The sequence below is a fragment of the Micromys minutus genome, assembly GCF_963924665.1.
Source record: "Micromys minutus genome assembly, chromosome: 6".
NCBI classification, from domain to species: Eukaryota; Metazoa; Chordata; class Mammalia; order Rodentia; family Muridae; genus Micromys; species Micromys minutus.
The window spans coordinates 79,653,174-79,797,352 of NC_137975.1; the positions used below are offsets into that span (position 1 = coordinate 79,653,174).

The 144,179-nt window shown below is 45.6% G+C and overlaps 1 protein-coding gene across 2 annotated transcripts; it reads right to left on the minus strand.

Moving 5' to 3' along the window:
• Positions 1–5,959: 5,959 nt before the first annotated feature.
• Positions 5,960–79,659, minus strand: E2F3 (E2F transcription factor 3; the record flags this gene model as incomplete). 2 transcript variants are annotated; one of them, XM_080917583.1, is made up of 7 exons in its annotated part: positions 5,960–9,501; positions 10,506–10,641; positions 12,383–12,492; positions 15,576–15,751; positions 17,308–17,527; positions 18,888–18,999; positions 79,288–79,659. In XM_080917583.1, 7 exons carry the CDS (start codon positions 79,657–79,659, stop codon positions 9,239–9,241), a joined length of 1,389 nt encoding a protein of 462 aa, XP_080773709.1. In that variant the 3' UTR covers positions 5,960–9,238. The 2 variants fall into 2 exon arrangements, with proteins under 2 accessions (XP_080773709.1, XP_080773710.1); XM_080917584.1 differs by lacking the exon at positions 79,288–79,659 and adding an exon at positions 78,117–78,336 and having other exon boundaries at positions 12,383–12,497; positions 15,593–15,751.
• Positions 79,660–144,179: the final 64,520 nt, after the last annotated feature.

Sequence of the window (144,179 nt, forward strand, 5' to 3'; positions counted from 1 at the left end):
CCCATGAAAATCCAGTAGTTGCTCAGTCCACGAGGCTGGTTGTCTCCACAGTCCCTATCTGGTGCTGAAAGCCTAGATGATTCCAGAGAGCTGCTGGCCTTCAGTCCACACTACAAGCTGGAAGAAGTCTATTGTGTAACACAGACAAAAGACTTGATAGGCTTGTCACTGAGAGTGAGGACAGCAGGCAAAGAGCCAAAGCTTCCTTTCCCCATGTGCCATGACTCAGAGTGGGTCTTCCTGCCTCAATAACGCATCACGAAAAGCCCTCACAGGAGTGCCCAGCAGCTCATTTTAAAGTTCATCTGGACACAGTTGACAACCAAGATCCGCCAGCCACAGAACTCTAAGCTGAAATAAACCATTTTCTCTAAAAGTGAGGTTTAAACAATTTTACCGCAGAAACAAGACACAAACTTGGACCTTTGAGTTTGTTGGCATCTCAGTCCTTTCAAGTGATCCAAAGCAGTTTTTGGAGGAGTCTTTGCCTAGCCTTTTCGTTGTTTTGATGGTTTCTCTATGAAGATGTATGCATCTGTGAGGATGGGTATCTCCTCTGATGAGCAATCAATTCTTCAAGGGTTCAATCCCCAGCAGTGCTCAAGAGAAGGCAAGCCTCCACAACAGCAGCACACCAGAACAAATCTGACAGGAACAGTACGGAGTAATGAGCATGCTCACCACACCCGGAGCCACACTAAAGGGGAGAAAACAGCATAGGAAGAGTAAAAACTCATAAAGGGAAAAGGAGAGAGGGGATGAGAGAGGAAGGGCACGAGGAAGTAGTGAGAAGCCAGATTAAGAAAAACACTAATAAAGAAAAACTGAGACATAAAACCATCTAGTGATGGGCTGGAGAGATGGCTCAGTGGTGAAGAACACTTGCTGGCTTCCTGCCCTTCCAGGAGACCCAAGTTCGGTTCCGAGAACCTGCACTGGATGACTCTCAACTGCCTCTAACTGCACTCCTGGAGGGGAACCTAATTCCCTTTCTGGCCCTCATGGGCACTTACATACACTTACTTATATACAGAGACACACGTCCATTACAAAATATCTTATAACAAAGTAAAATCAGATGAAAGAGCAATGGCAAAGATTTAAAAATAAAGTGAAAGTAATAAAAAAAAAAAACAGTGGAATTGGAAAAGTGGACATTGGAGAAACTTCTTTCTGGCCCCCTTTACGTTGCAATCTGTGAGGACTGGGGAGCGGCTGGAATGTTGGTGGTGTATGGTCATAAGATCTGGCAGGTCAAGCATGTGTCAGGGGACCTTATCCAAACCCTTTACCACTGCACTGTCTTTCAGCACCACGGTCAAGCAGCAGCCACTACTGCCCCAGTAGAAAATCATTTGCTCCAGTCTTCCTTCTCCAGAGCATGTGCGTCCCGTGTATGATACAGACGCTCAAGTGAAGAAACCCATTTCCAGTGTGTCAGAGTGGGAAGAATGAAACAGTGCTGTACTTGATGGAGAAATGAAGGCATGGGGTTCTTTGCCTGGCTGGCTCAGTGCATTTAGATTTTATCCAGCAAAACCCTACCCATTGGAGGGAAGGGGGAGAGACGATGCAGAATCTAGACATCTGGTAGACCTTGGGCTCAGAGCTTAGTGAGCAGCCTTTTGTCTATGTCTAATTCTTCTTCCATCAACAAGAATCTCTGGTTGGCTTACTAGATCTTGCTACATGATATGCTCAGCTTTTCCGACTTGTGATTATTCTTTATTTCTAGGTCTCCAGAGTAGCTCAGTCCAAACAAGGCTCATTGTCCTCTGGAGATGGCTCCCTGCTGTAGCACTTCACGACCTGAGAACATTGCCTTTTCCAATGCTAGCCCGAAACCAAAGTCAGGCACACCATGTTCTGTCTAGGACTCCCAGCCTGACATTGCAGGGCTGTCTGTACCCTCCAGGCTGATTTTGTGGCCATGGCCTGGACTTCCTGGCTGGGGTTGAAGATATTGACAGTTTCTTATCTTTCTCTGTGCTTGGCTGTCCAGTCACCTGCTTCTTCTTTCCTTCTGTCCATGCACTGCTACCACCTTTCCTTTCTTAGCCTGAGTCTTCTTATAATGTCTCCTGGCAGAAAGTTCTAGAACACCTTCTTACTCCAGAACTTGAGGCTTGATTAAATAAATGTAGTTCTTCTGGGTTCCAAGAGCTTAATTCCCTTTTGCTGGTAGAAGAGACTAACCTAGAAACCTGTTATGTAATTGCAGAATTTCTGCTCACATCATAAGCAGTATCAGTAGATCTGGAAGCTATCTGCAGACATTTATTCAGATCTGATTTCAGTCTGATTCTAATTAGTCAGTTCAGGAGTTTTTGTAGGTCACTGACAGATAGACAACCTCATCAGTAATTTTTCTAATTGTGGTGACCAAATACCCGAGAAAGCACAAATAAGGCTTTATTTTGTCTTGCCATTCAGGGGGATGTGGTCCAGTATGGCAGGGAATGCATAGAGCTTTAAAACCATAAACTGCAGTCAGAGTAGACAGGATGCGGCAGTACTCTCTAGGTGCACCACCAGTGACTCACTTCCACAACCTATGCTGGAGAGAGATGACTCAGTGGGTAGAAACACAGATTACTTGTGTAGAGGACCCATGTTCAGTTCCCAGCATCCATCCAACTAACTGCCTGCAACTCCAGCTCCAGGGAATTCAATGCCTCTGGTTTCCAAAGGCTCCTGTACTCTCCCCATCCACACAATATGCAGTCACTGATAATTGGATACTAGCCTCAGAAAGCTCTGAAAACCCAAGAAAACAACTCACAGACTATGAAGCTCAAAAAAAAAAAAAAAAAAAAAAAAAAAAAAAAGCCAAAAAGTGGAAGCCTCAGTGTTTCTTAGAAAAAAAAAAGTGTGTAGCACCCTCTCAGAGTGCATTACACCTAGACCTTAAACCATTAATAACTCAAGAGCTAAGAAGATAACCTTGTGGTAATTTTTGGTAGTTAAAAATTATTATGTTTAATATTTACATACCAAATACTTTGACTATTTCCATGTTACGTTTTGTTTTACATGTACTTTATGATCTTTGTAAATAGTAAGATTTCAATGCATATTATCAAACCTTTAAAAAAAATCAAGTACTGTGAAAAATATATTCATATTTATGCTAAAATGTTTTTAATAATCTTTATATGTCTGTATTCTTTTTAAATAAAGTCGTAAAAAATTTTAATGTTCCACAACCTACTTATGTAGGGTCACACTGTGACACCAGTTAGAGACCACGTGTTGAGTATGAGCAGGCAGGGAACATGTCCTATTCAAACCACGTGGATTTACGACTGAATCTCGCTATTGTCTTCATATCAACACTATAGTTGAGACACAGGGTGAGGCCACCTTACCTTGCAGACAAAGGACTAGTTTGGTTTAGTAGTTTGGATTGTGTCTATCTGGGCATCTTCTCCAAGCAAGCACTCCCACATCCAGACACACAGGCCTGAGACTGGGCACCACCCCAACCCTCCCTTCATCAGGTGCTTTGTAGAGCTCCTCAGTGATAGGATTGGATCCTTTGTTTTTGCTTCTGCCTCTATCTGTTCTGCATCTTCCACAAATGGCTTTAGAAAGAAAGATGTGAAAAGATCCGCATTTGCTTCTCTTAGTGAAGTTCCTTCTCTGACCTGAGCATCTGAATGTGGGAATTATAACTACCCTCCTCCATCCCTGTCAACTCTGGCACTGAAAACAGTACCTGATAAAAAACGACCACATCCTGTTCATTCAGAGCACAACTGAACAACCAAACTACTTACCCTGAGGAGTGAATACAAAATTTCTGTTAATTACCCTACCTGCTATCTTTAAAAAATATATATTTACTTATTTCCATTTATTTATTATTTATGATGTGAGGTCAGAGGGCATCTTACAGAAGTCAGTTTTCTCTTCCCACCTTGTGGGTCATAGGAATACAACTCGTATTATCAGACTCGGCATGTCTTTTCCTGCCTATACTTTATGGCCCTTTTATGCTAATTCTAGATCTTATTAAGGCTAATGTTCAGTTTTTCCTCACCAGACATCATTCCTATATAATAGCCAAACATGGTTGAAACACTTACAGATTCTTGTCTTCAGTCCATGTTTCTACATAACTCAACCCTATGTGATTGGACTCAGATTCATCTATCTAAACTTCCCAGCTGTTTTTGTGGATGAGAAATTCTTTAATTTGTCAGCTTTGTATCAGGAGACTGCTGAGAGAGAAAAAAAATTTGTTTTGTTATGCTTCAGTCATTGGCTTGATTGTAGACTTGATGACCCACTGATCAAATATACAGGTTTCCTTGGCTAGGACAGCAGCCATGCTGGATGACAGAAAAGTCGGGTCCTAAGCTCTGGATGAACATGACTCTACACAGAACAAAATAAAATGTAAAAAAATTATACCAACGAGAACACAGCAGTCATGTCCAAGTTGAGAAACAGTAATACACAGACAACAACAAAAAAGCAAAAGCAAAACAAAAAATTTCAAACTGATGACATTAAAAAAATTATTTCTTTTATATATGAGGACACTGTAGCTGTCTTCAGACACACCAGAAGAGGGCATCAGATCTCATTATGGATGGTTATTACTCAGGATCTCTGGAAGAGCAGTCAGTGCTCTTAACTACTAAGCCATCACTCCAGCCTACCTTTTTTTTTTTTTTTTTTTTTTTTTAAAAAAAAAAACACAGTTTAAATGTGCAAATTCAGAACTTGCATTTGTTGGATGGTGATGGTGTACACCTCTACTTCCAGTACTTGGAAGAAAAACAGGCCTATCTGAGTTTGAAGCCAACCTGGTCAACAGAATGAGTTCCAGGATGACCAGGACTACACAGAGAAACCTTGTCTTGAAAACAAATAAGAACTTTTAATTATTTATGAGGAGTTTAGTCCATGTAGGCACTACTCAAGGAACTGAGGCCATCACAGTGAGCCAGACAGAAAACGTTATAGCACTTATGCTCGAAGGTAGAAGAGGAGGCAGCATGAGTTAACTCACACATGATTTGAAAATACTCGTAACATTTATCAGAGCACTCAAGATAGTGTCTAGAATTCTAGTCGTTGGAAACAACCCAACTATGCATGAACTTATGGATAAATACATTGAGCCATATCCATACGATGGACTATTATTATTCTGGCATAAAAAGGAATGAGACATTGGCCATGCTACTAAATGGATGAGCCTTATTCCATTATAAGAAATAGTCAGACAGGCAACCCTCGGCAGTGGAATGGACTAGCAGTTTCCACCAGTGTTAAGGAAGAAGGAAAGGAAGTAGCTGCTTAGTTCCTATAGGTTTCCTTCTGGGATGACTAGCTGTTTAAGAACCGGAGAGATATGGCTGTGCCCTGTGAACAACAAACTGAAGTCACTAATGATAAGTTTTGTTGTGTATTTTACCACATTAAAAAATGGCTGCCGGCATAACTCCTGTGCTCCCTCACCGTTTCTCAAAATAAGAAACTGCCTCGGTAACGAGTAAAATCTTAATTGCTAGAATGGCATATGGCCATTACAAACACGAGTGCTAGCATAGAAAAAAAAAATCCAAGACATATATAATGAAGGACTAAATACACTGTAGGCTTGGACCACATAGTAAGACCCTATGTATAAAGGGGAACATGCTGCAAATGGTGGTAGAGTGCTTGCCGAGCATGCACAAGGCCCTAAATTCAATCCCCAGCAACACAAAACTAACCAGTATGGTGGTACCCAATGGGCCTATAATCTCAGCACTGAGTAGGTAGATGCAGAAGGATCTGGAATTCAAGGCCATGCTCAGCTACATAGCAAGTTTGAGGCCAACCTAGAGAGACTATCCTGCATGAAAAAATAACCACCCCATCCCATGAGAACTTAGGGCAACACTAAGAAAATCTATCACAAGTCTGAACTCTTTAAAAAAAAATCATTTTATTGACCCTTTACCATACAAAATTTATTCAAATTACATCCATTTGAAGTGGTAAGATCACAGCTAGAACAGGTCACCCTGTAACAAATCTATTTACAAAATCCATCATAAAAGCTTTTGTTTGTTTGTCTATTTTTACATTATATTACACTATTTATTTATTTATTTATTTAATTTTTTTAACTAGCATACAACACAAAGCTAAACTGATTAGTAGTTTGCCTACTCCCAGTGTTGGGAGAAACACTTCCTTTTTACAAAAGCATGTACCCCGTAGGAAAGACATTCCCACACCCTGCCAACTGCCACCCAGTCCTCCAGAAGGCATCTTCCTCAGACCCCTCACACACACAACCTGTCATGCACGCTTGGATTCTTACTTGGTTTTTCCTGAAGGCTGAAGCTTAAATACCGCAACTCTATTTACAGACAGAGCCACACGGACGACAGAAAGGCAAACAAGAGTCACCGGCGCAACAACAACAAGAACAAAACAAAACACAAAAAACCCCAAGGCGACGGTCTTAAAAAAATTACAAACCAGCTAGAAAATGCTCTGGCAGTGTTTACAAATGAACTGCTATCTCTGTACAAAACTGGGAAAGCAATGGCGATGAACGGACCGTATCGACTTAAATAGAACAGCTATGTACACAAACACGCCTAACACTGTTTAACAGCTCTGTGTTGCCCTTTACAGTTTAACTCTGAGGCTCACGCCGTCTCTGTTCGCACGCGTGTAACTTTCAGCCATTCCGCACGGGAGCTTAAAGTAGCAGCAACTCAATGGTACCGGGGAACCTGCATCTCAGGACTTAAAGTAACAAAAAAACACTGTAGTGCTCATGTTGTGTGCCAGATACTACAAAGAAAACCCTAGATGCAAACAGAGTACAGTATGGACGTCTCACACTACATACGCCAGTCAAGCCCCTCAACTGGAGAAAGTCTTATTATGCAGGGAAGAACTCTTGAAGACTTATTAGTACTCCTTTCATTTTTTAAAACAATAAATATGGCATTACAATACGAATAGTTTCAACAAGAAGAGTCAACCAAACACACAACAACCTAGAGCCAGGTGAGTTCAGTCATTAGACTTTGGAGAAAGAAACCCAGCCCTATGCAGCTGGTAAGGAGAATTACACAAAGCCAGAAGCAGAGGCAGCTAGCCAGATGAGATAAATATAGGGCACGGGGCGGGGAGGGGGGAAGCTTGGCATAAACGGTTTCCCATACAGGAAAAAACCCCACAGTGCATTTCCAGTAGGCACTTAACACGAAGCTCCCTGCCCACCTCCACCCCAGTGCTTCAGCTCGGACCACATGGATTATTCTGTACCAAGTCCAGAGTGTATGAGGGGAGGAGGCCGGGGCTGGAGGCTGAAGAAGAGAGAGGAAGATAGTCTGCACCTTTGATTTTTCTTCCCAAACATACACCACGCATACCCACACACAGAGTTTAAAGTGCCGGTGTCTTCTGTCTCCACCCCCACCACCACCACTTTGCATATTGTGGAAATCTATCTAGAGTAAACTGGCCAGGGTTCTTGTGGTTTAGTAAAATGTTTTCCCAAGGGATTATTTTCAACTCTATCAAATGTGTTTGAGTTGAGTGCCTACTACACGCCTCCTGGGCAGGCCAGGCACATAGTGTTTCACACTGCTCAGCTGGAGGTTAGTTTTCATGACTAACTCACTTCCGCAGCCCTTAGCATCCAAGGAACGGATTTGAGGTACTATGCCATATTCAACACCAGGACAAGATGGCCGTTGCCACCTGCCAGTGGGAACGCTATTCTTGGAAGTTAACTGGAAGGGTCTTTGTCATCACAAAGCCTCCAGTTGGGGACACCATTCCTGAGGAGTAACAAGGGAGTCGCCCTGGCATTCTAGCAATGAATTTTCTGTCTCCTGACTTCCCTTAATCTAAACTCGCCCACTCACAATGGACGGGGGAACGAATCCTGGCTAGAACTAGTCCACCCCCAGACACAGTGGGAGTTCCTCGTTCCGACTTAAGGAAGTGTCCCTGATAGAATGCCACTCACACCATGGGATGTCTTTCTCCCTAGGGCCTCTCCACCTGACCGCATCCTGAGAAGTGGTCTCCCTGAGTGTGGCGTTCGAGCCCTTTCCCCGGTCGCAGGGGCCCGGGAAGCCCAAGGATGGAGGGATCCACGCCCGCTGCTCCGTGAGACAGCTGTATCATCTGGCCCCAGGTCCTCACTGTGGGCCACTCGAGTCAGCGAGCTCCAGAGCTATTGTTGCTCCAAGCTCCCCTCCTGGGAAAGGAAGCAAGACAGAGGACGCTTCTTGCAGAGGCTAGTGGACCTTAGGTCACACAGGGTCAGATGCTTTTATCAGTACAGGTGCTCTCCCTCTGCCAAAGGAATAGAAATTTGCAAAAAAAAAAAAAAAAAAAAAAAAAAAAAGCTTTAAAGTAAACAATTCAATTGAAAAATAGTGATGGGCGCCACAGGAATGCTTCAATGGCAGCTAGAAAAATAAAAATTCTAAAACAACCCACAAGGAACTCCTAAGTCGCAAGTAATCAACCGGAAACTCACAAATACGCAGGATGGGGGAAGTGGGAGAGGGGTGTGGAGACAGGGAAATCCACAACAGCTTCGAGCAGCAGAACTCTACTAGTCTCTGTATCTGCAGTGAGTACTCGCACACAAGTTCTTCATCCAAAAAAGGCTGTGGAGGCTCTTGCAAGCCTCCTAGTGGGACACACGGCCCATAGCTTACACTGGATTATAAGAGTAATTTAAATATTCCTAAGAGCTGAAGAAATCCGTGTCATTCCTTTGCATGACTTCAAGCTTGCATTTGTGGCAGAATTCCATTCCATGTTAGCAGACTCACAAAGACATGCATTCTGCAGAGAAGGCACGGCTTGAAATGCTGTTAAGGGAGAGTGCTGTTCTCCAGTGGCCCAGGTGGCCGGACCCATCCACAGCCCTTCCTTTAGGCACAGCAAGCCAGTCCGCAAGGAAAGGAGGAAGGAGGGGGGAAGGGACAGGTGAGAGACACCTGATTGCACATCTTCTCATTTGCTGACTCGTCAGGAAGATTTGGGAGCCGGGACCAGGCAGGGCTTTCCCAAGGGAGCCTGCAACTGTGCGCTTAGAAAAGAAAATTAATTCGTTAAAATGTCAGCTTTGTTCTGAAGTTTACTTCATGATACTCTTGGAGGAAGAAGGTAGGAAGGGACAACACTGCGATACACGTTCTGATTCCGTGATAAAAAAATATTGGTTTATAAGGACAGTTTGTACAAAGCCCAGTCAACTACACATGAAGTCCTCCACGAGGGGCAGCTTTTCTAAATCATAGGCATCGAAGAGATCACTGATGCCCTCTTCCTCCCCCAGGCTCAGCAGATAGTCCTCTTGGAGCAGGGGAGGCAGTAAGTTCACAAAAGGGCCTTCAAGGTTGGAAGGAATTTGGTCCTCAGTCTGCTGTAAAAGGTTGGCTGGGGAGGCCAGAGGAGAGAGGTTTGTTGTAGAAACCGAGCAGTCGCTATGTCCTGAGTTGTTAGAAGCCAAGTCTGTAAGGGACAGAAGGGGGATGGGGACGAGAGCAAAATGTCAGGAGAAAATAAAACAAACAAATAACCTACGTTTCCTGAAAGAACGTTTTTGCCCCTCAGCTCAGGGGGCTGCGCAAGGACACTGGTGACTGTTAGGCTAACAGGCACGAGGAGTGACTGTTTTGCTCTAGTCTATTCATGTTTCAACTTTTATTATTATTTTTTTTCTGGAGAAAGGTTTTCTGCATCTTTAAATCCACGTTGCAGCTCCCAAAAGCCTTTCTTCAGCAGGAGGAAGGAGAAGTGAGCTACTTCCCTGCCGTTTTCTGATACAGACAGCCTCTCCTCGCTGCCCCAGAGAGGAAGGCGAGGTCAAGATTCTAACCAAGGCTTGTCTTTTCAATTCCATCCCGAATAATTTCAGAAGCATCCTTCAAGATGTCTCCCCAAGCATGGCTGATACCCCAAGACTGTCTACAGCCTCCCCCCTCACTGAGCCATTGTCTGGCATGCCAAGGACAAGCTTTCTGCTTTCAAAAGCCTGCAGGGTCTTCACCGGGGTGAGGATCCTTTTGACCAAGATCAATACTTCAGTCTACAGATTAATAATTATGCCTCCGAAAACTGTTCTGATAAGATGAAACTTCTCTCCCCATCCCTTCCACAGAACACAAAGGCTTTAACAGATGCAGGCCATCTCATGGTTAACTAACTGACGATACCCAAGACCCAGTAGCAAATTCAGAACGGACTAGAGCCACTTTCCTGACTCCTCCTACAGGGCAAGCATGTCACCCTCTCACACTAGGCCTTTACCGTGGTGAACGGCCCACTGACTGGTTCTACCCGCACTTCGGTTACTCTGGCAAGTTTGATGGGTTACCTGTGACTCCTATTAGTAATGGTGTCAGTCCAGCGGACCCAAGCATTTTGTTAAGAGTTAGCCATATGATCCTGAAAGAAGATCTTTCTCGACGCCTTCCTTCTTAAACACCGTTTCTCAAAGTAAAATCTTTGTTTACCTTTGGAAGTGGGCTTAGGGATATTCCCATTGTGGTCTTGGTTATTTGTTTTCATGGGTCTGTGTGTTTCCGTCTCTTCTGGACACAAGTAAACCTCAATGGGCCCTTGGGTACTTGCCAAATGGATTTGTAGGCTCTAGAAACGAGAAAGAGAATGAAAACCAAAGCACATCTTACCTAAAACTGAAACGCAAGGGTGACATCACTGCTTGTCTGTCAGTACTGAAGTTCTCCCAGAGCAGGGGCCAGCAAGCAACTATAGTCTGAAGGCAAAATCCAGGCCACCATACAGCTTTGTAAATAAAGTTTTTTTGGGACAGAGACTTTGTGGTCATTCTCAGGCTGCCTATACTACGTCTGGCTATTTTCGTATTACTTAGTAACATGTAGTAGAGTTTATCACTCAAATAATCTAAATGGGTACTGTGTTGCTTACAACACCAAAGACAACTACAACCTGGAACACTGTTTGCTGAATCTTGCTAGAGAAATAATTTTGGGGGTGAGTGGGTGTTTCCAGGTCTTCTTTAGCTATAATATTTTCTTACAAATCATTTAAAGGTCTGTTAAATGTTCCAAACAATGCATTTCTATTAATTTCTCATAGTAAGATTTTCTAATGTTAAGTTTAATATCCAATTTATAAACAGTATTTTAAATTGGCAGGGGCTTTAGTGAGTAAAAGAATAAACAAAGCATATTGATGTTTTAAAAAAATTTACTTGTTTTTGATACAGAGTTTCTTGGTGTAGCCCTGGCTTTCCTGGAATGCATTTGCATGTGCACTTGAGCTTTGCCTGAATGCACCCTTATGCATCAGCTCGTGTGCCCGTTGGTGCTGAGAGGCACTGGATCCTCTGAGAATGGCTGGGAGGTGTCTGTGGGCTGCTGTGTGGGTGCTGGGTCCCCTGGAGGAGCAGCCTCTCCTCTAAGCCAGCTCTAGCCCAAGACTTACTTTAATTTTATTACTTTTACTTTAAAAGAATTATTCTTACCTTATGTATTTGTGTGTTTTCCCTGCATGTCTGTCAGCGATGTTTGTGACCTGCCACATGGCTGCTGGGAATTGAACCAGGGTTCTCTCACAGAGCAACAAGGGTTCCTAACCACTAAGCCGTCTCTTTAGCGCATTATTTAAAGGTATGTTTTTATGTGAAAATAGCTTCTTGCGCTATATAACCTGAGCCATCTCTTCAGCTTGCCCGGCACAGTAATATTTACAGCCCTCCTCATCTAGGTCATAACACTGTAATTGTATAAGGTAATAAACTTACCTTATAAATTTAACGTTTTTAATAATTTAGGTATTCTAATATTCTAGGTATTTTCTTTTCTTTATCTTTATCTTATAATTGCAGCCTAGGCTCGTTTCATCAAACACCTGAAAGCAATTACAAGAGCGACCGTCCTACTTTCTTAGCATATCCTCAGCTACTGACTACCCCAAAGTCCCATTTAATTTTCTCAATGTAAACATGCTACAAGTGATTTTTAAGAATTCTTAAAATGGGCTAGGTCAGAGAGCTACTTCTAAAGCCTCTGGGGCTCTACCCATAGTGGGGACTGTCTGTACACATAGCAATCAACAAAATTTCTCAAGTGGTTAAAACTGATCACAACCACCAGATAACAAATTGTGAAAAAGGCTAAGTTTAAGACAGACAGGGCACCAAAGCCACTGTGACCAGAACACTCTCCTAAATCAAAACCAGATATTTTGAGAACTTTCGAACCCCTTTAAACTTTAGGTTAAGGGAAATAAATGGGTAAGAATGATCAGGTTCTTGGGAGGGTTAGACTTTAACCATGAGTCAGTGACTTCAGTTCAGGCTTTCTGGAAAGTTCTCTACAGATGGACCTCATCGCTGTCTTCTTACCTCTACTGATTCAGGCACTTCAAGTCTTGTTTCTGGAGGGGCTTTCACAACTATAACAGTTTGGTCTTTAAGGCCACTAATTTTTCGAATATCTTGATATGTAACATAAGCTAACGTAAGACGTTAAGGAAATCATCTTCCACACAGTTGCCAGAGAAAGCTACCATGACAATGACATGACAACACAGAAAACCTACCCATGGTCTCACGACGTAAGAACAGGTATGTCTTCCCTTTCGGACTGTCAAATAAATGGATTCCTCATGGCCCTTCCTTTCTGGTTGATGTTTAAGACTAAAAGAAACCTTTATCTCCCCAATCTTGTGTTCTGGTATTCCATGAACTGCAGTGAAGTGCCCTGTCAATCAACCTGATTGACAGATGGCCCTAAGTTGCAGTGGGGCGGGGGAGATAAGATTTACTTATCAAAAATTGAGACCACAGCTACTTCTGTTTGCTAATAGCAAGTGTCAGCGGACACCAAATGAATGAGGAGTAAACACATCAGGGAAGGATGGAGTCTACTGCTCGGGCAGGAAAGCCTGTTCACGAGTGCACCTGGGCTGCTGTGTTACACACGGCCGAGAGAGCGGAGCATCATTAATTCTGTTAGAAAAATTACCCTCGTTATTATTACCACTAGAACATTTCAGGGTCCCAAGGAGGTGAGCAGCTCCCAGGTGCTCAGCAACTGAATGAATTTAAGACACAATGACTGCTAAAAGAATAAATTAACATTTCACGACTCTCTGAAGTTACTCCCAAGTACTGAACAACTCCTGTTACTTACTGGATGACAAACACGCTCACACGAACTCAGCTACAGACAGACATTCAGCAGGAAAGACACACAAGGCTTTCTCTTGATAACCGACACAGAGGAACAGTTCTGATATAACATGTGTTTCTAGTCAGTATTTTAAAAATTACTTCTCACTGTGTGTGTGTGCATCACAGCAAGTGTGGCAGTCAATTAAAGTGTACGAGTATTTGACTGCACACACGTATGTGCACCATGTGCTTGTCTGATGCCTGAGGAGGTCAGAACTCCTTTTTGACTCTTCTACAAATTTCAGCACTTAAAGCAGGAACAAGTGAGATGTTCTTGGAAGATTCTCGGCTTTAAGCCGTCACTTAGCCCACCGAAGAAGCCACCGGGAGCCTTCTGGAACACTGGATGGTTGTTTTCTGTTTGCTGAGAATTCTATATAGACTGATAACCAGGCTTTAAACCTTGAGCCCACTGTCAAAAGGCTATGTGACAAGAGCTTACTAAATCCAAACTCATCTACAATTACTCAACAAGCTGCAGGAAGCAGAGTTTCAACACATCTGTGAAGAAGTTGTACCAGACCAGGAACTGAATGAGGATTGAGATAAATCTCATATATACACTTTCTAAGTTACAAGCTGGGAAGTGCTCCCTCTGATGTGGCTCCCTCTGAAATCTGTTTCTTGGTTAGTGGTCCCAGAATGTCAATAGGAATGACAATGACAGCAATAAAAGCCACACGTTCAGGACAGCTGCCAATCCCGTGTAACCACACAGCTTTTCCAAAATGGAGTTCTGATTCTACAATGAACTATAGAGCCCCACTATTGACTTCTTTCTTTAAAAATGCCAGTACCTGTCTGTTTCTTCGGTATGTGAATGAGTGGGCGTGTGTGCCACAGCGCACGTCACAGTATGAGCTCTGAGGTCAGGAAAATTTGCCGGAGTTACTTCTCTCCTTCCACCAGGTGGGGCCACGGACGGACTCGGGGATTTATGCTTGGAGGCAAGCCCCTTACTTACCTACTTACTATGTTTATTTAGAGACAGAGCCTCACTGTGAAGCCCTGGCTGGCCTGAAACTTGCTATGGAGAACAGGCTGGCTTCAAACTTACAAAGATCTGCCTGCCTGTCTCCTGCAAGCTGGGACTACTGCACCACCACACCGGGCTCTTTTTATTCTTAAAATTTCATTTAGTTTTCTGAGACAAGGTAGACAGGAGAACCTCACTGTGTAGCTAGTCTAGAACTCATGTACACAGGGCTAGTCTAGAACTCATTATGTACACGGGCTGCTCTAGAACCCATCATGCACACAGGGCTGGTCTAGAACCCACCATGTACACAGGGCTGGTCTAGAACCCACCATGTACACAGGGCTGGTCTAGAACCCATCATGCACACAGGGCTGGTCTAGAACCCATTATGTACACAGGGCTGGTCTAGAACCCATCATGCACACAGGGCTGGTCTAGAACCCATTATGTACACAGGGCTGGTCTAGAACCCATCATGTACACAGGGCTGGTCTAGAACTCATCATGTACACAGGGCTGGTCTAGATCCCATCATGTACACAGGGCTGGTCTGGAACTCTCCCTGCCTCCGGAACACTAACGGCAAATACCATCACATCTAACTATGGTGCCCAGGCTGGCTTTGAACCTGATAATTCTGTCTTTCAAATGCTCTGTCACAAATGTGTAACACCACATCTAACTTTGAAAACTATAATTTCTTCTTTGTTTTCTTGTTTTTTTCTTGAGATAGGGCCTTGGGGTTGTCTCAGGACTCAGTTTCCCCACAGCAGTCCCAGTACACACAGATGTAGTTCACTTTTCTATCTTCAACTGTAGCAAGTGAGACTTAGCAAATTCCAACTGCTACAAACAAACCAACAGAAAACAGAGGTCGAGAACCCAACAGTGACAGCTAACTCACACCAAAACTCTGGAAGCCAAGGCCAAATCTGCTGAATGCTGTCATCAATACCGATACAGGCACCTTGAAAAAATCATTTAGTAGTGTATTCTTATGATGAGAGTGTGTTCATATGTTCCAACCATACACGAATATTCTTTAAAAAATGATTCTTACCTGGCTATCAACACTGATGATACCATAGTCTAAAAGTATGTTATTAAACGAATGCATGTTCACACGCACAGGCACACACACACACGCACACACACACACACACACACACACACTCACACACACACACTCAGACACACACACACACTCACTCACACACACACACACACACGCACAGGCACACACACAGGCACTCACACACTCACACACACACACACATACACACACACACGCTGATAGTTTACATGATGCCAGAGTAACTTCCATCTACCTCGTGAATAAGTTAGTCTGTCAGCTCTGGCAACAGTACAGAAGGCTCTGACCACCGCAGCACAAAGGATATCTTTGATTCTCTGAATCCTCGGTTAACAGTTTGAGGTCCAGGGTACAGCTTTGGATCAGCTCATCTAACTTCTTCTCTTCCTGACTGAGCTCGGTCACTTCTTTGGACAGGCCTTGACACTGGGCCAGCATGCCCCCATCCTCAGACAGACTGCAGCCCCTAGAACCCAAACACAGATTATGGCGCTTTACAGGAGCTAAAGGGTGGGGGGAAAGTCAGTCCTAGGGTTCAAGAACCTCCCTCCCTCATATTGTGTTGTTTGTTCGACGAGTGTTAAGAATAGAGCTTTAGAAATAGTTTTCATAAATACAGTCACATAGTTTTCACACATCACACAAGTCAGGTGAAAAGTTATTTTCAGGGTCTTACATAAAAAAAAAAGTCTAATTGTTCAGAGTCTCCAACAATGAAAACAGACACCTGGTTCTCTGTCACCAACACCTAACACATCATCCCCCGGGGCAAACGGAACAGGTGTGCTAGGCATCTGCAAGAAGAAAGACCAGTAGTTAACAGGTCAAAGTGTGCCCCTGAGCTGTCCCCGATTCCAAATACACACACACACACACACACACACACACACACACACACACATATGGTTAAACCTGTTCAACTCTAGTTAGAAATCCACTCGATGCTTTTCAGCACTGAGAACTGAACTCAGCCAGGGCCATCTTTAATAGGCAAGTGTTCTACCACTAATCACACCCTCAGCCCTCGACCTGTATTTACACATTTTTCTCACTTATTTGGAGTGTGTGAATATACTGTGCTATGTTGGGAGTACAGAGGTCAAAGGACAACTGGGTCTCTCCTCCTACCTTAAGGTATGTTTCAGGGGTTAAATCTAGGTTGCCAGGATTTTGAGGCAACCCTTAAATTATTTCCTTCAGAACAGCCAACCAGTTTTGGCTCTTTTAATATGATTTAATAGTTCAGCGCTGTACTTATAAAATGCATGGCCCTGTCCTTGACTCACAAATGGCATTATCATGCAGAGTCAGACACATTGGTGCACACTTCTGCAGAATCCCAGAGACACTGAGGTCTTGTGCTCACGGACAGAGGATCTGTGTGAATCTCTTAGAACGAGGGCGGAATCTACTTCATGACTGTTTGTTCATATCCATCCACAGATGGCCCATATGCAGTATCGGAGACATACGTGTGCATCTGCATGTTACACATATGCACAGACATTAAGTGTGATGGTTAAAAGCTTCCTTCCCAAATTATAACTGCAGAGTGTCTACTTAACTCCATGACCTTGACTGATGCTAGTCAAATACAGACCCATCAGTATCTGAACAGCAAACGTCTGTGCTAAAAGGCTTGCCTTTTCTTTCTTTCTTTCTTTCTTTTTTTTTTTTTTTTTGTGATAGGGTTGCACGTTTCCTGGGCTGGCCTCAAACTCCCCATGTACTGGAAGGTGACTGTGAACTTCTGACTGGGGCTGTTCAATACCACAGTACTCAGTACATGTGGGGCTGGGGCCCGACCTCTGGGCTTCATGCCTTATAGGCAAGCACTCTACTTACTCCATCCTCACCCCGACTTTCTACATATAACTCTGAGGGGGAAAGAGAAAATCGGGAGACAGAGTCGAAGAGGAAGGGGGCAGAAGTATGGGTCTGAATGTAGAAGGTAAAATTTGGATAAACGGAGGCACCGAGGAGCTGTCTGGTGCCTGGGGAAGAGAGTGGGCTCCTACTCACATCCACTGGACGTTGTTCTTAGACTTCTTCTTGATGAGGTGGATACCTTCCAGCACGTTGGTGATGTCGTAGATCCTCCTCTTCTGCACCTTGAGCACCTCTGCCGCCTTGTTCAGATCCAGGACCCCATCAGGCGACTGGCTCAGGAGCTGAATGAACTTCTTGGTGAGCAGACCGAGTGATGTATCATACCGCGTTTTTTCTGAGGGAGATTTTGGAGCTTAAAGAAAAACAAAAAACCGAACGGGTGGGGGACAGGGGGAAAGGTAAAGAAATGAAGGGTGTCTTTGCAGCTAAGCAGGCCCTCTTTCCCACGGCAGCCAGATTAGCATCTAAAGCAAAGCTGGTTGTTGTTTGGGGGTAGACTACAGAAAACCATGAGGTTGTTTTATCAGAAAAGGAAGAGACAATAAGGACTTCCTACGTCAGGTAATAACATTTCCTTGGACTGTCAGTAATTTCTATGTTCTCTTACCCCATTCTCTGGGTCTAGGTGTTTAAAAGTATCTGTCGAGTGGCTGAAAAAAATGCTGAGGCCTCCAGGCATCTCATTTAAGAAGCCTAAACTCATGGAGCCAAATCATCTTTGTTCAAGACAGAGTCTTGAAGAGACTAGACCTCACCAGCCCTTAATAGGGTGCTGCTGTGTTATCCCGGGTCAATCCATCAGAAAAAGTCTTATTTTGATGAAGAAGGGTCCCAAAAGTTCACACTCCCACCTCCTTTAAATGCAATGTCATGATTTAGAATTGTGCTGTTCCTCTGTCAGAGCTCACGTGGAAGCTCTACTTTAGCCCTCACACACAGACTGCAGGGGACAGAGACCGTGGGGGAAAGCAGAGCCATCTATCTCTAAGTTAGCTTTGCATTAAGTGCAGAAACGGAGGAGGAGCGATCAGACTGCTGAGAACGCATTCGTTCCCTTCTCAAATGACGTGATGACAGGACCCACTGAGGGCAGGCGAGTTGCTGTGGGGGTAGGCCTGGAGGCGTTACAGCCATTAGCCAGACCAGGTGTGCTCAAATGCACTCTAACTCTGACTTTGTTCCTTCCTGAGAAAAGGTCTCAGGTAGCCCAGGCTGGCCTTGAGCTCACCAGGTAGCTGAGGATGATGCTGAACTCATGACCTTTCCCCATCCGATTCCCAAATGCTGGGACTATGGGTGTGTGCTCCCACAGTCGTGTGTGTGGTGCTGGGGACTGAGCCCAGGCGTACCCATGCTCGGCAAGCTCTGCCCAGTTTCTAGGCTACAGTGTGCTGAGCTGGAGAACGGGGTTGGCAGAGGCATCTTTCATGCCACCACATGTGCCTCCAGCCTTGCACACTAAGTACCATCCATTAAGGGAAGGGGAAATTAAATTTGACTAGTTCAAGATGCAAACGCACTCAGGCACGGGAATGACCATCGCCTTCTGCCAGGTGCCAGCAGAAACTGTATTTGTGTTTTTGCATAGGCACAGAAAGAAAGAAGAAAACATGCCGAAATTATCCACACCTTGGCACCCTTCCAGCCACAAGCTTTGCAAGTTGGGAGTCCCACACCAAGGAGAACAGGGAAACAGACGAAAGCATCCTTACTTTTTGGACTATCGGGACTCCGTAGTGCAGCTCTTCCTTTGCCCTTGGGGGTTTTTAGACCATCTGAGAGGTACTGTTGGCCACTCTCGCCCAGCTCCAGCCTTCGCTTTGCCTGTAATCAGAAGGGGGGGATAGCTGTCACCGTCCTGTCTGTCCCACCCTGTGGCTGGCTTGTCATGCCCCACGGTCGGGGTCTCACTCAGAAGGCCAACCCATCACACAAACTCCCTGCCGCTGTGGCCCTATACCTACACTGCTAACATCTCATGCTCTACGGAACATAAGCTGACACTCGTGGGGGTTTCTCTAGGCACTGCGTTTGCTTATCCTCTCATTCCCTTTAAGACAGTCCTCATTTATCTTTGCATCCCAGAGCTTGGCGAAGAGCCTGGATCCGTAGGTATTCAATCAGTCTTTCCATATACATTCATCAAATGAGTGATTCCGAGACCACAACGAGCTACAGGCTACAAATGGTCCTTCATCAGAAAAAATAAACATTGCAAACACACCATCACGGGCTACAACCAACGGCACAAGCACCGGGCAAGTAAGGAACCTCTATGGCAGCTTTGAACTTATTTTCCACTCCACTGAATACCCCTTTAACACATTCTGCATTCTGGGAGCTGCGGCGAGGAACCGAGGTGAGCAAAGGGGAGAGGAATCCACGACTGAAGACTAAGTGCTTGGGAAATGTTTAACCAACGATTATGATGGGTGTTTAGAGCAATGCGTCTCCACAACTAGACACCTGGAGGGACATATGTACCAGGCTCCCTTTAGGAAGCGTCTTCTCGGGAGATTTGCAGCTGCGGATTAACTGCCTCTGATATAGGGTGACTTGGCGGAGGAGGATGGCTATCTGGCTTGCTCGTGAAAAGTTGCTGGCTAACCCAGTCCACAGCAGTAGTCACTGGCCGTCAGTTTACTGCAGCCTACAGACTACATCCTACAGGTCTCAAATACACACTGGATTTCAAACAAAACAAAAGAGCCTATGCATTTCGTGCGTACGAAGCCAGAGGATAACTTCAGGGCACCCTATCTTGATTTTTAAAATAGGACTTTTATTGGTCTCCGATTTGTACATTAGGCTAGTCTAGCTGGCCAGTGAGCTCCATGAATCTACTTGTCTTCCTCTCCCCAGTGCTGAGGTTCCACTAAGTGGAACTAAGGTTCCACTAAGGACATCGTAGCTTGTTCCTTTTGATACTAATTATATCAAAATGATACCTCGGCTTTATAGAAGACCAAGTATTATTTGGCATGCAGGTGTGTGCGCGTTTAAGCTAAGGGCTCACCAAGTGGCCCAGGAAAGAAAATTCAGCAACTTGCGTTCCCTAAGTCATTTCCTGCTCCCAGCTCTCTTGTCCAGTCCCTGTTATCCTGGCCACTGTTTCCAGCTCTCTGGAGAACCAGCCTTTGCTCCTCAGAGTTAGAGTGCTTTTGAGCACACCTGGTCTGGCTAATGGCTGTAATACCTCCAGGCCTACCCCCACAGCAACTCGCTTGCATGATACAAGGCCACATCTGGGAAAACTTAACTGTACAGATTTTCCTGGAACTACAGGCAAACATAGGCTTGCAAACAAGATGGAGAGAAAGGATTCTGACCTTGTTCATGCGTCAGGAGCAATATTTTTGTTGCATTAGCCAATAAAAGTATTCTTATCAAAAGAACTTTGAGTTGAAACCCCGGAAGTGTGTTTTAAACAGCAGTAAAGTCAAGATGGGCCGGGGGGTGCAATGGGAACTGCAGGGCTCTGGTAGAAAGTAGAATGGTAAGGTTTGTGTGTGTGGTGTGGTGTGGTGTGTGTGTGTGACTTCTTGTGGCAACTGGAAAGTTGTTACAGATAGAAAATTTTGAGGTTAGACCCTCTGAAAGCAAGCCATTGTGTTCTGGTCCTGTTATGTCTGAAGAACAACCCAAATAGTTCAGACTGTCTCACCTACCAAGGTAAAGTCAACAGAAGGTAATGCTTGAAGTCTGGGATCCAGGAAGAGCCTGGAGGCCCCATATCTATGTTCTCCTTCAGGCACGATCTAGCCTCTGGCCAGCAGCTGCGGTACATGTGACTTCTGCCTTATCACCCTAGGCCACTTTAATCTGTGCTGAGGGAAAGGCTTAAGGAAGCTAAATTCCCAGAGGTCTACTGCTAAGTGACTGAGCTGTAATTTCAATGACCAAGTTTTCACGTGTGGTTACTAAGCATCAACAAGGCAAACCAATTCTAAATACTGGATAGCACAAGAAATGCAGGAGCACAGGCCTGCCATGTCTCAGTCTCCCAAGGGTTTTACTCATGAGGTTTAGAGATCCACACCACCAACAAACAAGCCATGGAAGAAAGGCAGCCCGATAGCAGCCCCATCAATCATCTCATCCCCACCCAGTCAGTCCACATCTGCCGTCCCTGTTGAAGACACAGGGACGATGGGAAGTGATCACTGTATGGTGTTCCGCTTTCTTAAGTGGGTGTTTCTGTTGGTTTAATTTGTTCCCTTTCTTCAATTTCACGAATGGGAGGCCTGACTAGACTGGAATGAACGACATGTTTCCTTTGAGTCCCCAATTTGAGCGAGGCTATATATAGTGTCCGGACTCTGTGGGCAAAGGCTAAGGTCTGTGACAGGACATGACTGTTGTAACGCTCACCAAACATGGCTAATTGAAGCATACAGACTTCTGTCTGCTCACAGTGTGAGCACCTCAGTTGAGAACTGTGATATGAAGCGCGTACTTCATTTGGTAGATTTACAGACTCCCCAAACCTAGGGATTTTCTAGGGACCGGACTCTGGCTTGTTGATATGTTGAGTGGTGAGTTACTAGAAGGCTTACATTGTTTTCTGTGCTACTGTGATAGACTACTTGACAGGTTGATCTGAGTTCATGGTTTTAGGAGTTTCAGCCCACCACTGAGGAAAAAGCACGGTGGGGTGTTAGCCTAGCACAGTGGCAAGACTAGGGACAGGTGTCCCGTTCAGAGGCCTGCCCTTAGTGACCTAGGTCCCACCTCCTAAAGGTTCTGTAACTCTTTAACAAATAGCCCCACCAGCTGGGAAACAGCATTCAGGACAGGAGCCTGTGACGCCTGTGACAAACTGTCTCCAGGCAGACAGGGAAAGGGGGATAATGGTTGAGTTGGTTGTCAATGCCAATAATTAAGCCAATCAAGCCTGTATAATGAAGCTTCTATTAAAAACCCAAAACACCGGGGCCAGAAGGTTCTGAGTAAGTGGTTGTGGAGATTAAGAGTCAAGTGGAGGTCCAGTAGGTCCACATCCTTCTCTACACCTCGCCCAACCTTTTCTGTGCTCTGGGATAGCTTCATATTCGGCCAGTGAAGGAAGTAAAACGCTCATGGCAGCTGACTCACAGTTGGTCAGTCGAAAGCACGGGGCTTGAGGACTGAGCCCTTTAACTCTAGGTGAACGGAAAGACTGACCAAGCAAGGGTCCTGACACAGCCTCATACTACCGCAGTGTTAGATGTCTGGTCGTGAGGAAATCTAATCTCCTCACACGAGGAACCAGTGATGTGTATATAAAGAAGAAAAGATGATGCCCTGGGTTTCGGCACCTATGTTGTTAAAAGATGAAGATAACGGGGAAGATATGGCCCATGGAGGTACGGCAAGGCATGGGGGCAACGGAGACGCCTCTGGGGGGGGGGAACCATGTTGGAAATCCCTCCCCTCTGAGAGGCCAGCCACATGATGGTATAGTACAGAACAGTTTATTCAGGTCATGGGGGAGTCAAGAGGGTAGTAGAGGCAGAGAGACAGGAGAGTAGAGAAGTAGAGTAGTAGAGGCCGGCCATAAGCACGTGTGTGGGGGGTGGAAAAGGAGGGGCAAGCAGCCCCCTTTATAGTGCCAGGTAACTGGGTTGGAGCATACCTGGGCGTTGCCAGGTAACTGAGGGGCGGAGTTTACAGAATCCCAACAGCTATGGCATCTAATGAGCTCTCTCCATTCGGCAGTTGCTGTCACCTTCTACTCAGCGTGGGAAGACTGAAGCTGAAAACACTCAGCAACATTCTCAAGAGCCCAGAACTGGGATGCCTCATCAAGGATTATAACGGCTTCACGGGAGGCTTGGGGAGGATTGCCACATAAAACCCGTGAAGTTACTGTCAACCAATACCACCTTATTTTAGTTTTTATTCATATGTATGTGTGTAGGTACCCACAGAGGCCAGAAAACTATAAATCTTCCGAGCTGGAGTCACAGTTCCACCACCTGATATGGGTGCTGGAAACTGAACTCCAGTCCTCCGACAGAACAAGCACTCAACCCTCAACCACGGAGCCACTTGTCCAGGGCTTTCTTCATTCATTATCTCTGCATGCACGTGCACACAAATGGGTGTCCTCAGAGTCTTGCAAAGGGGAGCTAAGCCTCTGGAGCGGAAGTGGCAGGGCACTGTAAGCCAGGATGTGGGTGCTACGAACCCCACTCCTCTGCAGGAACACTAAGAGCTCTTACTCACGAGGCCACCTCTCTAGCTCTTGATATTATCTTTATAACAAACTTGAATATTATTTTATCTATTAAGAAAAGCCAAACCTCTTCTCTCCATAATAAATGCAAGTTACACTTTGATCACCACGTACAGGTAAATGTGAAAAGCAAGAATTTCTCCTGCTCCTGATCCCTAGGTTCCTTTCCCAAGAATACGCACCGGGAAGTTAGTTGGACAACTTTTCAGATGTTCTATGTAAATGAATCTAAGTATATATAATATACAGATACACAACCCCATAGTGTAATAGTTTTAATTTTTGTCTTTTACAAATAATAGTGACATGAATGCTATTTTATCAACATGTCTTGCAGTGCATGCAGTGACTGCTTCCTCATAACTACATAATATAGTAATTACTCCAGACACGTTAATGATGACTCTGTGAGGTAGTACTGAGCTAATCAGCAAACGAGGTCTGTGCCGGTTCTAAGCAACCTTGACTTTTCTGACGCTACAAGATGAACATCCTCTGCGTCTGTAAGCGACTTACAGGCTGACACAGAATGGCTTTAATGACAACAGTGGCCCACAAGTCTTATTTTCTAGATAAGATCTCACTACATAGCCTGGAACTCACTAAGCAGTCCGGGCTGGCCTTGAGTTTACAGATCTGCATGCCTCTGCCTCTGTGTGCTGGGATTAAAGGTGCCCAGCCCAGAAGCAAGTCTTATGTGGCTTAGGATCCCCAGAGCAAGACGAAGGACATGCCCATCATACACTTATTTATTTGTTTATTTATCCCAAATAAGACAAGAGACTGATCCTCCAATTCCCTACCACAACGCTTTAGTGTCAACCTGTACGAGCTACGTGTATGCAGGCACGTGTCCGTCTGTGCGTTGGCTGGAGTTTACGCAGCACGTGCCACACAGAAAGAGACTGGAGTTGTAAATATGTGATCACATGGGGCAGCAGGGAGCACACACTATGGATGTGAACAAAAATTCCTCCTAGGGGAGAGAGGCACGGGGAGATCCGTGGCCAGCGAAGCTAGGAAGTGGAGGCAGGAAGATAACGAGGCTGAAGCTCCCTGGACCTCATTCAGAGGACCTATAATTTAAAAAAAGGTCCATTATCAAATGCTCATGGTGGCTATTTCTGAGAAGTACAATGGAAGGAAATGAGGCAATGAGTTCATGCTTATTTTTATAACACTTTATTGTATTTTTAAACTGGCCGCATCCACATATTAAACTTACGCTATTCAAACTAGCAATTCCATAGTATAACCGAAACAGGTGTTGGTTCGCTGGTACCCGGGTATTAGAAACAGCAGTCGAGGCGTGGTGACCCACATCTTTTAATCCCAGCACTCAGGAGGCAGAGGCAGGAGAGCTCAGTGAGTTTGGGAACAGTCTGATCTACATAGTGAGTTGTGGGGCCACCAGGGCCACATAAGGAGATACTGTTTCTAACCAAACAGCAGTTTCTCCAATTCTTGTCTCCTCCCAGTTGTGTGCACCATAAATGGGCAAGTCTTGGAGGACGCACAATGGTCCCTGCTATTGAGGGGACACACACAAACTGAAAGGAAGGCACCAGGAATCCTGCAGGAAGATCTTAGAGGTGAGTTCAGAACAGCATCCTTTGGGAGCTAATGAGTGAGGAACCGAGAGAAACCAGGCCAATCCAGGCAAGGGTAAGAGCTAACTTGAGCAGGTGACCTAAGAGCTCCAGCCAACTTCCCCAACAATACTTCTTGAATTACAATGACTACCCAAGCTCAGCCATTTTCTTCTGTTAAACTGCACTGCCACTTTTATGTACAGAGTCACTTGGGGTTCAATTCTCCTTTTATGAGTTTCTGAAGGAAAAGCAGCTGCACGCCAACACATGATGCTCAGAGGCCATTTGGTCATGAACTAATCAATATCTGCCTCCCTTCCTAAGCAATAAAAAAAATTTAAAAAAATGCTGTCGTGTATGTGTTTGCTTCTGCGGGAGTACATGCATCTGAGCCCAGCAGTCCTCATAGGTCAGAGGTGTGAGTGCTCCCGGGAGCTGGGGTTAGAGGTGGGCCTCTGTAGAAGCACTCTGCATTCTTAACCGTCCGCCATCTCTTTACCTGCCCTGCGCATTGTTTTTGTTTTAACCATGTTATGGACGTTTTGCTGTTTTGCTTGCATGTAATGTCTGAGGACCGTGTGTATGCAGTGCCCACACAGGTCAGAAGAGGATCCCCTGAAACTCAAGTTACAGAAAGTTTCAAGCCTCCACATGGGTGCTAGGAATCAAACCCAGGTCTCCCCTGCAAGTATCAGATTTTCTTAACTGCTCAGCTCTCTCTCCAGCCCTGCTACATTGTTGTTAACAACAGTTTAAGATAATTTAAAGCAAAGTCCCCCATTTCAAAGTGTTTACACTGGGTGCCTTCCCAGGAGAACCAATGTCACCATTGCTGCTGCTGCCCCTATGTAAGATGCCTACGAAGTCAATTGTTGCCTTAGTCAATTTTGTTATTCTGTGATGTCATCTTCCAGTGCTGCAGCATCCACCCCTCCCCCTCCCCCTGCAAACACACTATACCCTTGGATAAATCGGCCGTTTATGCGCACCATGATTGTTGAAATTTTGTTCAGGTCAAAGTCAAATGCAACAAAGACTGTGTTTTCTTTCTGTTAAATACTGTTGGTGTAGACCTCTTGGTGCTTTAGCCTCTACCTGATAAATCGTCTGTGCCCCTGAACTCGGGTGAAACCATTTCTTTAACCTGTTGTTGCCATGTCTGAGATGAGTGGACACTTTCAACTTGTCAGGAAAAGCTCCCGAAACGTTTGCACGTTCTTGCCTTTGCAATGCCCTCCACCTCACTCTCCCCATCTTAGATATTCTACCGCACTCCACGTTCTGCCTACATCTCCCAATCTGCTGCGTACAGCCTGGGCTGTTTCCCAGTGGCCAACATGGCTACTGTTCTGCCATTTTCCTTCACTGTTACAGTGCTGAAGTCTCTGGTAGACATCATTCATCTGCCTACTATTGGAGCTGCCCCTATGTTAAGAAAGCGCTGTCTTGTCAGTGTGCATTGTGAGTAGTACAGTTGCTACAGAACCTGAGAACACCCACCTCCCTGTTCCAGTTCCTGTACTTAACATCTAGCTTCTTAAGATGAGGGTCTTGACCCCATATGGAAGTTTGCATAACCACATTTAGGACGGACACACACACACACACACACACACACACACACACACACACACACACACACACACTAATTGATAGTAGTCAAAGGATTTTGAGTGTTTAACCATCAAAAGTTAGCCCAACATTAAACACCGTAAAATGATCATAGGTGTCTGGGTTCTGAACACACAAGACACGGCCCGCACTGCACGTGCCTTCACTCCAGGAAAAACACCAATGAACACACCCCAGGCAAACAGCACCAATCTGAGATCCAGAAAAACCACCAATGAACACACCCCAGGCAAACAGCACCAATCTGAGATTATGTAGTTCACAAACTACTGTGTTTCCACCAAACACCCAAAGCTTTCCGCTGACAGAAACACTGTGGTTTAATTATGGAAAATAAAGACTTTTTAGTATTTCCCTGCCATTGTTCCTCAGCACAGGAAAATCAAATTAGTGTTATCGTTGGAGTGCAGTCTTAGACAAAAAACACAACTACTGCTTCTGTTGACTTCCGCTTCATTAAAAACCTGAAAACAAAACAGGATTTTCCCAATCATTTCTGAAATAACCCCAATCATATTTCTGCCATTTAACTATACATTTATGTGACTGGTGTTATTCAGAATTGAATATCATAAAGCAAAAATATCAATTTACTGTGAAAAAGGTTGACTACGCTTTAGTTTTTGTGCTCTTCTGCCAAGATTAAACTCCTTAAGCTCCTCACCCCCTGAATCTGAATACTGGGGGACTGAACCCAGAACCTGAGCAGGCCAGGCATGTGTTCTACAGTTGAGGAACAATTTTTCCAGCTCAAGTTTCATAGACCATTTTAAAATAAAAAAAACATATGTTTTATTTGTATGCAAATTTGCCTTTGTCCTTAATAAGTGGTAAAATTGCATGTTATAAAAAATGACTTGAAACAATTCTTAAATAACTTATTATCAGCAAATTGTTAGTTTGCATACCTATTCTATATTCTCATGTATCCAGAGTCATATAAAAATTTCTTGATAAAAAAGGGCTACAAAGCTTTAAGCCCTTGACCTAGATGGAGACAAAGCACAGACCCGTCCTGGACTCGAACCCTAGGAAACATCAGATGCTGATGATGAGCCTGGTGGTGGCACCAGTATCAGGGGGTGACACAGAACCATGGTAACCACAGAGGCCCAGGAGGCCAGCCTCAGAGGAACTCGACTGCCACGCCCCTTACGGGGTTTCAGGTCTTAGCTATGACTCTAGCTGTCTAGGTTTCCTTGCCCCGACTGTTTCCTAAGACTGGTTTTATCTTCTCAATCACCCTGTGAGTTATCCAATATCCTTTCAATAAGTTCCTCTTCTGGTTCAATAAACCTGAACCAGTTCTGCTTACAACCAAGTCAAGGGCCCTTGTAGATTATTTACCTGCTGCTTTCCTGGAACACATCCAGTGTATGGAACGTTAAACATTTGCAGAAATAAAACCATGTATTCTTCCCTGGTACGTGATGGTCTAAGGGAAGAATTCAAAACTCAACATCAGTAGTCCTCAAAGCCCCAAAGACGTGTTTCCACATCCACTGGCCATGTTGAGAAACCTACAGCTAATCCTAGGCTCATTCTTTTGGATTTTGCTATTATCTAATTCTAAACTGTAAAGACAAAAATGTTTTATTTTTACATAGATGTTTTGTCTGAATGTATGTGCACCACATACTGGTTCCTGGAGGCCAGAAGAGGAATCGAATCCTCTAGAACAGTAATTACAAATGTCTATAAGCTGCCATGTTGGTTCTGGGAACCCAGGTCCTCGGCAAGAACAGCAAATGTTCCTAACTGCTGACCCATCTTTCCAGCTCCAAACTTTCGGGGTTTCTTTTGTTGTTGTTGTTTCTTTATGTGTATATGCACAGGCACACATGTGGAAGTCAGAAGAAAATTTGCAGGAGTCAGTTTTTTCCTTCCACTATGTGGGTCCTGGCACCAAATTCAGGTCATCAGGCTTGGTGGCTAGTGTCCTTAAACCCTGAGCCATCTCCCCAGCCCCATTTGTGTAATTTCTATGTGTGTGTACACCCATGCATATGTACGTGTGTGCACTCCTTGTGTGCAGTACCTACTACAAACCCGAGAAGGGTGAGATCTCCAGAAACTGGAGTGGCTTCAAGGAATTGTGAGTTACCTTATATGGATGCCGCGAGCCAATCCCAGTTCTCTGCAAGATCAGCGAGCACTCTCAACCATTAACCGTTTCCGCAGCCCCACTATTAGATTTCAAGAACGTATTTCTATCTTGTTTTTGTTTTATGACTAAGTTAACTGGTCTGGTGACATTAAAACCTGATATAAAACAAGCTGAAGTGTTTTGAGCCTCTTGGTTTTATTACTGATACTCGAGCCTTTCCAGGGCTCTGTTCAGTTTCTTTCTCTGTTCTACCTGGCTGTCAATGGTATCCATTCCTGGCACCCCAGATCCGTTGAACTGTCTCCCCTCAAGGCCATCACTTGGGTATTTGGAGGTACAGACCTCCATATATAGCCCCGACTGTCTGAAAGCCAGTCTTCCCAAAGCAGGAGTGCTCCTCTGTATGTAAGTCCCATTGGGCATGGCGGCACAAGCCTATAACACAAACACAGGCGAAGGAGACGCAGAGGCAAGGGACTGGCTCCAAGTTCAAGGCAAGCCCTGTGTCTGTGGAGAATTCTGAGTCACCTGGGGCCACAGAAAGGCAGTCTCAAGATTAACTCAATACAAATAATTCGAATTCATTAGTAAGTACTCCAGATAGGCTTGTTAGCAGGCGACTATTCCTCTTGCAAGCTCTAGTATCTTCCAGTCTTGAACCCAGTATCGGATGTTGATCTTTAACATAGAATAAAATCCTGGCTGGTTTTTATGTCAACTCAACACAAGCTTAAGTCGTCTAAGAAAGAACCTCAATAAAAATGTCTCTATAAGATCCGGTGGTAGGCAAGCTTGTAGGGCATTCTCTTAATTAGTGATTAACAGGGGAGGGTGAGAGGGTAGAGGACTGTGCTGGTCCATGGTGGGTGTGGTCATCCCTAGGCTGGGGGTCCTGGGTTCTATAAAAAAGCAAGTTGAAAAGGCCAAGAGATGCAGAGATACCCAGTGAGCAACCCCCTTCCAAGGCCTCTGCATAAGCTCCCGCCTCTATATTCCCATCCTGGTTTCCTTTGATGTGGAAACTTTGTAAGCAAAATAAACCTTTCCCTCCCCAGCTTGCTTTGGTCATGGTGCTTCACCACAATAGTAACCCTAAGAAAAGGGTCATCCCCCTACAATCCCAGCCCCGAGACAGGAAGATCTTGAGTTCAAGGCCAGCCTGGGCTACACAAGAGCTTGTCTTGAAAACAAAACCACAGGGACTGGAGTGATGTCCCAGCAGTTAAGAGTGCTTATGAAGGTTCTGTCCCCAGCATCAACATGGCAGCTCACAACAGCCTATGACTCCAGCTCCAGGGGACCCAACACCATCTTCTGACCTCTCAAACATGCTCATTAAAATCTACAGACCAAGGCCAAACCAGGTAAATGCTATATCTATATCTACAGGAGTAGAACGTAAGGAGAAAGACCCAATGAGTAAATCAACTAAGCCTAATGTAACTTACAATAAAGGCAGTACTTCTAATAAACTGTAGATAACTTCCTGCCATAAGTAACACTGAAGCGTCGGAATTCTGCGCAAAGTCCAAAGATGATAACTCTTTTCCGGACACGGGGAGAACCGCACACACTTAGGAGAGGGTTTTACACGCATGCTTCTGATTTGTGGTGTGTTGTTTGCTTAAGACAACTGCTAACCTTAACTGCATAAATACTGCCCATACTAGGGAACACAGAGTCTTTGGACACACAAATTTCTATTTTTAAGTCTGGCAAAAATATGGAAAATATATTCGGTGATGAAGTTTAGGCTAATCCTGCTGTGCAGACTTTTCACAGCAAGTGTTCTGGAATCTTCTACTCTGGTACGATTTAGTCTATTCTACTTTTTCTTCTGAGCCTTAGCTTTTGGCCTAATGATTTTTTTTTCTTTTAAATATTTCTTGCTTCAACCACAGTGAAATAAAACAGGAGTTCAAAAGCATGTTTTGCAAAGAGCAGAGGAGTGTGTCAGGCTTGGCACAACCGCAGAAAGGATATCAAAGTATGGCCTGGGCTGTGTTCCCATAAAACTTTATCTATAAAAGAGGCAAGGGGCCACAGCCAGTTCTAGGACTATAGGGATAAATCTCTTTTGTAACTTAATATGTTCTTTTAAAATCTGTGTGTGTGTACAATGCATGTACTCATTAGGATGAACACCACCGTGAATGTCCTACTGTGTGTATGAAGGTCACAGGACAACCTTGGGTATTAGCATTATGCCTTGCCTTTCACTTTGAAGCAGGTCCCTTATTTCCAACTGCGTATACCAGGCTGGCCCACAAGCCCCTGCGTATACCAGGCTGGCCCATGAGCCCCTGCATATACCAGGCTGGCCCATGAGCCCCTGCATATACCAGGCTGACCCACGAGACCCTGCGTATACCAGGCTGGCCCATGAGCCCCTGGAGATCCTGCCTCTTCCTCCCATCTTGTTTTAAAAACACTGAGATTACAGATACGCATGACCATGTCTGACTGACTTTACATGGATTCTGGCAATCTGAATTCAGGTTCCCAGATTTGTGGGACAAGCACTTTGCCCACTGAGCCATTTTCCCGTGTGCGGCTTCTTTTATTGTTTTGCTTTCGACATCGGGCTTTAACTATGTAGCTCTGGCTGGCTACTCATTACCCAGACCAGGCTGGTTTCAAACCCACAGGGATCTGCCTGCGTTTGCCTCGTGAGTGCTGAAATTAAGGGTCATCCGCATTCTTATTAATGAACTCTGTTGCTCAACCAATCATTTTTTTGGGGGGATAAGGGATAGCTCTGCCATGCTTCAGTCTAAGGACTAAAGGTGATGCTGGGCTATCCAACCGAATTCAAGACAAAATCCCACAGCCGGAAAACTAGAGAATCTGCCATTCATCGATACGGACACAGCTTCTAGGCAGAAGAAAGACCACACAGTTTCTCCCTTGGGGGCTGACATAGAACTGAGGGAGCTGCTAAGGCCAGAGGATCATAAAGTGAGCAGGAGTTTGAGGACAGTCAGAATAGAGTGAAACTGTTTCAACAGGAAGGAAGCTCTGCTGGTCTCGCACTGTGCCATGGACATCCAACACTTAGACATGTGCCAAGTAATTCTGCTCACGCTTACGTTCATCCATATGAACTCAGGCCTTCTGCAGTTGGGGGCTGGGAATCTCCAGGTGGCAGAAGGAGGGAGAAGACGGGTGGGTCTGGTAATGTCCGTGAGCTGAGAGACGAGTGAGGGATGTCAAGGCAGCCAGAACCTGCAGAGTACCAGGAGGAGAGACAGGAGTGGAGGGAAGGGAGGAAGTGAGTGGGAGCGCCAACCCCACTGGAAACTCAGGGAAAGCGCCTCGGGCAGATTCAATGGAGCAGAGCTGGGCCCAGAGAATGTACAGAAAAACCGAGGAAACAAACAACACGCACAGCGGGGGGCACTCCTGAGGGGTCGGAAACTGTTCCTACCAGGCAGCCTAAGACACCTCGTAAATCGCAGGTGCAGGGGAGAGAACTGGGGTCAGGATTTGTCACCCCATCCAAGGATAAAAGCAGCCCACCAATAAATACTGCTCTGCTCACACCGAACAAAGCAAGACCTCAAAGATGAAGGTAGGGGCTGTGGTTCTGAAGCTCAAGAATATTTACAAAAACACAAAGATGTCTTGTACCCAACAACGCCTAGTTTCCAGTAAAAAATGACTAGAGGCCTGGTTGGAAGTGGTGGTGTAGACTCCTAGAGCCCCAGCACAGAGACGGGAGAAGGAAGAACGAGGTCAAAGTGGAGTTTAAGGTCAGCCTGTGAGACAAGAGACGGTCCTCCAAACCAAGCAACCAATCATCCATGTACCCATCCACCCACTTAACCACCTGCCTATCCAAAATCCTATTAAGACACAGATAAGGGCTGGAGAGACAGACGGCTCAATGTACGCATAAAGTGGCTTGCTGACGAGCCGGATGACCCCGAACTTATTCAGTAGTGGACGGAGAGAAGCAACTCTTCTGTTATCCTCTGACTTCTATGACTTCATGACTTCACATGCTGCACTGCACATATGCAAACAATAAACAGAAAATGTATAAAACTAGAGACATGGTACAACCACATGGCTTAAAACTGGTGCTAGGACTGTCTGCTCTGAAAAGCCATCTCTGCTTTACCCCCGGGTCCTGCTCCACGCTCACTGAAGCCACCTTCGCCGTCCCCACCCACTGCCTCCGCCACTCCGCAGCTTTCTTGATGGAGTCCTCGACCTTGGCTAATCCCTTACTCGTAGCATGGGACCACAGGAGACGCCATGCCCCACCATGTCAGACGTGGCAGTGGACACCAGCTCCGAGATCACCACGGAGGACTTGAAGGAGAAGAAGGAAGTTGTGGAGGAGGCAGAGAATGGAAGAGATGCACCTGCCAATGGGAACACTCAAAATGAGGAAATGGGGACCAGGAGGGTGACAATGAGGTAGAAGCAGAGGAAGAAGGTGGGGAGGATGAGGATGCTGATGCTGACAGCGAGAAGCGGAAGACTGAAGAGGATGACTAGACAGCAAGAGGAAAAGCTGACCTCACACACCGTGACCTAGTCACCCTCCACTTCTGGTCTCACGTGGTCACCTTCTCAGGGGTCAGACATTCTAATGATAACGGTGACAGAACCAGCCTTCAGAGCAGCTTCTGCCCTACTTCAGACTTTCCTTGTGGTGTGACCATGTCCATTATAATCTCAAAGGAGAAACAACAACAAAACCTGTTAAAACAGAAAACGCCAATCTTATTCAGGTGTTCTGAAACCTCTGGCTTTTTCTGGCTAATGCATTTATGTGTATATATTCACAGAGGCACACACATATATAATTGAAAATGAAAATACATTAAAAACTATTTACAATACAGCAAATATGTATTATTTTGTATGCAAAATATATAGTATATATTATGTTATGTGAAAAAAATAGATGTCATACAGAAAATTCTAACCTGCAGGCCAGCTGTGTTTGGGTGTCTGTGTGTGTGCGCAGATGTAAGCCACAGGTCAATTTTGGGTGTCAGTCCTGGGAGCCATCTTCTTTGTTTACAAGACAGAGTCATGTAGTATGTTTGTAACAGGACAGATTTAGAGTAGTCTCTTCACCCAATGACAGAAAACCTTTTCCACACTGCATTTCTTCATCAATTAAATCCCTTCAGATGCATCGGCAGGTGGAAGAAACGGCTCCTCAGGAATGTTTATTGTACTTGTTGCTCTTTTAGAGGATGCAGGTTCAACTCCCAGCAACCCTATGGTGGCTCATGACCATCTATGACTCCAGTTTCAAGGGATCCAACACCCTTTTCTGATCTTCTCAGACACCGGAACACATATGGTGCACATACACATTTACAGGCAAAACATTCATACACATAAAACAAATTTTTAAAAATAATTAAAAAAAGATAAGCCCAGTGATTTCCTTCCTCTTGATATTTATTTCTCTGACGTGCCCTCTAGCTATGTTACTAAAGACAAGTAACAGGAGAATCTTGCAGACACAGCTTCATATGTGCCCTACTCCCCTGCAAAACACACTTAATAAGACAAACACAGGATCAGGCAACTTTAAATTTAATTTTTATTTCATTTTTTGAGACAGGGTCTCATCATGTACCCTTTAGAGCCCAAACCTGAAACTTACAAAGATCCACCTGCCTCAGTATCCAAAGCACTGGGATTAAAGGCATGCACCACCCCAGGCTGAGTGACTTTTGAAGTCATTAAATCATTTCAATGCCCCAGAAGAGGGGCTTATGATCAAAGGTCCTTCAGAATAGAGTCCTCAAGCTCCCCAGTTATTGGCAGGGCAGTACTGGGGTTGGAGAATATCATCTCACCGTGTAAAGGACAGAACAGAACCGGGGGAAGCAAGCTAACCCACATCGCCTATCTCTCAGATCATAAACCGGCCCTTTCTCTGTCAGCAACAAAGACAAGGATGTCCAGGCACGTCTAGGGAGCCCCACCAGGAGATTCTCCACACTGAGCCTAGATGGAGAGGGCCAGTGTCACCCACCTGTGCCTTGGCACCTCGGTTTGGGGGGACATGGATGGATCCTCACAGAACAACACAGCCCCCCCACTCTCGCCAGGCAGTCAGCGATACGATGCTACAAGGAACCATTACCTTTGAGGTTCAGAGGGGAAAATAGAAATCAGACAGGAAGGCCTTAGGCAGGGCTCCTAATGAATACATAAGAAATCATGCTCACTTTTCAGATGCACATAAAAGGCTCTGGAAACACTAGGGAAAGAGAACGGTGGCTCTGAGAATATTCAAGCCCCGAAGTCACCAAACCCCGAGAAACAAAAGTGTCCTTTATTAAAGCAAGCTTGGAAAAAATGTTAGTGCATTTTATAGAAAAATGATTAACACAGAGATAACTTTTACTAAGATAAAAATCAATAACAGATCAGCTATCAATTACAGACTACAGTTATCAATTACAGACCAGTTATCAACTACAGACCACAGTTATCAACTACAGACCAGTTATCAATAACAGACCAGTTATCAATAACAGACCACAGTTAGCAGTAACAGACCAGTTATCAATTACAGACCACAGTTATCAATTATAGACTACAGCTATCAATTACAGACCACAGTTATCAATAACAGACCAGTTATCAATTACAGACCACAGTCATCAATTATAGACCAGTTATCAATAACAGACCACAGTTATCAATAACAGACCAGTTATCAATAACAGAGACCAGTTATCAATTACAGACCAGTTATCAGCTACAGACCACAGTTATCAATAACAGACCACAGTTATCAATAACAGACCATAGTTATCAATTACAGACCAGTTATCAATAACAGACCACAGTTATCAATAACAGACCAGTTATCAATTACAGACCACAGTTATCAATAACAGACCGGTTATCAATAATAGACCACAGTTATCAATTACAGACCAGTTATCAATAACAGACCAGTTATCAATTACAGACCACAGTTATCAATTATAGACCAGTTATCAATAACAGACCACAGTTATCAATAACAGACCAGTTATCAACTACAGACTACAGTTATCAATAACAGACAAGCTATCAATTACAGACCAGTTATTAGCTACAGACCACAGTTATCAATAACAAACCAGCTATCAATAACAGACCAGTTATCAATAATAGACCACAGTTATCAATTACAGACCAGTTATCAATTACAGACTACAGTTATCAATAACAGACCACAGTTATCAATAACAGACCACAGTTATCAATAACAGACCACAGTTATCAATTACAGATCAGTTATCAAACAGACCAGTTATCAATAACAGACCACAGTTATTAATAACAGACCACAGTTATCAATAACAGACCATTATCAGGAATCCGATTTACTCAGTAGCTCCATTGTCACGGGGAAGTCGACTATTTATGAGAACAGGAATTTAGCTGACACCAAGCATAAAGTCAGTTCCAAGTACAGCTCGGTATCCAGTTTGAGATTCTGTCTCCTGATTTTATTTTCCAAGCCATTTACCTTTTAACTACTTCTAGCTTATGTACCTTAGAATACTTCTAAGCACTATGTGCTATTCCATAGGTATTAACTAGCTAGGAGACCAAGCAGAGAACTAAGAAAACAGTTTGAAGCTTCTATTTTAGATTTATATAGCCATCTAGTTCACCTTCCTGGCCCCAGCCTTGATTGTGAACACACAGCACACAGTTTGTGCTGTGCACACTGTCACTCTATGGAACACAAGTGCACTTTGCCTATAACACATTGGCTCAGATTTAGGATTACGTGTCATAAAGTGTAATATATTTTACTGTCTACACAAAGCTGTATGCCTACAGAAACATGGCAGCTTAATTATGAAAAACAAAGACATTTTTTCCCTACTATCATTCTTAAGTATTGTGAGAACATCCATGTAAATACCAAATTAGTGCATCTTTGAACTGTACAGTATTAGACAGACATATTCATCTCATTAGTGTGCAAGTTTGCTTTCATCTTTACTACATGGAAAATTACATGTATACTAGGGAATTGCTTAAAACACATTCTTTATAACCAACGTGGAAAAGGTTTAGGAAGTTCCATGCTGTTTGAACATGATAACTCTGGGGACAGAGTCTCTCTCTAGACTACATTACTTCCAGATTAACTCAAGAGGACAGGGGAACCACGCGTGTAGGAAGGCTCTGCGTCACATCCTCCCAGGACTTCCCCTCCTCCACCGCAGAGCTGGAAAGCCCACCCGGGACCCGCTTAATCCACAGGTCTTACAGGCATTGCTTTCCTCAATGCCCAACCCAAGGTGAACTCCCCAGAACCCCAGGAACACACGTGGAGATTCCTATCAGCACAGCCAGCTCTTGGGTAATGTTAGTGTTATTAATGCAAAAGAACCACCTGACTCAGAAGCAACACACACAGGGTAAACAAAAACTCAGCATTTCTAAAAGTAGTCAAAGAACATTATTTATACATCCAAACCACACAGTTCCCCAAAGCCCAATCAATAGTTTTAGAGATATGGCTGTAACCTATAGACTGTGGTCTGTTTTCTCTATTAGTGAACTAACACTAGCCTCTCCCTGCAATGTAACTTCTCTTCACACCTTTCATTGTCCACTAATGTGCATGGAGGCTGTGATTCCATACAGAGCAAGGTTCTCCGCCGCTTACAAAGTTAAAGAAAGAAAACACCGATATCTGTGTTAAAAAGACGTGACTTCGGTTGCACCAGCATACAGCTGTTTTTGCCAGTCAGCGGAATATTTAACCCAGGAGCCTGGAGAGCAGGCCAGAGACCTTAGCCAAACTGTGGAACCAGTGAGTCTGTGTTGTAGAAAGTGAAGAAGAAAATGTCCTAGGAATGCCTTCAGTGTCTGAAGCCTAACACTAGTGAGGTTCAAAAGCTTGGCGTCTTTGGTACGTACATACATGCGCTCACATGTGGAGGCCAGAAGTGGACATCGGTTTTCTTGTCAACTGCTTTTTCACCTTACTGTTTGGTAAAGGCTTCCTCACTGTACCTGTGTGCACATTCCTCCGACTGGCTTGGCTGTGTAGGGAGTTGCTAGGCTCTCCCTGATCCATCTCCCCGTGCCGGGCACATTCTTTGTACAACCCTGCCGCATTCCTATCAATGCCACTGGCGCACCTGTGCCCCGGGGCCAGCGTCAGCACTCCCTCTGTGATGAGCAGTTGTGTTCTTAATCTTCATCTTCCCTTCCTGTGGAAAACTGTGAAAGACTTGGTACAGGAAAATTTTCATAGGAGAGCCAGTAAATAAGGCCAGATTCCCTAAGGATTCGCAACTGTTGCTATGTTAACAGGAAAAGATCTAGAAAGGACTGTTGCTCTCAAAGACAGCACAATCCAATCCTATAGAGGTCAAAGTCTCCAGAAGGGGCTTGAATTAATCTGTTAATGCTATGAAAACATAGCCAAATAGGAGAGGCCAGCCCTCACCTCCCTGGCATGGGTGGCCTCTGGCATTTTATTACCTTTGCTTGCAGCCAGCAAAATCAGTAAGACCATTACGGAGAAATCCAGAAGGAAACAAACACACTACAGGCCGAGGTCTTCTCAGACAGGAAAGCCGTCGGAGGAGCTACGCTCTACCTGCGTCCTCAGTAAATGACCCATGTCTTGTTCTAACTACACCCACCCCAAGGATCCCGTTCTTTGTATTACATTATTTGTGTGTTTGTCTACTGGGTGTGTGCACGCTTGCACATTTACGCCACGGTGTTCCTGTGGAGGTCTGAGGACCACCTATGAGTCAATTCTCTCCTTCCGCCACCAGGATCCTGAGGGTCAGACCTAGTTCCTCAAACTTGGGAGCAGATGTGTTTACCCCTGGCTCAACCCCATGACTTTAAAGGCTCAGTTCTCTCCATCTCATCACATACACAGTGGAAATGTCTGGGGAAATTCAGAAAAGTCACCTCTCAGGTCTCACCCTTGAGGCATAGACTTACTACACACATGTGGCTAAGATTCCTCAAAGGGATCTAGGGGCCTCTGTCCTGTGAAGCTGCCCTAAGTTTAACAGTGGGTGCAGTGAGGTTCAGAAATCACTGCTGTGTAGGCAAGCTTCGCTTTCCCTGGCCCATAGCCACCACAGGTAAATATGTATTCCATTCTGGTGTCAAATTATTTTTAAAGGCAGAGGGGAGAGGGATGAGAAGGAACAATGGTGCTTTTGTCGGGGGTAGGCAAGTTTCCAGTGCCACAAAACTTCCAAGCAAATTCTGGAAACCCGTTCTTCTGGTTTTTAATTATATGACATTGGGAAGTATGGCCTAGTCGGCAGGATTCTGGATGCAACGGAACCCAAAGCAGCAGCGACTCGGTGAACTCTGGAAAATTCCCGAAGAAGTTTCCCACTCCTAAGCACACCAGGGTCAAATAACAGATATCACCATCTCCTAAGTCCTTACACTGCTCCATGCTAAGGGCCAATCCCACCCACTCAGACGGTAGCACAAAACCATGATCTGCTATTACAAAATGAAATACAACTTCTAAGGGCACCACGGGACTCACACTGGAGCAGGTTAAGATTCCCCTGGAAGGCTGAGTCAGGCTCTCGGAGCCCTGCATGCAGGATCATGGGTGATCCACTCCACACTTGGGTCTCCACAGTAACCAGACGTCCAGTCTCTAGACAGCAGGGAAGCCTGATCTATATGTTTGCTGAGAGCAGAGATTTGTCACAGTTCTGTCTTAACCTTTTCTCTTCAGTCACTTTCAATTCCAGAAGAGCTAATCCCCAAAAGAAAGATAGTGCTACACCAGAATCAGTTACTTGGTGGGAATCCACTAGGGGGTGACAGCAAGGAACAGACCAACACATAAATATCAAACAGCCCGCAGGACGGGAGCTGAGCTGGTAGGCAGGACCCAGGCGGACGACACAGGACTCTTCCTGCCCTGTTAAACCAGATCCTAGTCAGGACCCGGAAGACAGACTTAAGGGGACTGAGGAAGGGAGCAACCGTCGCTGTTACCCTTATCTGTTTCCCTCCCCAGAGGAGCCATCCCCAATAATCTCCATTTGCCGCTTTTCTTATTACACATCTTAAACTGTCTGAGCCTTGCTGGAACAGGGTTTTTTGTTGTTTGGTTTGCCTTTTGTTTTTTTCAGACATCAGCCTCACATACCCCAAGCTGACCCTGAACCTGCTATGTAGCAAGGATGCCTTGGAATTCCTCGTGCTCCTTCCTCAAGTGCTGAGATTCCCAGTGGTCACTACCTTACCTGAGTGTGCAGTACAGGGCACAGTGCCAGAACTTCACATGACAGACAAGCGCTCACCAGCTGAGCACCATTCCCAGACCTCTGGCATCTGCCATAAAAACTCAGATGATAGGTCAAAAATAGGTGTGGCTTTTTCTGGCAACCTCCAAATAATGCAGATATTACTTTGAGCATCCTCACACTAAGCACTCACCAAAGGCATAATTCCTAAGTAACAAGTTTCTTCTATTCAGCCTCAGGTCTGGGAATAAACACTAAAACTGAAACACTTCAAGTAAAGCAAGACATGCCTTCGGGTATATCTTGGGATTTGTTCCAAAAGGCAAATATTTCATTATTGCCCTAGGTCTGAACACACAGGTGGACTTGGTTCCTTCACGCATTCATGCTCAAGAGTAAACATTACTACTCTTGAGGACAGCGAGGCACTACCTCAAGCCCCTATGACGTACCAACAGTAACCCATTGTTTCTGGTTTTACATGGGCATAGTGTGCACTTTTCGTTTTAAAACACAGGCCACAGGTATCCTCTTCAGAGTATTGGGACACACATCAAATGAATCATATATTAAACACAGAAAAAAATGATGCAGGAGATTCTGCATGAAAAGAGAATCACTCTTCTATGTGTGAGGGGGCAGTGGAAGAGGCTCTCCGAGACCCGTAATTTAGGAGCTGAAAAGTTAAGAAAAAATGTGCTCTATGAAAAGTCGCTTCTGCCCAGGCTGTAATCCCAGCACTCGATGGCAGAGGCAGGTGGCTCTCTAAATTCAAGGCCAACCTGGTCTACAGGTGGAGTTCCAGCACAGCCAGGGCTACACAGAGAAACCCTGTCTGAAAAGCAAAAAAGAACTTCTAGGGCCCAGCCAGAAGGCTCGGCTGGCAAAGTGTTTGCTGTTCAAGTATGAAGATCTGAGGTCCCATTCCCAGTGTAAGAGCAGACACAGCAGTGAGCATCTGTAAGCCATCCCTGGGGGGCGGATCCAAGGCCTCAGCAAGCATGTGGACATGCATACATATGCATCACACAAGTACGCAGAAATGCAACCACTCCCAAGACAAAGGAAGTGATCAACTGGAAGTAATTCTTGGGGGTCATATCAGAATTAAAGACAGCCTTCTTCGTCTTTATAAAGTCCTCACATATCAAAGAGACAGAAAACAAATCAAGCCCAGGGCATGCAGTATGAGAGACAGAAGAGGAACACAATCGACAGGGTGCTCGGCCCTTTTCACTTTCTAGCTATATAAACTCAATCCATATGGACAGTGTACATTTTCCCCATGAGAATGGCAAGAATCCAGAGTGTACAATAACCCACTCAGCTGGTGAAGTTCTCCTAAGCTACCATTAGTGCAAATAAATCAGTTCTCGGAAAGGGAATCAAGCTGGGACCATAGAGCAAGTCTGCAATGCCAGCTACCAGCGCCGGAGGCCAGAGGACTGCAAATTCAAGTCCCCTTGAGCCACAGAGTGAGTACAATGCCATCAAAGTAAAATGCAATGGGCTCGTGGGTTTGAGTGGTAGAGTCCTTGCCTGGCATGGGCAAGGGTGTAGAGTCACAACTTACTGTGTAAATCAAAATTAACAAAAAGCACCCAGGAACACCAATACCATCAGACATCACCTATGAACATGCACACTGCCCAAAGTTCCCTGCGTACAAACCTGCCCATGTAGGAAGTAATAATGTTCATTTATGGACCTGGAAAACTCAGTGTTGTTCAAAGCGCAAGTAAGTGTTAATTTGCCATCTGCTTTACGATGACAGGTAACAAGCAAACCAGAGAGCTGGTGAGGCAGTTGGGTAAAGACATCTGACGTCAACTGTCTGGACTCTCATGGCACAAAGAAGAACTGACTCCTCCAAGTTGTGATTTGATTTCCATAATGTACACTGTGACCTTGCACACAGACACACACACAGTAAAAAAAATAAAAATAAAAAAAAAACCTTAGAGATGGGCATGATGGCGTACACCTTTATACCCAGCATTCCAGAGACAGACGGATCTGAGTTCAAAACCAGCCCGATCTGCAGTGATCAGCCAGTGATACACAGCAAACCCGTCTCCAAAAAAAAAAAGATCCAAAATTCTTGAGTCTCATAAACAGCAGAATTTATGAATATGTAATTGCACCGTTGGCATCACTGGCCTGTAAAAGGCATTCAAGGGCAGCTGCAGCGGGAACAGACCGGACAGCGGGACAGTTAAGTGTAGCTTCCCATAGGGTTTCCTTCCAACAGTTACTGCAAAGCACCCACCACAGTAGAGGGAGAACAATCGGGACTCTGCTCAATGACAAATGCTTACTGTGCAAGTATTAAGTGCAGAGTTTGATCCCAGGGCCCTGGTGTGTACTGGGGAGGGGTACGGACGGACGGACAGACAGAGCACGGCAGAACATGCTGACGATTTTCTCTTGTAATCCTGGTCTGGAGGTGGACACAGAATCTCTGGAGCTCAATGGTCAGCCAACCTAGCTTAACGGATGACCTCCAGGTGACCTCCGGGGCAATGTAGAAAAACCCTGTCTGAAAAACACCGGGTGGACATCTCCCAAGGAAGGACACCAGAGGCTGACTTCTGTCCCACACACACATGTGCTCACACTCGTATGTACAGAGTTTTCAGTACACACAGAAACATCTTTACTTACAGGTATGTTTTCAGCACAGCCCAAAGTTAAAAAGCAAAGCAAAAGAGTTGGTAAATAGCAACGAAGTCATCAAGCTAAGCCAAAGGTACCACTGACCTCCGAGATGGCAGGACTCCCAATGGCAGAGTCCACCCTGAAGACATGGACCTTTCAGACACACACCACTAGAACAGAACTGAGGTGAAAGCAGCCAGGCTTTGGCTCTACAGGATCATCCACTTTCTATACATCCTCTCTTCCAGTTAACACAATGAATCTGCATCTCTTTCCAGCCGATGCTTTGTTCTAATAAACAGACAATCAACAGGAACACCTAATTAAAGACTTCAAATACAATATTTCCCAGACCAGACAGGAGGATCTGGACCTGTTCCTCCCCAACCTCTCAAATTTGCCATTTAGTTAATTCGGAATGAAGGTGATATTTTCAGACACATTATAAAAGTCACAGACCCAAAGTTTCTCAGTGTCCTCCATGTCTGTCTGGAGATACTGTCTCCAGCCTCTACATTCCTGCTGTTGCCATACTGGGAATCGAACCCAGGGCCCTGTGCTTGTTAGACCAAGTGCTCCACCACTGAGCTGCATCCCTAACCCTAGAAATAAATGTATTCCTTTCTTCCTTATAATTTTTTCTTTAGTTTCCCATTTACTGAAATTTCAGGCATGAACCTTATGTCCTGCTTCATACCCTTTAAAAAGCTCCCCTATAAAATATAGAATAAAAAAAGTACCTTTGGTCAGCCTGCTGCAGGCATGGGTGTACAGCAGACACGTGTTTGACTTTGTCTAGGATATGAAGAAGCACCAGGATAGCACCTCCCAAGCTGTCTGCCCTGCAGGCGGGGAAAGTCTGCAAGCCTGCACTGATGCTCAGCACGGAGGAACCAGCAGGAGGGTTACATCAGCACCCAAGGCAGCATGGCTGCTTGCACGTGCTCACACTCCTCCAAAAGCACACTGTTTGTCAGGAGAGGCTTCTTTCTAGGCCGTGCGCTGGGAGCGTTCAGGATACTCAAAGGGACAAAGAGCCCATTACGTTCCAGCGTTCCCTATCTACCCATGGCTAGGCTTTGCACAGCATCGTCTGTAATTCACCTGGACTGGTCCTCGCTGTGGCTCTAGCTCACTGTGTCCCTTTCCCGATGCTGGTCCTCATTTGCTCCACACCAAAGGTAGTTGTGACAACTAAAATTTAGACCCCAGGCTACTTACTTTTGACAGCTTACTCTGGTCACTTGAAAAACCAAGCGATGATGGCTCAAGATGTTAAGCACACCGACTGCTCTTCCTAAGACCCAGGTTCAATTCCAAGCACCCACACGGTTGCTCACAACTGCCTGTATCCAGTTCCAGGGGATCCAATGCTCTCTTCTTGCCTCTCTGGGCACCATGCATACATACAGGAGGTTCACAACCGGCAGCTCTATGTTCGAGGCTCTATTCTGACCTCCAAAGTCATCCACATGTGTGAGCGCACGCGCGTGTGCACACACACACACACACACATACTAATAATGAAATCTTAGAAAAAAGGACAGCAGCAACTGTTGGTGACAGCTTACAATGGACGAATGAGCTCACAACTCACCTCCCCCTCCCCCAGCACAGACAAGATTATTTCACGGCCTGTTTCCGTAGATGCCGAATTCCTAATTGTACAGCAACGCTGCACAAGATGGCATAATAAAGGTGCATTTTCTAAGTCACCATGGACCTTATCTTTGGAGGCCTCATTAGGACAGGTCACTATCATTACTAGGGAAGGAACCCCCAGAACGTTACTGGGGAGTCCGTGTTCTATGGCAGTTAACGGCCAAGACTTGCTCAAGTTTTGAGTTCAGGGTCCTGGGCAGGAAACTCAAGTCACTTGGTTACAACTCCATTCCTGGTACCAGGGGGCAGGTGTCTGAGAAAAGGCAAAAATAGCAAGAATTACCTGTTTTTCTCTCTTGTGTTTGTGCATGGATCCACGACCATCTGCATGCTCACACCCCTTTAACAACACAGGATTGCTTAACCCTTTTGTCCTGGGGCAAGGGAAAGGTTACCCTCCCCCACACCCATCACCTGCTGGAGCACCAGGCCTGTTCTTCCACTATGACATTAAACAGGACAGTGTGGAATTCCCTAGATATCTAGGCTCTGAAGACACAAGCTGAGATGTCAACCTAACTTACCACATCCTGATGTTAGCCAGAAAGACAATTCACCTCTGGGTCTAAGGTGGTTGTCTCCCACCACAAAATGGCAACATTCACAAACCTGCTGTTGGTAAACAGGGAGGTTTTGGTTTTTGCTTGAAGTCCCCTTTCAGTGCTGAGCTCTCCATCTTTTACACATAATTCAAATAATATAAAAAGTGGCTTCAAAGCTCATGCGAATTCCTAGTCCACCAACAGGTACCCCACCTCATGCTCAGACACGATTCCAACCTTGAGCCTCATCTGTGGGGTTACATGCACCACCTTTTCATATCAAGTACATATTTCATAAGTCCGTACGTAAGCCTTCACTGAAATAACTCCATGAAGATAATAAGATAATATTATAATATTATTATAATAAGATAATAATACACACCAGCCTTCTGCTTTAAGCCAGACTGCTAAAGACACCCAGTTACTTCCTCCTCTCCAAGTCATACACGGCCAAACCTTGCGCTGTTTAGGAAGCTGCAAACTAGGGTAACTTCCATGGTGTCAGCGAGGAAGGACGACGGACTTTAAAAGCTGCGCAGTGGAGACTTGAACCCCAGAATTTTGAATCTGTAGTGATCATTATACCCAAGTCTTTTGAAAAACAGTTAGTAGCGATGATACCATGCAGTCTCCAAGAGTGAAGACAAACTTCCTGGTTACATACAGCCTGATTACAAGATGTACCTCGTTTTATCAGCAAACGCAGAGGAAGAGCAAGGATGGAATTCAAAGGCACAGATGAAAAAGAACACACGTCTTAGAAATGGAGAAAGAATGGAGCAAGCAGGACTGGAGGGAGAGACGGCTCACTGGATAGGAACGTGTGCTGCTGAGAATCTATATCCATACCTGAAACTCCAGACCCAAAGTCAGAACACCCCCCCACACACTAAAAATAATAATGTATTTCTCAAAAAGGAGAAAAGTGGGCATTTGTTCAGTTAATCAACCAAGGACTGAAGATATCCAGGGGGAAGTCTAGTTGTCTGTACCCTCAACATGTGCATTTTTTATTATTCCCACCAACACGGTGTGAGCTAGAGCCTAGTATGCGCTGGCTTGTATGAAATGACCCTGAATGCACCAAATATGAGAGGGCGTGCTACTGCCTTTCTACGGAAGCCTGGAGAACCCGTGCAACTAATTAACTATGGAATGATCGGTGGTTACTGTTCCCAAAGCCTTGTACTGAGAAGGAAGACAGGATGACATGCTAGGTCACCAAGAAGCCTCATCAGAAAGGAGTAAGTCAAGGTGCTCCGACCCCCAACTCTCCACCCTAATGAAAAGGAATCTGAGACCCAGATGACATGGATTTGTCCCAGGAAGGGCCCTAAGGGTATCAAGGTCAGTGTAGGTTAGCTCTCTTATATTTTTGGTTGTGAGCCTAGCCTTTAATGGCTGAGCTATCTCTCCAGGTCAGTTCTCAATCTACCGTGTTAGAGGAGCTGGGCCGGGCCGGGCCTGGGGATAAACAGACTGGTTCTGGGTAGCTCTAGAGCCCTATATCCCAATGCTACCACACCCATCCATGACTCAGGGGGACTTCTCAATGGGTCTTGGATTAACGTGTGACTTTCCCCAAGACTTAATAACAAAGTCTTGCATCAAACAGTTAAGATATGTTTTCTGCTTTGCCGCTGTGGCTGGTGTAACATTTAATTTCCAGGGACCCTGCTTACTTATAAATGAGCATACGAACAAGCTTCGTACCACTGGAAGGCTGGGGCTGGGGCTGGCCTTCTGCACTGTCATCTGGGCACAGATGTATCACAAACACACAAGTGGACCAGCAAAACATACCACAGCCCGGCTTTCGGAAAAGGTGACAGCTTTTGAGGGTTCCCTGGGGATCATATTGGGTGCTAGAAATTCTTTTCAGGAGGAATGAGCTAAGAACCAAACACATCATTCATCTGTCTCAAACATCAACTGTGTAGCTACAGAGAAATGTTATTCTTGAGGCTCTGAATCAAGCTTACTTTATAATAAACTTGTTAATCAAGCACAGTGGCTCACACATAGGAGCCCAGGTACAGTGGGGATGGGAGGATTAGCTTAAAGCGCTTAAAGCCAGGCTGGGCCACAGAGAGACTGTGTCAACCAAAACAACTTTGTTAACGTCTACCTAAAAGAGTATGTCGTGCTGTAAACATGTGGTCTGTTACAAGTGTCTAAGACAGTAGGGGACTGAGCTGAGAGCAAGCACCCCGCCATTCCAAGGCCAATAAACACCAGGGAGGTTGACAGAAAATTACATGGGATAAATGGAAGCACTATTGGTTGGCAGAAGACGTGTAGCAGCAGACACATGTCACCTAACAGTGAAGCCCTACCAGAATTCACATGCTATCCCAAGTACCCCAATGAACTGCTCAACATTTTACTACTTCTCATGATCCCATGAGAAAAACAGCAACAAATCAGTGCCAAGAAGGGCCGCCCTGGCCCTGGGAAATACCTTGGAGGTTGGCCACAGAAAGGAAGGCAGATGGCCCAGCTCCTACGTGGTGCCCTCAAATGGCACCCCAGCAAATTCTTGAGCAGATCCAGAATTTCTGTGTTGATCCTTATCTGTTAAGAAGATAACGGCACCCACAAACCACCTGCTGACCCTAAAGCCTTCAAAAATTTAAGAAAAATAAGTACCACACAAAGAAACAAGGACTCGAGACATCCGTTACTCAAGAAAGGCTTTGTCTACATGGCTCCACGCAAGGGATCCTGTCCTGATGAAGGACCCACATGGTTACTTGGCTAAGGGAACGTGTAAAAGCATCTCAAGCGATCCCGAACTTCCTTTGGAAGACTTCCTTTTACTGGAATGACAGAACACATCACAGGACCGAATACTCCAGGAGCTCACAGCACTCCGAACGTCGCTCTGAGAAATGAAAAGCGTCCGAGTCACGGAGTAATTGGTAAAGTAATAAGGGACACTCGAGGAGCCGCTGCTCCGGGCGGCAGACGAGGAATGAATTTTTCATCGGCATGGAGCTGCACCTATTACGGACTGCTCCTGACAGTCTGAGGAGGGCACGGGCTGCACACGCCACCCTGCTCCCCCACGCGCAAGACCACACCTCCCAACGCCTCAGACAGACGGGTCCATCCAGCCAGACGTGCAACAGAACGGAAGCTGCCCCCGCTGAGTGCTGGTGTTATATGCAAACATCACCTTACGTGCATGCGCTGAGGATGGAACCCAGGACTCCCTGCATGCTAAACAAGGTAAGCAACTAACTGGGCTCTAGCTCTTTAAAGAAAATGTGGGGATCGAGGTCACACATTCAAAACCGAAGACTGGAAACACAATCTCGTAAACTCTTATAGAAAATCGCAGTTTAGAGGCAAGGAGAAGGCTTGGTGGGGTAAAGTGTGATTCCTAGCACCCATGAAAAAAAGCAGGGCACGGCCACATGTTGCCTGTAATCCCAGCGTCAGGGGCCAGAGACAGAGGCCAGGTCTTAAGTACTGTAAGATCTCGGTTGAGTGACCTCATCCCAAAGTCAGGTGGAAAGTGAGAGAATCAACTGAGGTCAACCTCTGGCTTCCAGGTGTACATGCAGAGCATCTCACCACACCCAGCCCACTCATATGCGAGACACACACACACACACACACACACACACACACACTCACTCACACACACTCACTCACACACACACACACTCACACACACACTAACACACACACTCACACACACACACACTCACACACACACACACACACACACTCACACACACTCACTCACTCACACACACTCACTCACACACACACACTCACTCACACACACACTAACAAACACACTCACACACACACACACTCACACACACACACACACTCACACAAACACTCACACACACACACACACTCACTCACACACACTCACTCACACACACACACTAACACACACACTCACACTCTCACTCACACACACACACTCACACACACTCACTCACACACACACACTCACTCACACACACACTCACTCACACTCACACACACACACACACTCACTCACTCACACACACACACACTCACACACACACTCACTCACACACACACACTCACTCACACACACACTCACTCACACTCACACACACACACACTCACTCACTCACACACACACACACTCACACACACACTCACTCACACACACACACTCACTCACACACACACACACACACTCACACTCTCGAATACATAGAAAGTACCATTTTAGACAGTAAAAACACCTGTGGGTCAGAGAGAGGAGAGGGGGGGCACTGGTGGCTCCCCCAGGAGACTTGTTCAACTCTCAGCCCCAATAGGGCGGCTCACAACACTCTAACTCCAGTTCCAGGGAATCTACTGCCCTCTCCTGGCTCTTATGGGTACTGCACACACGTGGTGCACACACTGAGGCAGAAAAAACACCCATATACATAAAAATTTTAAAAAAAGATGGGGGGCAGCGGTGCTGGAGAGATAGATGGTTAAGTGCACGACTGCCCTCCAGAGGTCCCGTGTTCAAATCCCAGCGACCGTATGGTGGCTCACAGCCATCTGTGATGGGATCTGATGCCCTCTTCTGGTGTGTCTGAAGACAACGGCAGTGTATTTATATGTAATAAATGGATAAATCTTAAAGAAACAAAGATGCTAAATCATCTAAAACAACTGAGCAGTAAGGTAACAAGTGAATTGAAGACAATAAAAAGCAACATCTGCAGGAAGCCTCTCTACCTCACAGAGAGCTGGCTCTCCCCACCACGCTCACCATGGCCTCCACACCCGGAGCCCAGGGTCACGCTGTTCCACGGTGACAGTTGTTCTCTGCTAAGACCTATTTATAACTAATTCCCTCGACGGTTCTAAAAACAAGGGAAGAAAGTTTCAAACAAAAATCATTATTTATACAGCTGGAGCTTCTTTCTTTTTATTTTTTTGTTAGAAAACTTAGAAGGAAAAAAATGTTTGGTCAGAATTTTAGATAAGTTTTAAGTGTTTCACAAAAACTCATTACTAGCAACCCTCGAGTCGCTTTTATATTCTCAACTTCAACAAGACAGACAGACTCTCAAATCAACTAAATTCATGAATATTTGGTTGGGGAAGGGGAGAATCTCCAAATTCCTACGGAATAGCTTAATTAAACTGACAGTCTAATATTCCATTAATATTTGCTTGTAAATAACTAACCTGGTCGCGTGAGTAACAACAGACTCCAAACCGGAGAGTAAGAGTCAGCTGGGAAGAATGCGGTTCTGTTGACTCACTAAACCCTCTCTGGTATCACGCTCCCCCGGTATTCCCAGGAAACTAGAGGGTAACTATCAGTTTCTACTCTGCAGCCAAAACCACACCTAAGAGTTGATTTAAGATGGTGAAAAGCCACACACATGCCAAAAGGGGCACAAACCTTTAAGCCCAGCACTTGGGGAGGTAGAGATAGACTGATCACTAGTTCAAAACCAGCCTGGCCTACAGACTGAGTTACAGTTTCTACACAAAACTCCAGAACAGCAAGGGCTACAAAGAGACCCCATTTCAGACCTAAGCAGGTGAAGTAAAACAAAACTGGGGGGGGGGACAAGGTAAACAAATAAACAAATCTGGCTGCCAAGGGAATGATGAATTATATGGAAGGGATAGGTGAAGTTTACTCACTAGAGACAAAGGCTGTAAGAGAAATACCTTATTTTACAATATGTAGACTTCAACAGAGAAGAAAATACTGAGGAAAATCCAAAGAGAAGAGGGTGCAGTAAGGCACGTCTGTGATCTAAGTGCTCAGAGGCTGGAGCGATATGAAGGGAGAGTTGCCTCCCATGTGTAGGGGAGTTTACAGGTAATCAGGCAACACAAGAACCTATCATGAACAAGATTATGTAAATCTGATTATCCAAAAGTTGACAAAACCAACCATGGGAGTGATACCTTGCTGCCTGCTTGCCCTTGCTTTAAACTTTACAAAGCCCCTCACCACCTCATAAGAGAAAGTTCACAAGTGTTACGATCCCCAATTTCATGGGTCAGAAAAGCAGAGCCCACAGATCTGCTCAGGCAATGCTAATGCCAAGGATGAAACTTGAACTTGGGCCTTGGGAATCCAAGTTTGCTTCCCTTTCCCATCACACTGCACCAGAAGCTAAAGTTAACTTAAAGCAAATAAAACTATCATGTTACCCAGCCAAATCTGTGGGACTCACCATCATGAACAATCGCAGAGTCACACATGACATTACGTAAATCTTACAACCAAGCAGGGCTTGGGTGCAGAAGACGATACTTAGGCTTTTGCTCCAAAGTTTCCCAAACAGCTGCCCTTGAAGCTCAGCGGAATCTACCACCACTATAGGAACAAACGACTTCTCAAAACACCCCGAATTTTAACATTTTCTGTAGACGACTGTGTTGTTTCACTGTATTTCCAACCTTGACTTAGGCCAGTTCTTATGTCCTGCAGAGGATTAAGAATAAGAACGGCTTCTTTCTACACCAAAAGTCGAGCGCTACTGTGTTGTCATTGTCACAAGCTACCAAACTGAGTCCAGACGACAGTCACTGGAAGGAGCCGCTTTTGCCCAATGCCTTACCGAGCGACATTGGCAAACTCACTGAGCCTTCTTTTTCTCAGACCAGTCCCTTGGTGTGTGCCGGCATGTACGTGTGTGCTCTGCAGAGGACAGGGCCGAGCTGAGTTACAGACACAGCTGGACATGCCTAGCTTTTAATGTGGGTGCTGTGGATTCAAACTCGGGTCCTCACACTGGCGCAGGGAAGCACGCTGGCTCACGGCCCCGTCACTGGCCCCACAGACCAGCTGTAAAGTTCTGGAAGATTTCCCACTCTGTAAGTGGACCCAACTGTAATGCTCTCCCTTGACGCTGCTCATCAGATCATCGGTGGAATGAAACAGCCTAAACCACAAGCAGTAGATGTTCCCTTGGTCTTTAAGGTCCTATTCTTGCCTGAAACTCACAGTGCAGCCTGGCTGGCCTCTAACTCAGAGGTCCATCTGCCTCTGCAGGGACTAAAAGGGGACATCACTGTTTCCTGGCCTAGGACTTTTAAGGAAGGGAAACAGGGATCTCCTACTGTGGGAATTCATCTAATAGACAGGACGGCAGCCTGGAATCGATATCTCAAGAATGTTAAGACTCAAGCATTCCTCTCAGTTTGAAAAGTTCTTTCTCAGGAGACCAGGGAAGACTTTAATAAATCGGCACTTACTACTACTGCTACTATTATTACTATATACCCAACAGCACTCCCTCTTCCCTCCATGTCCTCCTAGTGACTGTCCAGCAAGTCAGTGCTTATGGTCCTGCCCCACCCTCTCACTTGTAAAAGAACAAATTGGCTTTGTCGTATTCTTCTATTATCCTCTTGGCTGCTGTTGGCCAGGGTTTAGTTTAAGATGGGGTCTCACGTGACTGTGACTGGCATGGTGGTCCACACCTTCACTCCCTCACACTTGGAAGGCAGAGGCAGGTCAATCTCTCAGTTTGAGTCAGCCAGAACGACTGAGAAAAAGTGTGTGTGTGTGTGTGTGTGTGTGTGAGAGAGAGAGAGAGAGAGAGAGAGAGAGAGAGAGAGGTGCATGTTGTGGTCCCTCTGCTTCCCTTGTGTGTGTGTGTGTGTGTGTGTGTGGTTCGTGTGTGTGGTCCCTCTGCTTCCCTTCCTTACTATCAAACTAAACAACCCAATGATAATGCACAAGCCTCTTCTAGCAAGAAGTCTGGTTTGGCTGCTGGGTTTCCCCCCCCCCTTTAATGTTTCTAGGCCTGTGGATAGTGTAACCAATTTGGGCATGTTGTAACTCTCCTAGGCCTCAAGCTGCTCCTCTGTAAAATGGACACACCATTTAAGACTTTAAAGAGCAGCTGTCAGGAAGAACAAATAAACCCAGAGGGACCTTCCTCAGTTCAAGGCCACGCCTGTGTGCAGCTGGTGCCAGGGGTTCTGGCTCTCACCATGCTCCCCTGCTTTTCTACGCCAGGGCCTGCAGTAGGTCCCTGTCCAGGTTTCCCACCACTTTATCCGTCACGCTTCCTATGAATGTGAACGAGGTTCACTGTGACACAGTGGGGTTCCTGGTGTTCACTCAGACCAAGGATTATACATAAAAGCATGCAGCAGTGAACAGGGTGTCAGGGCAGGGAAGTCTCAGATACCCGAAAGCCTTTGGTCCCAAACACCACAAAAGTGATGCTTTGCAGCCCACCCTAAGGTGCTGTGGTAGAAGTTTGTGAGACCCATGGCTCCAGGTGCACATGCAGCAGAGGATAGCATTGTCTGGCATCAATGGGAGGAGAGGCCTCTGATCCAGTGAAGGCTCCTTTTCCCAGTGCAGGGGATGCCAAGGTGCTGAGTTGGGAGAGGGAGCACCTTCATAGAGGCAAGGGGAGGGAAGATGGGCTGGGATTGGGGGGAAGGGGATAACATCTGAAATGTAAATACAGCGAATATCCAATTTAAAGAAAAAGAAATTTGTGGTTTTCTCTTTATTTTTTACGAAGGAGATCCAGGAGACTCCCTGTAATAATGAGGACTCCGTGGAGACATCGAGGTACAAGACTGAGGTGGCACAGGGGAATTATGGACTATACGTCTTCCTTCTGGCACCATGACACCACTGTTTCTAATTAAGCTACAAATCAGTGTCTTCAAGTAGGAAGATTCTTAGATCTCACAGATCAACCCTCCCCGAATTACACGCATCACAACTGTTAAGTAACCGGTCCGAGGTGTCTTGGCTCCTTGTGTTAGTTCACCAGAATTTAAGCCGAGATTCTCATGTGGGCGCTCTGTTTGAGAAGATAACATTGACTTGCTTGTGGTTGTTTTCCTTTAATAAATTCTTGCCACAAGTGGACCGAGGCTGTTTTTAATTAAGGTCTTAACCAAAAGATCAACTGGAAAGCTCTGTCCCTCCCACGAGGGAGGACAGGCTTGTTTGGACCAGCTGTCGTAGATCCTTCTGGTCCTCCATCAAAGCCTGGATATCCTGTGGCAGTCCTGATAAACTGGGAAGCTATCATTAGCACCCATTCGGAAACTGACAGTGGCAGTGGCTTCAAAGGGAGGGGAAGAGGCCACAGCAGCGGGGAGGGAGCACTTCCCAGAACACAAAAGTGAGGTAGCAGGGCTTCTCGCTCTACACAGGTCTAACCCAGACTTGGGTCTCAAGTAGCCCAGACTGGCCTTGAACTTCCGATCCTACTTGACCCCAAGGCACGCACACATGGTGCTGGGGACGGAGCTCAGAGCTTTCTTCATGCTCGGCAGGCAGTGTAGCAGCTGAAATGTGATCTGAAAAGGCAGCTGGGACTTGTCTTGGTGAGTAAGTCACTCGTCTCCTTCACTCTGTTGTGGTTTATTACATTCATGATGGAAGGAAGGTAAACATCAGTTACGAAGTATCTACATGGTCACACCTACGATCCCAGCAGATAGGAAGCTGAGGCCAGGGGATTACTGCAAGTCTAAGGCCACCCCAGAGTTCACATAGTTCCAGGCCGGCCAGACCTTATCTCAACAAATAAAACAATGGGTGGTCTTTAGAATCCTGTCCAATGAAGATCTGTTTAAAACTAGCTTTTGGAATTCCTTGTGCCCATCTGAAGGTCTGGTTCCATTCTATTTAAGTATTTTTTTTTAATGATAAGTTTAAGGAGGAACACTTACAATGTCACATTAGTAAATAAAATATTTCATGTTTTTGTTCCTCTTGACTCTGCGTATGTCCTGCTATGGTAACTTATGCAAGTTATACATATGGCTTTTATGTTCACTTGCCACAAGCTAGAGTCACCTCAATTGAGAAAATGTCCCAACAAGATCCAGCTATAAGGCATTTCCTTAATTAGTGATTAATGGAAGAGGGTCAAGCCGTGGTGGGTAGTGACATCTCCGAGCTGGTGGTCCTGGGTTCTACAAGAAAACAGGCCGAGCGAGTCACAATGAGTCATTCGTCTCCGTCTCCCTGTTTGAGTGCCTGTCCCTGGCTTCCTCTGACGACGAACTAGGATGTAGAAGGCTTTGCTTTTGGTTTCATCACAGCCATGGTAACTCTAACCAAGAAAGCATGGTACTGCTGTTTCCAGAAGTGGATTCAAGTTTGTAATTTTTTATTTTCACGTATTACGGGTGTCACTCAGCGAAGATTACGAGGTGAGCTAAGGTGGCACTATGAACATAAGCCCTCCTGAGACCTCACTAGTGATGACAAGGCACTAGGTGTGAAGCCAGGGCAGGGCCCTGACCACTCCTTCACATGCAACCCCATGGAAAAGGTTCAAGAGCTCACTGTGTTCTTGGGCAGGCGTTACGCTTCTCCAGTCTGACAGTAGGTCTTCTTCCAGGCCTTCCCAGGCCAATCAACTAAGAGGAGATGTACCTGGTGGGGCCATCTTTCTTCAGACTCATCGCAAAGCTTCTACAGCAGGTCAATTTAGATAAAGTAGAGCTTTGTGAAACCTCCAATCTCAAAGCCAAATAATTCCACTGAAAGATACAGGTTTCTAGTCTGAATTGTCCTTCATGGGTGAACTGTGCCCCCCATAAATCCATGTGCTGAAACCTTAAGCCCTGAACCTCAAAATGTTACTGCATTTGCAGACAGCACCTTTAAAGAGAGGAAGTTATAAATTCGGGGCAGGTGGTGACACTGTGGGACTGTATGGGAAAATAAGGGTACAGTAAGGGCACCTATGCAAGGGAGAGTGACACTCTGGGGAGGACACCAACCTGGTGATTCCATGACCTTGGACTTTGGGTCTCCAGAACTGCCAGAATACATTTCTATGATTTAACTGGAAGTGACCCCAGAAAGCACAAGGTTGTAGAGACAGGGGCAGTGGCCTAAGTCTGCGAAGGCCCCCTAGGGAGCACTCAAAACCCCAAGTACCACTCCCTCCTCCAATGGCATCCATTCTCCCAGGGTGAGAGGCTGTTTCTGAGGCATCACTGTCCTGGCCTACAGGTCGCTGTGGGTGGGAGGGGCACTAGGAAGCTTCTGGTGAGACCACCAGGCAGCAAGTACCGTGTGCGCCTAAGTTAGAGCCATCAACACCATCACAATTTACACAGAGCTGGCTGGAAAATGGAGGAAGCCAAGGGATGAGCTGTGGAACCAGTGTGATCATTCAACGGGCCACACAGTACAGGGCCAAGAACACCTTACGGTCATAGAGGCTAGCAAGCATATATACAGGGACTCATGGCGTGTGTGCAGTACGCATACGTATGCATGTGGAGCCCACAGGTCAACATCAGCTGTCTTCCTCAGTTACACACACACACACACACACACACACGCATGAACTTATTCTGTGTACTATGACATGCGTGTGATAGACACCTCCCAAGAGTTGGTTTTCTCCTTCCACCATGTAGATCCCAGGAACCAAACTCAGGGTTCAGTCTTGGAGGAAGTGTATTTACACCTTGACAGCTCTCCCCTTTTAAAAAGGTGTATGGGTTGTTTGGCCTGCCTGTATGTTTGTGCACCAAGGTGCATACCTAATGCCCAAAGAGGCCACACAGTGTCAGATCCTCAAGAACAATCATGTGGATGCTGGGAATCAAACTCAAGACCTCTCTTTGGAAGATCAGCCAGTGCCTTTAACCACTGAGCCATCTCTCCAACCTCTCTACCTTCTATTTTAAAACAGGGTTCATTGAACCTGAGGATTAGACACACAGGTTTCCCCTCCCCTATCAACGAACTTGTTTTGAAATCCCAGAGATGTAAAGGTGCTGTGGCAGGCTGACAGCTGCTTTCCAGCCACACGGTGGGTATGGGATGTCCCTACACTGGCGAGCCTTGAGGAGCACTGTGTCTCCATACTTCCATTTGTGAACTGTCTTTGAGGGTTGCTCTTTCCTGAGGGAACTGTGTGTATCTTCCCAAGTGCATCTTTAGCCAGCGCCCGCCTTTTCTATGCCTTAACGGATCCTCAACCTAAGAGACCACACGAGGTGTTTAGATCTCACTGCCTCACTGGCTTTCTAGGCAATCTCTGACATTGCCCAGCTTTGCCTTGGGAATGGGGTTTCTGGATGTCACTACACGATGTCACTAGACATTACTAACACCGTGGTCAGTAGCCATTCTTTCCGTGTATGGAACCTTCCCTTATAAATGAGGACAGGGGCTCGTAAAATATTAGAACTAAGGAGGGGTCCCTCTCTGAGGCTATGTAGAATTCCAGAGAATTCCAGGGATGCAGCTACCGAGTCCTCAGCCACGCTAGGGTGGGCTCTGGTGCGTCAGCTGCCCGAGTCTCCTGTGTTCCTGAAAGTTCGTCTCACTTAAGACTCCTTTAGAGCAACTCACGTTGGCTCACAAAACTAGGTTTGGATGGTATTGCGTCTTTGGTCAGATGTCTTTGCTTGGCTGGAGGAGGTAGATGTTTGTTGATGACTCCCCAGGGTGTCACGCCACGTCACTTTATTTGAGCTACATTTGAGGCAAATGAATAAACTATAGAACACATTTTGCAAATCATTTTCAGAAATTACTTCCTTCCTTATGGCAAGTAATTACTCGAGATGTATTATTTAACACTCTGTAAAGTACAGTATCTGAGGTACAGTGACCCCCGGAGCTGGCAGCGTGGGCGGTACACTGAGCGTGGCGCACGCGCCTGCAGGCCAGCACTGGGGAGGTAAAATGGGAGGCTGCTGGGATTTGCTGGTCAGGAAACCTACCTCAAAGAATAAGGGAGTAACTGAGGAGACACCAAGCTTGAAGCACTAGCCACAGAATCAAGTGCAAGCAAAAATACTACAGCAATACAAGTCCACGCCGCCCCCCAATCTATGTAACTGTCTTCTATTCAGAACAGAACACACTTTCTGTCCATGTCTCCTACCCACAAATCTAATGTCCTTTGCATATGATTGGTCCCATCTGACACTGTGGCCATAACTCTGGCAGCCTGATGTGTGACAGCAACCTTGCTCACCTTACAGGCAGGTTGGTTTTCACCAGAGATCTCAGCATGCTCTTTCCTGTGTAAGGGGAGAACCCTCACCTCTGTACTCAAGGGAAGCACTTCACAGTTTCTCTTTGGCAAATCTCAGTTGCCACGGTTACTATTTTTTATGCTTAGGGCCATTATTAAGTCATTTGGGTTTCTGGGACCCAAACACTGTGAAAGCAGTCAATCTGCTAAGTGGACGCCTCGGTAACCCAGAGGTGGGCGGCTCACACAGTGGCTACACGCTGGATGAAGGGATGAACCGCAGCCAGAAGTGGTACTGTACCCACTTCTCAGTAATAGTGGACAATTTAACTTTTGAAAAGTAGTTATCTATATATCTCACTTAATACTTAAAACAAGAGCTGCTAAAAATCCAGAAAGTCAAACTGTGGCTACTGTATTGGCTTTTGAGGTTAGTCAACTCTTTATTGCAAGGGGGAATGTTAGGTTGTCTAAATATATTCCTCAACTGTATGAGCCAGCAGAGCCTCCCACACCCCAGTTAAGATCATCAAAAATGTCTGCAGACATTCTCAATTCACCCGCGGGGGCAAAACCATCTGCTGATGAGAACCAAGGATCTAGGAAGACCATTTCTACCTCGTATCTGCTGTAGGAAATCAAATGTTCCCAAGGTCCTGGAGGTTTTGTTTTAATTTCCACTGCAGAAGGCTCAACCATGGCCAAGTCTTTAAAAGCACTGGCTGTTCTTCCAAAGGACCCGGGTTCAGTTCCCAGCACTGATGTGGCAGCTCAACCATCCTTAGTGCTAGTTCCAGGAAATCTGACATCCTCTCCTGGCCTCTCTGCACATACATACACACACATACACATACATACAGGCCAACATTCATCCATATAAAAATGAAACAAATTGTAAAAATCGTTAAAATTAAACGGATCATTGCAAGATCATTCCAGTAACAGTGTGCGCACAAAAGCCCATTTGACCAAAATCAAAATCATCCTAAGTATATTCACAGTACAGTTAAACAAAGACGTATCTGCCTTTTACACACAAAAAGTTGTGTTGGGAGACCGGTTCTGGCTTCACTACTCTTGCTTGCTCACCAAGGCAAGAACCAACTTTATGAATCCTTCTTTTAAAAATCAGAAAGCAAGCACGGTGATCACGTGTGCTCCAGCATGTGGGTGTGCACAGGCTTTCGAAGGCTAGAGGACCATCTGAGGTACCATGGTTCCCACTTCCTTTGACAGAGCTCACTTAAACCCAGCAAGCCCCCACCATGCTCAGCTTTCTTTTTATTAAGTGCTGGGGCTCGACCTGTACCTGACTCACGGCGACTGTGCCAGTTCCTGCCCTTTGCTGAGCCACTCACACCTCTTCCCCCCACCATCCACCTTTCACCCCCATCCACCTTTCACTCTAGGAGGTGACATTATCCCACATTACACACTTGCCCAGCTCCCATAACACAGATCTTAGCCGCAGGCAATGCTGAAGTCCAAATCTAACCTCCTCTGAGGATTGGATGAGTCTCCTTCCAGCCCCCACTCCTCTCCTCACCAGCAACTTCAAAATAAGAGTTTGGTACAGCATCATTAAGAACAGAGGCAGCATTCAGTGAGCTCTTGAAGCTCTAGAGCTCAGGAGCAGAATAAAGCCTCAAACAGCAAAACTCCCTGTGGCTTTGAGGACAGATCGAGTGGAAGGAAGCCTTAAGTCTCTCTGAGCCCACAGGTCCACATCTGGGCCCTGCAGCCCAGGTCTGTCTACACAGCAGACCTCATTATTTCCTGCGACCCAGGAGACCCTTCTCCAAGAGGCCACCCAATGTCTTGGCTCATCATCCAAATAATGGCCACACAGTCTTGCAGGACAAACGGAGTCACACATGTCACTGACCTGTTGTACAGAGATAGCTCCATCCACCAAATTATTGTTTGGATAATTTATTGTTGAATTATTATTTAACAAATAACTGTTAGGAGAAACTTGAACTACATCAGTCAGTATCGATTAAGACATTACGTGTTTGGGTTACAGAGCCTCATTGAGGGGTTGGGATGGCCGTAAGAAGGGAACACCAGGAAAGTTTGGGAATCCTGTTACCTAAGAGATGCCACCGGACTGCCCATTGCAACAACAAAAGCCAACACTGTGTGGGCCTGGTGGAGAACTGTCATTCTAAGTAAGCTCCAGGCATATCCCTTCTTCTCTCAGCTCAGCAGCTATCTGGGAGGCCAGAATGTCAACAATCCAGACTCTCCGAAGAGAAAAAATGTCTTGCCCATCATTTCATGAAGCCACATTTAGATTCTAGGTCTAATTTCAACAGATATCAGCACTGCTTAGCTACAGTTACAGTGGACAGATCATTTGTCAAGAATGGAAAAAGCCAGGATGCCAGGGCAGTCATGTTGGGGGAGGGGAGGGTGGGCAAGAAGACATGTATTAGTAAAGCCCTTGGGAGGACTCTGGGCACATAGGCCCCAGTGGTCACAGTGCTCACAGCCCTGGAAAGGCAGACCTGTGGCCAGAATGTCAAAGTCCAGATGAGGCTGCCCATGGGGAGGCTGAGGTTAGCAGAGGTATCCCAGACCCAACGTCCATGTGTCCTCAGTCTATACGGAAGCCATCCAGGCTTTCGTAAAACTGGGAGCAGTCATACAGTAAATGTAAGAAGCCGTTCATTAGGAGCTTTTTTATTTTTAGTAGTGACTGTACCTGAGGTCCTGTCCCCTAGGCGCTCTACCACTGGGCTTCAAGAACCTTCTACGGATAAGATAAAATAGGGATGAGTAAGCAAACAAAGCAAAAGCGTGTTTTATAGGTGCTGACACTGGCTGGAGCCCCCATCTAGCTGTTGAGGAAACGTGCATTAGGACTTCAGACGTGGGGCTGGAGACGGCTCAGCGGGTCAAAGCGCTAGATCTGCCCCTGAAAGGAACAGAGTTCAAGTCCCCAGAGGAAGCTGGACTTGAGCATTGTCTTTGTCTATAATCCCAATGCCCTACCGTGAGACAGAGAGGAAGACAGGACTTCCAGGAGCTTTTGGAAGAGACATTTCTCAAACACCATAAAAGGTGAAGGCCAATACCCAAGACTGTCCTCTGGGTTTCACACCTACCCCATGGCACATGAGCACCTATAATCAATCAATCAATCAATCAATCAATCAATCAATCCCTCCCTCCCTCCCCCCTCCCCCCCACAAAACAACTCACCATTTCCATCCTGGGGCATACCGTTTAGCAGTTACTCTGCTCATGGTTACAGGCCTCTGGGTCCATTTTACACCCACAATCAATACATTCCTACTAATAAATAGGATTACTTCAGAGCCTGGTGGGAGCTCACTGGGCCTTGTTAGGGAGTCAGCCTCAAAAGGCCCCCAAAGGAAATCACATTCCTGATGCTCACCCAAGAGAGCCAGCAGAAAACCAGAGAGTCAAGGGGCAACCGTACCTGGGAGAGGGTTCCACCTGGACCAAACTGAAGCCATGTCGCTACGAGGGGAAGGAGAGTACTTCTCTAGAATTGTCATTTGGAGATCTCGCAGCATGTACCCAATAGTGCTCACCTCCCAGTCTTCTTCCCCCACGCCTCCCCAAAAGCATACTTTGTGTGACTTGTATATTCACCGGAGTATGGTCCAGTCGCTAAGGACAGCCCCCCAGGGAGGATGAATCTTTCTCCTCCTATAGCTGGGTCAGAAGCCATCAGCTGAGGAGAGCTATGGGGTGGACCAGACACCAACATGGCCTCCGATGGCATCGAGGATCATGTCGGCCCTTGGATCCAGAGTGAACCTTTCTTCATCCCTGGCCTCCATCACTTCCTAGAGCCAGGGGATTCCCCAGCTGGGCAGGTGGTCCAGCAGGTCTGAGGGCTGAGTCTGTCTCCAAAAGCTTTAGGCTGTTGTATACCACCCTGCTGACCATATGTATGTATGTACGGCATGTAGACCTCAGTCCTCTCTCTCCTGTCACCGATCACACCATCAGTTCCGCCTCTGTGCCCAGTGCAAGCACCACTCCAGTCTTCCCCACTTTCCATCCCTATTTGTCCATTGTAGTGGTTCTTGGGTGTCTTCCAGCCCTTGCTTTGAGGTACTTTTAAAATAACCTAATTTCACAGTTCAAGTGTGAGCTACGTAGATGACAGGCTGCCTCATCTACACACACACACACACACACACACACACTCACACTCACACAACACAGAAACATGCGCACACAACACACAGCCAGTCAAGCACACAAACACAGACAGACTGACACACACACAGACACACACACATAGCCAGTCAAACACAAACACTCAGACTGATACACACACACACACACACACGCACGCACGCACGCACATACACACACACACACATGCATGCTACACACAAGCATGCACACACAACACAGCCAGCCAAACACACAAACACAGACAGACAGACAGACAGACACACACACACACACACACACGACGCACATGAGTTGATTGATCTGCCCTGGTTTTAAAGGCTCCTCTTCCGGGAAGCATTACTTCTGGGTCTCCCACAGATCTAGCCGTCACCTCTCTGACAGCTAACCACATTACACTGGTTTTGAATCGGCAGACAACTCCCAGAGTTGCGTAGATGTCTCTTTTGGCCAGGATGTCTAGGATGCTGTGATGTGATTCCCAGTTCCTGTGGGATCAGTTCAACAACCACCACCTTGTTGTGGTCCCAGGTCCCAAGATACTCAGTCCTTTAAGCAGAATGGCACCGTCTTGGCTTCTCTCTTCCACAGGACCTCCCTGCACACCTCAGTCGCCCTCATTTCCTGTGCAGTATTAGTGCAGCTGTCACTCTATTACAGCAGTCCCCCACCTTCCTACTGCTGTGGCCCTTAAACACGGTACTTCATGTTGTGCTGACTCCGACCATAACATCATTCTCATTGCTACTCCGTAACTGTAATTTTGCTACTGTAATGAATCATAATGTAAACGCTTAGTTTTCCGATGGTCCTAGAACATGGTTGTCGGACCACATTGAGAACTGCTACTCTACTGTACTGTTTAGAGGGCACAGACAGGAAGAAGTCTGCGTATGTTTAGTGCAGATGCATTTAAAAGTAAAAAGTATCTGTACTACCCCAAGACATACAGGAATACACATTTGTACACACATACACACACACACCAGTTATGTACAGAAGATGACATCTAGTTAAGGAGATTTATAAACTCTGATACTCTAAGACTATAACAGAGCTGAAGCTTTATGTAGTGACATACACGGTGGCTGTCCTAACATGTCCGCACAATGCACTACTCCTGTGATGCTAGTGACACTGATGTCAGTAAGCCCATGTTGCCAGTCACACAACAGCAGAGAGGTGCACAATTGTGGATACATACATATTCGGTAATGAAAATGTTTATTACTTACTAAACTTTGATATAGACAATATTATGCTTTTGGGGTGTGTGCTCACGCGTGCACACACATATCTTTACATGTGAAGGTACACATGATCAGGTACAGAGATCAACCTCGGGATATCTTCACCTTGCCTTTTGAGATAAGGCCTTTCACTGGTACCAGGGACTCGTTGATTATGGCAGGCTGTCAGGCCAATGTGCCCAAGCGATCCTCCTGTCTCAACTGCCCCAGAGCTGGGATTACAAGTATGTGATCCCATACCTAATTTACTGAGTAGTCACCCCGCCCCAATAATTATACCTCATCAATCATTTAAGTGTAGTCCTACTTTCAAAGTGACCAAGTCTCTTGACTGCACAAAAAGGCTGTACCTAGTGCTTGCCTTATGCCCTCCAAGTTTGTCGAGGACACTCAGTAACGTTGAACAATGGCAGCATCACCCGATGCCGCGTTTCACAATACACAATAGCAGTGACAGCCGTGGGCATGGGGGCAGCGGGGTTAGCTAGTGCTGTACTCGATGAATGGTAGTGTCCTCATTAGCAGCTGATGAAGGACTATTTGTGGCTATCCAATGCAACGCTATTTAAAATAGCAACAGCTAGAATAAAAAATAACAGAAGTCAAGTGGGAATAACGAAGCACCTTCCGGCACATCCCTGTGTGGCCATCGGCCAGAATAACACCCATCAGTATACACCGATACAGAGAGCCACCTAACTGTGTGGAGTGCAACTTGCAAGCTGGCTTGTATTCCTTTTGTATTCTAAAATCAGCTGTCCTTTTATCCTAAATGTGCACTTGCAGATGGATATGGAATGGACCAGACTAGCGTTTTATTGTAGTTCCCTCTGGGAAAGAAGCTGGACTACAGGTATTTTAATTTTCCACTCCACTTTCTACTTCCTGACTTGAAAAAGAAAAATCATGTCCTAAAACTAAGTATTTTCTATGTAAACAAAGACAGTGCTCCCTAGGAGAGTGAGGGAGGTAGACACCTCAGTAAGTAAACGTTTCCGTATATTCCTCTGACAGATGACCACACTTCTACCAAGGCCTACTCCAGAAAGGGCCACCACAGCGAGACAACACTAATGGGACCATTCAGCTCTGTTATTCTTCCTCTGATAAGCACAAAAATATCTGTAATTGTCTGCTTGGCAGTATTATTTTCTGAGGTAAATTAATAAGTATGCATTTTAAGTTTATCAGTGCTTGGAACTCCGATTAACACAAAGCAATCTTCCAGAGCAATAAACATTGTTCTCTAAGTCTGCAAGGTAGGAGCAGTGCCTCTTCTGACAGCACATGACTCTCAAAGATCGCAGGAGACCGCCTTTCTTAAACGGACGGCCAGTGATGGCATTTTCACACAATTGTTCATGACAACACATAAAAGCAGAGCTCCAGCCAAAGCGAGAGCTCAGCAGGTAAAGTGCCTGCCAAGGCTGCCACCCTGGGTCTCATCCCAGCCCAAGTTGAGAACCAAGGCCCCAATTAACCCCCCCAACACCACACACACACACACACACACACACACACACACACACACTCACTCATACTCAAGAGTTCATCCCGTTGATAAATCAAACACTAGATTCTGACAGGTATTTATGAAATTCATTTACCAAGGCAGAATGGCTCTATTTTCATTTCTTTACTCTGTAAGTCAAGAGAAGAGACATCAAGTTCAGCCCCTAGGGCTGCCTTCAGGAGAATGCCGAGTGGAACTAGATTCTCATGGGTCCTGGGCATCTAAGGGCCACCTTTTCTATACAGAAAGGCAAACTGAAAAGCCAAGGAGAGAAGGCGATCCTTATACGCCCCAACAAGACAGGAAGCAAGAAACTAATACCACCTGCCTTCCCGTCATGGCCCCTATAGTAAAACCAACCACAAATGGTGACCTCCAAACTACCGCTGTCACCAGAAGTTATTTGAGCGCAAGGTGGGCAGAAAAAGAGGAAATGCCACCAGCAGAGAGACTGTTTTTAGAGAACAGAGACACGCCTGGATCGTGAGACTCTCGTCTTTCCTATGCATGGCCAAGACCTTGTTCAAAAAGGATGAACCCAGAGCTCCAAACACCCCTCCTACCCTGGAGATAATTTATGCTTGTAAATTGAACCATGATCATTGAATGAACTGATTACTTATAATTCATACCTGGGGACAGAGGAAGGTGCAAAGTAAAGCATTTCTACCAAGCACTTAGCCTTTTCTTCAAAGAAAACAAAACAAACAAAAACAAAAGTATCTCCTGTCTGTCTGTCTGTCTGTCTTTCTCTCTCTCTCTCTCACACACACACACACACACAGACACACTCACTCACTCACTAATACGCACACACAGGAATATTCCTTTAAAAACATGTATTTTTGCCCCTTCTGTGGTATTGTGGGAAGCTCCTTGTACAATCAAAGCTTCAGATTCTGTGCTTCTTGATCTAATTTATATGATGGTGATACACATGCAAACCGAATCCCAACGTTTTCACACAACGAACTGTGTTGTTTACTTAATGCCTTGGCTTCTCCAATAAACTTGGATAGGACAGAAATTACATGGACATTTCTCCTGTGGCTACGCTGTGCCCAGCTCCCAGCTGGACTCTTTCCCATGGCTTACCATTTGGTTACTCCTCACAGGATCTTTAAACATACAAACTACCAAGCACGTAAGAACTACCATTCCATTTCCAAATAAGCCTCGTGTGCTTGGCTGGCAATTTGATTACACATATAAAGATTTTTAATGGGAGGAGATAAAATGACAGCTAAGGACTTAAGAGTAACAAGGGTAAGACAGACCCGAAAGTGACTGAACAGTAGGACACGGTAGATACAGACCTGTGACTATCACTCAGGAAAGAGAGGCAGCAGTTCAAGGACATCCTCGACCACATAGTGTTCTAGGATAGCCTAGGCTACATTAAACTTTATCTCCAAATTAAAAAAACAAACAAACAGCATTTTCGTATTTACTGACGAAAAGCCAATGAAAGACCAATGCTTTCTGTTAGCCGGAACCCTCCCAGTCATCCCACTTAAACCATGGCTGGTCCAGACGAGATGAGCAGACAAAGTGCTGCCATCTTGAATTGCTGTAAGCAACGCGTACTCGACACCACAGAATACTGCAGCCCAATCAAAGCCCCTTGAGTTCTCCCCAGACCTTTCCCCGACAAACACTGGCTCTGACACTCAAGTCTTTGACTCAATAGGTCTTGGGATCCTGGACTGAAAAGCATTCAGAACAAGTTCCAAAGTGAGAACACTGGTTTATGGCCCCTAATCATGAGCCGCAATGCACGAAGATCAGAGATGCTAACAGAAGTGAGTATTTATTCTTCATTAGCTGTAAGGCCACACAGGACACAGAATTCTGCGAGTTCTGACACTGCTCTTCTGAACCCCAGGTGACACACAGGGCCACTCTCTATGCTAAGTAACTCAGCACAGCAGTGGCTGACACTGCCACCTAGGCAAGGAAAGCAGAAAGAGTTGCAGCTGAGTAATGATGATGATGTAGACGATGAAGACAAGAACTTCAGAGTGTTCAGCCATGGGCAGAGCTGCAGCCAACTCTTAGTGTAACTACCTGCCATCCTTGGAGGCAGGAACCAGGAGGAAGCAGGCCGTGGAAAGAAGACAATGTGCCCAAACGATCCCACGAAAATAATCCCACAGCGAAGTGGTAGACCTGGGCTTAAAAATCAGGTGGAGCAGTTGATCTGAGCAGGACAATGACAATGCCAAGTTACTTCAAACTGCAGACTTTAAGCCTTTCTGTTCTGAGTTAGAGAGGCTCCTTGCAGCAAAGTAAAACAGACAGCGCTTCAGCCAGCGACAGAAAGTACCGTCTACAAAGACCGAGGAGCAGTAAGCTGTAGTGTGGTCTGCGGGGCAGCTGGGCAGCCCATTCGAAGTGAAACTCAGGATGAGGAAGCGCCTGCTTGCAAATTTAAAAGTTGAATTTATTAGATGATGATTTAAAATATCCAAATTACAGGTGCAAGCATGCCTGCATGCACACGCACACATGCAGAGATATGTTTAGGGCCAGGAGGTTGAGGACTCGAGTTCAAGTCCCAAAACCCATATTAAGAAAGCTAGGTGTAGTAGTGCATGCTTCTAGGGATGCAGACACAGGTGGATCCACGGGGCTGAACAGTTAGCCAACGTGGCCTATTCAGCCACATTCCAGGCCAATGAATGACCCTGTCTTAAAGAAATGACACCTGAGGAACATCGGAGTTTGCCTTCCACATGCACACACGCCAAACACAAAATATTTTTGGCACCCACAGAAGAGCTGCACATAAGATTCCTGCAACACCGCTTTCTTCACGGTCTAGCCCAGTGGTTCTCAATCAGTGGTGGTTTTGCTCCCAGGACATTTAGAAATGTCTGGAGCCCATGTTAACTGTGGCATCTAAGAGCACGGAGGTCAGACACACTAAGCATCCTGACCGCACAGGACTGTCTTCCTCAGACATTAATGCGGTTGCTCTATTTTAAACTTTTCCTGTCCTCCTGAGCCCCGCAGTCGAGGTGCCTAGGAAACTTGTACATTATCTTCATCATTAGAGAACTCACTCTGACCTACTGAGGCACTCCTGGAAGGCCAGAGACAAATTAATCACCCCCTGAGCCCGCCAAACACACCACAAAGGGGGTGTTCGATGAGGTGTCTTGTCGTAGCTTGATTTCCTGGGAAGTTAGACCAAAACCAGACACGTCCTACCTTGGGAAGAGGAAAGCGCAAGTCTTGTTTCTTATAAACACTATCTCATTTAATCTGGCCGACCAGCCAACGAGACCGAATTACTATTTTAGGTAAGTGTGTCTCACCGATGTTAACCGGTGAAAGGTCACATGCTGGTGACTGGGAAAGGATGTTTTCTCAAGTCACATCGCCAAGTCCCAACGCTCCTTCCGTGCCCTACTTCTGTGTCATGGTTTTCCAGGGCCGAGAACTCACTATTCCCAGAGTCAGGGTGTCAGAGCTGCTAACAAGCAGAGCAGTAACACAAACTGCTGGAAACCTGGGACAGTATTCGTGTGATTGTTACACACTTTGTTTGCTATTTGTCACACAATAAAGCAACAAAATCGGTCAATTCAAGGAGTGGTACAAAGAGGCCTCAGCGTCTTAACATGTTTTTAAAAATTAACTGAAGATATTTAGAATCTACTTGGCTCTAGCCTCCAAAACACTCTCATCTAAAAATTTCAATTTGGCGCAGCATAAAGAAAGCAGTTTCAAGACTCTTTTTCCTTATTAGCAACATCAGAAGAGTACAGCCAATTAGGAAGAAAGGGGCCACATTGATCTAAGACATAATTGGCTTGTCCTCAAAAAATGGCGCTCCCGTCGGCCCTGTGCTCTGCGACACAGCAAAACTCCAGCTGTCTGTCAGGGCAGCATCACTGCCACACACAGGCCTGGGAAAGCATCATTAATATAACATGTGATGGGGTGTCTCTGGGAGCCCTGACAGTATTCACCACCACCACCACCACCACCACCACCACCACCACCATCACCACCACCACCACCACCACCACCACCACCACCATCACCACACACCACCACCACCACCACCACCACCACCATCACCACCACCACCACCACCACCACCACTGAATCAGTCTGATGAATCTGACTTGTCTTCATATTACACAGGGAAAAGCAAAGCTGTGCAAGGTTTCTGTGCCTCTGCACCTATGTGGTTTTTCCCTCCAAAAACTAGGAACACTGGGTGTTGGCCTGTGGTTTCTGAGTTCGACTGTAACAATTCTCTCTCTGCCAGGGCTGCGGACAGTCCCAGGGCTTAGCCCCAGACCCTTATTCCTCCCCACTTGAGGATTTCCTCCACACAGGAGACACAAAATTAGGGTTGTGCTAAGCCTCAACTATTCCTCCAGCTCCCATATAATCACACCCCACGCCCTTCCCACTCTCCATCCAGTTATATTTCGTAGAATCAATGACCTCAAAGACATGCCCGAGCTCCTTCCGACTCAGGTCCAGATTTCTGCCCATTTGGTTGCCTGTTCCTAGAGACCAGAGCAGCAGAACAGAAAACCTAGACTGAAGCACCCACAGCAGGGCATGCAGTCCGCGCTGGGGCCTGGCTTTCCCACTCTGGCCTCAGTCTCTGGCCAACTCCTTGTATCATCTTTGGGTTCTCTGTGTGTTCTGTATATTCGTGTGGTTGTATGCGTGTGAGCGACTGCTGGAGAAGGAACTCATCAGGGGTCTTTCTAGACGACTTTCCACCTGTTGTTTCTTCCCCCCACCCCTCCTGTCAGACAGGACCTCACTGTGTATCTTCCCTGCCTGGAATTCAGAGATCAGCCCACTCTCCCTTCGGAGTGCTGGAAACCACGTGCCACAATGTCCAGCTCCCCCTTATTTCCTGAGACAGGGTCTCTCACTGAGCCTGAAGCTCATGAACAGGGCTAGACTAGCTGGCCAATGAACTCCAGAGATCAACCTCCCAGGCTTTCTGCATCTCCAGGGCAGATATGCGCTGCCATGCCTGGTACCCACATATCTTTGGATGGTTTGTTTGGCAATGACCTAGAAATCCAGAAGCGGGTATTGAAAGGGGGCACGAAGATCTTCAGGTCTGTTCTCTAAAGTAAAAGATGTACTGATTATCAAATATTCCCTCCAAGATTCCTACCTGCTGAGGAAACTTCCTACTACTGCCTTCATATTTCACAAGATCAGATGCCCTGCTTCCAACCAAGGTTAGGGATGGGTATGGAAATCTTTACCTAGATCAAATGCTGAAGGCTAATCTTACTACAGCTTGGAGATCCCTAATCTGAAAATCTGAAAGACTTTAAGAACCCGAAACATCATAAAATGGTGTCCTACACAAAATCAGAAGCAAAGTGTAAAATGACCTTAACCCTGTGACGACGGCACAAGCTGGCGTTTAGACCCCACTCTGAAGACCACTGCATTAGTTATGTGCAAGTAGCACTGTATTAGAAACAGGCAAACAAACAGCACCCTGACAGACATGGTGTTCCCTACAATCTCAGCACCCGCATGGAGGCAGTTAGGGTCAGCCTTGCCTACATAGTCAGGCAACATTGGCCTAAGCAGTAAGTGGCTGCCTCGAAGTCCCCAATCGAAACATTTCTTGTCCCAAGCACTTTGAATGAAGGTTATTTAACCGGCACCAGGTAAAACGCTGACTTATTTCCTTTTGGACAGGTATTTTTGGTTTCCTGCTATGTACCTTGCCCAATGCAAGGCCACAGAGGATAAAGAGGAAGTAAGCTGAGACTCTGGGGCAGTCTCCATGGTTTCAAGTTTGGTTGTACCACTTACTATCAGAGCCCTAAGCCAGCCCCTTAACCCCTGGCAGTCCGAGTCCCCGTGTGGAAGAAGAACGGTAACAACGTCCACTTCATGGGCTGCCATGAGCGACGGTGAGGAAGGCACTTAGTCTAGTGCCCCTGATACCCACAGGCACTCGGTAAACGCTGGCTATTGTTATCCCATGGACCATCGACTTCAGAGTGGCAGCCCTTAAGCCAAATCTGGCCTAGAGACCTATTTCGTTTGGCCTTCACTTTCCTCTTCAATCAAGCCAACATTTTAAAACACAGTATTAGATTAGATTGGATGTCTGGCAGCACACTGGCATACACTCCTTTCATACAAGAACAGGTCTGCCCCACTTTCCTCTGCTCCCAATTTGTCCCTCACTGTGCCTGTTCATGAAAGCAGCAACCCTTTATTCTAGACCCTTTTTTTTGGAATCAGAATCTCACTTTAACCCAGACTGGCCTTGAGCTCAGCAATTCTCCTAAATACTTCTAGACCAATTCTACTAACGTAACAACTGTCTTCTTACCCCCACCAGTGGCCCTCATAACCCACCTCCTGCTGCCCTATTGTGGGTTCAAGTCTCATACGGGAACTGCATGGCACATAGAGAAGCCAGCCTCCTTTCTCCACCTGGCTAGTGGTCCAATGGGCAGCACAAAGTGACATGGTCTGGCATTAAAGAAAAGATACATGTCTCGTCTTACCCTCAGAGATTACTAGTCTGTGTAGGGCCCAGGTCTGTATATTTTTCCTAGGAGATACTTTTTTTAAAAGATACATTCTCATGTAGCCTGCATGGCCTTGAACTTAATATACAGCCCAGGTTTTCAATCTTCCTTCCTCCACTTCCCAAATGCTGGGAGTAAAGGTATGTACCACCATGCCAGAATTCAGCCAGCAACATTTTAGGGCGTACACTCATAGACCCTGAGATGAGCCAGGGCAGGACCCATGGCTTCTGGCTCTGAAAGCAAGGTGGAGTCTAGTGACTGTCATTCTCTCCTGTGGTACTTACTTCCTGTCTGCATGGTACATAGGACTAGATGAGTCTTGTTTCCTCTTCAACTCTTAATTCAGTATAGCTTTGCAGATCCACTTGTATTTAAAGCTTACCTCCCCTAAACAGACAGTAAACTCAACAGTGGGCAGATCCCACAACGTTCCTTCTTATCCCAACAGAGCTAATGGGGTGCCAAGCACATTGAAGGCATCTAACGAAAACACCTCCCCTTAAATGGTTCATTCTACAATCAGAAAGGCCTTGTCAAGAGCACATGGAGAAGCAGCTACACCGATCTGTGGCCAGGATGGTTTGGTAAATCCCAAAAACAGGGATATAAGGGAATCTATGATGCACCAGAAAAGGCCTGAAGTCACGGAAGTGGTCCAAGGCTTGGGGACTCAGGGACTAGACTCCGCATGAACTTTCTTCAGGTGAGCCTGGAAGGACTGATGAGAAAGAGGCAGGGAAAACAAAGCAGGAATAGTCAAATCAAGATTTTACAACACCCCAAAGCCAGGGAGCAAGAGGCAGACGAGCGGAGAGGACAGGAAGAAATGTGAACTCTGGTACAAAGAGAGATGTAGTCGCTCATTATCTGTGGTCTCAGTGCCGGGGAGGACCAAGAGTTGAAACCAGCTGCAGCTAGATTAAGAACTGGAAGCCAGCTTGGGCTTCATGAGACCATCTCAAAAACCAAACCAGAGAAAATGTGGGCAAAAAAAAGGCTCAGTGGGAGCTTAGAGGCCTCCGGTGAGCAAGACGTGTTCCTGGCCCTACCATACATACCCAAGATGCTTCCAAGTTAGATAGGGCTTAGCATCCAATTTCTGAGCCAGTCTTAAACTACGGCTTACTGTACAGACATGAAATTATGTTAACAGTGTAACTGTTTCACAAACACGCTCCATCAGGGAAATAAAGGTTTTATTCATAGCACTAGCACCGATGACCGCACCACAATTTAAAAAAAAACAAAAACAAAAAAAAAACCTTATTCTTCTGTTTCTTTTCCGAGTCAACAGGCAGCTTAGAAAGAGGTAACAAAGACTAGGTCCAATGACCGCCCCCGCAACAGCCACTCCAGGACACACACCTCCCCCTTCCAGTCACCGTCACTCTCAGAGATTCGAATGGTCTGAGATGAACACTAACGCATAGTGGAAAAAAAAAAACATGCACAAAATACAATGCCAAGAAGAGATGGCCTGACACCCCATCACATCTGTGGGACACTGGCCCAAGCGCTTCCCAGCATCAACTCCTTTCATCGTCTTCCCCGCTTGTGAGCAACCCCAATACCCCCAGAAAGATGAGCAATGAAGTGTAGTAAAGCTTTTGCCCAAGTCATACACCTGGCAGGTGGAGGCAGAAAAGGAACCCAGAGTTCTCCGGCTTCCTTTGATTAGCTTTCTACCTAGCTGCCTCTCACTCTGGCTTTTAGGAGAGTGTGGCTTTTAACCTCAAGCCACCATCTCTGGACAGTGAGGCTGAATTCGCAAGGGCAGATGTGATGGTGTAAGACTCGGGGGAGCTCCTCTGATTGTGTTTCCCCAAAAGCCCCAGTGCACCAAGGAGTGAAAAGCATGGGCCATGTTCACCATATGTTCCCCACCTCCAACGGTGAGTTCATACAACAGGCTCATGAGACTAGAACAGGATGGAGCTGTTCTCAACTGCCACCCAAGAGCACTAGAGAAGAGCTGAAACGTTCTCTAGGGCAGACTGGCAAGAGCTGGCAGGGAAGGCCAAGGGCATTCGCCTCCTCCAGCCATCAAATGTGCTTCCCAGAGGAACTTGGCCTTACTGATAAGGGGGCTCTCATCAATGCTACTCATGGCCCACAGGAAGTCAGTCCTTATACACACAGGGGACCTTCCTGGCTGGTGGATCACAGATAAATAGATACCCCTGTCCCAGGGCAGGCTATGAGCTGCAACCATGTTGGATTATGTTTCACGTTCCGGCTTCAGAGCTTGAAGCAATTCTATTTTTAAGCTTTCTCAGTTCCACAAGTAAAATAAGGTCATTTTAAGGAAATGAGCTATGGCCTTAGACAGCTGCCTCTGAAAGAGTTAACTGATCGGCAGCTTTGACACCTCAGAAATCTTCCTGGTGTTAACCACAGAGGAAGAGCCTCTTGGTCGATGGTGTAATGCAAAGGCCCAGGGAACCCTGCAAACCGTGACTGTCACTTAGGAGGTACATGGTTCAGGACAACACTTCCCTTGGTGTTGTCCCTCTCTCAAAGTTTACAGAAGTCCTTTTAGGCTGTTGTTGACTAAGTATAATTGTCTCTGTCAGGGGCACAAGAAATGTCACATCCAAAGAATAATTAAAATTTCAGATACCAGATCAAACTTTGAAAACCATTGCTACCACTATTTAGAGAACCCGAAGTTCCTTTACATTTAAAAGTCCTTCCCACTGAGTGTCTAAAGTAGCCTTGATTTCTCAGTGTCTCTGGGGCAGTGTAACCACATCGGATGGAAACTTAAAACGCAGCCCACACACCTAAGCCTCCCATGTAGGGCGCCTAAGACAGTTAACCCTCTCCTCACAAAGAGGTTCTAAGAAGTCAAGAATCTCCAATTTCGGTTTTGGCTCGGGGCTCCCAGTTAACTGGTGGACGGACCTTGGCTGAGTAACTGCAGTGGGTCTGTAATTGTCTTACCTGCAAGAGCAGGTTGGATAGGAAAACTTTGATAAACTCCCAGGTTATGATTCCAAGACCATCAGACTTATCAAGTATTGAGGATGCTAATCTGAAACACTGTTGTCCAGTTAGAGGAATGACATTACAAATGGCCCTACACAATCGGGCCATTAATTCTATCTTCCGAATTCTGCTCTTTTCTCACTTCTACCTCAAGCTGACACAGTTCCTGATTTGCACTACAAAGCACCAACCTCATAGGGCAAGTTCACAGGGGCCTTTGGATTCCATCCTGACCTTACCACATCTTCAAAGTTGGAGATAACCTTGGCCACAAGACTGACTCCCATTAAGGAAAGCAGGGTGGACAAGCATATTCTTTCGACTTTAAATGCTTAAAGGCAATGTTTAAAGCAAAAGCATGAGACGAAAATAAATCAAATACCCCCCCCCCCTAAAGCCAGATAAATAATCCTGCTGTAACCCCACCCCCATTGCTGGTCTCACTGCATTGTTGCTTTCTGGCTCCTTATGTAGTACCAGAACCTCTCTCTCTCTGTGCCAGATCATTTTCCCAGACATCCCTGGAAGGCAGACAAGATGGGGAGGTGAAGGGCCCTAATGGGGTTTCCTATACATAATACTTAGTCTTCTTACTCCCACGGAATATTATTGGACGGGAACTCCTTAGCAACTGCAAACACAACTCCTGAAACACTACTTAAAGTGTCCATCGAACCACATACTTTGTACCTCTAAGAGCTCAGGGATGTTCCCCTAAGCATGGGGTGGGGGTGGGAAGAATTGGAATCTTTCCTCTTTGCCACTATTTCCGGTAATTTCAAAGACTTTGAGGGACTTGGCAAACCAAGTAAATGATTTTCACCACCAGCACTCCTAGATTAAAATATTATTAAAAAGTAGATGAGTCAAAAGAATTGGAGTTGATAAGCTTGGGACAATACTTCCAGCCAGTCATATGGACTATTTATAAGTCAGGATAAATTGGAGGGAAAAAGCCAATTGGAAAGGGATTAAAAGCAGGTGTGTATGAGTGTGTGTGCTCAGAAAAGTTAAGGAGAAACTACTGCTTATTTCTAAGATACTCCCCACCATGCCCCCCTCTCCTTCCACTTCCTAGGTGTTGATATTTAGTTCATATCCCAGAGAATATTCTTTTGCCAAGTTAACTTGACACAGCACACAGTTAAACTCAAGACTCTGTCCTTCCAAGTATTATACAAGGTGGTGATATTTAGAAACACACACACACACACACACACACACACACACACTGGGTACTTCGGCTCAGTTAAGGGTGCTTTGTTCCCAAGGATGATTACGGTGGTACCATCAGTACTGATTACAGGGGTTATTTGTACTGCCCTCGCTTGGGCACTGTATTATATTAAAACTTCCATTTTTGGGGTATGTAGTGACTAAAAATTCTCTCCCAGCTTCAATTTGGCATCAAGCGTATGTCTCAGTGAAAGAGCTGGTTTCGTACAGAATCCCAGGAGCCTGCATTTTCTTCTTTCAAAGTTGTTGTGGGAAAGAGACCCTGCGGGAACAGCATCCCCAGTCCTCCAAGCTCAGGAGAAACACCGTAGGCTCTCTCAAAAAGTATAATCACCAGGTTGCTATGACTAGATTAAATTAAATCTGACATGATAGACTCCCTCTTGCATAGATAGATTCTCAATTTTCTGAAAGAATGAAATTACCTATCATTTTAGAAAACAGGATCATTCTGCTCATATTATATAGGCAAGCAAAGGGACAGCTCCTATGTAGTCCCTGAGTTACAAAAATACTTGATTTATACATACTTTTATGAGGATCTTTGCCAGGCCTTGAGTTAAGTGTTGTACATTCATTACCTTAGTAATTTTAAAAGTCTCAGTACTATTGTCCTACCTTATAGAAGGAGCCATTTGGGCAGATTAAGTTATTTGTCTAATAGCAGACAACTTGTCAACAACGACAGGAAGATACAGAGTTAGCAAGAAGGCAAGGCACTCCTCTGTTTAGTGACAGAACTTGGAAAGTAGACCCAATTGGGTCTAGAATTCTGGTCACCTGAGGAATTCCCCACCTCTTCTTGAACATGGAATGTTTTCTCATATGCCTTCCCAACTTTCATGCTTAGGGGAAAATCTCTTCTAAAACACACGACAATGCATGTCTTTAATCTCGGAACTTGGGCACTTGAGAGACAAGACAGAAGTTCAAGGATATAAAAGACCCTGCTTCAAAAACAAAATCAAATAAATTGCAAGGCTTAACTGGAAACCTTCAGAAATAGTGACAAGGAAAAAATAAATAAATCAAGCATTGCCTGCAACACTTAGGACTTTGTGTGCACTTGGGATGTAAACCCCGAGCCCCTCCCAGAAGATACTGCTCCAAACTCGTAGACTCAGCATACACCACAATCTTACAGAAACCTACTTCTCAATATGCATAAGAGGCATTTATAGTCCTATAATGAAACATTATTTTTGAGTATACAAATTCAAAACAGTTTATATTCCTGGAATAATAACTTCATGGCAAGAAGGATAATAAAAGTTTAGAAATAGTTTGGAAGATGGTGAAGGCAATATTTTTATACTTTAAATACTTAACTACAGTGAACTACATATAAATTTGGTTAGACAGTCTTGGTGAGCTGGTCCAATGAATAATCTATTTTTTTAAAAGAGCAATTTAGGAGCCTTACAATTTCCTATTATCAAAAATAACTTTCCCTGCAAATCTGAATCTAATCCAAGAAGTGTGTCAATAGCCAGTTGTTTCAGCTTATTTATGATATAGAAACCGAGTGTGTAGGGGGGAAACAGGCTTATTGTATGGCCAAGCATGTTTAATCAAGTCCATAAAAGTATTTACTACTAATGCAAGCATGGAATATCCTGTGTCTGAGAATCTAGCACACTGGGTACTGTATACAGTGTAGAGGCAGGTACTGTACTCGGCTTCCCCCCTGCTGGCAGACCCTAGTCACTAAAAGGATAAGCCTCTTTGACTGGGACTGTATCTATCACACATCCCTAGTAAGTATCTGTAGGCTGGAAAGCACTCAAGACCCAACCTAGTGGAAAATTATAAACAGAAATTTTTAAAAATTAATTTTTTCCCTCTACCCACCCCATTCCCCAAAGTCCTATATATGTGTACCGACTTTCTTAAGAGAACCCATCAAAATACCGATTGTGCAAACACACACACACACACACATCTAGACCTGAGTCTAGGTGAGGTCCTCGACTGGTATCATGCAACCATAGGTATCCGAGTCTGGGTGGGTTCTAGCCTGGTGTGGGCCAAGCCTCAGCACGAGGGTGCACACAGAGGCATGGAGGAAGGAATGCAGGAGAGAAAGGAAAAGGGGGAGACCTCGGGGCCACACTTCTTTCTAGTAGCAACAAAAAGGGAAGCCTCATACTGACCTAAATCATCTCTCAAAGGCGCTTTATAAATTACAGGGACAAAGGGAGGGGGTGGCGGGTGGCCTGGGAACCCCACAGACACCCTACCCTCTGACCCGCCCCCTCCCCCTCCAGCACAAGGGAAGCAAGACAGAAAAGCAGCTCAACTCGGCCACGGGCGTGAAGCCCTCATCTGGGTTCCAATCGCCCATCCATCCACCCCCCAAAAGAAACACACGTAAACACTATACCCACCCCGGGGGCGGCCACTCCCGCCCCGGGGCTCCTAGAAACGGAGGCCGGGGATTTACTTAGTTAGATTTTTCTTGCTTACTCATTTCCCTCAAGCACCCAACCCCCCGTTCCCACTCCAAAACCCCGCTCGGTCGCCTACCCTCCGGCTCCGGCCCCCCGGGGACCCCGGGTCCCCGCGGCGGTGGCTCGGGCCCCCGCGCGGTCCGGGTCACTAACCTGCTGCTGTAAGGGCATTTCCGAAAGCAGCCTGGCTCCGGGGGAGGTGGGGGGCCGGCTGGAGAGGGGGCCCGAGGCCGAGTGGAGCGGCGGCGCCGGGCGAGGGCGGGCGCCGTGGGGGGGGTGGGGACGGGAGAGGGAGGGTGGCGGTGCCGGGTGCGAGGGCGCCGGGACCGTCCCAGGCCTGGGAGCCGGCGAGCAGGAGGAAGTGGGTGCCCCCTCTCCCCCTCCAGCGCCCCCTCCCGCCGGCGCCTCCTCCCCAGTCACAGGCGCGTCCTCCGCGCACGTGTGCGAAACGTCACCGGCGGGTCCCGGAGAGAAGGGACAGATCCTGGCGGCGGGACGGGAACCCGGCTGCCCCCGCCCTCCGTCGCCGGGGGGCGGGGAGGGGGACAGGGCGGGGAAGGAAGGGGCAAGGGGAGAGGCGGGTCAAGGGCAGGCCCGGGGCCCGGTGAGCAAGGCCCCAGCGCTCTGGCCACGCGGGCGCCGCCGCTGCCACCGCGGAGATGCGCCCAGGCCGGAGCACCCGCCTGCCGGCCCCTTGTCGCAGACAGCGCGAGCCCTGGCCCACCGGGGCTCCCAGCTCCACCTCCCCCACCGCGATACCCGTCCAACCTCCCAGATCCCCTTTGTTGCCGGGAGCTGGGTCCCCAAAAGGTGCCGGGCACCGGCGCCCCTGCGCTCGGAGCACGCCCGCGGGACCCCCGGCCGCCCAGGGGCAGCAGAGGCAGGAGGGGAGGCTGGCACGCCTCGGGTCCCCCGGTTTACATCCTCTGGGGTCCCCCTACTCTCCAGTGCACTACTCCCTCCCCCACCCCCTTCTCCATCCGGGGCGTGACCCCTTCCTACGCCCGAGAAAGAGGAAGCTTCGAGTTGCAAGGGAGGGGAGAGTGGGGGTAGGGAAAAGTGCAGGAAAAGAGGGGGGGGCGCGAGAAAAGTTTTGGAGCGTTGGATGTGGCTCACGAAGAGGGACTCCCCACGGCCCCGCGCGCCTGCCCAGCCCCCCGCGTTCTCCCAACGTCCGCAGGGAAGCACCCCGAGTCTAACAATAAGCACACACGCTGGAGGGACAGCAACGAGGCCCACGATGCTCAGCCTCGCGCTCCCGCCGCCACCGCTCCCGGGGAGCCCGCCTCCCACCGTGGGCTAGGGGCGCTGAGGAGGGTATTACCGGTGGGCCACCGCCGCCGCCGCGTCCTGGTGCTGGTGGCTGCTGCAGCAGCCCGGCTCGGCTGGAGGGTCCTTGTGGCGTGGTGTAGAGGAGGTTGCCGGCGGCCGGCTCCGTGCCGGGGACACTGGGGAGAAGGGGGCCGGCGGCCAGGGCGCCGCTTTGGAGGGAGGTGGCACAGGACGTGGTGGAAGGGTTCGTGGTGAGGATCTGGATGTACGTGCCCGGGGCGGCGGCGGCGGCGAAGCCGGGGCTGGCTAGCAGTGCCCTTTTGTCCATGGAGGCTGCAGCGGCGGCGGCGACGACAGCCGCCCCCTCCCCACCCCCGGCGGTCACCAGATACTGCTCCAGGGCGGGCTGGATCCCCTTTCTCATCTCTCGCTCCTGCTCTTTTTTTTAGTGTTACGATAATATTAACGTATTGCTTTCAATTTCTTTTATTATTTGCAGCCGGAGTTTCCAAGTCTCTCCTTCTCGCCTCCCCTCCCGGCGCTTCCGAACCCTCTCTCTCTCTCTTTGCTTTTTATTTTTTTTCCGCACCGCACGGGCCCCGGGGGCCAAAAATAATCGGGGGTCTGGAGAGAGGAGGGTCCCGGCCGCACGGATATCAGGCCCGGAGGAGGGATGGAGGCGTCGGGGGCGGCCGATGCAACGGATTGCGAGGCGGCGGCGGCAGCCCGGGTGCTGCGGCCGGCAGCTGAAAAATGGCTCCAGGAAGCTGCTGCTGACAATGAATGAAGGGATACGGTTTACGCGCCAAGGTCCTCCCGCGAAACTCAGATTTCCCGCCGGCTTTTCAAACCATATTTGCATATCTCCACCCCTCAACCCGCCGAGGACTGTTCCCACAGTCCATTGGATCCCTGTCGCCTTACTTTGCTACCAATCCTGGAGCGAGGTCGCCACTGGCTCTTTTCCATTGGCTGCCATACGCCATGGTTACCGGGGTGACCCGGGCTTTATTTGCATAGGGCGATCCGATTGGCTGGAAGCAGAGCAGGCTTCTTAGGAGGTGGGGCAAAGTCATACTCTCCCACGGAAAGCCACGCCCATCCCAGGCCCCTCCCTTGCTCCTAACCGCGGGGCTGGCTCTGATGACCTGGGCAGGGACTCTGCCTCGCAGACTCAGTGTGGATCTAGTCCTGAGCGCAAGTTTCGGTTTTGGAGATTGTCAAGGTGACACCCTCAGGGACTTTGTTTCCTTTAACCAATCAGTGTAATAAATGAAGAACTGGTAGAAATTCTCCCAAATATGTGTCAAAGGCAAGTTGGACCCGGCCTGGCAGGTGGAAAACTGAGCCCTTTAAATCCTGGGTTTCTTCCTTCCTGAAATCCAACCAATGACGTGAGAGCGGATCCGGAGGCCGCGGCTGATAGACAGAAGCATGTGGGCAGACCGAAACGTGGGGGTAGAAGGTTCAGCTAGCTGACGCGACTGCAGGCACACTTTAGTTCATATTCCGGATCATTCCTGGCGGCTTCATGATTAGCCCGAAATCGGTTTAAGTAAAAATTAACTCTTTGTTCAGTGAACTCTTAATACAAGTATAAATCTGAGCATAACAAGCACCCTCTCTGGCCCAGAAACACTCAGGGGAGTTAATCAGGGCTAACCTAGAACTGATCCGCGGGTTTTTAATCCTCCACGCAGTAATCCAAAGAAGTACAGGCTTTTATGGTGACGTGGGACTTCCAGTGAAAGCTGCCTGCACTCAGCTCTTCACATCCTCAGACTCCAGCAAACACTACAACCCAATCCTAACCCAATCTATTTTAAAAGAGAAGAAAATGTATGAATATATATATATATATATATATTACATATATATGTAAATCAGAAGATGTCAAGGAAAATGAAATACTTATCGAGCTGGCTTCTATATTAAAGTAAATACTCGTGGATCTTTAAAATGAGGATTGTGGGGCTGGAGAAATGGACCCGTTAGTAAAATGCTTACTTGCCTAAGTGAGAGGACCTAAATTTGATTCCCGAGACTCACACTAAAAAAATGATACTGCATGTATCACTAATCCCAGGACGGGGCGGTGGAGACCTGAAAATCCCTGGGCTTGCTGGTCAGCAGTGAAGCCAGCTGGTAAATTCCAGACTGGTTGAGCTACCCAGTTCCGAAAAGGTAGACGTGCACACACAGGCTTGCACTCTCACATGTACACGTACATTTGTACGTGCACACTGAAAAGTATTTAAGACTGAGGAGGAGAGTGAGGGACGATGTAGATGCAGAGACCAGATTTTCATTTAGTCGCTGAGAACTGTGGGAAACAGCTGTTGTGGTACATCATTCTACCGGGGACACAGCTTAATTTTTTTTAATGTAGGGTACTTGGTACGGTGCTCAGTGGGTGATGAGGCTTGCATTCCACTGAGTCCTTCCCCATGAATATTGTTTATCATCATCATCAGTAATTTACCCAAGCTCACTTTCAAACCCTATACAAAGCCTAACAATTTGGGTCAGTTCAAGTCAGGGCCATCTAATATTTCAGCCCTATTACCATCTCTGGAATTAAAAGTTCTGTTTTTTTCCCAGACTTGGGAATACTTTGGTTTTGCATTCAAGCTTATTGGAGAGCCATAGAATTTGTTCATCTGCAGATCTGTGGCCAATGATGTGACTGTGTTTGTAGAGTCAGTAAGGGAGAGCATTCGAGTGAGAGGGAGGACTGCAGCTTCTTTAATCTTATTTCATAACTGTCGCTTTGCATTATGGGCTGTGATGGAGGAAGCTAATACTGTAAGCTAGGATATCTCAGCTGCAGGATGGGGGGGGGGGGGCTCTGGGGGAAGGGTGTTGCAACATGTCATCAGAGAGCTGCATCTGACATTAGAAACAATACAAGATTCCAGTCTTTGCAAACTTGAGTTCCCCGTAGGTGACCAGCAGGAAGGTAAGTAGGACATAACCCTGGGAGCTGAGGAAACAGTCCTCTTAGGAAGTCATCAGGACCTGTGTTCAGATCCTAGAATCCATGAGTGCTTGGTGGAGAGTTAGCGCATTTTAGTACATTTGCACCTAGGAGTCAGTATAATCTGGGTTTGCATTCTGGCTTTGCCACCTCCTGCCCCCCCCCCTCCCTCCTATCCCCCTCTCGCCCTCCCTCTCCCTCTCTCTCCTGCTTGTTTAAAAAGAAAATAAAGGTCAGAGAGATGGCTCAGCTGGTCAAAGTACACTTGTTGCCAAGAGCTACAACCTAGAGTTTGATCCCCAGAACCCATGTGGGGGAGAAAAAGGTTGACTCCCCACGTTGTCCTCTGGTCTCCACCCTGCATACAGCACGTTTATTTTTTATTATTGTGTTGGAGGAGGTGAGTGGTGTGTGGGTGTTGGCACATGGCACAAGGATGTGGAGTCCAGAGGACACGTGTATGGACTTGGTTCTTTCCTTCCAACTTGATTGGGACTGAAGTCAGCTGTCTGGGCTTTTATGCCACGCACTGTTTCCTGGTGTGCCATCTCACCTGTCCTGGCTTTCACTGTGGCCTGACCGTTTTCTTATATGGTAAATGGAACCTTATATTCCAGACTTCATGCCGCAAGGTGGTGCTGAAACGAGGCCGTACCGTGTGTGCCGTGTTCTGTGCAGTCAGCGGTACCTAACTCATATAAGCATGGCCAACCTGACGCCCAGCCTCTAACCTTCTGAGAGCAGCTTAGCGATCTTACCCAACTGAAAGCACTGTCGTGTCCTGGAGTATAGAAAGTAGAAGGTCCTGACTCAGAAGCAGGATAATGCATAAAGTCACCTCTCCTGTTCATTCCACTCCAGCCTGCCCATTGGTTAGTGGCCCACTTCTGAGCCCTCACCACCTCCTTTTGAAGACGCTTTTCCATTATACTAGCGCCCGCTGCTTCGCCACCAGCCATTCCCTCCCATTTACTCTGACAACCAGCTGGTTGTCTTAGACTAGACCTATGTGATGCATTGAGCAGGACCCTCCAAAGATAGGCCTACCTTATACTCACCGGGGCCTGTGATTGTGACACTATCTAGGAGAAGAGTCTCTTCAGATGTAACTAGGGAGATGCTTGCCGCCTCATAGATATATAGCCTTCATCTTTTCTTTTGCCTAGAAAAGATTATGGCCAAAGAAATGTTTCGGGGGTCCAGGTACACTTGCTACTAGCCCCTATGATCTAAGTTCCATTCCTAGACACAGTGCATATGTGATCATTCTGGGTTATCCTGGGGTGTCCTTAAATCCAGCAGCAAGTGTTCTTGGTAGTCACATCTATGAGGACAAAGCTATGTGACGATGAAGACAAGTTGCAGCAGGGAGTTGTGGTCAAGGTTACTGACAGCCACCAGAAGCTGAAGAACTGGGGAGGGGGATCTCTAAACTTAAAGGGAGCAGGGCCCTGTCAACAACTTGAGTTTGACCTCTATTCCTGTGCTGGAATACAGTTTTATGAAACTGTTCGCTCTGTGGTGATTCGGATGACAGACACCCTGAGAAACAAATCAAAATGTTACTCTACCTACGTGGTCTTTCAAACCTCTAAGCTCCTGCTCACTTTATAGATCTCCTGCAGTATCTCATCACTTATTGAGCACCGGTGATCCTAACCGTAGTCTGAACTAAAGACTCTGATGAGAAATTGTCCAGGCTACTCTGTCTAATGAAGACGGTGTAAAACACACGTGCATGCCAGTTCCGGTACCTGGAGAGTCAGAGGATGATATTGGATCCTTTGAAGCTGGAGCTACAGGCAGTTGTGAGCCATGTGCCATGGGTTCTGGGAGTCTCACTCCGGGTCTCTGAAAGAGCAGCAAACATTTGTAGCCACTGAGCCATCTCTTAAGCCCATCCAATGGCTTCTTACTCTTGTTCCTGTACCTAAAAGCTTTAGTGTTTGTCATTTCCCTCCAGCTTCTCTTGCACTGCCGATTGAAGGGGGCTCTGGATTCCCTTCCTGTACACACTTCCATTTACATTCACATGTGTGTTAACTATATCTATAGATACATAGATGTATGTGTATGAGTTATATGTATATATCTGAATACAGTGTAAACATGCTATCGGTAGCCATGTAATATTGACATGTCTAAATATGCCCATTTTCAATTTAGAGATAAAGTTATGTCAGCACTTGTAAGTCATCCCCCCAAAAAACACTATGAATTCAATAGTTGTATGAAACTTCAACATCAAATCCTCAGATGGAAAAAAAAACATAACTTTTAGATGATTAAGGAAAGTGCTCGTTAGCACAGCAAAAGTTTAGGCTGTGCCTCACATAATTAAATTGCTACATCAGATTTGGAGTACACAGTATTAAATTTTAGCATCTGAAAAAAAAAAGGCCAAATTTTGTAGTTCAGGGGTTTTGCTTGACAGTTCAATTAGTTGCCCACAAAGAAATAATGTTCTGTTTCAGCTTCCTGGTTTGGAAGAAAGAGAGGAATATATGTCCTTAAGGCATTACCTCGTCAAACACTGATAACAAAATGTCTTAGTGCATAGCCTAGAAAAAGGACCATTACATCACTGTGGATAGGTAGTGTCTGTTCACCAGCGTAAGGTTCTTTGCTTTCAGCTCTTTGGACAGGAAGATTCTTGCTGGCTATGGGCAGGGCCTCTTTAAATATCTCTAGGATGTGGTTCTGGCAGACAGACTGCCCTCCATTGCATCCTTTGAACCTAGTTCTCTGGTTGGGATCCAGAAATCTGCATTTGCAAGCAGGGTGATTTTGATGCATGCGACCTAGAGAATGCACTTTGATAAACATGGCCGTACAAACCTGGGTGACCTGTCAGCAATCTCTCTGCATTATAAATCGTTTTATTTTTTTGGGGGGGGGGGAGTAACTGTAACAGAGAAAACTCCCTCAGATGTAGCATCTGTGATTCAACTGCTACCACAGTGAGAATGGTTCTATTTAGGTTGTGGTGTGAATGGGAGTCATCTTTGTGCTTACGTTCTTGCTCAGATGACAAGTGGTGTGATTCAGACAGAACATGCTGGGGTGGGTTAGACAGGAGACCGTCTCAGTGTGTTTCCTTGCCTTTCTGAAATACGCTTTCATCATGTTGTAAAATACACAAGGAAAAACATCAAAATATATTGGTCCAGGAGCTCAGGATACCCAAGATACAATTCACACATCACATGAAGCTCAAGAAGAGGGAGGACCAAAGCGGGGATACTTCAGTCCTGAGAAGGGGAACAGGATACTCACAGGAGGAAATATGGAGACAGGGTGTGGAGCAGAGACTGGAGAAGGGGCGATCCAGGGACACATCCCACATACAGTCACCAAACCCAGACAATATTGTGGATGCCAGGAAGTGCTTGCTGACAGGTGCCTGATGTGACTGTCTCCTGAGAGACTCTGCCAGAGCAACAAATACAGAAGCAAATGCTCACATCCAACCATTGGACTGAGCACAGGGTCCCCAATGGAGGAGTTGAAGAAAGGACTGAAGGAGCTGGGTGGGGGGTTACAACCCCATAGGAAGAAAAACAGTGCCATAGAGCTCCTGGGGACTAGACCACCAAGGAGTGATGTCTTGGAGCACCCATGGCTCCAGCCTCATATGTAGCAAAAGACCGCCTTGTCAGGCATCGATGGGAGAACGGACCCTTGGTGCTGTGAGGGCTCAATGCCCCAGGGTGTGGGGGTTCGGGGCAGGGAGGCAGGGGGAGTGGGGAGAGTGAGAATGGGGGGAGAGTGAGGGGTACACCTTTATAGAGACAGGGGGAGGGGGATGGGATGAAGAATCAGTGGGGAGGAGTTGGGAATGAGAAGCCAGGAAGGAAGATAGCATTTGATGTGTGGATAGGGAGGGTATCCAAAAGAAGAAAAGAAAAAGAAAAAAGAAGAAAACATCAAAATAAACGTGTGCCTCAATGGGTCAACTAAGAGAGGACAGGACGCCTTTGTCATTTTCACCCAGGTCTAGAAGGAGAGCTTTGCCTGAGCCCCTGGGGTCTGAGTAATGTGTTCCATTTTGAGCACGACTCTCTCTCCTAGCAGAAGGAACCATGCGTCTGGTGTATAGAGCCTTTATTTCTACTTCATTTAGTCCATTTTCACTGGAATATCTGAGAAAAACAAGTGAGAGGAGGAAAGGTGTATTTTGGCTCCTGGCAGTTTTAGGACAAGTCAGTCAGATTAAGGCTTTTCTGAGGTAGAAGGATATGGCAAAGGGAAGTTGATTCCCTCGTGACAATCAGGAAGCAATTAAGAAGGGGCTGGGAACAACATATACAGCCCTAGTAATCCATTCACCTTTAAAGCCACTGATGGTAACCCACTAACGAAGTTAACAGCCTCAAAATCTAGTCAGTTCTCAGTAGAACTCTGTTAGAGACCAGGCCTTCAGTATGTAAGCCTGCAGAGGTCACTCTTCTGGAAACCACAGGACATGCTTATCTGTTTAACAACAATGTCACTTTGTTTTGGAGGTGTCTTTGAGGCTCTCGGTGCTTCACCCATCCCTTTACAAGGTTTGCTTTCAATCTTCTTTAAAGGGTGTAGTGGGCGGAATGTTGTTTGGCCCTCTTAAAAGATTTCCCAGTTAGGAGCTGGCGGATGGATTTGTTGAATAAGGACTTTTTTTTTTTTTTTTTTTTTTGGCTAAACTTAATGATCTAAATTCAATCCCCAGAACCTATAGAAGAGGGTGGGAACTGTCCTCTGACCTCAAAACATAGTACATATGCATACATGTGCCCCAAACCCATCCACAGTTGAGTAAGAATCACAAAATTTAAAGGGTTCCTTCTTCTGTGCTTCCAGGAACATGGAGACATGTTTTCTGAGATTTTTCTGGCTTTACCTTTTCCATTCCCTACATCTATTCTAAATTTTCCAGTCCTCCTGTGTATCCTGCCTTCATCCATTTTGATTCTGCTGTCAGTGGTGAGTGTGTGTGTGTGTGTATGTGTGTGTGTGTGTGTGTGTGTGTGAAAGAGAAGAGAGAGAGAGAAAGAGACAAAACAAAATTTTAGTTGTTCCTTAGGTAGGTAACTTTCACCTTGATTTTGAGAAAAGGACTCTTCAGTGCTCCCAAAGTTTCCCATGTAGTCCAGACTAGCTGGTCCTCAAGCCCAGGAATGCCTATCTTCTCTGACCTGTATTGACTGGAATTATAACCATTTGGGTGCCACCATTCGCTGGGGGTTGGTCTGCTACTATTTATACAAATGATAAGTTTTGACTCCCAAGATCTGGTTGCCCCAGAGGAGTTCTCACAGACACCTGCCTTTGCATAAACCTTGTTCCCCAATTTAAACCTTTTGGTTAAATAAAAGGGGCTACATCCAATTACTGGGGAGAATAGAGGTAGGCAGGACTTCGGTTACCAAGCTGAGGCTTGCAAGGTAGAGACTGGGGGGGGGGGCACGGAGAGGGAGGAGTTTGAAGAACAGGAGGAGAGAGGAGGAGGAGGAGAAAAACTAAGAGAGGAGGAGGCTGTCATGAGAAGAGATGGGCTAGTGTGTAGCGAAGAGGGTATGTCCTATGGACAGGTCGATGGAGCAAAAAGGCAACCTTGTTGAGACTCAGACAGCAAGTAACTTGGGGACCACAGCTGGGAATTAGTTGGTCTAGCATATAGAAAAGTAGATTAACAATAATTGCCCGGTAATTGTGCTAAAGCTGATTAAATAAATCTAGAGGAGCCAGTCTCCATTATTAGGACTGGCTGGGCCAGAATAACAACCAATAGAGTTAATAAATATACATCACAACAACCATACCTGATTTTTTGTTTTAACATAGGGTTTAGGAAGCCAACCCCAGGTTGTCAATCTTGCAAAGCAAGCACTTGACCGAATGAGCTACCTCCCAGGTCAATCAGATGCCCATCGTGAGAAAGAGGCAGGTTAGACTTTTCCAGCTCCTTCAGATCTTCCAGCCACGGTCCCTCAGCCTCACCTGCTGCTGGAGGACAAATCTAACCATGTCTAACCAAATCTCATATCTAACCACCAGCATCCAGAGGGTGCTACCTGGAGGTTCTCGTGGTCTTGGGTCCTGTGTGTACTGCCTATGTCTTTGCTGAGAGCTCATGACACACACAGCAGCTGGCAGTAGGCACTCATTCATTTGCACCTTGGGACTCAGGTGGTTTACAGTTGAGTTTTCCTCTAACACTTCCTGTGCATGTCAGCTCTACTTTCTAGAAGTCATTTCTATTCTTACAGGGGGAGTAGAGAGAGAGATAGAAGAATACCACTATCTGTCATCTTCAGGTCTAGCTTCCCTTTTCTCAGCCTGTGGGTTGTGAACCCCTTTGGTAAACCTTTACGTCCAAAAAAATACTTCCATTATGATTAATGACAGTAGCAAAATTACAGTCATGGAGTAGCAACAAAAATAATGTTATGGTTGGGGGTCAGCACAACTCGAGGAGCTATATTAAAGGGTCGCAGCATTAGAAAGGCTGAGAACCACTGCTTTAAAATATTTATTGTGAACCCACTGACTTGGCTCGTCATTGAATCATGTCATTTAGGCAGATGCTCCCACCAGCATTAAAGGAAAGCAGGGTTCTGGGCTGGTTTATTTCTCGTCTCTCAGGAGAGCTAACGACACACGAGTCAAAGCTCTTGTGGGCAGTGATGGCGTGATTTGTATGGAAAGGAAGCAGAACACAGACCCTTCGTATTTGGTGAGCTGGTTGAGCCTCTCGTGGGGTTTAGATGGGACACACTGCCAGTAGCATGTCACAAGGCCCTGTGAGTAAGCAGTTACTTTTTCTCTGCTACCTTGTGCTCCTTGACAGTGGCACATCCCTTGATGTCTGCTTTACTCCTCTGACCTCCTGGATCCCATTGGTGGCTTCAGATCTCTCCGATAGTCTCTCTCTGTCCTACTCAATTCTATATTTTCTCACTTCTGGACCACCTCTTCTTCTCGAGGTTAAATGGACACAATTTAATATTTATCATTTCAATCATGTGCAAGTATTCAATTGCATACATCACAATGGGTAACTATAAAAACCATCTTCATCATTCTCTGGCAGAAGCTTTGTGCACACCAGACACAGTGTGACTTGCTCCTCTCATTGCTGTGACCAAATACTTGATAAGAAGTAACTTCAGGGAAGGAGGATATATTTGGGCTCATGGCAGGAGGGCACAGCCCAACATAGCAGGGAAAACATGAAGGTGGGGTGGCTTTAGACAGTGTCAGCAGCAGTGTGAGGCTGCCTTCTCACATTTCCCAGAGATGAAGCAGGAAGTGGATCTGGCCTGTAAGCCTCAAAGTCAGTGTCATTCACCCCATCTCTCAAGGGGTTCATAATCTTCTGGAAACTGAGCCTGTGAGGGACATTTGCATCCAAACCGCACTCCTCCCCATGCCCATTGTTTCTACCCTCCTGTAACTAGTATTCTATTTTCTAGCACTTGAACACTTCCAGGTGCCTCTCACCGTTTGCCTTCTGTCACTTACTAATTTTACTTTCCCTCAATGGTCCCAAGGCCTGTTTGAGTTGTGATCATATTCCGAAATTTCATTATTTTTATGTCAGTATAATATTCTCCTATGCACACATATACCAGGTTTTGTTTATCTACTTAACAACTCATGGGATCTTGGCTGTTGCTGCAAGATGTGTATGTAGATATCCACATTCCTGCTTTCAGTTCTTTTGGAGATACACTTAGGGGTAGAACTTGGATTCTTTATATAATACATTAGTCAATAACTAATCTTTGCAATCATATAACTCAAGTATACTAATGACAGCCATGTGTGTATAACAGAAGCAAGCATTTGAACTATTTATTCATAAGGAAGCAGAAAAGAGAGCAAGCTGTCTAAGAAGATATCATTCCAGCGGGAGACCTGTGCTGTAATCCCAGCACTTAGGAGGTGAGATCAGGAGGATAAGGAGTCCAAGGTTATCTTCTGTGTGTGCAGTGAGCTCAGATCTAGACTGAGGTGCATGAGAGCCCACATGAGAACAAAAAATCATGTCTCTAAGGTTAGAAAGTCTTTACACCCAATAGATCAGAGCCTCCCACATACTTATCGGGAAACTGTGTCTTTCCTGAATGTAGATGTACAAAGAGACAGTTCTGCAATCACTGAGAAAGTTCATATATTTTCACGTTCACACATTGTGCTTACCTTCAAAGTCAAGGTTATATAGTGTTCTTTCATAGACTCCAATTCATGAAAAATGCATGGAATGGATTAGAACTCTGCAGAAGAGTTCATACAATTTACACGGCAATTTGAGGCAGTGCTGCTATAAAGACACACACAGAATAGCAAATTTAGGAGCTGATGCTGGCTGTTTGAATTAGTGGGGTGAGGAGGAGGGGGAAATAAAAACTCAAAGGAAAACTCAGCTTATAAGAAAAGGTATTATAGGGGTCAGGCAGGGGCGGCACACGCCTTTAATTTCAGTGATCAGGAAGGCAGAGGCAGGCAGATCTCTGATTTCGAGACCAGCCTAGTCTACAGAACAAGTTCAAGACAGAGAAAATCTGTCTTCAAATAAATTCAATCAATCAATCAATCAATAATAAACAAGCCATTATAAGGCTGGGACTACATTGCTTGAAACTTTAGGTTCACTCACCAGTACTGAATTCACCAGGCATTGTGTCACATACTTACAATCTCCATACTCAGAAAGTAGAGGAAGGTCTTCGAGAAGTTCAAGGTTATCCAGAACTACATATCTGAGGCCAAACTGGGCTACGTGAGACCCTGCTTTAAAAAGAAAGAGAAGCCTCCTCCTCCTACCCCCACCAAACAAAGAAAAAAACTAATGCTAGATTGTGGCTAATTAATTACATGGAGGTTCACCATTAGATTGGGCTGTCCCTTGGGGAGCCTCATTTGGAGATGAACCCCTTGACTTTAAGAAAAGGTTCTCCATTGTGCTACCCTTTTGGACATTCCCATGATTCAGCAGACGCTCTGCAAGCATCCCTTCCTAACCTGCCTGTCTTCTGGGCCACATTTCTACAGTCTTTGAGATTGAGAGACTCACTCCACCCTACTTTTGCACGAGTCACAGATCTGCTAGAAACAGTACTCATGCTGAGCCAACACTCTGTCTCAGCGTCTTCCCATCCTGCCCAACACTGATTTTGAACCTGTTAGTAACCTTGCTGGCTTACTAAGGCAAATTCAGATTTAATTTCTTAGAAGCTCCTGGTATTTCTTCAGTTAGAAAGAATGCCAATGCAGGCACACATTATGCATTTTTACACTCTGGTATTCAGTCTCACGGCCAAATAAAGTGGCCAATCCGTTCTCCTGAAAATTCTCTGCATTCATTGGAATATGCAGGGGGAAAATAAACGTTTTTTGGTAACACTTAGAAAATCACTTATTATAGGTGGGCATGGCACATACCAGTAATTTCACCACAAGGCTGAGGCAAGGGATTGTGAATTTGAGGCCAGTCTGGACTATATATCAACAATACTGTGCCTTTAAAAAATCTTTGAGAAAACTTGATTGTAATAACTTCCAAATCTTTCATTCTTCTTTGGGGACAAAATTGAAATCCATTTCATTTTACAAAGTTCACCTAATCACCAAGTTAATGTTCATAAAATATCTTACCTTTCTCAGACATAAGCAGTCAAATTATAGAAATTATTTATTCATCAAAGGCATAAAATGTACACAGTTGATTTTTTTTTTAAACAATCAGGAAGGTCAGCTTTGCAAGTCCACCATTTTACCTCGTGAAGAACACAATGAACTACTTTGTCTTGCACAAGTGGTTAATTAGTTACTTTTCTATTTTACTGTGACCAAACGCCTGATCAGAAGCAACTTGAGAAAAAGAGTTTATTGTGATGCACAGTTTGAGAAGAGATATCATCTCTCATGATGGAGAAATCATGGCATCAGATGCATAAGACATCTAGTTACGTTGGGTCTGCAGTCAAGAAGTAGAGAGTAGATAGCTGGGCAAAACTGCCAGGCCTTCCAAACTGAGTTCAATTCCTGGGCTCCTCATGAAAAAAGGAAAGCGTGAATTTTCCAGGCTTGTCCTCTAACCTCTACATGTGTGCACACACAAATATGCACACACATACACATATGAAAGTTTGAGTAAGAACAGCCCCTCTTAGGCTTATGTGTTTGAATGCTTGGACCAAAATTAGTAGAACTGTTTGGGAAGGATTAGTAGGTGTGGCCTTGGGAATGGACTTTGAGATTTCAAAATCTCACACCAGGCCCAGTCTCTGTCTCTGTTTATCTCTGTCTCTCTGCCTCTCTGTGTCTGTCTGTCTGTCTCTGTCTGCTTCCAGTGAATCAGAATGTTAGGCTCATAGTTATCACTCCAGTGTCATGCCAGTCTGCTTCCCACCATGATGATCATGGACCAACCTTATAAAACTGTAAGAAAACTCCCACTTAAAATACTTTCTCTTATAAAAGATGCCTTGGTCATGGTGTTTTTTCACAGCAATAGGACAGTAACTAAGATAGTACAATCAGTTAATCAATCAATGGTCTTCAGTGACTCACTCCTCCAACAAGCCTCCACTTCCTAAAGATTCCACAACCTTCCTAAACAGTGCCACCCTGGAGCCCAAGAGTTCCAACACATGGGACTATAGGGAACATTTCACATTCATAAGAGGTAAATAGAACCCCAACCTCACCAACACAAAGAATCACTGAGAATAGTGCAGTATTCAGTACATGTCTGTATCCTCCTAGGAACCTCTATATTCCCAAGGCCATTGAAGGTTTTGATGTAATTGTTTCCTTTGTTTTATATAAATGCTGTTCATTGGGTTGAAGGCCCGTTGTGTTAATCATATCAATTAAGATGCCTTATATTTTTCATGTTTAAGACCTTCAAATGGCTCAATTTGCTTATATTTAGGGAGAGGTTGTACTTTATGTAGGTTGATGTCAAGACGATACATGATTGTACAGTAGAGATGGGCGGGGACAAAGTTTCGGAAAAGGAGGAGAAAGCAGGAGATTCAAGATGGAGGCGGCAGAAGAGGATGGTTTAGATCGGGGTAAATCAGATCGGTTTTGTCTTGTTCAGGTGGGCAGTTTATATCTTTATTAATCGGCAGTGAATTTGCTGTTTAGATGTATTTCGGACTGAGAATTTAACATATACATCTGCTTGATAAGTTATTGATTGTTGAGTTGTGGCTTTACCAGGCTGTGGAGGACAGTGCGTGAAAACAAAGGCTGAGACGCAGCTGGAACCAGCTCTGCTGCCCACATGAGGTTAGGGCGCGCAGGGCCCCTGGAACGAGATATGTGAGTGAAAGGCTTGGCAACAACATGCCTAGGGAAAGTGAGTGAAAACAACTCTCGGGGGCAGTCCTGGACCACCCGGGACAGAAGCAGCCAGTGGAGTGGGAGGTGAACCACACCTGGGTCAAAAGAAGCCGGGCCTATGAGTACTTAGAGGTAGCGTGGAGCCGCTAAGATAAAGGTGCCCCGCAGTGCCATGTGGCCCTGGCGTGGGATAAAAGCTTATCCACTTTTAATATTTACCACAACTCTAAAACTGTTTTTAAGTCTATGCGGCCTATTTAAAATTCTGGTTATTTTGTCAGCTATTGCAAAGAAACACTTTTGTGTTTTCACAGCAAGAAGTGCACTAATCCCTCTCTAGAATTTATCTTTCCGCACACCCCGCCCCCAACACATACTCAGGCGGAGGGGGAATGTTCAACATTTGGACTTGTAGGCTTTCGGCTCTCAAAATTATGACATTTGAGCTTGTGTCTTCTGAGATTGTGACCTAAGCCAGTAGGAAAGACTGCTAGACTTCTTATTGGATGGTGGCCTTTCTTCACTTGGAAAGCTCACCCTATGTTTTTGTCCAGCCAGCTTTAGGGACAGGGAACAAGAAGGCCACCCATTGGGGAGTAGCGATTTGTATCCTGTTAGGAGGTGGGCAGCTGGGCTCTGTCATTCCCATACCCTATCAAGTAAATGGGCACACAGAATGCCAGGAGGAGGAGGATTGTGTGTTGATGGACAGCAAGAATGAGGGAGCCTGAGGAGGAAGGAAGCGAACAGGATACTTAGGGACCATCTTCCTTCTAATCAATTTTATTTAGAGTTGTCTTTGTCCTGGGTCCAAATCCATGAGGCAGTCACAGGAACAGATAAAAGCTATTTCTGTAGGTTCCTACCAGTCCGGTTTTAAGATGAAGGAGGAGGGAGAGGAGAGGAGAGGAGAGGAGAGGAGAGAGAGAGAGAGAGAGAGAGAGAGAGAGAGAGAGAGAGAGAGAGAGAGAGACGGAGGAAGGAACAGAGGAAGGAGGGAAGAGAGAAAGAGGAGAACGCAGAAGGAGCCTTCCAGGAACGTCACTCCAAGGAAGCAATAGCTGCATCTTTGGACTACAGCAGGAGTTAATTTTTCGGTCACCTTGGAAAATGCTGCTCCTCTCTCGGGTTGCTGGAGGACACATTCTTCACAGGTCAGCTTTTTGGTCCCCTTGAGAAAGGACACCTTTCCCTTTTTCCCGATAGGTCTCCAGAAATACTTGTCAGTTCGACATTGCCCAACCCAATCACATCATCCCCAAGTGTGCAAACTTCCTGCTCAAAGACAGACTTTTCTTCATGCCACACTGGAGAAAAGCGGAGGGGAGGTGGCCAGCACGTGTTTGGCAGATGCGCTCCAAGTGCTCCCTGTGGAGAACCAATGTCAGAAACACACAGGCTAATGTGCTGCCGAGCAACAATGGGTAGAATCTGTGTCTGAGAACAGAGAGGTTTCCTCAATGAACACGCCTGGGAGGAGGAAGGGGGTGGGGTACTCAGGAATGCATGGAATCACTGGACGCACATCTGGTTCAATTAAAGACTAAAATTCTTTTTTAAAAAAAAAGCCAGGGGCCTGGTTGTGTGCCTAATGTTGTGAGATTGGGATAGCTTTGTAACAGCTGGGATTTACTCTTTTTGGCTAAGTTCCCAAGATTCCAAAGCAGGGACACCGTATCTGGTGAGTGAGTGAGTGAATGAATCCATGGAAATATTCTTTGTGCATGAGGAAACTCATTCAAGCTATGCTTATTAAAAACCAATGCTTCTGTTTCGTTTTAGACACTGGACTCTCTGTTCTAATATAGTCCTGGTGAATGTGAAGGGCTGCAGTGAGGCCGGTGCAAACGGGACGTCTGTTACCGCCCACTTACCCCTTCATGGGACAGAAATTTCAACTCATAGGTCTGGGGAGAAGTCCTCGGGCCTGATGTCCTCAGGAAACATTTTGGATGATTCTGACACAGAGGCAGTTGTGACTGTGTTCCAGGGAACCACTGAGCACAGGGGCAGACGTCGTAAGGGTAGGGGGCACTGTCTTCACACTTGGAAGTCAGTGTTCAGCATCGATCACCGGATCCTCTCCCTTACGCCTTTCACCAAAATTTCCTGTGTGTGGTCTTCTGGAACTTCCCTTCAGAGCTAATTTTGGCTGTTGTTTTATCTGTATTTTTTGAGGTAAGGTCTCAAATAGGTCAGGCTAACGAACTTTAATCTGTCCGTGCATCTGTCCGTGCATCTGTCCCTGCACCTATCTTCCTGCCTCCACCTCCCAAATGCATTACAGGTGCTGCCACACCCAATTCCATGTTTACTTTTGAAACTTTGCTTTTATTTGTTGAGTCTTGGCCACATGTAGCCAAGGCTAGCCTTGAACTTACTATGTAGCTGAGCCTGGCCGTGGATTGTATACTCTCTTAACTCCCAAGCAGTTGGCAGGCCTTCCCCGTTTGTTTCCCGTCAAAAGACAATTAAAGAAGGGTTGGAGGCTTCACTTCTCCACACACACTTGCCGTTCCTTCAAGAAGACAAAGGTGGTTTTCCATGAGAGTATATTTCAACAAGCCCATATTTACGAGTCTTTTGTTTAGCCGCAAAACTGGTCTCATACAATCACTCACTACACGTAAAACTGCTCAGTGTAATGTTGAGCATTGAGCAGTTTTATAGTTCGTTGGAAAGACTATAAGCTTCTTATTAGTTCATGATATTTTATGTAATTTGGACCCCTGGGCCCTTTTTAAAGTGCTGTCTGCTAACTTTCTCATTAGCAATGTGCTTAGGATGGGTTTTCCACTTCTTTTCCTCATGTTGGTTCCTGGGGAAAGGTTCTAACAGACTTCTCCGTGACTAAATTCCTAATACCCACTAGCACCCATGAGAGACTGGTTGGACTTCCCTGAAAGGCAGACCGTTGGACGTGTCACCTTACACTTGGCTCCTTGGACTTTTCTAGGTGACCGTGAAAGAGCGGTGCCTGGCGCTCTTTAATGAGCACCACGGGAAAGTGCAAGCCATGGCCAGAACCACAGGAAGGACTCCTCGGGGTTATGTGTACATGTCTGTCACAGCACAGAGGATTCTAATCACTGCTTTTCTCCTGAGCATCTTCCTTCAATCTGCGTATGATTTCTTTCCATCTCCATCAGGACATCCGGGTGTATGAAACATAAGTAACGGACTTCCCATCGCCATCTGGCAAACTGCGTGAGTCCACAGCACGCATTACGGCAGAAGCCAGGCCACAGCCTGGTTTAAAGGGAAGCCAGTTACAGGAGGGCTGAGCCTGTGGATGGCGAGAATCCCTGGAGCTCCATCCGCTTCCTTCTGGCTGAGTTCCGGCTTCAACCATCAGTAAATGTCCAGCTCTTAAGACAGCACCCTTTACCCGAGCAGATGAAAATGAAGCCTGGTTTCCAAATCCTTGTGTTACCGGCAGACACTCTTCTTGCTTGCCATGCTTTAAAGTTTTCTTTGGTTTGAATCATTCACATATCACTAGTTGTTGCCAAAATTTTTAATTATACCAGGATTGTAGATTTTTGAGGCTTTTCGAGTCAGGAGAAGTTGTTCACGCACGTGAACTCAGACCCAGCGTTTGCTTTGACAGTTACAGGGAAATATCCTTGTTGCTCTGCTTAGAGCTACATTTCCTATCATTAGTGCCCCAACTCCAGATGAGATGGTTCACCAGAGCGCTCGTGTAATCCTGGAGCAAGTGAAGACAGTGGCCGTCACAATTACACTCTTTTTCACTGATGGCTGGTTCCTCCTGTGTAGCAAATCACAGAGCTGATTCGCTAGTCTGTTGGTTAGGGTTCCTCTTGTGACCTGACAAAAAGCAACTTACATGAGGAAGCTTAGGAGGAATACCACCTATCATGGCCGGCAAATCAGGAGTGCTGGTCACACTGGGTCTGCAGTCAGGAAGAGGGGCTTGGATAGAAAACCTCAAGGCCCATACCCAGTGACTCACTTCTTCAGAGAAGCTCCGCCTCTTAAAGGTCCCACCATCTTTTATAGTAGCACCCCTGTGTGAGGTCAAGCCCTGACTCATATTAAACTTAGGAGGCTACGCTTCACACTTTCAAACTGTCACAGGTACCAGTACCTCTTTGGGCATCTGGCTTTTGTGTCCCAGCACCAAGTCACACCAAACTCCCAGGGAGCTCTCTCAGTTTCTAGTTCGGGTGAGCCTCCCATTGCTAGATCGATGTCATCCTGTTTGACGGACTCAAGGGTAAGGAACAGAACTGAATCAGACTGGTCCTAGGAGGCACATGGGTGAGTGAACTCTCAGAAGCCGTGAGCTCAGTCACGAGGAGAGTACCACTGACATTTGTCATCGTTTCCTTGCATTAACAGATGACTGGCACATGGGCTGGTAGTGTTTAAGTCTAAGTCCCTTGGTTTGGTTGCGATAACATCTTTGCCAGCTCCCAGTTCAATGTTTCCTATTTCTCACAGCTGGAACCATTCAACTCCACTCAATTTGCACTCTTGAGCCCAGCCCTGCATTAATCTTAGGACAAATTACACAAAGGCCGATTCAGGAAAAATAAGGCTGTTTATAGTTCACCTTTTCACTACTCGGATAGAGGACAGCATTTTCTTGAATGGTTAGAGTGGGAAGGATGTTGGCTTGTAGCAGAATCCACCAGCTGTGCACACCCACTCCAAACCCCTCTGTAGCATATCTTGAGGTCAGAAATTTAAAGCAAGTTTTCCCCAGAAACCTGGAAGGTGGCATAAACTTCGGATGCTGACACCCAAGGGGATAAAGGGCTTGGGAAGCTGTTTGTTATTCTCTGGAGCCGTTGCCACAGTGATGCTGTTGTCTGGTCCTCAATGGTCAAGGGGTGGTGAGAAGTTTCTTGGCCTTAGACAGGCTTCTGTGTGGTTACACGTTGCCCTGATAGCATTGTTTCTGGGTGCACATCAAACCCATTCACGGATCTTTTAGAAATTCTGCAAGCTTGGCTATAATGATAAATCCATTTCTGTCGAAACTATTGTGAAATCACTCTGTGGTCTGCGGTGCATATCCAAAAGCTCTGCTGTGCCCTGAAGCACACAGAGGACTGCCATCAAATGGAGAAGTGCCACACAATGTCTACTAAGGCTTTTTTAACCCTGATACCCACATTGGAGAACCGTAACATGCTCACCGATGTTGGCTCATGAGAGAGGGACGGATGCGACTGTAAACATGTGGAAGAATAGACACCCTGCCTCCAATCGGCACACAGTCCAATCAGAACAGTATCATTGTGAACAGCTGATGCTGCACGAATCAACAGTGTTAAGCACCCCTGTACTTGTGTATAAGTGTAAACTGGCTATGGCCTACCCAGTACAGCAAGCACTTGTTTTGTTGTGCCTCCGCTTTCCGATCTGTCCTGGCTCTGGTCTCCATCACAGAGATCCATCTTGTCTCTCAGATTACCAAGGCCTCTCACTGCACTACATTCATAGGAAACTCTCACCAAGCAACTGAATAACTCAAGTGTTTCTCAGCTCTGCTTGCTCCAGTGGCTGCTGGTTCCAGGACAGCCAGGGACACACAGTGAAACTCTGTCTCTAAATAAATAAATAATAAATAAATAAATAAAATAAAAATAAAACAAAAATGCAAACAAGGAAATAGCACTGATGGCTACCAATTGGCCTATTGCTTTGGTCCTTGGCAACCGGTTGGTGCTTCGGAGAAGGAAGGTGACAGTCTCCTATCTTCTCCCTGTGCTTGCCTCCAGTCTGGTCCCTTATCCTAAGTGACACAGACACCCTTGTCATTGACTATGCCATCTCACCCCTCCTTTCGCTCTGTCTCATCTCTGAGTCACAGAAACTGAGCTTTTCACTTGTTATGCTTTCAAACTCCTGCTTCTGACATAGGCTCTTAGCTCCCAATATCTCAAGGTTTTGATTTGACGTGCAATGCCATGATTTGGTAACTGGCCATCCTTTTCCTTCTCCCAAAGCTCAGGTCTCTGAAACCCAGAGCCTTGGCTCCGAGCTTCATGACGCCCCTGCTCTAACGGTGTATGTGTTCAGCAGCAGCGAGACCGAAAGAGATAAAACAGAACAAGATTTGTTGTTGTCAAAAAGTAAAGACAAAATTGCAGTGATTGCTATATTAAAATGTTATTCCACACAGAAAGGAGAATTTGGGAACTCTGCCTGGCTGTGGTTGTTTCTGAGGAATGGAGAAGGCTTGATAATCGTGTGAGAGCAGGTTTCTATTTTTATTCTGCAAACTTCTTTTTGTATTTGTAATTATTTATAAATATGTCTGAACATTAACTTGTGTGAAAAAAAAACCCCGGTTACAAAAAACAATAACAGATTTTCAACAGAGGCATTGTTCTTGAATTTGGATATTAAATTGTATTGGTACATGTGTATGCATGTGTGTGTGATTGTGGACCTTTTCACATGTGTATGTATGTAATATATGTGTGGTATATGTATATGGTGTGTGTGTGAGAGAGAGTGTGTGTGTGTGTCAGTGTGTGTCAGTGTGTGTGTGTGTGTGTGTGTGTGTGTGTGTGTGTGTGTGAGTATGTGTGTGTGTTTGAGGACCACATAGAAAGCTTAAAGAGAGCACATGAGATACTGTAGTCCCGAAAGTTTACTGACAGTCAGAACCCATCACCATCCCCAGGCCTGAAATAAGGTGTGGGAGCTCAGTTTGTAGAACATGGAGGTGAATAAACTGTGAGGTACCAATAAACTGTGGAGATGCTTCCTGAAAGGTGTGGTCTAAAGTTAATGTCCATTCCAGCCCCGTGGGAACAGGTGGGAGAGGAAACCCATGGGTACAGCCTCTTGGAGCACAGCTGGAAAGAAACGTGCAGGTGGGAAGCTGTTTGGTGCCTAACAGGAGTAAATATAGGGTAGGGAAATTGTGAGCTGCATCTTTGGGAAACCTGGGGGAACCCAAAAAAATGGGCTCAAAGCAGCATGGGCCTAGAGATAGGTACCAGGTAGTGGGGAAGAGAGATGACAAGGTTGGCAGCAGGGAAATAAACTTGGAAATGCTCAGTGTTGAGTCTTAGAGTCTGCATAGGAGACCTGAAGAAATGAGGAGTGATAACGGACAGCAGCTCACGGATGTCTGGCTGATGTCACATTGAAGTGAAAGTAGCAGACTAAAGAAGTTCGTCCTGGGGCTACCAGAATTAAACCACTGGCCTTAAACAAACAAACAAAAGCCACCTTAAATTATAAGAAAAGACGTCTAGGCAGGAAGGACAGATCCAACACTTATTATCATGTTGATATAAACAAGACTGTTGAGACTTGTAATTACAGCTAGTTGGAAGGATAAAGTAGGAAAACCACAAGTTCAAGGCCAACTAGGGCAGCAAAGATCAGCCTGGGATACTCAGTGAAGCCTCGTCTCAAACTAAAAAATATTACCCTTGCAGAGATCCCAAGCTTAGTTCTCAGCACCCACATAGATTACTCATGATCACCTCTAAGTCCAGCTTGAGCTGCTCTGATACCCCTGGCCCCAAGGACACTGGCATGCATGTACACAAACACACATAACTAAAAAAGAATGAGAAAAGAAAAGAAAGAACAGGGAGCTTGGCATAATGGCTGTCTTAGTCAGAGTTTCTATTCCTGCACAAGCATCATGACCAAGAAGCAAGTTGGGGAGTAAAGGGCTTATCCAGCTTACACTTCCACATTGCTGTTCATCACCAAAGGAAGTCAGGACTGGAACTCAAGCAGGTCAGGAAGCAGGAGCTGATGCAGAGGCCATGGAGGGATGTTACTTGCTGGCTTGCTTCCCCTGGCTTGCTCAGCCTGCTTTCTTATAGAACCCAGGTCTACCAGCCCAGGAATAGCACCACCCTCAATGGTCTGGACCCTCCCCCCTTGATCACTAGTTGAGAAAATGCCTTACAGTTCGATCTCATGGAGGCATTTCCTCAACTGAGGCTCCTTTCTCTGTGATAATTCCAGCATGTGTCACATTGACACAAACCAGCCAGTACAATGGCTCAGTGGTAAAGATGCTTGCCACAAGCTTTAAAACCTGAATTAGATCTATGGTACCCACATGACAGAAAGACAAAATTCACTCCTGGGTGTGTCCTCTGATCCACTCAGATACCATGACATGTGAGCTCGTACACACACCATACTTCCACAAAAGTAAATATACATGTGATAGTGTGTATATGCTTGTCCTAGAGGGTGACACTGTTTGGAGGTGTGACCTTGTTGGGGTAGGTGTGTCACTGTGGGCATGGGCTTTAATAGTCTATTCCTAGCTTCCAGGAAGCCAGTCTTCCACCAGCAGCCTTCAGATGAAGATGTAGAACTCTCAGCTCCTCCTGTACCATGCTTGCCTGGATGCTACCTTGAAGATAGTGAACCTCTGAACCTGTAAGTTGGCCCCAATTAAATGTTGTGGTTATAAGACTTACCTTGGTCATGGTGTCTGTTCATGGCAGTAAAACCCTAACTAAGACAATACACATGCATAAATAAATGTAGCCCAAAAATGTTGAGGGTTGAAACTGTAGCTTAACGATAGGATGCTTGTAGAACATGTGTGAAACCCTAGGTTTAATCCCCATTGCCAAAATAAAAGAAAATAAAATTATGTAGCTAGGATGTAGTTGAAATATGTAAGTGCATGGTTGCTCACAGAGTCACACATGAGCAAGAGCCCATTCGACAACCCTGACATCAAACATCATAGAATGTACTTACATAAACCAAGTTGCTTATGTATGTGTATATGGTATGTGTATATGAATGTGTGTATATGTATATGTGAGTATGTGTGTATGTTCATATGTGCAGATGTGGGCTCATGCATGCCATAATGTGCATGTAGAAGTCAGAGGATGTTTCCATCTGCACCTTGTGTTTTTAAGTCACCTTGCTGGGCCGCATATGCCAGGCTGGCTGGCCCACGTGGTTCTGAGGATTCTCCTATCTCTACCTTCCATCTTGAATTGTTGTGTCAGGATTACAGACATGGGCTACTGCTTCCAGCTTTATGTGGGTTCTGGGGATCTGAACTCAGATCCTAACATTTGCACAGCAGGGCACTGAGTCGTCTCTGGCTCATACATGTCATCCTGTGGACCACACGGTACAGTCACCGGTCACTGAAACATTGGAGCCGATGTACCATAAGGCAAGGGCTGTAGATCGAATCAGCTAACAACTGTCTAACAGAGAAAGCAAAGAACTCCTAACAAAGAATGTGGTCAGTTAGAAATTGGTGACTGAAAGTGGATGTGTAGGATCTAGGCTTGGGACTCTGCTCTCCTGGCTCCTGTGGGCTTTTCCATGTTCCGTCTTTTTTCAACACTTTTCCTAATTTCACCACCAAAACACTATTTTTTCTCTGTCCCTAAACATGTGCGTACTCCCAAGCCCTTACACAGTGATGTCCCTGACTCACAGAAGTGCTCATTGACTTGTTCTGAACTCAGGGACAGCCCCCAGAGTCTGCCAAGATATGAAACCATTTTCCCACACAAGTTATGTTCCTCGGAGAGACACTTTTGCCTGCACATATCCGCCCTTTAGTCACTGCCCTGTGTTTGGGGTCTTTGGTGTTCTTTACCTTATTAATTTCACAGTCAAAATCTTTAGCCATGTGGACAAGTAGGTAGGTAGAGAATGCAGTGATAATAATATACAACAATAGTTGTGAACTCTAGATCGTTGGAGGCAGAGCATGTGGATTCTTCTAGCTCTTCTATTCTCCTGGGTTCCCCTAGCCCCTTATACCAATGCGGCAAACATTTCAAGGAGGATCAAGAGGCAAACAAAGCAGGAAGTACTTAGTAGGGAGGAGGATATAACAACAGCTTAAGCACTTACATCGCCCTGGCTAGAGGCACACCACAGTTCCCCTGTGCATCTGAGCCGAGGCTCTTGGTTTTGCCCCTCATTTCTGTGCTTGGTTTGAAGGTTTGAAGTAGTTTAGATATTTCCTTGAACTTAGACAAAAATGAATCATCACTCACTGGTGGGAATGGGATTACTGCCGGATAATCCACTCCAGAATATAAGATGTCAAGTTCAGGCAGGCAGTTTCTAGAGACAGTGTTTTCTGTGCCAAATGTCTTTCTGGAAGCACCATTTGGGCTTATTGTCGGATTTATTGCTGATGGGTGGATTACTGCACTCCCCACTGTGGGGCAGCGATTAGACAGTACATCCCCACCTACAGGAATTCATTACAGCAAATGGCCTTTTCTGTCTTCTGTTAATTTAGTCTGCAGTCCACAGTGCATCATGTTAATGCTGCCTGGGCAGAAGATGGATGTCGCCCATGCTATGTAACTTCTGGTTGAGTGCTTTATGCTCTGACCATGCCTATCCGTGAGTCATAATTATGTCTGCGTTAAAACATGGCAGAGAGCCGTGTGTGTGCCTGTGTGGGTGTTTTATGGATGGGTGTTGTCTACAGTCTGGGAAGCTAAACCTGTTGGTAAAGCATTTTCACTTACCTAAAAGAAAGATCTTAACATTTAGTAAGGATGGGGTTAATTTCACTGAGCTATTTAGATATAAAACAACTCAGCAGAGTGTACAACTGGGTAGGAGCTGGCCTCCCACCTTCCCAGGTATCTTTGGAGAAGGAGGTGGGAGGTTTAAAGAGTTCTCCCCAGGCAGTCTCTGCTCATTTCTGTAAACCAAAAGGGGTCCTCAACCTCAGGAGGGAGATGACATCACCTGGTGAAGGAAAACCATCATGTACAATGGGTAAAAGGATCAACTCTGGATGAGGATCGAAGTGTTCTTGAGCAAGCTTTCTTATCTATAAAGTGGGATGATAGTAGCGTCTGTTTCATGGCATAGCTGTTGGAGTAAATGAGTTACTACTTGAAAGGGCCCTGCACCTCGTACCTTGTGGTTCTCAGAAAGCCACCATCAGGAGATTACATGGAAAGACCCTACAACCAGGGCTGACGCATGCCTTCCAGCCCCTCAGGAATCAGAAATGTCAGTCCATGCTGTATCTCTTGAAAGCCCGACTAGCCAGAGCTCTTCTTTGCCCTTAGAGGGTAGAGAGGGCAATTTCTCCTCCTTCTCCGGGAGTTGAGTATTCACTCAGGCTGTGGTGTGTGTTTGTCTTTTGTGAGGCTGTGTTCCTTCCACCCACACTACACCCCCAGCCCTGCAGGCATCAAGGCCTCATTGCCAGGGCTGATTCTTTTCTTCTTGCTCAAGTTCAGACAGCTCTGTCAAAGCCCTTGTTTGCTCTGACGGAGTGTGGGTGACTTCGTGACTGCCTTCCCACCTTACCCAAGACCGGCTCATTCTCCCCCAAATACTGTGAATTGTTTACTGTGTGGTTCCCACTTTTCTGTACCCTAGCCAGCATGGTAGGGGGCCTGGGAGACACTGTGTGGACTCTGCATTAGCAAACCCCAGCTCTCTGTTTACTTAAGGCTCAGAGTTCACCCCCTCTGATGCACCCCATCTCCACGGGCTTTGACTCCCTTTCCCATTCCCAGGCTCATGCCATTCTAGGCCTCCCCAGTTTCTCCCCATTGTCACCACTACAATCAGAAAGAAACGAACCCAACAGCCACACAGAGTGGCTTTTCAAAATGCAAATATTGATGAGAAAGCTTACATTTTCATGCCTCAGGAGAGAAGGGATTCGGAGGTCCTGCCAACACACTGCTCAGCTTAGCTCCACAGTCTTGTCTCCTCCCTGGACCACTCTGCTGAGGCTCACAATGTTGCTTTATGCTTTTCCTCACTTGATTGCTGCTGGGGAGGGTTTGGAGTACTGGCTTCTACTGCCTTGTTTTTCCTATTTTTTTTTTTTTTTAATTAAAGGAATCGCTATGAGGCAAATTCATCCTTCCATATGAATCTAGAAGTAGTAACACTTTTCCTTGGAGTATAATTGAGACCCTGTTTTGAATGGCACCAAACTCTTGACTTGGTAGGCTAGAGTTCTTTTCCAGGTTGGCGTTTTATTTAAAAGGGTTTGTGTGTGGAAACTAACAATGATTTTCCTTGGGCCTTCTACACCAGAAAGCGCTGTATTTTCATCTTCAACTTTCAGACATCTCTCAGATAACCAGGGTAATAGAGAGCAAGGAATTGTTTCAATTTATCACACAAACTAGGTTTGCTACAAACCCTGCTAGAAACAGTTCTCCCCTGAGAGCAGGACTGTAGTACACCCATGGGTGTAGGCTTTAGAGCCAGACTGCTTCACATTTCCTACCTAGCTGAGCAAACTTGAACAACTTCCTCAGCTTGCTGAGCCCGTTTCCTCTTCTCTAAACCGGAAGGCTGAGAGTCTGTTTATCTGTCTCAGGGCTTCCGAGAAATGTACCCGAGTTGCTTTGTGTGATAGGCTTAGGACTGTGCCTAGTCTAGTGTACCAGGTTAATATCTACCAACGACCTTCTTCTTTGCTTTCCTCCTGGCATTTGTTTACTACCTAATCGAATAACCCCGCTGAGAGGGAGAGTTGAGGGCAGGAAGTGGAACAGATGATCTAAGGAGAAATGACTGAAGCCAAGGGATGGGCATATTCATTACACTGTGAATATTCATTTCCTATGATAAGACTTAAAGACAGAAAAGACTGAGCTATGAAACATGCCAGTGTGGATCAAACACAGTGCGGGGAGAGCCCATCCACGCTGGGTGGGAGGCCAAATGGCTGCAATCTGCTTAGACAACAGTTTGACAGGATGGATCAAGAACCCCCGGATGTTCGTTCCACTTACTATTTTATTGCTGCATGAAAAAAAAACTACTCAGAAACTTGGCTTAACACATCCGTTTTCTATGCCTCCAGGATGTGGACGGAGATTTGGACAGGGAATATGGGGAATGTCTTTTCTTTGCTTCACAGCCTGAAGCGCCTCAGCTGGTAAAACTCAAAGTCCCAGGTGACTAAGGCTGGGGCAGGTCTTCAGAAGGAAGGAGCCTTCACTCACAGATCTGGGTTCTCGACCGATTTGACACAACATTTAGGAGCACTTCTGAAGTACCTCAAGGGACCTCCGTGCTCCCTGACTTCCCTGCACCATGCTGGCTCTTAGATGATCATGTTGTTTCTGTGGCAACTCAGAGTTCTCAGTTGGAGATGCCAAGAGAAAGAAAATTGATCTCAGACCTCCACAGAAAGAATGGTCAAGAACTTGGGGGTCAGCTTCATAGGTCATATTTGTGACCTTTGACCCAGTGCTTTCACACCTAGGAATTTATTTTAATGAATCCATTCAAAACATGGATTGTGAATGAGGCTGTAGGTAGGGTGTCCGCCTACTATAGTATATGGTATATGATATATGGGTTACGCAATGTGGTATATGGTATATGGGACCCAAGTTCAGTTCCCAGCTCATACAAGCACAGAAAGTATACAAAGGTTTATGCTCAAACATGTGCATGCATAGGTTACAGAATAATTTGTAATAGTAAAGCATCACCCCCCACACACACATTATTAAAACTCCAATACATTTGTTCCATTAAAATAGTGTCTTCCTACCTCTTTCTTTGCTATATTGAACTATTAAAACCCTTGATTGAAACTTACATTTAGTTATCTTAATCCACTTAGGTTGCTGTCACAAAATATAATGAGGCCATGTTGTTCTATGTGGGTGTCTATAGGCAAACATGGGTGCACACGCATATGCTCATGCGTGTGGAAGCCAATGGAAGATACTGAGTGTTTATCTATGTCACCTCCTGCCTCATTCCCATGAGACAGAGCGTCCCACTGAACACGGAGCTCACCATTTCACGTAGGCTGACTGACTGGTGAGCTCCTGGGTCTGTCCCCCAGTGTAGAGCTAACAGGCATGAGCAGCCATGGTCAGCTTTTTCACACACGTCGGTAATTCGAACTCAGGCCCTTATGGTTGAACAGTGAGTGCTCTTACCCCGTGAACTATCTCCCCAATTCCTAAAACAGGTAGCTTATAACCAACAGACACTACTCTACAAGGTTCTGTTACAACAAGTCCAAAATCAAGCAGGAGGCTGGTAGACTTTGTGTTTGCTGCTAGATCACTTTCTAGTTCTCGGAGTACAACCTTCCACCTATAAGCTCACAAGGTAAGAAGACTCGGAGCTTTTTCTCTTGCAGTTAAAAAGGAGAGATTTATTTAATTTTCATATTTGATGTCTAGGGGAGGAGAAGTATGCATGTGATAGATGCAGCCCATGGAGGTCAGAGGATTTTCCTAGAGCTGAAGCTACAGGTAGACATGAAGCATCTTGTATGGGGGCTAGGAACCAAACTTAGGGCCTCTGTGAAAGCAGTACATGCTCTAACCACTGAGAAACTTTTCCAGTCCTTCTTGAAGTTGTTTTTTAAGGCCACTAATCCCATTCATAAAGAGGGCTCCATCCTCTGTCCCCAACCATCATCCTAAGGGGCTTCCTCCTAGCCATTCCCTCAGTGGGTAGCATGTGAGTTGATGAGTTTGGAAGGGTAGAAACACTCAGACCACAGCAATATTATTAAACATATACACCCTGTATTGTGAAGAAGAAGGACTAAGCTAAGCTGAGCGACAGGGGGGCTCAAGGCATCTCTCCAATGCGGTGTCCCCCTTCCTTACAGAGTCTGGCTGGTGCCAGTTTGAGGCCCAGGAGACCTTCTCTTGGCTCAGGGTCATCACGGTTGGGAAAGAAGGTGTAAATGTTTGTCATATTTTAGTTTTGCCCTCCTTTTCTGTTCCCCGAACATTAAAAAAGAGGTAGACGTTAAATCCCATTCCCTAACCCCCAACAGTGTATTTTTCTCGGCTCTCACATTTGTCCTTACATCTTCATCACCGTTTTCTATGGTACATCCTTATGACCATCTGTCTCCGTCTCCGCAGGCCGTCACTCTGGGCCTTGGAGAATCTCAGCTGTGCCCACAGCTTCCCGGTTTCCCTTCCTGAAGTCGCAAACTGTTCCGTCTCAGTCTTCTCACACCAGGCACGCATTTCCCAGCGAGTTCATTAGTTGCTACTAAGTGAGTAGCGTCTGTTCTCAGCAGAGGTCATCCTCCGAACCTGTTTGACCCAAATCCGAGGCTTCAGTCTGTGCTCAGCAGGCTTCCGTTGCTTTCCACCCCGGTCCCCTCCTGAGACAGATGGTGACAGCCAGCCCTCCCTTCGCATCCTCATCTGTGAGTTCAACATGTGCAGATTCAACCAAGCCCAGAGGGGGGTAAAGTGGGGGAAAATTCCATGTATACTGAGCACAGAGAGGCTTTTTTAAAAAATTGTTATTCCCTGAACTATACAGTACAACTCACAGAACATAGAAGGTTCACTGGGGTGTGGGTATGTGAGCCTCTCCAGCTCGATACTGTGACCACCAAGGTGATGGTGTTACCAGGCAAAGCTTTGGCAGATGATTATGTCTGAGGGTAGAACCTTGTTAAACAGCACCTGCTTTACATATCATTTACATTGTAGGAGGTATTGTGAATAATCTGGAGGAAGAGTGTATGTAAACACTAATCCATCTTTTATAAGAGATTTCAGCACCCATGGATCTTAGTTGACACAGTAACCTTGGCACTGATCCTTTGCAGATGTGGGTGCAGAGGAAACGGTTGTATATATCTAGACGCCAGCAGATACCCAACTTGCCCCTGATCCCTGTTATACTGAGAAGACCTACTCCACTCTCTTTTTGTAGTTAAAGTAGAAACAAAATTTCAGACATACAACATAATGATACAGCCAAGGCTTTAATCAGTCAACAAAGTCCTATGGTAACATGTAAACTTAACTGATGTCAAAGCTACAGATTATGACCAACATAATTTTCTCAACACTTCCCTGGTCCCAATTACGCCTGACAGTCGTCTACTGTTAATGTTTAATATCAAGGGACAGCTTTTAGGATTCTGTAGTCAAAACTACTCGAGGTTTGGCTTAAGTCGCTGAGAATGAAGAGCAGTTTCTTTTTCATAAGCACATCCTAGCTTCATCCTGTGTGTCAGATATGATCAGCAGCTGTCTGTTCCTTACTCTCTGGTTTGCTTCTTGTTATCGGAGTCAAGGGTCAAAGGCAATAGGATCTGATATAGAGATGGAAATTGTTACTGGTGCAAACTTCGGTTAACACGTTTCATCCTCTCAACGGACTTTCAAATTGGGAAAGACTCTACTGCCCACTCCAACTCTATTTTCATGCTAAACTGTTCTGTAAACTCAAACAAACCAATGAAGCGCCACCCAGGCCATTGGCCAACATTCCGCTACTTCTCCTAAATGGCTGCCTCAGGGTAGCTGGGCCAGGAGATGCCGCTGAAATCATGTACTACTTCAGGCAAAGCTTTGGGACCAGGATGGACTCTGCCATATTTACTTCTTCGCTTTGTCTTGCTCCCTAAGTCTCTAGATGAGCAGTCTTCCTAGCTGCGTGAGAAAACAGGCTCATCAACCTTCTGACACTTCAGGGTTGTCGGTGAGACAAGTATTATCTGGTGAGCAAGGCATCACTGTGAAGGCTAGTTAGATAATTAACATGTGTAACTGTGAAGAACATACATGCTCATTCATGTGCAGCAACATTGCTGCACATAGGTCTGGAAGCCATGAGCCCAAAAATGCCTACCCTGATGTTGGTATATTACTCTACTGTCCACCATCTTTATATTTCATCTGCACATGCATGTCCTGAATTATTATTCAATCTTATTGTTTTCTGTAGCTCTTGCAAAATTTTTTTAACTAAGGCTCCACAAATTAAAATGCAGAATCACAACATAATGCAGTTTATTCGAGGCAATGTCATATGGTTAGAGAAAGGTTAATCTTGATTGTAATGAAAAAGTTAAGATTTCAAGTTGGCCCCACTGACCCTGCTTTGAGGACAAGTATGCTTCAAGGCTAAGAACTAAATAACTTGTTTAAAGAAATGGCCCAAACCCAAACCAACTAGACTCGATAAGGTCTGGGCTGGCCTTGCAGTCCTGAGAGAAACAAAGTATGAAGGTCAGTGTGCCCCAAAACAGAGTGGCCTAGAGTTGAATCCTGTCCAAAATGGACAGAGTGTGCCAATTTGAAAAAAAAAAAAAAAGCAGTTAAATTGCTATGTGTCCGTTGCTAACTGCCTATGTAATTTTCCCTATAAATATGTCCCCCCAATTGAGCTTGGGGTCGACTCCTCTATCTCCTGCGTGAGATACGTGTCGTCTCCAGAGCTCTGGAAATAAACCTCTTGCCTGATTGCAGCAAGATAGGCTCTCCTATCTTGGTTCTTGGGTTCTCATATCCTGGTACTTGAGTGAGGGGCTTCCCCAGTCCGGGGGTCTTTCATTAACATGTTGGATTCATAATTTTTCTTCAAAGGTATGTCTGTGATCTAATCAATAGTTTGATCCATTTGTGGATTCAAAATCTGAATACATACGGAGGAGGCGGTGGAAGGAGGCGCTGATTTCAGGAAGCTGATTGTGTGTATCTTTGAGGGCTTCATATCATCCTGAGCTTTTCCTGTCTTTGTTCTGCTTCTTGGCGCCTGGCATTGAGCGGCTTTGCTCGCCTGGGCCTTCCTTGACATGTCAGATTAAGACCTGAGACCGTGAGGTGAAGTCAAGTCTCCCCTCTTCGGGCCTTTTGTAGGCAGTTGACCCCAGTGGTGAGTGTTGACCGACACAGATATATCGCATATTCCAACTGTTGTGCAATGCTGATGATTTTTACTTTGTATATTTTCCAGATATCAACAATTAGTACACAATAAATGTTACTTTACAATAAATATTGTTCAAAGTCTGCTTCTTCTTGTTTACTTTGAATTTCATTTTCTATTCTGAAAACAACGTAAGTACATAGTAAGTATTATCACTTCCATTTGTTCAGTGTCCTCCCTTTGAGGATACGCGCCGTCCTTGTGATTCGGGATGTCCGTGTGAACTGAGAAAAGTTTCTCCTCATTTCCTTCTCCTCCTCCCCACTGAACACACGTACAAATAAAACTTAGACTAGTGTCTGTGCTAATTAAGATATACCAGAGAGAAAGAGGATGTATGTTGTAAAGTGCCGCCCTGTCTGTGTGTGTGTGTGTGTGTGTGTGTGTGTGTGTGTGTGTGTGTAAAACAATGACCATACAGTTCAATGTCCTTTCATTCTAGGTAGCCACTTTCCGTTATTTTACTTGAGTCTCCTCATTATTTTATGAACTTGTTTCTTCCCCTGATGGCTTGGATTGCCCTAAGCCTGGGTCCACCTTTCCCGTCCTTTTGGTTCTAGGCATCTTAGTCTACATCGCTTTTTATATAATAGCTGTTCCAGGAATAGTATCTCCAATCTCATTTCCAATTCAATAAACACTTGCTGACCAATTCCCATACGCCAAGCTGTGTGTTAGGTGCTTGGCATCCAAATCAAACAAGATGAGAAACCTAAAGGGTCAAAAGGATCATGTTGAGCTACTAACGAGTCCCCAAAACGGCTTCAGAGATTCTGTCCTTCTCAAAACCGAGGCTCACTTGCTGACCCCCACCTCCACAGGAGTGCAGTGAAATCATTATGACGGTTTCTCTCTGAGGTTTGCACAGCACACAGTGGAGTCACCCTTCTTCCTTTGGAGGTAAAGGCTAGCCACGGGACTTACCCCCGCACAGGAGAGCACTTACCGCTGGATGTGGAGCCGGAATGGTAAGTAATAAAGCTCTGCACTTTAGGCTCTCTGTGCACCTGGGATGTGGAGCTAAGCTCCTCCCTCAGTGGCGCAGGAAGACAGCAGTGCATAAAGACTTTAGGTCACTGAAATGTGGAACTATTCGTTACTTCAGAAAACTTTAATTTTCTTTTCCTTTTTCCCCTCTAAATGTCAACATTTTTATATAAATCTCATGAGTTAAATTTCAAACAATAAAACAATTTGTCGCTCATATTTTGTGTATAAAATTTGTAGTGTTTATAATTTTAAACAATGTATTATTTGGTGGACCTATTATTATGGGAAAATTATATACACACACACACACACACACACACACACACATATATATACTTAAACCATATTTTAATCAAAATATAATGACATCCTATCCCTCTTTCTTCCTTCCAGTGCCTCCTATACCCTGCCCCACTCTCTAATTGAAATCCTTTTTTTTTCTTCTTATTGTTGTATTCATACACACGCACACACACACGGCTTACCACTTTGTATCCGGTGACCAGTGAGAAGATTCAGCCGTTAACTCTCCCTCTCTCGGAAGTTATGACCTTCCTGTAGTTCTTTCTTTGGGGTTGATCTTCAGTGATTTTCTCTCTATTAATACTGTCATTGTTCAGGTCTTCTTTTGTAGCCATTTCTTGGAGACACCGTCTCAAAGCAGACTTCCTCATATTCTGACTTTCAGGATATTTTCTGCCTCCTCATTCATCCATGATGTTCCCTGAGCCACTGATGCAGGAACTGGGCCGCAGATGTGTCAACTGAGGCTGGGTTTCCCACAGTGCCCTAATTTCTGTACTGTGTCCTCTTTCTGTAAACACAGGCTTCTTTGAAGAGGGGGATTCAGTCTCACTGACAGATTCAATGGACATATCTCCAGATTGGTAGAAATTCTAGTGGGTGTGGCTCACTTGACACAACCTAGAGTCACTTGTGGAGAGTAAAGAATCGGAGACAAGGCTTCATCAGATTGGCCTGGCCGTTGTGTGGATTGCTGGTGGATGTAGGAGAGCCCAGCCTGATGTGGGTGATACTACCCCCAGACATGTGGGCTGGATGAGAAAGTTAGCTGAGTAAGCCAGAGTCTTCCTCCACAATTTCCGCTTCAGGTGACTGTCTGAGCTCCTGCCTTGATTCCCCTCAGTGAGACATTGTGGCCTGGAAGTATAAGCCAGACTAATAAACCAGCTCCTCTCCAACTTGCTTTTGGTTGGAGTCTTTTATCATAGCCAAAGAAATCGGGCTGTCTGGCAATGGATTGGTGGCTCTGGTGACTTGCAAGACTAAGCAATAACGATGCTGAACTTGGACCAACAGTGAGAAGAAACTGTCTCCTCAGGCTCTGTGTATTTTATGCTCAAGAGGCACTTCACTGTGCCTCAGAAGTCTTTGAAATACTATATCACAACAGCCAGCATCTGGCAGCAGGAGGTCTGTTCTTGAAGAAAGGAAAAGAATTAACTCTGAGAACAAGGAGGTGCTGGCCCACCGACATGCCTCCTGAGAATCTCTAGTTCTGAGATGTGAGCAGCCCACATAGCCTCGCTTTCTGAATCATTTGCTGATTCCATCTGAGCTGTGTCTCAGTAGGGAGAAAAAGAGCGGGTGTGACTGTAGCAGGAAGCTGAGACAACATAAGATGAAGCAGCGTCATGATTATTACTCTCCTGCATTAATTTTACAAGATACGTAAAGTGCCCTGTGTGGGCAAGGCTGGTGGAAGTGCAGACCGATAAGGTGGCATGTCTCAAAAGTTGAAAAAAAGCGTATGTACGTGGAGAGCGCATGAAGTCCTGAGTGAGTGTGTATTGCTGACAGGAGACAGCCAGGCCAAGGACTCCAGTGCCTCGGGCACTGGGAAAGGCTCCCCTTGTGAGGCTCTGGAAAACTGGCAGAGCCTTCTGCTGTCCAAGTACGGGTGTTTACAAACAACCCGCAGGTGGGTACAGAGCTCATCTGTCACCCCTTCCTCTGCCCCATGACCCCAGCCAGAGATTGCTCCAGAGACCCCCTATCCAGACTAGCTAACCCTCCTTCTGATGCTGCCCACAATAAACAAGCTGAGTTTTCATAGTATCCATCAGAGTGAACACCACCCACCCGATCCCAGATCTTCTCTTTTGTGCGTATTGTTTAGTCACCTTGTATCGCCCCGCCCCCCACCCCATCGGGTTCCGTGGCCAAACTGTTCAGGGAGCATGCCTACTGATGCTTTCTCCCAGGGTAAGATTTTTGGACAGGATGTGCCCAGGATAAAAACAGCACACTTCTAACTTATCTTGCAAGCAGGAATGGGCAGATGAATAAGTCCTTCCCGACAGGCCTGTAGTAGAAGTGAGGAAGGCTGGGAGCACAGACGCATGGACCCTTCTTTTCCACTCCCACCTTCTCTGTGGAACGAGTGTGCGGTGACTCAGTCAAAGTAACATCTCGGATTGGCGGAGCCAATGAATCTGAGGCCTTGACAACATGGTGCAGAATCACCACCACAGCTTGGAGTTTCAGATTTGACCCTATTCTTGCCGTATTTTCAAATGTAGCCTAAGTATCCTCACTAAAGAACCAGAATCCCCATGTTTGGGAGCTTTATCCTCAGCCAGGGTTGGCACATTTTGTGGAAGGACTTTAATAACAATGAGGTTCATGACACACGTTTCTGCATGTGTGAAAGTTTGGAAGAAACTCATGCTTTGGTTAAAGCAGACTTTATGAAATGGAATAGTATGGAGACCGTCAAAGCTGCCACACAGAGAACTACTGTCACAAACAAAACTCGGTGCCAGATAATGCACACATGAATACGAAAATGATTATTGGTGCCATGTCAACATTCCTCTCTCTATTCCTGCAGAAGAGCATTCCAGCTCTGCCCACTGAATTCTCCCCCACCCATGCTCTGTGACAGGACTTACTTTATCAGATATATAGAGAGGTCCTCGACATATATATATCAAATACTTAATTTTTTACTTGTTTGGTACAGTAACTGTACTGGCTGAGTTTGTGTCAACCTGATACAAGCTGGAGTTATCACAGAGAAAGGAGTCTCAGTTGAGGAAATGCCTCCATGAGATCCAGCTTTAAGGAGTTTTCTCAACTAGTGATAAAGGGGGGGATGGCCCAGCCCATTGTGGGTGGAGCCATCCCTGGCCCAGCCCATTGTGGGTGGTGCCATCCCTGGGCTGGTAGACCTGGGTTCTATAAGAAAGCAGGCTGAGCAAGCCAGGGGAAGCAAGCCAGTAAGCAACATCCCTCCATGGCCTCTGCATCAGTTCCTGCTTCCTGACCTGCTTGAGTTCCAGTTCTGACTTCCTCTGGTGATGAACAGCGATATTTAAGTGTAAGATGAATAAACCCTTTCTTCCCCAACTTGGTTCTTGGTTATGATGTTTGTACAGAAATAGAATCCTGACTAGAACAATAACATTTTCTCTTATTGGTTTTCTGACATATATCTCCATTTGTAATAAAAAGAAAACCCCTATGCTAACATTTATTATGAATAGTTATTTTTGTTTATTTGTTTAAGGCCGGTCTTTCATTGCAGACCAGGCTGTTGTTAACTGATCCTTCTTCATGAACCTTCTGAGTAATATAATATGCTTTCAACTTAAAAGTCATTATTTTTAAAATGGGCTCTAGAGTTTATTAATAATTGTCCAAACTTATGAAGAACCAAAAAGCTTTATAATGAGTCAATGGCTTAATTGTAGTCCATCCAAAGCTATGGAACATTATTCACTATTATAAAGAAATGATCAATCATGCTACTAGAAGACATGAGGACGTTTTCAGTTACTGAGTGAAAGAGGTGGAGCTGTAAGGAATCTGATTATCGGTACTGTATGAGTTCAATAAGGCAGCTATTTCAGAAGACGGCAGAGTAGTGACACCATCTTGCATGAAACAATAGGAGATATTGATCATACATGGCGCACATAGTCATAAAAATCACAGTGCCGAGAATGAATGAACTTAATGTGGACTATGGAATTGGGTGATAGTGGTGTAATCATGCAAGCTCATCAGTTGTGAGCAACATCCACGGGGACTCAGGTTCCAAAGGAGATGTTGAACATGGGGGCCCTTGTGCACGTTGGAACTCAAAATTACCATTTTGTTGTTGCTATGACAAAATACTTGACTCAGTTATCTCAAGGAAGGGAGAGTTTCTCTTGTCTTAAAGTTCTAGTGTTTAGCCCGTCATGGCGGGGAAGGAACTGAGGGAGCGACATTAACCAGCTGATCATGTGCCATCTATGGCCAGGAGTCCCAGCCACACCCATTACGCCTTGATGGAAATGTCCTCGTGGGCACAGCCCTTATCTCTTAGGTCATTTCAAACTCAGCCAGGTTGACAATTAAGATTAGTTATCAGGGGGCTGTAAACTTTTCTTTTAATTTTACTTTTGTGGAAAACCAATCTTTAAAAATTAAGATAAAAAATTTATTAAAAGTGCCTTTCAAAAGATCTTTTGATATTCACCTCTGTGTATATTTGTGCATATGTACGTGTGTGTGAGTGTGTGTGTGTGTGTGTGTGTGTGTGTTGTGCATGTATGTGCACAGGTACCAGTAGAGGCCAGAAGAGAGCATCACATCCTGGGTTTGGCGTTACAGAGGGGTTCTAAGGTCCCTAAGATGTGTACTAGGAACAAAACCCAGGCCTCTGTGCTCTTACCTGCTGATTCATCTTTTTAAACCACTTACTGAGTGGTCTGGGGCTAACAAAAGTAGAGGAGTGAGACCACATGTGATCATTTTCTGCCCATCCTGCTTCCAGAATGCAGCACACATCTCTATCAGCTTGAAGTAACCGCTAGTCTCACCTCTAGCCCAGAGTCGTCAGACTCAGGACAGGTGATATTTGCCTTGAAGCTTCCTTAGAGTGATGAGGAAGATGTGGAAAATGTGCAATAGTTTACTGTCATATTTCTGGGGAAAAAAAGAGCCAGAGACACCTATGGCTGTTCATCAGAGTCTCCTCAACCAAATCCCCACCACCTGTGATCCTTCCATCCAACAAATACTGTGCCTATTCCTGGTCGTTACTCTTGACAGATCTAAATATCAGCCAGCTGGCTGGAGACCTGACTCGTGTTTTGTGCATACAGAGAGAATGAACTCTGCCTTTGAAGTCCTGATGTGTAGTTGTGTCACATACCATGATGGAAAATGACAGTTTTGCCTCATGTTCTTGTTTGGAGCAGGTCACATGTGGAGTCTGAGGTTCCCCTAAGTTATACAGGAAAGGGAAATAGCAATAGGATGTTTTACTGTCCATCAGTGAGGCTGAAAAACTCTCACTGCCCATGTGTCCTAGTTTGCTTTCTGTTGTTATGAGAAACACCTTGACCAAAAACATTGTAGAGACAGGGCTTATTTTTGTTTTACATCTCATGGTCTATTATAACGGGAATTCAGGGCAAAAACTCGAGGCAGAAACCTGGAGGCAGGAACTGAAGCAGAAGCCATGGAGGGGTACTGCTTACTGGATTGCTCTCCGTGGCTTGCTCATCCTGCTTTCTTTAGCCTAGGAACACCTGCCCAGTGTTGCACCCTCCACATTAAGCTGAGCTTTTTCCTATCAATGATTAAACAAGAAAATACCCTTATAGACTTGCCTATCGGCGAACCTGATGAAGGTATTTTCTTAACTGAAGTTCCCTATTTCTATATGATTCTAGCTTGTGTCACATTGACACCATGTGTCCTAGTTAGGGTTTCATGGCTGTGAAGAGACACCAGGACCAAGGCAACTTTTGAAAGGAAAGCATTTAATTGGGGCTGGCTTACAGTTTTAGAGGTTCAGTCCATTATTATCATGGCAAAAGCGTTGTAGTACTAAGGCAGACATGGTGCTGGAGGAGAAACTGAGAGTTCTATATCTTGACTCAAAGGAAGTCAGGAGGAGACTTTAAGACATTTAAGACTTCAAAGCCCGGCCTCTACAGTGACACAAGTTTTTGAACAAGGCCACACCTCCTAATGCTGCCACGCCCATAACCAAGCATTCAAACACAAGGGTCTGTGGAAGCACCAAACCTATTTAAACCACCACACCATATCTTCAGACATTCTGAAGTCCTCTGGATCTATAGGAAGAAAAGACCTCATGGTCAGTCTATCTACAGAGGATGTACTAGAGTGGAAGGCATTCATAACAGCCCAACTTAAGAGACTGACTTGAGCTTATCCCGTAGGCACAATTGTAGTTCTGAATGGGTAGGAAGGATGACGGGACAAGCTACAGTTACTATGGGAAACATATTTCAGTTGGTCATGCAAAAGGTATACACATGTGGAGGTCAGAAGACAACTTGTGGGAGTTAACTCTCTTCTTCCACCACGGTAGGTCTGGATACCATTAGTAATAACAGTAAATCCTTTACCCACTGAGCCATCTAGGCTGTCATCCAAGCCTGAGTCTAGAACTTATTTCTTTTACAACTTTCTCTTCCTGGCACAGAGTAATATTATTAAAACACTAATTAAACCAATAACGTCTTCTAGAATCTTCTAGGTGGAATGGCTCCTGGCCTTGGGTATTTGGGGATCCAGGATAGAAAGCAAATTTAATGGAAGTACACAAAGAAAGAAATCCCCTCTCAATAAGCTTGGTGGCTACATTTCCTGCTTGTTTTTAAGAACACGAAGGGTCCAGAGTAGTTCCCTTCTTTTGCATAAGGAAGATTTTCTTTTAATTACTACCACTCTATTTGTTTCCCATAACCACCATGAAAGTTCAAGAGGATATGTCCATCTTGGAAAAGTAACAAAGTTGGCTAAGTGATTTGCTCTAGCTAATCTGTGAAGGAGAATCTGGGTGATCATTTTCTAAATTAACTACACACATGGCTGAAGTCTGAGAGTCTGTGTGATGTAATCAAAGCGCTTACTGCCCGGCCTCAGACTGACTGCCGTGACTGTGCCCGGCTCCGAGCCGCCATTACTGTGGGTGCCGTTTCTGAAAATAATCATGAAGTTTGAGACGGCAAGTTTGTATACATTTGCTTTAGACACAAGGATTCTGATACACCCACCCACCCATCCCCCACCCGCACCTCCTCTATCTATATGTTCTACTGCTGTGGATTCAACCAACCATAGACTGAAACATATTTAGAAAGTTTTGTATCAGTACAGCACATGTGCGAAGCTTTTCTTGTCATTCTATAAGCACTGTAGTAAGATACATATTTACATTTTATTTGGACGTTATGGATAATCTAGTGCTGATTTAACACTATATGTACAAGGACATGCGCAGGCCATGTGCAATGCCGCAGAGCTGGTACAGAGACGAGCATTTTTGTACGTTGGTGTCTCTGCAGGATCCTAGACCCAGCCCTCTATGGATACTATCAGACAACTGTCCGTCCAAATATGGATATGTGCACACATACTTGATACTAGGATCAGCAGATCTTGATATTTCTTCTACAGAATCTTAGTTATTACACATGCACATGCTTACAAATAGATACACGCTACTGTAATTGCCGTAAATTCTCACTGAAGGGGTTGTATAAAATGATACTCCAGAGAATAGTTCTGTTTTTCCTAAAATATGATTTTTTAAAGTATGGTAGAGAGGAATATGTTTGGAAATTGAGTTTAATTGAATTCATCCCCCACCTTTTTTTTTTTTTTTTTTTTGAACTATCTTATTACATAGCCCAGGGTAGCCTGGAATGCAAAATACATCTGCTTTAGCTTGTAGAGGGCCCAGATCACAAGAGTGTGTCAACACACCTGGCTCACGTAGTTCTTATGGCTGGTTCGGAGTCTTGGACGTAGTTGGGACAGAAAGGAATCAGTGTCTTTTATGAAGCAGGAGCAAGAAGGGGTTGAGCATACATTAATGCAATGCTAATTGTTTTCCTAAGGTCAAGGACATTCTTGTGGTCAGGAGAATCGCGTAGGAATGTTGAAAACTAGTGATCAGAAGTCTCCGGGCAACATGGGGTGAATTATTGGTGCTAGAGAACAAGTGATGGGCAGGTGGGGTGAAGAGAACAAAAGCTACCTACGAACATCTTGGAAGTAGTCACGGGGGTCTCTACAGTTGTCTGGGGCATTGCCCAGTTGGTTCTTTGGCATGAACGAAGAACCGGATGACTTGTGAAGACCGAAGGTCGGGCTGCAGAGCAAAGAAAGTAACAGCTTTGTGTGTTTACTGTAAGGGACGATGAATGGTAGGAGTCTACTCCGTATTTCTAGGGCCCCCGGGTCTCCTTTTCTCCTATTAGACCTGTTTAGATACCTGCCCCATGACTTTCAGGAATAAGAAGCCACCACCTCAGGGAGCCTCCCTTCACTCTTCCTGCCTACCTTGCCCGAACCCCCGTTCCAGACGCCCCTGCCTTTGCCTAAGACAGAATCCTAAGTGTCTCCAAAATGAGCTCCCGAAGGAGAACACGAGCTGAGAGCAGAAGGAACTGGGTTTAGGATGACGGAACTGACCACCAAGAGTATTTCTCACACTCCGCTTGGAGAACAGCCACTTTCAACTCTATAGATTCAGCCATTGCTACCCCAAATACGTAATTTAGGCATCATTTCAACCCAATAACTTCATGGCATACTTCATGTCAAGGGTAAAATCTCTTTTTCCCTTCTTCAAGATTTAGTGTATGGCATGCATACCCAGAGGCTGCAGGAAACCAAGCCTCTGAGGTGTGTAGCACAAACCACACAAAGCTTGGTACTGACTAGTAGCTCAGGAAATGGTTTATGAACAAGTTTCTTAAGGGTAGAAAATTGGGATCTGTCTCTTTGTTTAATTAAGTTCAATCAATGCATTGTAAAACTTTCAGTTGTAGGTTAATCTATGGATCTCAGAGCATTGTCTAAAACAGCCAGGGTCATTATCAGTCTCCACTGGCATTCAGAAGAATTTGACCCTTGTCCCCTTATGCCTGATGAAAGTAGCTGCTAGAGCGGGGTGTGGTGGCTCATGACTGCAAATCCCAGAATTTACGACTAGAGGCAGGAGGATCATGAGTTAGCGTCAGCTTTGGACACACAGAGAATCTGAGATTAGGCTGGGTTGCAGTAGAGCCTGTCTCAAAAAGTCAAAGGAGAGACTGAAGAGACCCGGCTGCCCTTTCAGAGAACACAGGCTCGACTCCTAGCATGTGGCAACTTGTAACAGTTGCTAACCTCAGTCCCTTGGGATCTGAGGCCTCTTTTCCATATCACTGGGCCTGGGCATACACTTGGGGCACAGACACCCATGCAGGCAAAATGCCCATACATGTAAAATAAAATAATTAAAAAGAATTTTTTTTAATTAAAAAGGAACCAAGAACAGCAACATTGGTAATACATTTAAGACAGAACCTGGTTCGAGGGTAGGGGAGAGAACTGTGAGTCTGGGCTCGACATGCATTCCTATGAATTCTACCCATCTTTGGCAGCTTTTCAGGAGTGACATCCAAGGCAAACGTTCGCTTCCTCTGGTGTTTCTCAGCAAATCCGACTTTTTGAGAATGTATCAAGCATAATTACAAGTACCTGGAAGTCAGACATGTCATGTGCAGGATGTCTTCGTGCGTCTGATTGCTTATTACAGCGTTGCCTGACAACGGGGATACGGGTAGGTGAACCTTGAACTGGCTGGCAGTGAAAAATTACTTTTACTTTCCTGATGGCCCTGGAGAGATGACAGCCTCAGACTTCCAGTTTCTTTCTGACTCAATTACCGTGCTCCCTGACTCTTGAATATTAGGTCGAAGTTTTTGAAATCTACTTAGTGAGAGCCACCTGTTGGCACTGTGGGACTCAGTGGACGATCGGTCAGTCTGTCGTCTCTTCCCTGGTCTCTTCCTCATGTCTTCAGCTCACCTGTGGACGTGGGCTCAGCGTCTCCTCTCCAACACTTGTCCCAGGTCAATCCTATTCCATGATTGACCACACTTTGCTCTGTCTGGAAGCTTTCCTAGGTACCTGGGCAGTGTGTGTAGATGTTGGAGTTGAAATAAGATATAATCTCGTTTCTCAAGGAATCCACGTTTGCCGTAGAATATATACATGGCCACATTCTCAAAGAGCACACGGTCTGCCATAGGATATGTGCTTATGAGACGGGGCTATGAGTCCACAATAAACACATACCCAGAAGATCCCAGAGCCACTAGACCTGGGGCGAGACAGATGGAGCTCCCTGAAGAAGATGCTCTTTACATGACATCCCCACATACCTGAAATTCAACACGTCAGATGGAGTGTTTTTGACTTTCTTTCCTAAACCCTCATGCTTCCTAATTTTTCCTCGTCAGTCTACCACACCACTCAGCCATGAAGTCCAGCCAGTCCTTTCTGCACACTTGAGCCCTGCCTACAATGACATCTGGAAGTTTGTTCTCTGACTTTAGCTATCACGGCTCTCAGCACCAACGATTGTCAGTGCTCAAAAAGCTGAAAGGGAAACAATCAGGCCAGCTGAACCCACCTGTCTGTCCACACCCATGTGCCACTTACACATCCCGGCAGCGCCCTCTTGGCTGGGCTTGCTGGCGCCAGGCCTGCCTGCCGTGGTCTATCAAGGATGTTGTTGCATTTATTTGCCTGGAGTCAAGTGGCTTTACGATGCGAAGAGAGGAGGAGTGCACACCTCCCTAAGCCTGTGAAACCTGTGTGCAGTAATGTGAGTGGGCAGAACAAGAGGAAAGGGCAAGAGCACAGGCAATATCTAGAGATCCACCAACCTAGCCAGCAAAAAAACAAAACAAACAAACAAAAAAAAAAAACAGTAAAGATAACAGCAAGAGGCGAGATGTCAAGGCCTGGAGCTGGGGGCTGGCATTCACCTCCCACGTCTGCTGCAACGAATTACCCCAAACTTGATGGCTTAAGGCCGTAGAAATTGATATTCTCAGAGGTATAAGGTCAGAAGTCCAAAGTCATTGTCACCGGGTTGAAACAGATGCATTGTCGGGATACCACACTTTGCTCTGTCCGGAAGCTTCCTGACAGGTGTCTCCATAACGCCATTTCTGCCTTGGGGTGTGTGTGTGGTGTCACACTGCCTTCTCTTTTTCGGTTGGTTGGCCTCCTGCCTTTTCTTGTGAGGATGCATACAGAATGCCTTCAGATAGTTTGCATACCACCTCCCCCACCCCCGTATCAAGACGGTTATTTCTTAACCTCAGCATCTCTGCAAAGCCCTCTTCTGTCTCGTAAAGTCCTATTTACAAGCTTTGGAGATGTGGATGAGGAATCCTTTAAAAGAGGTGTGATTAGCCTATGACCGTAACACAGTCGGTTTTAGATAATGACCCAGGCATATAAATTTGGTCTTGTGCTTGCCTTAGGACTGTTGTTGGGGTTTGGAGATGTGAGTGAGACAGGGAAGCCACCTTTGCAAGGGATCTGAAGGAGCAAAGATCCAGGGCCATCTTTCAGGACACAGAGAATGTACTAGGACTTAAACCACATCTGGAAACATCTGTGTGCTATTTTATTGTAGGAGGCCAGGATCGCTGATAACAGGGGTGCTTGGGTAGTGGAGGACTGGTCTATGCTGCGGTTTCTCCAACAGTAAAATGGTGCTTTGGAAGTTGTATTGGTTACTTTTATGTTACTGTGATAAAACACCATGGCCCAAGCAACTTACAGATGGGAAGACCCATTTGGGCTTTTGATTCCAGAGAGGCAAGAGTCCATCATGGTGGGGAAGTGTGTCAGCACGAGGCAGGCATGGCAGTTTAACAGCAGCTGAGAGCTCACATCTTAAATCTCAAGCTTGAAGCAGATAGAACAATTTGGAAATGGTCTTTAACACCTTCCTCCAAATATCACCATCATTGGGGATCAAGCATTCAAAAGGTGGAGGCTATGAAGGTCATTTCTCACTCTAACAGACTGAGCACCATTGTATAATTGCTCTGTAGCCATCTTGGGATGGACGCCTCACCTAGCTAAGAAACAATGTAGCGGCTGTAACCAATAACCCAGGACTTCAGACTTCATCCTCTGCTGCCAAGTCAGTGTCTCCTCCCACCTTTATGACAGCAGGTCTAGCCTTTGACAATGCTGTGACTATAGTGTAAGTGTGGCTGAGCGGGAACTCAGTGCCCAGGAAGTAAAGGCAGGGGGATTAGGAGTCAAGATCATCTTCCCTAGGCTATACAGTCAGTTTGAGGCTAGCCTGAGCAACATGAAAGCTAGCTCAAAAAACTAAAATAATTTTAAAAGAAAGAAAGATACAAAGAAAAGAGCTGGTGAGGTCTTTCACAATTTGAGTTTTCATTTCCCTGAAGCTCCCTACACACACACACACACACACACACACACACACACACACATACGATGTATGGATGACAAGGTCTGACTACATAGACCTGGATGTCCTTAAATTCAATATATAGACCATGTTGGCCTTGGATTCACAAGATCTGCCTGTCTTCATTCCTGCAGCCAAGTGCTTGGATTAAAGGTGTGAACTTTTTACCATATCTGGCTATGCCTCAGGATATTTGGATGTCATTTTCCTGCCCTGCATCTCTTCCACAATTTGCAAGACCAGCCTCATCTCATCACTATAATCCCAGACCAGATGTCGTTTCTTTCAGAAAGTCTCCTTAGAATCTCAGAGAATTCTAAACAGCTTCTCCATCCACAGTGCCTGCTGGCCGTACAGCACTTGACTGGCTCTGACACATGTATCAGACTTTCAAATTTTCTTATATGTCTACTTGTATATGTGTGTTTGGGTTCATGACTGTGTGCACATATTCAGTGTGTGTGTGTGCGCGAACATGTATTATGCACACATTCAGTGTGTGCATTTATAGATGTGGATATGTGTTGAGGGCCACCTTGGGTGTTGTTCCTTAAGGCATCATCATGGTTTTTTTCTTTGATGTTTTCTATGGATCAAGCTCAAGACCTCATACTTGCATAGCATCTTAGTTTTGTCTCCTGTTGATATGATGCAATGACCCTTCAAAAGCACTTAAGAAAGGAACTGCATGTGATTCCAGGTTATAGTCCATCACAGCAAAGAAGTCACAGCTGGGGGTCTTAATGGAACTGGTGGCATTGCATCCATTGTCAAGAGCAGAGGACGATGGGTCAATGCATGTATGGGAACATTCAGTTTGCTCTCTTCTTCACATTTGGTCTAGGGTGTAGACCGCAGAGTGATGTGACCCACATTCAGGCTGGGTCTTCAGTTAACCCAACAAACTAGAAACTTCACGAGACAGCCAGTCTGGTGGAAACGATTCCAGTTTCAGCGAGAGACCCATCTGGAAAACTGAAATGGGCGTGGTTGAGGAAGAGACCTGTCGTTGAACTCTGGCCTCCGTGTTAATGGGCATGCAGAACACACACAGAGAGGAAAGGAGCAGTGAGAAAGCCAGGCTACTGGGGACAGGAAGACAATGGCGGTGCTACCATAACCCTCCTGGGCTACACTGTGGCTTGGCTCAACAGAGCTAAGGTGGACATGGAGACCAGTGGTCAGAACATTAAATTTGGAATTAAAATTTGTTAGAATAGATTAGGAGTAGAAAGTGGGTAAAAGAGGAATCAAGAAATATGTCCTTGTCAGGGATTGTTGTTGTTGTTGTTGTTGTTGTTAACTTGACACAAGGGAAGAATGAACCTCAATTGAGAAAATGCCTCCTTTATTTTCTTAATCATTGGTGTGAGAGGCCCATTGTGGGTGATGCTGTCCCTAAGCAGGTGGACCTGGGCTGTATAAAAATAGTAGCCTAAACAAGCCATGGGGAGCAAGCCAGTGGGCCTTATTTCTCCACCCTGTTCCAGTCCCTGTCTCCAGGATCCTGCCTTGAGTTCTTGTCCTGAATTCCCTTCATGATAGACTGTGATCAAGATAGGTAAGCCAGTGAACCGTTTCTTCTCCTGACTGCCTTTTGTCATGGTGTTTTATAAAAGCAATAGAAGCCTAACTAAGATGAGTAGATGTGTGGAGGTTCATTGTAGGGGAGTATTGTCCTACAAAGTCACATCTATCAGACATCTACATGAAAATTCTGGAGAACAGGAGAGAGGGAGAAGAGGAGGGAGGGAGAAGGATATACACTCTCATGTGGAAAGAGGTGGAGAAAGGGGGGGATTGAGACCTGTGGGGTGCAAGAAACTTTATGTGTAAGAACCTGATGAGGAATAAGGCACTATCGAAGCACACATTGTATTTATAACCATTGGAATAAAGTGATAAAGAATCAAAAAAAGAAAGGTAAGCTCTGGACGCTGGCTGCAACATAATCAAGACCAAAGGCCATTGAGATAGATGGCTCACTGGGCAGAAGTGATTGCTGCCAAACCTGAAGACTTGAGTTCAGTCTCTGGAACCCACAGAAAAGTTGTCCTCTGACCCCCACATGCTCACTGTGGTATGTACATAGCCACACTCACCCGCATGTCATATATACATTTAATAATCACACATACACACACACACACACACACACACACACACACACACACACACACAGTTCCCATTCATGGGTCGGGATGGGGAGGGAGATAGTGAAAGGGGAACTGAGGAGAAGAGATGTCAGGAGGCCAAGTTGTTACACAGGACAGGAGTGGCAGCTGCCGCAAAGCTGCTAGAGAACAGGGCCTGGAGTCTGCTTTGCTGGAGCTGCAGGGCTGAGCATGCGTACATGCTACATGGATATTTGTTGAACGAATAAAGAATTGAGATGATGTTTGTGTCTCTGTTTGCCCAGGGAAGAGCTTTGTAGCCTTTGAGGTGGAATTGGACCAGTTTAAACAGACGATGCCTTCATGGGTATCCAGTCTATCCAAAGCACCTGCTGGCAGAAAAACCAGAGGTGAACGTTTCTGTTTCCTGACATTCAAGAAGAGCTGTAGGGTGCTGATGCAGAGAAAGGGGCCGGGAGAAAATTGCAACTGCTTACGTGTCCTTTTGTCTGATAAGAGAGACAGTATTTGCTCTAAAAGATACTAGCATGTGGGATAAAGCAGCTAGCACACCCCCTTTTCCCAGAAAAAATCTTTCATGACTGTCCAAAGGTTAGTTACCCACCAGGCTGATGAGTCACAGCGGGAGTGGCCAGACCTTTGAGAGCTAAATCTCGTAGGGCAATGTTATCTCTTCAATGTGCCTAAATAGAATACAGCTGTCTGGGTTTTGTTTGTTTGTTTGTTTTTATGTAGCTAGTCATCTTGGTAAGGGAGGGTGGAGTTAAGAAAACTCATTAGAATTCATTTTAATAGTATGCTTTATTTAATTCAATGTATCTCAGACACGATCATCTGGATATGCAATCAAAGAACATAATTATTGAGAAGACAGTTTATGCTCATTTATTTTGGCAGTGCATCTGAAGTCTGGTGTATACTGAACACTTGTAGCACATCTCAACACAGACCAGCCACACACTGGAACTACCTATTGAGATAATGTAAGTCCAAACCTGGATTTGATTAGGGTTGGAAAGTCAGTCCAATGGTAGTGTTGGACCTATAACCCAAAGGTCTTGAATTAGATCCCCAACATTAGGAACCAGCGAGCTGACAAACCTTTTAGAGATAGGCACTGACATGTTTCCAGGATAGCACTGATCTCTCAGTTCAGTTCCCCATTCACATTTTACATGCCAGGCTTATGGGGAAAGGTTTCATCAGGAACACAGATCTCAAGTCAGAGGAATGACACAGTGGCCCTCTCCCTGAGTTTCTGGACCATCTTTCCCACAACCAGATGCCTAGCTTATACTGCTGGGAGCCTTCTGCACCACAGAGGACCAAATGGATAAACACAGTTGTGTGAGGCCTGGACACCAGCCAAAAAGGGCCTAACATGGTATGGACATCCGCCTCTTTCCAGCTCCTTTCCAAGGCTTATAGACCTACAGATGCTTCCTCCTCTTCTGAGCTGGCGGCCATGTGTTTGGGAAAGGTCAGTACTCACAGGAATTGTCTGAACACATTGCAAGATCTCAGCAGACCGAGGTCTTAGTACATGAACAGTTTGAGTGTCAATGTGTTCCATGTCGGACAACACTTACTCTTGAGCAACTATGCCTGAGGGAAAAGTACTGTTTACCCTCTGTTTCCATGGGAGACTAGGTCTAGGACCTCCCACAAAATCTGAGAATGCCCTGGTCCCTTAGAGAAAATATCACAGTATGTACACATAACCTGGACATACCTTCCTTTGTATTCTTAACCATCTTTAGATTCCTTATAATATGCAGTGCAAGTGCTGTATAAATAGTTGTTATATTGAGTAGCTTAGGAAATATCAAGGGCAAAAAATCTGCATATATTCAGTACAGATACAGTTTTCAGCTATTTTATTTCTTTTTTCTTTCTTTTCTTTTTTCTCTTCTGTTTTTAGTGCTCAATATTGACCTAGGGCTCTACGGTTGCAGCAAGCACTCGACAACTTGGTTGCGTTCTTTTCAAGTATGTAATTGGTTGAATCTATGGTTGTAGAATCCGTGGATACAAAGATCCAACTATGTTTAACTCAGACAGATGAATACAGAATTGGGTACTGGGGTATGTCTGCCCTTTAACTCGGGGGAGGGATACAGTAGGGAGATAGCAGGGGAGAGTTGGCTTCCTAAAGTCGTATCTTATTGCTCTCTCTGCACAGATTTTCAGACTGTGCCTCCAGTTTTCCTCAAGATGTGAACGGAGATGGTAAGTCAGCACCCCGAGGCCATTCTCTGAACCCGACCTGCTTTCGGTCAATAGCCTGAGCAATAGCCTTGGCTTTTTTCCATTGGGTTGTTTGACTATATCAACACTTCATGACCCTATCTCTCAACTGGGTTCTGCATCATGCCATCCCCATGGTAACCCACACCAGTCTGACATCTTACAAGGTTCATCCCTGGCCCCCTCCCTGGCAATGTGGTTTGAATTGCATCTTAACGATCCTAATGGCTTTGTTTATGAAGCAGCCACCATGGTGCCAGGTCCCAGGTCTAGTGCTTCATGCACAAACATTACATCACTTACTCCCCCTACCACCTTGCCAAGAGCTGGCTGTTATCCTCATCTTAAAAGATGAGGCAGTCACAACCCAGCAGTGTTAATGAACTGGCTAATGGCCTCACGGTTAAGAAATGGTAGCATAAAGAAGAAAATCGCCATGGCTTATTGTGTTTGGTCAGAACCAGGTAGGCCTGAGATATCCCCCAAACATGCCACGCCCCGTGTCACTCTCACCCTTGTATACTCAGTCTCCATGACGACCATTCTCCTCTGGATCCTGACTTTTACCTTTTACTAAGCTGTGCCCTGACCCTGACTGACTTTGCTAAGATTCTCATATCCTTCTTGACTTATTTAATTCCCTAGGACCAGAGCCTAGTCCCTTTAGCTGCTAGATAGTCGTGTTTTCACATTCCTAGAACCATGACCCACCCGTCTGCCTTCTCTATGTGTGTGAATTCTACCTGGAAATGGTTGTGTGATATTGATATGAACTCACTCTTCTCCTCTTTGGTTGGCTTAAATGACATACATCACCCCATATATGATGATGTTACATATAGTCAATGTATATGCATGGTACTTGCTATCAAATTCCCCCCAACATGTTTTCCTGACCAAATCACTCCATGTTCTGTTTTTTTTTTTTTTCTCAATCTTTTCAAGACCCCCATTGAAAATTTTCCCCAAGTCTCAGAATTGAGGTCAGTTAAACTTTTTTTTTTTCTTGAATTTAGTTTTGAATTTGGTTAAAGATTTGACATGACTCCCAGTCTCTGTGTTCAGCCTCACTCACAAAACCTAGCATGGTTGCTGGGCCTGGTCCTCAAGGTCTAACCAGGCTCTGTTTAACAGCAAAAATAGAAATTGGGCTCCTGCTGACAAATTTGAACACCGGTGTATTCATTAGATTGTTGTCAGCTTGACACAAATCCAGAATCATCTGGAAAGAGGGACCCTTGATTGAGAAAATGCCTTCATCAGGTTCTGTAAGCAAGTCCACTAGAAAGGTTCTTGATTAATGATTAGTGTGGGAGGGCTCAGCCCACTGTGCATGGACCGCTCACAGGCAGGGGATCCTGGATTGTATAAAAAGCAAGCTGGGCGAACCACGGAGAACAAGCCAATTGCAGTGTCCCTCTGTAGTCTCTGCTTCTGTTTCTGCCCCTGGATTCCCGCCTTAGCTTCCCTTCATGATGGACTATAGACAAGTGTGTTTCAGTGTTTATCACAGCAATAGGAGACAGACACGGACGCTGGCACCAGCCCAGGGTAGACCCAGCTATGGTTTGGATAGCAAGCTCCTCTCCTTGGACTTGATTCCAAAGCCGAAGTAGTCCCTTTAGTTTTCTCTTTGCCTGCCCCCCTCTCTCTCCTCCTTTATTTTTTTCTTCCTTTCTTCGTCTTTTTTTTTTTTCTGGCTCATTGTCTGAGTGCTCAGTTGCTAGTGAGAAATTGCATGCCCCATCATCAGACTAGCTCAACAAAGAGCATCCATGCTCGAGACGTCCTCAAGTTGTTTCTAAATCAGTGTCTTCACAGCCCAGCAGTCCCTTCCTCCAGGGCTGCAGGCTGACAGAACTGCCTGCGCCCCCCACTGTGATGCCCACCGTCCACATATGGACTTCTCTGACACCAACTGCCTTTCTGGACCACTGTCAACTGCTTTACTCTGTGGACTGCCGCCAACTGGCTACGCATCCTCCCAGACCCAGCTCAAAGTTCTCGGAGATGATTCGCCTGGTGTCTGGCTGCTCCGCATCTGCACTCTGCCTCTGGTTCTGGTGTTCCAAATCAGAGGTGCTCGGCTAAGAGTGAATGGGCGGCTATTTGTAGCTAAAGCGGCAAAGGTCTACCTGTGGTCCCGCTCACACACCCTTCAGTTATTTTCTGACCTTACTGTACCATGTATGTGTTGGTTCTGGAAGCTTCATCCTTGCAAGTCTCATTTGAGTTTTGAACTCCACTCCCTAAGGGTGGTAACTGTCTTATTTTGAACTAATTAATATACATACATGCATACATATGCCTGAACATGCACTCACAGATACACTTATGTGAACTTGCACACACACACACACACACACACACACACACAATAAGTCAATGTAAACAGGGAAGAGCTAACCCACATTACCTATGTCCTTACTCTTCTTGATGATGGTATTGTCTACCTATAGCTGGTCATGGTAGAGAAAGTCCGTGTCTTTCAGGGAGTTGGACACATTCCCATGTGTTAGAACACTATGCCCTGTTCACACAGGAAACAGAAAATAGAGGTGGAGATGAACTTCACCAGGGTGTTCTCTAGCAACATCAGAGTGAACCTACACAACCAACTTGGAGGCTCATAAGCAGAACCTGCTGCTGGTGCCTCCCACCGCCTTGCCGATTAGAAACACTTGGGAAAGATGGAGAACCCTCATTTCAGGCAGTGTCCCAGAGCTATTCAGTACTCTGACCAGGAGTTCCCAGTTTTGAAATGCTGGGCTCAGTTTTCCTTCTGCTTTGAGCATAAGGATATCTGCCAAGGAAGAACAAAATCCCAAGCCTGTAATTCCCCGAGGGCTGAGTACACCTGCGTCTTTAGAATGTTCTGTTACTCTGCAATCCTGCGCTCCACCTTGATCCTTGGACCTGTTTTCAAATGCAGACATCTTCCCTGTAAGTTTTATACAGCTAAACGCTTTCTAAGAATCACAAGTAAGACTTTTTCACTCTTGCATGTGTTGGGGGAAAGAGTTCCAGACAGGCATAGGGGTTTCCTGCTCAGTATAGAATGAACCAGACTGAAAGGGAGGTGGAAGAGGAACTACGTTTGGGTTTCGTCCAAGCTATTGTGACTCAGCCACTGTACAGCTGCTACGGTGTCAAGGAGATGTCAGAAGATCCGTTTCTGGTTCAATGTTTACAGAGAATTTTTCTTTTGCCTTAATTTGCCCAGGGTTTCAAATCAGACTATTTGCAAAAGTAGCTTAATTCAACTTCATTGGAGCTAAAAAGACTTTCTAAGAGAAGTAACTGTTCAGCCTTCTCTTTAGGGACACGCTCCCACCTTTCTGTGACCCTAGAGGGAATGGAAGACTCTCCTTCTCTCCCCTTGAGGGAGAAAATCAATTCTCCCATCCCTCAGATTAGTGAGGAGCTCGGCCCAGCATAGCCCTGAGAACTGGGCAGTTTGTGTTCATCAACATTAGAAACAGACAGTGAACGGCTTGTTACCTTGGGCTTGGCAAATTGCAAGGAAATGAACAGAAGACGATGCCTCGGACAAGCTGCCGCGGGTTTTCGGGGATCCAGGCCCTCGACGGTCTCATCTACGAAAACAGAAACTAACAGCTTTCTGTCTTCATGTTTTTCCCATCTTCTCACTGACAAACATTATGGCATGTAACATTTTTTTTCTAAAGTTTTGGTTGGTGTCTATTCGGTGACACAATGAGGGGTCTCCAGAGACATCTCACTTGGGTGCTATCATGTTCTTAACGGGTATTCACCTCACCATCTCCTCCCCTCCCTTTCTTGGCCCCAGCCCCCAGTCCTTTCTACTTCCAGGTCATCTCGCTTATACTTCCATGTCTCATATACAAATATATTATTTTACGTTCATATGTATAAGATCTAGGATTTATATCTGACAGGAACATAATGTATTTAACTCTGTGTGACTTGTTTTCTTTAATGTGATGATGTCTAATTATATCCATTTTTGTGAAAACATTAATATCTCTTCCCCCTTCCTCTTTTCTCTCCTCTGCCCTCCTCCTCTCTATTTCCCTTCTCCATTCTCTCTCTCTTTTGACAGGGTCTGTGTAACCCAACCTAGCCTCGAACTTGTGCCCCTCCTGCCTCAGCCTTCCAGTTTCTGGAATACAGATACATAGGACCACACAGAGCTTAAACTCCACCATCGTTTCTGCCCACCCTCTCACTCAGCACCCGGGGGTGGAGGCTTAGCACAGCCTCATGGACAGCGACAGGTGCAGGAAATCAAGTGGCTTTTCCAAGGCCGCAGATCTGAGCCCTAGAGCTCCCAGAAGCCTGAGCTGTCAATCAGCGCGCTCCGCCGTCATCGCATCAAGGGTCCAATCAAGTGTGGATTCTTTATGGTATGTATTTAGCATCTAACAATACAGTTTTTGATTAGGGAGAACCTCGCTGGGAGGCTCTGCACCTTAGAAGGCAATTAACGCTGAGCCCGTGCTTCCGTTTTTAGAAGCTGTTCTGTGGAGGAAAAGAGGCAGTAAGATGGAGAGCGAGCCTGGGGCTGAGAACTCGCCACAGAAAGCACGCCACGGGTTTCCGCGGAGGGTTTCCGGGTGCTTGTGCAAGGCCTATTTCCAAACAAAAGATTCGGCTCTTTGCCACTTACCCAAGATAAAACTCGTGAAGGCATTTTCTCATGACACCCAAGTTAATAGTCACTTAACAGTAGCCAGAAAGATCAGCTCGACCAGTGAGATTTAGATTGAATCAGGATTGTGCAGCAAGGGTCTCCGAGCATTCAGTGATAGAGGATGTGAAGGTTTCTCCACTCGACGTCCAGATACCTTTGCATCTTGAGTTTGCACGATTCTGTGCTTTAACTGCTCAGCTGCCCTACAATCTCTCCTACAAGGATTTGGGCTTGTGTCTTTTATTTGGGAAAACAATGCATTTGTGGGCTTTAGGAACACAAACAGGAAAATGATTTATACTAAGAGGACATTGAGGACTAGGGGGGAAAAATCAAGTGTCAAGAAGAGACTTGACATGTGAGGCAAAACCAAGAACAGGACTCCAAGGAAGACATAAAAATGGCAGGTGGAGGAAAGAAATGTGGGTAGAACTCAGCTTCTAAAAACACAGGGCAGGAAGTTCTAGATGGGCGGATGTTGAAAGGATTCGCTTTCACTCCCGAATGAACCAATGATGTATGTGACCCTGCTAAGCGCAGTTATTCAATCCTACTTTGTTACTTTTAAAGCAGTTACAGAAACACCTCCTAAGTTTTCAAAGATCAGGGGGTAAAGCAAGAAAGGCCATGAAGAGATGTGCTCCCTCGACATGTAGGTACCGGGTGGACCTCGTCTGACAAGCCCTGCTGCCTTCCACGATCAGGTGCCCTTAGCTACTAAATACTGAATATTGCTTTAGAATACTAAAGTAGTGATTGTACTTTAGGCACTCATCAAAGTTCCTGTTCTGGACTACTCCCTTCTCCTTTAGAAAAGTTTGCTGAGTGTGGAGGCTCATGTTTTTAATCCTAGCACTTTGGAGGCAGAGGCAATTGGATTTCTGATAAGTCAGAGGCTAGCTTGTTCTACATAGTGAGACCCTTCCTGTCTCATAATTGTTTTTAAAAAATAAACCAAATGTTTAACTATAACTAAGGTCTATATATGAAACCTGAAATAGAATAATACCTGTATAACTTTAGTGTCTTAAACTTTACTGTTATTTAGAAGCTTATGGGGTCATGAAAAGATGAATTTGGATTTTTTATCTTGTGGAGTACAATTTTTGTCATTTCCTTGAGAACTGGCTGGCTTATGATTTGCTATATAGACAAGGGTGGCCTGGAACTCAGATATCTACCTGCTTCTCCCTCGACAAGTGCTGAGATTAAAGATAAGTCCCACTGGGCAGTCAAGGAGCATCTTTTAAAAATATTATAAATTGTAGTCATTTTGAGATACAATGTAAACGTTTAAAATAAGAATACTAAGAGAAAACATAGGAAAAATTAATGTATTGTCACATGTTAACTCCACAATGTTTATACATTACCCCAAGTAATATAAACTCCACAGTTTTATAATATAGGCAGATTCATTCAACTCCGACTTCACAGGGGAGTCATTCGAGATGCCCTCTAACATGGCACCATCCTGGAAACCAGCACACTGCGTCATAGATGCTCCGTGGGGTTTGCAGACAATGTTTGTGTATAGGGTGCAGTATCCCTGGCAGGGGGTGGGGAGCTGGTAAAACCCTGTAAGATAAAAAGCATCTAGTGTAGCAGCAACTATGTAGATATTAACTGCAGCCCTCTAAAAAGTCTGATGTGTTCATCCTCAGTATATCATCCAGAAAAACAGTGAGAGAGGTTGTGGGCTGCTCAGAAAGAAGATACTTGGGGCTCTAGAAGATCACATTTCCAACTCAATCCTTACTTCCTGGCCTCCAACTGGATATGGCCTCTTCTTCCTGTCTTGTGTAATCTGCTGGTTAACCTACTTCTCGCTACGATAGCACAGACTTGGTTAGACTCTGCGAACGGGAGAAGGAATAATGTGGGCTTGCCTTTTAAAGATCTCCATCTGTGTTGAAAGAGTATAGAAAAGTCACGCCTGGAACTTAGAAGGGATGCTGGGAAATGGAAATCACCTAGCCTCAACTGGGAGATTCCAGAGAGGGCTCGAAACAGGAGGAACATGCTGAGAGCATCCTTACTAAGACTCCAGAGGACCAAAGCCCCCGTCCAGAGTCCAGGCTGGTCCTGGCAGCACTTCCTTCTTCAACAATAATAAGGAAAGCCACTAGCTCCTGCCTGGGGCTATGCACCATGTTAGGTTGGGGGTGGGGGTGTATTGTAGGAACGTGGGCTGCTTCAGTCACTGTCTTAGTTTGGATTTTGTTGCTGTGGTTAAAAAATACCCTGACAAAAGTAACTCAAGGGAGAAAGGGTTTATTTGGCTCTCAGTTCCAAGCTCCGGTCCATCAACAGGGCTCGCGGGAACTGGTAACATTGTATCCACAGTCAAGAGCAATGAATTAAGGCTCGCATTCAAGTGCTCAGTTCACTGTCTCCTTTCCAGTCAGTCTAGGGCCCAGACCATGAGATGATGTGGCTCACATTCTGGTTGAGCCTTCCAACCTCAATTAACCCTATTTTTAAAAAGAAGAAAAAAAAAAAAAAAAAAACTTTCACAGGCATGCCCGTAGGCCAACCAAATTCCGATTATTTCCCATTCCCTGAAATGTTAAGTGACTCTAGATTGTGACAAGTTGATAATTAAAACCAACCATCACAGTCACTCAGCATCCAGAGTTTTCAGGATGGGGCATGTGACTCGGAGCTGGCCAATTACTGCACTGAGTTCTCCCAAGTCACCTAGGTATAGTCCTGCCTGCATGTGATGATGTCACCTCAGTTCCTCCAATCAGGAGGAACCCAGATGAATCGCTTTCATTTCTTGTTGCGTCTCATCACAATGATATTTTCCAAATATTATTGCTGGCCTCATTTGTAAAATGAGGAGAGTAGTACCTCACCCCGGGATTTCTGTGAAAAATAATTATGACCGCATCCACCCTAAAATGAATGCGTGAACGATTGAATCGTTATTCAGAAACTGCTGGAAGATGGTTTTCTCCTGAGATCATGAAGAATAAAGATGGAATGAGTCTGGAATCTCATATTCTGGGAGATGAAACAGAGAGAAGGGGTGGGGTGTTCAGGATGATGTTAGAGCTACCTGATCCGGAACCAACCCTGCACTTACTTCGTACTTCCCTCCGGCTTAACTTCATTTTTTCACAGAGCTCTGATACAGAGACAAAGATGGAAAGACAGCCCTCTTGATACTGAGGTGTCAGACGTATCAGCTGAAGACGATCCAACAAAATGGCTGACTGTGGAGGCAGGGATGAATTCTGGCTATAACCGGAACAGAACAGACAGTCAGGCTCTGTCTAGTGAAGTGAGTCTCAGCTTGAGGAGGGGGCAGTTGGTAACCAATATACACTTCTAGCAAGCATCAAATGTATTATTCCTCTTCCTCACAGGCCCCAGGCTAAATAGTTGTAGGAGGACCTAGTGGGATGAAAACACTTGGGCAATTGCTTTCTTCTCAGATTTCCCCTAGTGCATGCATTTTGCAAACTGGCTATATTGCTGAAGGCTGCACAGTTTCAGCCAAAGACTGAGCAGGTGAAAATGGCAGGAGAAAAGGACTTTTTTTCTCAGTAAGGAAATAGTAATCGGCATTAATTCCTTCCGCTGTAAGAGCAGTTACAAAAGACCCACATAGCCTCGGCGAGCATATGCATTGCACTGAGTATCTCTCATGGTTAGACACATTATCTAGAAAGAGCTATAGAAGAGCATTAAATTCCTAGATTTGAATGTCTCTCATGCTCTTCTCCAAGATGGACAGTCGTTCTTGGCAGTTAGTAATAAGACGTGCAGATGACCTTTGTGGCTATGTTTTGAGTTTGCAAGGATTGCCAAATACAGACAGGCAATGTTGCTGAGGATGCTATGCCTTCCGTGGAAGCCTGACAGAAAGGCAGAGTGGGGAAGAATAAAGGGTGCAACCTTAGAATCGGGTGGGTCCGGGGAACTGAGGCTGACACTTCAGCACATGGGAGGCTCCTGGGGTCAGTTCCCAGAACCCTGCCACCCCTTTCTCCACCACCGGATGGTCCTCTTTGACCTCCTGCCGCACCCCTTCCACACTAAATATTGTTAGTCTCTTTTGTAAAAGGGACATAACCTCCTTTGGGGGTTTTTATGAAAACTCATACCTACATCCATATAAAACGGATAAACGAGTGGTTAGTCAGTCTCTCTGTCTCCTCCCAAATCAAGGTTTTATAAATGTTTAACAGTCCCTTCTCTAAGTTCTTTGTCCTATTCTTTACCTTCTTTTGTCCCAGAGGGTAAGGCTAGAGTTATAGATACTTACAAAGGAAAATAGAGCCCATCCTCTGAGGTCTACATCCAGTAGGATCACAGACCACAGTGACTGGTGGTCTGTGGAATGAGGGGTTTTCCCAAAAAGTGTGAGGAACACTATTCTAGATGTGGCACCTTCACTGGCTGAGGGTACATGGTAGCTTTCCTCTCCATTTCCACTGGCATTGTTAGCTCGACTTTGTTGACTCAGTACTCAAACTCAGTGTCCTTTCAGAGCCCCTCCCAAACCCCGCCCCAGGCCTACACAAGCTCTGTCAGACTGGAATCTGATCTCGTTCCTTGCTGCACAGTTTGCCTGGCACACTGTAGACCCAGACCCTGCTCCGGGTCTCTGACTCACAGACACAGTAGACACCCAATAAAGATACAGGAAGCCTCGTATAAACAATCGTACCAGGAGCCAGGCAGCCCAGGGCTGGTTAGACGGTGCTCATAACAACACCAGGACTCCTTCCTCCTTTCTTCACCACTGATCTCCTTAACACATGGCTTCTGCTTCTGAAAGATTCCTTTTGAAATTAAGAGTACCCATCCAAGTTCTCTGAGCAGACTCCCTAAAAGAGTGTTGTTAGATGACCTGTCTAAAGCCTTCCCAGATTCTTGTTGACTTTATTCTCTAAGAGACCAGGGAACAGAGCCTCTGTTGTGAAGTCGTGATGTATTAGCTGGGTGTGATGATCTCTGCCTGTGATCTCAGCCATTCTGGAGGCTGAGATAGGGGGATTTCTGAAGTTCAGGAAATTAAAAACAGCCTGGGAAACATACCCAGATCCCCTCTCGAAAAACAAACAGGCACCATATCATGTTCCCAGCTCTTCGGGACAGGATAAAGAGCGTGGACATTATTAGAATTAGAGTTAGGTTGTCAACTGTGGAGAACTTAGAATGACAAAAACTCTTCATGAATTAAATACTTATGAGAAAAATTGAAGGTTTTTTTATTGTTTAGTTTTTTTGTGTTCTGTTGTTGTTTTTGTTTTGTTTTGTTTTGCTTTGGTTTGTTTGGAGATAGGGTCTCATGAAGCCCAAGCTAGCCTCAAACTCGCTAGTATAGCAGAGACCAGCTCTGCAAACCTGATCTTCCTTCTTCCACTGCTTGTGGGCTGGAAGTTTAGGTGTGTGCCGCCAGGGTCAGCTTATTGAGATCTCTCCACAGATCCCAAGAAGCCAAAATAGGTATCTCGTGCAAGCATTCGCATTCTTCAAATCAATACAATTGTTGTTGTTTTAATATGAGTTGGGTATTAGAGTAACTGAAGAGCCTTTTGCACTGAACACCAGTTTCTTTGTGAAAAAAAGAAAAACCACTATCAAAGGGTTTCCAAATAAGGGGCTTTCTACAAATTCCCCACCAGTTCTTGTAAGTACTTAATCAAGGTTACCAGGATTGAGCTGAGTAGCTGTAATAAGAAAAGCCCACAGTTGTGACAGACACATGCAGGCCCTGTACTTGTAAGACAGTCAAAAGGAAATTCAAAGCCAGTCTGGGCTATATAGCAAGACTCTGTCTCAGAAGAAGAAGAGGAAGAGGAGGAGTGGGGGAGGAGGAGGAGGAGGGGAAGGAGGAGAAAGTAGAGGAGGAGGAGGTGGAGGAGGAGGCAGCAGCAGAGCTGGGTGGGGAAGGAGGCAGAGGTTAGAGAAAGCTGGTTCAGTAATCAAGAAAGAGCTCTTGCTGTTCTTGCAGCAGACCTGAGTTAGGTTCCAAGCACACACATCAGCACACACATCACAACTACCTGTAACTCCAGCTCTGGAGCATCAGGGCAGGTGTGCACACACACACAATACAATGAACCCTTACAAGAAAAGAATGACGGATCATGAGCAGACAGGACACCAGAGTATAACGTGAGGACCCAGAACAGAAACTGTCATTAGGGAGACTCTCAGGAAGCCTGACTAGAGCACGGCAGTAGCTGATCAGGTGTCCAACGCCCATGTGCTCTCTGTGACAAATGCCCCGTGCCGGCGTGAACTGTAAAGAGGGAAGGCAGAGTGTGAGGTCTACCGAAGCACTGTGCTGGCTCTGCAAGAATTCTCCGAATCTGCCGAGTTCTCAAACAAATCTGAGAATCAAATACTGACGCAGTGGCCCCTCCACAGAAAAACCAAAGCAGTCACCAAGGGAAGTCACCATAGACTGGAGGTGACCGTCCATGGCTTGGACAGTCTCTCCGGGCTGTAAGGTGGCTCCTTACATGTGGCACCTGATTTCTGCATTTTAGAAGACAGTGACACTAAAAGAATATACCCTTGGGACTGTGTGTGGCCCGTTACTGCCAATTCGGGACTTCTGTTCTACACTTTCAGGAAAAGTACAGTATAGTTAGGGATATGTGTGTATAATCAAACACATGGGGCAATGGGTGAAATTTGCACAGCACAGGAGTCCTGAAGAGGCAGCCATGTTTCTGTGACGAGGAGAAAGTGTGCTGGTTCATGGAAGACAGGCTATAGCTGAGTCTCTGCCTGATGCTTTCCCACTGATGGCCCATTGTTTTCCTTTCTACATTTTTGCAGTTATTATTGTTCTGTGGCCGTGAGTCCAAGGAAGCAAATGCAATTTTGTCAAAGTGAAGCTTGGATTAAACTCTGTCTTTAAACGATGCTCATTTGACCAGCGGCTTGCTATCACCTGAGAGCCTGGTAGAAATTCAGACTCTCAGGTTACATTCCAGGATTGCTGAATAGGAGTCTGCATTTTAATAGGATGTCAAGAAATACTAAAGCAACGGAGCCTCCTGTAAACCAGTGAGATAAGACGCCCACGCCAACACTGATTAGGTGCTATGGAGACAGGAAGACAAGAGTTTAGTCTTGAGTGATGGACTCTCTCCGGGGCCTGAGACAATTGCAACAATGAGTAGACAGTCTTGTGGCATCCAGGAAGTCTGGCTATTTTCAGTGCTTCTCTGTGCTTTTTAGGAGAGGATGCAGTGTGTGATCGGATCCAACGTGACCCAACTACTGCAGAGAGTACTGACAGAGGATGAGTCCAAATACAAGGGCTCACGCAGGGGCCTAGGTGCCTATAATCCTGCCTGGTGCTGAGAACAAACCACATTCTAGAAGTGTGGTTAAGGGGCACAGTGAGGTTTAAGGGCTGATGAGCTGGTGGACCAGAGACTGGGCTCAGCATGAAAGGCTGGAGAATCATTCTCAATCAGAGACGCCACAGGCTGCAGGTTTATGCATTCTCTCACTGGATATCATTGCCAAGCCAGACCAGCTTAAAGTCAACAGTCATTTGGTTAGTATATTGTGATATTTTGCTCAACAAAGCCAGGGATGTCATTAGAGCACATAGCCTGAATTTGATGACAATTCTCTTGGATTCAAATGCCTAGGAAGTGCTGGGGTGCACATACTTCAGATAGATAGATAGATAGATAGATAGATAGATAGATAGATAGATAGGCAGACAGACAGACGGTAGGTAGGTAGGTAGGTAGGTAGATAGATAGATAGATAGATAGATAGATAGATAGATAGATAGATAGATAGATAGATACAGAGACAGGAAAAGAAAGAAATGAATGAACGAACGAATGAAGAGTCCCATGAGAATTTGGATTCTTCCCTAGTCTCTTTCTAAACTAACAGCTTAAAAATGACTTAATGAGACTGAGTCATTTTTAATTGGCAAGTTGGGGTGCTCTAGCTCCAAGGCCCCCATCTTAGTAGGAGTAATAGGGGCTGAGAGAATAAACAAGGTCCTATCTTCTAGTTCATGTGTGGGAAAAGCCTGCTTCTCCCCTCTGCTGCTTTAGGGAGGATTTATGGGGATGAGAAGCTTGGGTTAAGGTTAAAAGGTGAGAAGCATTTGTCAGGAGGGTGAGAGGGCAGAAGAGGGCATTGCAGTCAAAGCACTGGGCTGTAAATATTATCAGATTGAAAAGGAGCAGCATTTTGTGGGAAAGAAGAAACACGGGGTGGGTAGGGTCAGGTCTTGGAGGTCTTTGGATGCCAGACTGTATGGATTGCATGTTTTGGGCAGTTGGGGGGGGGTGGGCACCATGAGGTCTTTCACTTTTCTAGGGTATTAGAATTAGTATTCTGACACTAGTATGGAAACAGAGCTGGAGGAGGGGTGCTGGAGGCAGAAGCCTGTTGAGAGGCTAATAGATGGGGAAGGAATTACAAACAGAGAAAGGGAAAGGGTTTTGGTTTCTCTGCTGGGTGACTGAGATGAGCTGTCAGTGAACAAGCCAGAGAAAGCAGGGACTCCACAGGGCTCTTGCCACCATCTGCTCCAAGTTGCCCCTTTCCACTGGGCATCTGGACAGTTCTTCGAAGTGCCGCATGAACATTTCCACATGAAGTATTCCAGAGACTTGGAGCTGGGGAAAGTGAGGTGGGGACACAGCAAAACTATGCTTATTTTGTGTTTGTACAAGAATATTACAATGGTTTCCACTGTGGACAGGTTGCATTTGGGAAGACAGCCCCACCCTACAGATGTTATTTTTAGTACACTCACCTGCACACTGCACTTATAACATAAATCCACTTAGGCTGACTAAAAGCATGAAAGACTACAGATTTTCTGAACCAACAGTAAATCCATGAGGTGAGAGTCATGGAACTCAGAGACGGCTTAGGCCCAGTGAAGAAGCATGAAGGAGTGTTGAGGTAAATATTAAACAGAGTTCTGTTGCTACTGGTCTCGATCTGCGGGAGCCACTCCAGTGTGGAGCTGAGATCCCAGTCTCTTTCTCTACCACACAGTCCTCTAGGTAGTTAGTTACCAAGCCTTGCACACACACATCTCATTCCACAGCCCTGTGCCAGATGCGCACGCTCCAGTGCCTTTCAGCCATGGCTTTCACACACTGTTCTCACAGCCGAGTAAAAACATGACTCAACAATCAATAACTTATCAAACAGATTTATATGTTAAATTCTCAATCTTCAATCCATCCACACAATAAGTTTACAACCAGTTGGCAAAGATATAAACTGCTCGCCTAGATAAGACAAATTGACCTATAGGAAGTATACATATATACCCATGGCTATTCAGAGCCACGTGGACTGAGATGGTTCATCCTTGTCTTGTCTTCCATGTTCAATCTCCTGCTTTCCCTGATCTTTCGCCTTACCAACACTTTGACCCCGCCCACTCTCTACTGTCCAATCATGTATCGCCTTGATACCAACCTACAGAAGAAGCTTTAACAGCATAGGCAGGAGTGAGATAAAAAACATCTGTCCTGCTGCGTCTGGAGCCACTGGGAAGTTCTTAACTATACTGTTCTATGTTGACTACTCCTTATTGAGTTTGAATTCTGTCTTTACAATTTTTTAATTAGATTTATTCATCTTATTTTATGTGTATGGGTGTTTTGCCTGCAAGTATGTATGTGCACTTCATGTGTGCCTCATGCCTGAGGAGGTCAGAAGGGTGTATCAGATTTCCTGGAACTGGAGTTAGAGATGTTTGTTAACCACCCTGTGAGTGGCTAGGAAGAAAACCTGGGTTCTCTGCAAGAGCATCAAGTTCTCTTAACCACTGAGCCATCTCTCCCATCTCCCTCCCTTTCTATTTTCTTTCTTTTTTAAGCATATATATGAATGAAACCGCTCAAGTTATATTAAGCTTCTGGTGATTAAACAAAAAAAAAAAAAAAAAAAAAAAGTGAGGTTTGAGGCCTATCTGGCTATATCTATTTAGAGTCTCTTTAGGCTTTGTCTCCATTTCATGCCCTCCCTCCTACATGTGGTGTGTGTGTGTGTGTGTGTGTGTGTGTGTGTGTCAGAGAACAGCTATGTGCAGTCATTCTACTGTGTAGGCTGTGTAGAAATCAAACTCGAGTCGTCGGGTCTGACAATAAGTGTCTCACCAGCTGAACCATCTACTTGGGCTCTCAACCTTAGTTTGAAGGTCTCTCACTTGGAGTTTCTTGAATTTCTAAAACTAAATTGTCATCAAGTCTTCATAATTTTTCTGTCTCTGCTTCTCCAGGGCTGCAGGCATGCATCATGCTATCTGTTTTTTTGATGTGGGTGCCGGGCAATCAACCTCAGTTTCTCATCATTACATGGTGAGTGTTTCCCAACTGAGCCATAACCACAGGCCTCTTCAGTTCTCTTTAACAAATAAATGTGCCGGTTAGATCTTAAGGTTGTTTGTTTTGGTTTATGTAGTTACTGCTAATGTTTCTGTGTCTCCATCTCTGTCTTCTTTGCTAATCTGGTAACAACAATGGCATCTATACCACAACCCCTAAAGACCTACATGTTAAAGGCTTGTCTGGTCTCCCAGCTTGATGCTACTGGAAAGTGATGGAGCTCATAAGAGGTGAGGCGTAGTCATTGGGGATGTGTGCTTGCT